The sequence below is a fragment of the Heptranchias perlo genome, chromosome 21, assembly GCF_035084215.1.
Source record: "Heptranchias perlo isolate sHepPer1 chromosome 21, sHepPer1.hap1, whole genome shotgun sequence".
NCBI lineage: Eukaryota > Metazoa > Chordata > Chondrichthyes > Hexanchiformes > Hexanchidae > Heptranchias > Heptranchias perlo.
Genome location: NC_090345.1, coordinates 8,540,605 through 8,662,500, shown reverse-complemented (window position 1 = coordinate 8,662,500; position 121,896 = coordinate 8,540,605). Strand labels below are relative to the sequence as shown.

Sequence of the window (121,896 nt, the reverse complement as noted above, 5' to 3'; positions counted from 1 at the left end):
TGTTGTAATGTAGGAAACGCAGCAGCCAATTTGCACAGAGCAAGGTCCCACAAACAGCAATGTGATAATGACCAGATAATCTGTTTTTTAGTGATGGATAAATATTGGCTGGGATACTGGGGAGAACTCCTCTGCTCTTCTTTGAAAAGTGCCATGGGATCTTTTACGTCCACCTGAGAGGGTAGATGGGTTCTCAGGTTAACATCTCAGTCACTTCTAACAGTGCAGCACTCCCTCAGTACTGTACTGGAGTATCAGCCTATTTTTGGTGCTCAAGTCTTTGGAGTGGGACTTGAACCCACAACCTTCTGACTCAGAGATGAGAGTGCTACCAACTGAGCCACAGTTGACACACCAGAGAAAGGAGCCTTCAACTTTTTCTGAAGAAACTAAAGACACAGTTCTTTCTATTCTGAGTTACCTAACAACAATTAAGACTATAAACCATGCCTGTTTTTCCCCCTGACTACCTCAGGAGTTGAGGCTAAATGTAGAATCCCTACTGCCACCTGGGGCTGGCTGATATCAGCTAACTCGGTTTCAATGAGGGATCAAACCTGGGACCTTCCTGCTCTGTATGGCTCAATTCCACACTGGCCAGCGCATTTATTAAAAGCCATCAGGAACCTATGCACCCATGTTGCTGCTTTAGTGCAAGTATTTTCTAAGTTTAATTAATTTATTTAATTTAGAATGTGGCCAATTTCATACAAAATGTGCAGATACACAATGGGATTTTGTAGCTGTACTGAAGAAAGAAACTTGATTAAGTCAGGTTTATATAGCTCACCTATGTAACTGTGGGCTTGTGAGTTCTGTAGTTTATTCTGTGGAAAAGCATTGGGTCCCATCATGTGTCCAACATATGTGCAACCGTTGGTCTCTCCTGAACCATTGTAGATCAGAAATCAACTATAAATAGATGAGCCAAATGAGTCATAGAAATTTCAATGCAGAAGGAGGCCTTTCAGCTCATCAGGCCTGCGAGTTATATCAGAGACAGCTACAGTTATGGGAATAGATGTCACATCTTATTACAATCTTGTCAGACATACACCAGACATCAGCTTGCTGATGAAATGAGGACATTGCAATAATCAGTAATCCTGTTGACCTGTTTACCAGTCTTTTGATGAATTAGATGTGTGCTGTCCCTTCACCTCTGGGACTTGGGTTCAAATCCAAACCTCAAAGTACCTTTCTTAAGGGTTCCATCCGCAATGAGTTTGGACAGTCTGAATTTAGTTCCTAATGGGTGTGGACCCGCAGTGCAAAACTGGCATTAAGCTGGCAACCTCGGTGAGAGAGGCCGCAGAATGGCTCATGTGGAGTGAGGGAAAATGCAGAAGGCGCCGCTCCTGAGGCACGTTGTTCAAGCAGCGCAGGTGCGGTTTTACTATACCTGACCTGGAGTTCATGATATTGCCTCTGGGAGCCCAAAATGGGAAAATATTCGACTTGCCAGCACCAACATCTCTCAACTTGATGAGCACAAAATCCACATGTGCCAGTTGTCTTCCATTATCTTGTCTGAATGGCCATTCTTCAAGTGTGAGCCCGGACAATGAGTGTCATCTTTTTCTGTTCTCTCCCTATCTCTCTCTCTCTCTCTCGATCTCTCTCACACACACACACATCTCTTTATTGAGAAACTAAAGTCCAGGACACCATGAAGGTTAAAAAGTGTAGGAGAGACGATGTATTGATTAGGTGGCATCAAGCTAGAATTTTAAAAGACTAAATTGTAGGAAGAATGGGGAGACCAAATGAGGTAAAGAGCTCCAGAGCCTCAAGGTCATTAGTAAGTATCTGCGCTGAATCTATTGAATGAAACGTTTTTAATTTGTTTCAGCAAAGTAATTTCCATCCACATAAATAATATTTATCAAAATTCTAAAGGCAAAGTAGGCTTGTTAACTCAATTAAAACAGCACACATAGGAATTTTTGCAAACCCATCAGTGTGCTAACAGAGAAATTTCAGCCCTTTTGTGATTTTTGAGGCAGTATGAATGTACATGGTAAGGGTCACTATGCTAGTACTCGCCAGCGGTGGGAAACCTGCTTGCAATTTTCTGAGAGTGGGCGTACTCATAGAATTAACCCTTGTGACTAATAAACCCAAGATTGTGTGCTTGAGAAACACTGTGATGAACAGCTGTTTAAATTGGCTATCTTTGTTTGGGATACACTACATCTGTTTTTCCCCCGCACACACAGCAACGTTTAAAGGGACACAAAGGCATTTGGCAAACATTTAGATGCAACAACAAAATGCGTCATAGTGTCCCAAATTGTCATTACCGTATTTACGCATGGTGTAATCTTGGTGAAAATGATACATGGCTGATAAGTGTTCTGCCTCTTAGGTATTAATACGGTGTATGCAGTCTTTCCCCAGAGTGAAAGCCTAGAAAGGTTACGAACTGTGTTAATTCTCTGATCAATTACTGTTGTCATTATTCATGTATAACTCTGTTCTAGCTAATTCCTCAAAGTTTCTAGTATTCAGTCTCCTGTTCTGTTTGATGTGTTTGCTCTTGTAAGGAATTTCACATCTATCAATTGTGTAGTTAAATCTAAATTAGGAATGTGTTGTACTTTCAATACTTTTGCAATTGTATGGATTGCTTTTCTCATTTACTTAAAGATGAGACTACACTTTAATCTTCGGTCAGATTAGTTTGTGGATTTAAATTGCAGATGATGCAATTGAAATTGCATTCATGTAAGTATTAGGAATTTCCTGTAAACTGAAGGAACTGTGCTGTTCTGGTTGTCGAGAAATTCTTATTGTGAAAGGCACGTAGACCTCAGGGTGCTTGGGATGGAGATCCTGTATGGTACACGGCCGGCGGGGTGGTCTGCACTCCTTGGGGTCCGCCTGCCTTTCTTCCACCACGTTCCCAGGCCACGGCAACCAACACCCCTTTGCCAGATTTTCCATGTTTCCCTCCCCCTCTGTTATTCTGCTGTAACCATTTACTCCTCCTCTGGACCTATCTTTTGTTTCTTTACTTATCCCATTACCACTCACTTTTTCCTTGCACCCTCATCCCTTTTGTGATTTAACAACTCTTGCCCCCTACCCTATCACAGACCTTCCCTATTGTTCTTCCCCCCCCCCCTTTTCCCTGGCTCTGTACTTGCTTAAAAACTGTTAATCTCTAAAATCTTCTAGTTCTGATAAAAGGTCATCAACCTGAAACGTTAACTCTATTTATTTCTCCGTAGATGCTGCTTGACCTGCTGCGTGTATTCCAGTATTTTCTGTTTTTATTTCAGATTTCCAGCATCTTCAGAATTTTCCTTTTTTAGTAGAGATGTGAGGTTGGATTATTATTCTGAAATTTTGTTTAGTAGCCTTTGGGACTCAGGGAGTTTTTATTTTCGAACTTTCCCTCAAGAGATTAAATGGGTGCGGTTGAACCAATGAGACGGCAGAAGAAAACGGCTTGAAAGCCCAAATGAGCTTTCCTTGGGCAATATTTTCTAAGATTCTTCTGTATAGAGATATTCGTAATGTTGGTTTGACTATTGATGTTCACATTATTGTTTCTGCTGCAGCCATACTCCATGGAAATATTGCTTCACTACAAATATTGTAGAGTGGATATTATAGAAATAGTTGATTTCTCCAATATCTCCCCTTTTCTATACTTCTTGCCCGAAGACAGTAATTTATGCTGGAATACAATGCTATAGGCGCTGCCAACTCTCCTATACCTCAAGGCTGCCTATACCCCAAGTGGGCATTCAGTTTGAACCGACACAGGAGCTGTGCAATACATGGACGCTGCTGTGGAGACACACACATCTTACTGCTCACGTGTATATTCTCATGGCATGCAAAGTAGGTTGACATTTGTTTCAATTTGCAAGGAAAGTAGCAGATTCTGATTTTGAACAAAAAAGCGAGAGGATTAAAAATTGCTTCTGGGCCTTTTAACGTCATCCGATCTCCTACTCTCCACCAGCAGGCTAGAGTTATACTGCTGTCTGTGCAACAAGAGGTTACATTTATATAGCACCTTTAACATAGTAAAAAGTCCCAAGACACTTCACCGGAGCGTTATCAGACAAAATTTGACACCAAGTCACACAAAGAGATATTAGGACAGGTGATCAAAATCTTGGTCAAAGAGATAGGTTTTAAGGAGCGTCTTAGAGGAGGGGAGAGAGGTAGCTAGGCGGAGAGGTTTAGGGAGGGAATTCGAGAGCTTAGGACCTAAGTACAGGCACCAATGGTGAAGCGATGAAAATCAGGCATGCACTAGAGGCCTGAATTGGAGGAACACAGAGTTCCTGGATGATTGTAGGGCTGGAGGAGGTTACAGAGATAGGGAGTGCACAGGAAAACAGATGAGAAACTCATGACTAGAGGGAATTTCATCACACTTGCACTAATGTGTTACAGAGTCAGATTACTGATCTGACTCCAGAGCAGCACTGGCCACTTTTGCATAACTGTGAAGTGGAAACTACTTTGTGCCAATGAAAAAGTGGCCAGTGTTAGGCTAAGACAAAACCTGTGTATTCATGGACACTGGTATGATGACACACACACCTTGTTCACATATATATATAATCACATTTCCCTGTCTCAAACTCGCTGTCATTCTCCCAATCCAATGTGAACACCCAGTGTGCAGGGCTTAAAAACAAGTCCTGGCATGCTCTGTGACTAGCCAGTCTTGCTGTAAATCATAAAATGGGATCTGTAGGTACAGTTGATTACTGGAAAGTGTATGTTTATCCCTTTAAGGTATTAGAATCTAATTGGTTTTAAAGCAGCACTGTGTTATTCCTTCAAAGGTTAATTGTTATTCAGGCTGGACATCAGAGCCCTAGCTTTGTTTGGGGAGGGAGACATCAATTAAGAGCTTGCAGACATTATGGGTCTGGTATTTTCTCTTCCTGGAGCATTTTTCTGTACATCATAAGTTACAGTCCCTGTTTCTTTATACTTTTTTAAAATTGCAATACAGAACTTTACACTAGTGTGTGACATCTGAAGTATGATGGAAAGTAAGTGTGTACATAAAAGCTGGTTAGAATAGTTTCAGACAAACCTGTAGCACAATCACAGGTTCAAGTTACTTTTATAAGTTGTTCGAGCTTTGTTTCTGTGGTTTATTTTGTCACTTGAACCTATTGATTGAGTTTCATCTTTGTAAGATACTCCAAGGCACTTATCAATCTATTAATATTGTACTGCAGATACACTGTAGATACCGTTGGGTTTTTAGGATACTCACTATCTTTTACCTCAATGCAGATTCAAGGACCAAGAAACATAGAGACGTCATTAATATCTTTTATTAAGAAACACACTGATACAACCCATTACATGCAGTGTCCATGCAATTGACATCAAATACTTACAGACAACTCATTGAGGCCGGCGAGCTGACTTCTCTCCATCACTCACAGTAGTCCCGGTCAGACCGTACAGAGTTCCTGAAGTGTAGTCTGTGTATGGTTAACTATTGGGTCCAATACCTCATTACCTTCTGTGTACATGCGGTTGATACCGCATCTTGTTTAGTGGTTAAGTCAAGCTGCTATCATTCAGTCCACATGTCAATTAACAACTTTTAGGTTTATTGCACTCTGGATGTTCCCCATGCATGAGAGCTCATTACTATTCTCTGTAGTTTTCAATCCCTTATGTCTTCCGATCTTTATTGCAAAAGGGACTTATTCTACAGCCATTCTGGAGTCCATTCAGCAATTGAGATTCCTTTCTCGCACTCACCCCTGCTGTGCTGAAGAACCTGCTTGGTACATTTCTGTGTCTGTCTGAAGTGTGTTTTAATCTTAACCCTACAGTACTATAGCTCAACTACTTATATAATTCTATATAATGCCAACTAGCTTATTCTATTTAATAATCTAACCGTACCTATCCTGAGAGATACCATTTGACATAGGTATCAATGTGAGCAGGTCACACTATTATATTGCCACATTCACACTATTCGGCCCTAATTAAAGTCATAAATGCCCTAACTTTCTGCGACGAGTTTAATTCATACTTACAGCGCAAATCCAGAAATGTCTTGGCACTCAACGGGGAGATCCCATTTTTTTTGCGAGACTGACGGCGAAGCGGCACAAATCCTCCGCGAAATCCTGTTTTCACAACTCATGCGGTGTCTCTTCCTCACCACAAATTGCCGGGTTTTTTTTACGCACTAACAACAGATAGCGCCGTGAACTCGTCATTATTTTCCCAGCGAATTCTGGACCAATGTGGTGTATCTGTGCACATATATTCTATTATATAGTCTACTTTTCACAGTTATAAAAGGGATCATCTTTTATGTATAAATTTCACGTTGCATTAAATAAATATGTTGCACAGCATAACGAATAAATATATCCAATAAGTGATTGTATTTCGCATGCATGATCATTAGAAATCCATGATAAATCTAAAACATCTCATTTAGGCTATACCATTGCAAGTGCAGCATTCGCTTATCCACCCACATTCTAGTTTTATAATTGCAATTTGACAATTTGCAAAGCTCGCACATATTCTGCAACAGATCATTTAAGATTTTTTTTTGCAGTTTTATCCAAGAAACGCTGCTATTTGGATGGGAGTCGTGAGGTTGTGATGGGAGAGGGGGAGGGGGGGGTTAGTCACGTGCCGCTCGCTCTCTTCCCCCCCCCCCCGGCGCGCGTGCGCTTCTCTCAGCATCATGGCGGCGCCGTTAAGCTCGGGTGGCCGGGCGCTGTTGGCCGTTTACCTGTGCCTGTGGGCGGCGGCGGCGGCGAATGACTTCGAGCCCCACCGGGTCGATTTACTGAGCATGCGGCCGGACAGCACGTCGGCGGGCGCCGTTTACCTGGAAGGCGGGCTGCTGAAGGTGGCGGAGGGGACGCGCTTTAAGCTGCGGCTGTACGGCACGGGGCTGAAGCGCAGCGGGTTGCTTGGAGACGGGAATGGGGGAGGAGGAGGAGGAGGAGGAGGCCACGGCCTGTCCTTAATCGAGATGACGGGGCCGGGGGAGCCCGTTGGAGGCCGCCCCAACCCCAACCCCAACCCCCAAAGGCTCTGCCAGCAGCAGAGCTCGGACCTCGCCATCCTCGGCTCTCGTTTCACCGACGAGACCCACCGCTCAGCCCTGGTGGAGCTGGAAGCCATGCTGCTGAGGAAGGGCGAGAAGATCAGGTACTACTCACTGTGCGCCAGGGTCGGAGGCCGTGGGGCGCATGAGTGGGTCCACTTCAAGACCCAGGAATTCCTTTTGGCCGTGGTGGAGAAGGAGAAGAGGAGCCCCCTCCGGCTCCAGATCCTGGTTGCCTTGCTTTTCATCTGCCTGTCCGCCCTCTTCAGCGGCTTGAACATCAGCTTGTTGGCTTTGGACCCGGTGGAGCTCAGGGTCATCCAGAACAGCGGCACCGAGCAGGAGAAGAAATACTCCGAGCGCATCAAATCCGTGCGCAAGCATGGGAATTACTTGCTGTGTACCCTACTGTTGGGAGATGTCCTGATGAACTGCTCCTTGACGGTGTGGCTGTGCGAGATCTTTCACAGCACTTGGTTGACAATATTGGTCTGCAGCTGTTGTGTTTTTTTCTTTGGCGAGATCATCCCTCACGCCGTCTGCTCCAGGCATGGCTTGGCCATAGCTTCCAAGACCATCTGGGTGACCAAATTTTTCATGGTCATCACCTTTCCAGCCTCGTATCCTATCAGTAAACTTCTGGATGTGATCTTGCACCAGCAGATAAGTAATTTCTACACCAGGGAAAAGCTGATAGAGATGCTCAGGGTGACTGATCCTTATAACGACCTGGTTAAAGAGGAGCTCAACATTATCGAGGGAGCCCTGGAGCTCAGGAATAAGACGGTTGACGACGTCCTGACACCTCTGAGCGATTGCTTTATGCTAAGCTCTGAGGCTACATTGGATTTCGCTACGATGTCGGAGATCATGGAGAGTGGCTACACGAGGATTCCCGTTTATGACAACGAGCGCGCAAACATTATTGACGTACTTTTCGTGAAAGATCTGGCGTTCGTGGACCCAGATGACGACATGCATTTAGCAACGATAACGAAGTTTTATAACCATCCTCTGCATTACGTGTTTAATGACGCAAAACTAGATGCGGTGTTGGAAGAATTTAAAAAAGGTGAGTCTGTACATTTAGAAGTAGTTTAGAATTTGAGCAGTTTCATTGATGTTATGCTTTCAAAAGTATTATTAGACGTGGTAGTTGTTTTAGCATGTTGGATTATTATTTTGGAATTGGATATATACTCGAAAAAGGAAAATTTGCAGGGCTATGGGGAAAGAGCAGGGGAGTGAGACTAATTGGATAGCTCTTTCAAAGAGCCAGCACACAGGCACGATGGGCCAAATGGCCCCCTTCTGTGGATATTCAGCAAAACTTGCTTGTTCACAGCATCTGCTTTCCAGGGTCTATTTTACATTGCCGTGTGAAATAATTGCACTGTTTGACTTACCTACATTCCTCAGATGCTATTGCAGTAACATGGCTGATAGCTGAGTTTCTCTAAGTTAGCTGGTGTCCAGAGAAGATTTTAACATTGAATGGGATAATGTTGACACCAGTGGTTCTAAAAAGTGTTATGCTCTATATTTGAAATTATACTGTGATCTGAACTGTGGAAATACAGCCAGCAACAGACCTAGATAGCGGTGTGCCCTTCCAAACCTGTGTAGTATATTGAATGAGCACTTTGAACTGGGGTGAAGTACTGAAGGTCACATGTTTGCCACTGGTCATGGTGGGAGCAATTTGAATCAAGAGTATCACAAGAAATGTGTTGGTACAACAGTAAAGCATGTTGGTTTAAGTGTTTTTCACTCATACTATATTGGTACCAATATGCTAAATAAGTCCAATAATAACACTGATTCTTGTGTCGTAAAACTTAGTGCATAAACTGTACATTTGTCCATATCATAGAAAGTTATGGCACAGATGGAGGCCATTCGGCCCATTGTGTCCATGCTGGCTGAAAAAGAGCTATCCAGCTTAATCCCACTTTCCAGCACTTGGTCTGTAGCCCTGTAGGTTACTGCACTCCAGTACTTTATAAATGAGTTGAGGGTTTCTGCCTCTACCACCCTTTCAGGCAGTGAGTTCCAGACCCCCACCACCCTCTGGATGAAAACATTTCTCCACAGCTCCCCTTTAATCCTTCTACCAATTACTTCAAATCTGTGCCCCCCAGTCACTGACCCCCCTGCTAAGGGAAACAGGTCCTCCCTATCCACTCTATCTAATATATGTAATTAAAACTTTTACTTCTGGCGCATGTCTGATCTGTCAGGGCAAGAGGTATGTTGGTTGGGTCAATATTTCACTACTTTCACTATCTGTGGAAAAAAAATATGTATTTTAAAAAAAAAAATATTAATTAAAATGCAAAAAAAACAAACAACCAATCAAATCCCTGTAAAAAATGTTCAGCTTCTCTAAATGTCCATGTTAGTTCACAACGCACCTCCCCGTCGTTAAAATTACTATTTGTAACATAAATGTATTTAAAAATGAGTAATTCTGGGAAAAAAACCACACTTACCCATTCTATCTTCTAATGCCGCCAACAACTTTTCTCTGCACAGCTTGCTCCCCTCTCAGTGGGTTTTAGTTTGCCTTCTACTCTGTTCCCACAGTCAGGATCTTTCAATTTCTCCTTCCCTCCTGATATTGTTTGCCCCAATGTGCACATGTAACTGTTGGGCTGACCTTAAAGACAGCAAATTGGATGTAAAAAAGGGGCACAGATGGGAAAGGTGAGTTTGAGCAAAGCGAAAGCAATAAAGGGGGAGGAAATGTGGTGAATAGAGTGATGAGAATTGGGTAATTTACTGAGTTTGAAAGGAGAGAAAATAATACTTGACAAAAGTGTGTGAGGCATGCAGAGAGATACAAAGAAGGAGGAACACTCGAAGACAGAAAAACAGAGGGAAACTAAATTACGCAGAGTGAGAGAAGCAGCGACACAGTTACAGGAAGAGCACAATTTTTAATTTATTTTGCAATCGTGTCATGAGAGATCAATTTATTTAATAAATATTGAAGGTCTCGTAATAGTTTTTAAAAACAAAATATGTAAAAATAGGAGTATGGTGCACACCTGTGATGTGTAATGCAGATTTTACAATAATTGGTTCACATTTGATGAGTAGTTGTTGTTAGAAAAGGGGCTTACCTAACTTAAAAAGAATTGTTGCTGTGTTTTTCGTAAATCTATAATGTGATTCAAATTCCACGACTGGTAGGCACTGTAGTGCATAGTAGATACTGATAATACTGTGATATAATTTGATAATTGATCCATAAAGATGACTTGGGTTGTCCTGGTGTCATCAAGAAAAAGAAATTTACATCCGATTCCACCACCCCCCCCCCCCCTGCTTTTTAAGGGGCACAACTAAAAAAAAATGTGATTCAACAGTGTTACAAAAAAAGCTTTATGACATGATATCAGTATCCATGTTGCCAACGCTTACGACTCCAGTGATTGACGGAAGTTTTTTTTAATGCTCGCAATTCACATGGGAAACTTTAAACGTGTCATTCTACATATTTAAATTTCCTGCATGTATTACAAGCATTAAAAATATTCTGCAATTGTGAGACTGTCACTGTGACTTTTGGATGTTATATGTAAGGTAGCAGAATCAAAGATGGGCATTCAAAAAGCTATTGAATGCAGGGCTGGGTGAGTTGGAGTATGAACTACAGGGATAAGCTGCGATGGATCAAATGATCTTTACTATTTCTTCTTTTCTAAATCCTGTAGAATATATTTGCAATCTTCAATTGTTTATTTAGCCAACAACGGGGGTTCTACCACACCAGTAATTGTTTTAACACAAGCAGTCATTACTAGACCATTTAGCACATTGCATGCGTTGACCAATCTTTAGATTGAGCATGTATCCTTCAAACAAACACTGGCATTTAGTCTAAAACTTAGAATCGATGCTTTGAGTGAATACATCAAGGCTTTTACAATGTTGGGATTTCTGATTGCAGCATTGTTTCACCAGTGGTCTGCTGAATATCATACTGTACACAGAACAAAGAATATTTTCACAATGGATTTCGTTGTGACGTGAAGCCTTACACAAAAAATAGGTGCAATAGTGCCATTAGTAACAAAATACTGACTTGAAGGACAGAACTTGAGCACAGAAGCTTAATGATGATACCTTATTTTTTATTCATTCTTGCGATGTGGCATCGCTTGCAAGGCCAGCATTGCCCATCTCTGGTTGCCCTGAGAAGGTGTTGGTAGTCCTTTTTGAATCACTGCAGTTTGTTTATTCTTTGTAGCGGTTCGGTAGAACTGAATAGTCAACCACGTTGGTGTGGAACTGGAGTCACAGATAGGCCAGACCAGGTAGGGACAACATTAGTGAACCATTTGGGGTGTTTACAACAATCCGACAGCTTCATGGTCACTTTTATCGATACCAGTTTTTTATTTCCATAATTTTTTAAAAACTGAGTTCAAATTCTTAAACTGCCGTTTTTTAGTCTTGGGTCCTGGATTACATGACGACTACGCTATCGTACACCCTAACAGAAAACAGAAATATCTATGTATATGTACATTATAAATAACAAATGACTAGGAGTATGTCGTGAGTTTAAAGTAATCGAGTAGTTTTGGACAGGTACTTCATCCCTTCTTGCTGCTTAAAATGAAATCAGAATCACTCAATTTTCTCAAAGCCTTTTAACACACTCCTAGCACTCCAAGTATTTTTCGTATATTTCCCCAAGCGTGTAAACTTAATCAGTTTCTAAAAGAGCACCTTTTATTTTAAAATTACTTTTTTCTAAGTGATTAAAGCATTGGACTTTAGATTCAATGGACGTATGACCTCCTCCAGCCCTCCAACCCTCTGAGATCTGTGCGCTTCTCCAATTTCCGGCCTCTTGCGCATCTCCAAATTTCATCACCATTGGCGGCTGTGCCTTCAGCTGCCTAGACCCTAAGCTCTGGTATTCCCTCCCTACACCTTTCTGCCTCTCACTCCTCCTTTAAGATGCTCCTTAAAACCTACCTCTTTGACCAAGCTTTAAGTCACTCATCCTAATATCTCCTTATGTGGCTCAATAACAAATTTTGTTTGATAACGCTCCTGTGAAGCGCCTTGGAACGTTTTACTGCATTAAAAGCGCTTTATAAACGCAAGTTATTATTGTTGTTGTAAGTTCGCACCCCACTCCTGGTAGACATTGAGTCATATTTAAAAAGTGGCTAAAAGCTTCCTTTGTTTTTTTTAATTGTTTGTTCATTAGCTGAATCAGTATGAAAAATCATAAGAAATTTATAATCAGTGGAAGGAAAGGTTCCATATTTATCACTAAGTTAGGAGGCACAGTATGTTGTATGGTTGGAGGAGGAAGTTACAAAGAGGCAGGGACAGATTAAGTGAATGGGCAAAACTATGGCAGATGGCTTTCAATAAGGGGAAGAGTGAGGTCGTCCTTGACTTGTATTCCCATGAGTTTAGAAGTTGGAGGGGTGATCTAATGATTTACGGGTAGATACAGAGAAACTATTTCCTCTGGCAGGGGAGTCCAGAACAAGAGGCCATTTACAAGTGAAATCAGGAAGCACTTTTTCATACAAAGGGTAGTGGAAATCTAGAATTCGCTTTCCCAAAAATCTGTGGATACTGGGTCAATTGAAATTTTCAGGACTGAGATCAATAGATTTTTGTCAGGTGAGGATATCAAGGAATATGGAACAAAGACAAGTAAATGGAGTCGAGGCACAGATCAGCCATGATCTAATTAAATGGCGGAGCAGGCTCGAAGGGCTGAATGACCTACTCCTGTTTCTATGCTTCTGTGGTACAAGTCGTATGGTATCCTCCATTGTATAAATATTCACTGCATCAATAATGGTAAACACTCTAATTACAGCAATTCAAACATATAGAATCATTATGGAAATCAAGAATTAATGTTGCACAAAAGTGCAAGCACTGAAACATCTATAGAATTAATTGATTCATGCAGCTATTGTTCTCCCCCCGCCCCCCAACCTTTCATCCTTTCGTTCAAAAAGTAAACTTGGGACAACAGCCGGAATCCTCTCCAAAGTAAAGCTTCTTATTTCCTAAACTCTCTCTTGCACCATTTTTCCATTCAGCATTGAGGCAGGAAGTTGAGGTTGAGATCAATCAAAAAAGGGTGGGTTGTTGGGCCACGTGGTCTTTATTCTGGCCCCAAAATTTCTTGTATTTCTTCATTGGGCCATTGCCTTTATTAAAATCATTATGCACACTGTTCTGGATATTGTAAAGTGATGTTGTAAAATAGCGTTCTTTCATTTATCGTGAGTGAATTAAAAGGAAAAGATCTTTGAATTGTACGATATAAGTACCTGTTAAATCTTTCGACTTGACTAGGCAATCATGGTGGGTATTTTTTTACATTGCACTGTTCTTAGCATGAGATGCAACCTGCTCCATTCTTAAAATAGAAAAAATTGACTAGTATCTTCATCAAAGAAGTTCATTTCTTCAATAATTTTCATTAAGCATTTTTCAGGTTTGTTATTATTATTGTTACTGCACTTTGTGACTGGAAATTTGCATTGCGATCCATGCGTGAATACAGTAATTAGTGTTGACTTGAATGATTCATTGGCAAGGAGAAACTCGGCCAGGATTCCTGTTTGTGATCATTATATAGCAACCCTTACTGGGTGGATGTGTTCACTTTAGGTGAGCTCTGCACTGGGCTCAACCATGATGGACCCCTCCCTCCCCATATGCCTGCTGACCCATACTGTTTAGGCCCACACATGGCCACTTGATCGAGATTAACTGACACCCATAGTCTGCACCCCAACAATGAATAAAGGGCTTTGGGAAAGGAGGAGGATGGCAGGGACAAAATAGGGGGAAAAAGTGGAATTAAAATACAATGGGGTCCAGTTTCCGCATGATTTCCGCACAGATAATAGCGCAATCTGGGCGAAATGAAGTGAAATAGCACAAAAGCACGTAGAATTTTAAGGGTCAGTACCCATAACTATATGCCAGAGTATCTGCGATCTTTTACGCTGGTTCAAAAGTCCATTCATCCGAAGCAGTCCCCGCCCACAAAACAGGCCACGTCCCCAAGTCGGCATGGCAAATTTCTGCCAATTGCGCCCGTTCAGGAGTGTTTGTCACATTGCGCCCAGATTCTCTGGCGCACAGGCACTCATGGTCACATTAACCACCTGTACCTGCAGTGACCAGCAGTCAACTGAACCCTGACCCTGTTGAGCTTCTCCTGCTGCTGCAATTACTTTAAATTCAATTTAAATTAGCCTAATTCAGTCAATTACAGCAGAGCAGGACACACCTTTGTGGCTTCAATTGACCACTGGTCACATGCCACAGATCAAAGCAGTCAATTGAAGCCAATTAAAAAGACCAAGAACATTAAATTAGTCAATTGAAGAATGGCTCATTTCCTGGCAATCCCACTCCCTTGTGATGCTGGAGAATACCCCTGTTCCTGTCACACATACACTGCTTGATTGCACTGATGTGGAGATGCCGGTGATGGACTGGGGTTGACAATTGTAAACAATTTTACAACACCAAGTTATAGTCCAGCAATTTTATTTTAAATTCACAAGCTTTCGGAGGCTACCTCCTTCCTCAGGTGAACGATGTGAATAGCACAAAAGCACGTAGAATGCTATTTTTGTGCTATTTCACATCATTCACCTGAGGAAGGAGGTAGCCTCCGAAAGCTTGTGAATTTAAAATAAAATTGCTGGACTATAACTTGGTGTTGTAAAATTGTTTATGATTGCACTGATTCATGGGAGATTTTACGTTTGGACTTCTGCTAATGAGTTTGTGCGGAAACTTGAGCATAACTTCACCTCGGCAAAACCGGCGCAGTGTCCAGCGTATTCTGGGCACATTTTGCCTATTGTGCCCCTAGCGGAAACTCATTTGCCAATGTTTATAGTGCCTAGTCACAATATGTGTAGCAAGATGTAACTTGTCCAAATTCCTGGATTATTGTGACTACTGGTTATAGAATTTGTTGGAAATTTGCAGTTATGTTATTGTTCTTAATCCTTCAGTGTGAATGTCATTGAGCTTCAAAGATACAAGAGCACGCTGGCTGTCAGCGTCTGCAAACTGAATAAAAGCACCTCATGAAATATACACTATAGGTAATGAAAAATATCATGTATTGTTTTCAAAGCTGTAGTTTATTGGAGGAGTGTAAGTAGCAGCAAAAATAACATGAAGAAAACTCGGGGGCATATCACTTATGTGAATTCAGTGATTAGATTACGGTTTTGTATACCTGGGAATGATTACATTATTCCTGCTACAATATATACAACATAATGATTTTCCTATAATTTACTATCGTAAGCTGCCTTGTACTAAAAGTTATATTGCTTGGGAAATGCAGCATCATAATATGGATCTATGACCATTATCAATTTCAAATAGAATTGAGAAACCATAATACTTTACAGCAATGGCAAGAAAATAATAAAAAAACACATTTATAAATAATCCTCAAGGTGAATTGATGGCAGTAATTGCTGATACAGTCCAACAGCATCTCCGACCTCTGATTGAACTGCTGCTTTATTGTTCATATAGATATAGTTGAATTAATGTCCCGTGAAGCACATATAAAAGTAGTTATTTTCCGTAAAAGATGTGCACCGCATATACATTTTCTCTGGAATTAACTGAAAACTACTAACCGTAGCATCATCACCTTCAACTTGCATCTCTACTGAGAATCCTGGATGAAGCGTCGAGGCCACAAGGCGGTACATTACCAAGTTTATAAAGAGTAGGAGAAAAGACGAGGCAAATCTAGAATTAGTAGTTAGGTGACACTGAACTTGGGTTTTGAAAGGTTGTTGTTAGTATAGGAGGAAAGGAAGACTGAGTGAGTCAAAGGATTCCACAGTTTCAAGGTCTTGGGTAAGAGTTGGAGCCGCCCAATGTGCAATGCGAATGTGGATTTAGTGTGGTACTACAGACAATAGTTAGTCTAGCACAAAGCTACAAGTGAATTTTTAAAAAATCAAATCTTCTGCCAACAAACCCCCCCCCCCCCCCAAATAAAATCACTCCGCATCCATCATTCCTTTGCTGTAAGTGGAGTAAGAAATCTTCATTCCTCAGACTGAAATTTACAACATGCTTCTTAGGCAAAACTTAGATTCTTGAAACGTTTGAATAGCTTTCTTATCTCTCACCATTTTAGGCAAAAGACCAAGAATTTAAATATATATGATTTTTGAAAACATTTGGCAGTATATGGAAATAAATTATCATAAATAGAAGGCAGTAATTTCAAACCTTGGCTCTATTGGCTTATGACTTCTCCTGAATCCTACATTTAGATTAGTTGTGAAATCACACTCTGCTCTACATTAATATCTCAGTATATTTTTGGATGCATATTTATAATTTATTAAAATTTAAACCTATTATCAGCATACCTAGCCTGCTATGTAAACATTGCACACTACTGAATTGACATGTTTAGATCTTTTTAAAGAAGGCAACTGATTTAAGAAGCAAACAAATACTACAATATAGTTTTAATCTTGGATGGTTAATGCACATACTAGATGTGAAATGTAATGCAAATTACAAATGATTCGTTTTTTGTTAGTGCAATATTCATGCATTTAGCATATGGGACTGACTTCAAATCTGTGTTATTTCAGTGATGATCTAATGTATCCTATTATTCCCTTAAAGGGTTTTTTTACTATATTGGTGAATTTGGGGAAGGCCACATTACTGGAACAGGTAGAAATGGCTTATTTTTAAAAATCAGCGCAAATGCTTTCAGGATAATTTCCTCTTTCAGCAGATGCTGTATCTGCTGCAGCTCTAGCTTTTGCAATTAGTTGATCTTCCGCAGCACTTTCTGTTTTTTTTCCCTTTCCCGATGGAATGCATGTGGCCTCTGCATGCTGCTTTTTCATGATCGCAGCATTGAGATTAAAGACTCTGAAATGCAGGGAATCGCAGGCTTGGACCTGTGATTTATTCTATGATGCAGGGCACTAAATCTCCAGCATATTGCACCATTGTGTTGCCCCATGTTGGTTTTTACTTGGAAGTTTCAATTTTGTAGCAGTTACGTAATGACATTAACATATCAGTGATGACGTTATTGCATTATCCTTATTGGCCTTGGTAATGAAATGACAACTCCTCTCCTGCAGTCATTTCAATAATCATAAAATACTAGCTCTCTAGCTGCATGCTAAACAGCGGAAGCAGCATGCTATAGATGGAGCTAAGCCATCCCACAACCAATGGCTCAGATCAAGGCTCTGCAGTCCTGCCACATCCTGTCGTGAATAGTAGTGGACAATTAAACAACTAACAGGAGGAGGAGGCTCCATGAACATCCACATCCTCAATGATGGCAGAGCCCAGCAGGTGAGTGCAAAAGGCAAGGCTGAGGCATTTACAACGATCTTCAGCCAGAAGTGTCGAGTGGATGATCCATCTCGGCCTTCTCCCGAGATCCCCATCATCACAGAAGCCAGCCGTCAGCAAAATCGATTCACTCCATGTGATAACAAGAAACGGCTGAGCGCACTGGATACAGCAAAGGCTATGGGCCCTGTCAACATTCCGGCTGTAGTGCTGAAGACTTGTGTTCCAGAACTAGCTGCGCCTCTAGCCAAGCTGTTTCAGTATAGCTACAACACTGGCATCTACCCGACAATGTGGAGAATTGCCCAGGTATCTCCTGTCCACAAAAAGCAGGACAAATCCAATCCGGCCAATTACCACCTCATCAGCAAAGTGATGGAAGGTGTCATCGACAGTGCTATCAAGTGGCACTTACTCACCGATGCTCAGTTTGGGTTCCACCAGGACTACTCTGCTCCCGACCTCATTACAGCCTTGGTCCAAACATGGACAAAAGAGCTGAATTCCAGAGGTGAGGTGAGAGTGACTGCCCTTGTCATCAAGGCAGCATTTGACTGAGTGTGGCATCAAGGAGCCCTAGTAAAATTGAAGCCAATGGGAATCGGGGAAAACTTGCCAGTGGTTGGAGTCATACCTAGCACAAAGGAAGATGGTAATGGTTGTTGGAGGCCAATCATCTCAGCCCCAGGACATTGCTGCGGGAGTTCCTCAGGGCAGTGTCCTGGACCTAACCATCTTCAGCTGCTTTATCAATGATCTTCCCTCCATCATAAGGTCAGAGTTCGGTGTTGATTGCACAGTGTTCAGTTCCATTCGCAACCCCTCAGATAATGAAGTAGTCCGTGCCTGCATGCAGCAAGACCTGGACAACATCCAGGCTTGGGCTGATAAGTGGCAAGTAACATTCACTCCAGACAAGTGCCAGGCAATGACCATCTCCAACAAGAGAGAGTCTAACCACCTCCCCTTGACATTCAACGGCATTACCATCGCCGAATCCCCCACCATCAACATCCTGGGGATCACCATTGACCAGAAACCTAACTGGACCAGCCATATAAATACTGTGGCTACAAGAGTAGGTCAGAGGCTGGGTATTCTGTGGCGAGTGACTCACCTTCTGACTCCCCACAGCTTTTCCACCATCTACAAGGCAGAAGTCAGGGGTGTGATGGAATACTGTCCACTTGCCTGGATGAGTGCAGCTCCAACAACACTGAAGAAGCATGACACCATCTAGGACAAAGCAGCTCGCTTGATTGGCACCCCATCCATTATCTTAAACATTCACTTCCTTCATCACCGGTGCATGTGGCTGCAGTGTGTACCATCTACAAGATGCACTGCAGCAACTCGCCAAAGCTTCTTCGACAGCACCTCCCAAACCCGCGACCTCTACCACCAAGAAGGACAAGAGCAGCAGGCACATGGGAACAACACCACCTGCACGTTCCCCTCCAAGTCACACGCCATCCTGACTTGGAAATATATTGCCGTTCCTTCGTCGTCGCTGGGTCAAAACCCTGGAACTCCCTACCTAACAGCACTGTGGGAGAACCTTCATCACACTGACTGTAGCGGTTCAAGAAGGTGGCTCATCACCACCTTCTCAAGGGCAATTAGGGATGAGCAATAAATGCTGGCCTTGCCAGTGACGCCCACATCCCATGAATGAATTTAAAAAAAGCTCCCTGGAGCAGTTTGAGGCTGGGACACCATTTTAAAGAGGCTTAAGTATCATGCAGATTCATCTAGAAATCTAACTTCAAATATAGAACCACAGTTCCAGAGCTAGAATTGTGTGTATTCTTGCATACAAGGAGTTTTCTATTATACTTGGGTGTAATGAATCCAACATTTGGGAATTCTAGCAAATTACAAAGTGAGACAACATGCAATGTCACGTAGGCCACCATAAATGGTGCATTGTCGGGGCTAATTTCATTATAATTAATATCTGAACAAGTGGCGGAATTCTGGAACTGCTTGCATAATACAAGCAGTACTATTACAGATTGTAACGTCCTAAATGCACTATGTTGCCTTCAGAAAAAAGTACAAGTACATCTTCTAAAATTAGTTTAGCATTTGTGTGTTCTGGATACTCGCAGTGATTTCACATGAAACCATAATAGTTAAATGAACTTGTGAAAGATAAATGAATGAAACTAACATTGCGCTTCTTTTATTTTGAGTTTCAATATTGAGCAAGAAATCATGAAAAGAGATAAAACTCTAAACATCAGATTTAAAAAAATGTTGGAAATATGGAGCAGGTCATTCAATATCTAAAAAGAGAAAAGACGGATTTATGTTTTGGGTGTGTACCCGTCATCAGAACTGAAAACTTAAAAGATTTTTGAAAAGGGAGGTTGAGGGTGGTCTTTCTTGGTTTTCTCTGAGAGAGAGAAGTAAAGGAATTCTATATTCTCTTCCCTTTTGGTGGAATATTCTGGGTATTATAGACCACTATGTAATAATAGTAATAAAATGCTTGCTTATCCTCTAGATTTTCAGTTCCAATTGAGGGCAAACACTGAAAACATTAACCTGCATTTTCTCTTAACAGGTGCTGACTTGACCTGGGTATTTCCAGCAGTTTTAGTTCTTATTTCAAATTTTCAGTTTCTTTTCCTTTTTATTACAACTCTAAGATTGTTTAATGCCAGTTAATGACATAATTCATACTTTTAAAAAAAAAACTCACAAGCTGTGGCCCGAGGCCCAGGAGCGGGGCTCGGAGTGGCCCGAGGCCCAGGAGCGGGGCTCGGAGTGGCCCGAGGCCCAGGAGCGGGGCTCGGAGTGGCCCGAGGCCCAGGAGCGGGGCTCGGAGTGGCCCGAGGCCCAGGAGCGGGGCTCGGAGTGGCCCGAGGCCCAGGAGCGGGGCTCGGAGTGGCCCGAGGCCCAGGAGCGGCACCCAAACAGATTTCTGAGCTTAAATTGGATAATGGATAAATAACCAAAGAAAAGAGGTTTGGTAAAGAAAAGGGGTTTGGTGAAGAAAAGCCTTGCGGGCAACAGTCAGACATCTATCCACTTAGAGTGACCCGAATGGGCTTCAGTGAATGGCTTAATCAGTTCACGGAAAGCAGGGCTTTAATGTTGGTTTCAGGGCTTCATTCTTGACTTCAGTAAACAGGCCAATCAGATTGCAAAAAAGCAACAGATGGACAAAATCAGTTTTTTAATAATATAGATTTTTCTTACCATAACGGCCAAAAGGCTGGGCCATGAAGAAAAGTTATTTGACGTTTTGCTTTAACGCTTAGCTGAGTAGCAATCGTCTAACATTGATGATGATTTAAATTCAATTAGCTTGGAGATAAATTATGACTTGAATTCAGTTTGTAAGCTACAGGTTTTTCTTTGCCAGTGGCTATGGCTGTCACTAGTACATTATGTGGAGATGCCGGTGATGGACTGGGGTTGACAATTGTAAACAATTTTACAACACCAAGTTATAGTCCAGCAATTTTATTTTAAATTCACAAGCTTTCGGAGGCTTCCTCCTTCCTCAGGTGAACGTTGTTGGAAATGAAATCCTCGAAATGAAATCGCATTTATAATTCACAGAACAATGCTTGGTGATTATAGACAGTTTTTTCAACTGCCTGTTGCCAAGGCAATCAGTGTGCAGACAGACAGGTGTTACCTGCAAGATCTCTGAATATACAAATCACCAAAAAAAAACAAAAAAAACAAAAAAAACAGAGATTGAGAGGTAGAAACATAGAAAAGACAGCAACTGACCCGTTATATTAAAAACAGATAACATTTGTTCGCTGGTGGGGTAACGTGTAGCGTGACATGAACCCAAGATCCCGGTTGAGGCCGTCCTCATGGGTGCGGAACTTGGCTATCAATTTCTGCTCGACGATTTTGCGTTGTCGTGTGTCCCGAAGGCCGCCTTGGAGTACGCTTACCCGAAGGTCGGTGGCTGAATGTCCTTGACTGCTGAAGTGTTCCCCGACTGGGAGGGAACCCTCCTGTTTGGTGATTGTTGCGCGGTGTCCGTTCATCCGTTGTCGCAGCGTCTGCATGGTCTCGCCAATGTACCATGCTCTGGGGCATCCTTTCCTGCAACGTATGAGGTAGACAACGTTGGCCGAGTCACAGGAGTATGAACCATGCACCTGGTGGGTGGTGTCCTCTCGTGTGATGGTGGTATCTGTGTCGATGATCTGGCATGTCTTGCAGAGATTACCGTGGCAGGGTTGTGTGGTGGCGTGGACGCTGTTCTCTTGAAAGCTAGGTAATTTGCTGCGAACGATGGTCTGTTTGAGGTTGGGTGGCTGTTTAAAGGCGAGTAGTGGAGGTGTGGGGATGGCCATAGCGAGGTGTTCGTCGTCATTGATGACATGTTGAAGGCTGCGGAGAACATGGCGTAGTTTCTCCGCTCCGGGGAAGTACTGGACGACAAAGGGTACTCTGTTGGTTGCGTCCCGTGTTAGTCTCCTGAGGAGGTCTATGCGATTTTTCGCTGTGGCCTGTCGGAACTGTCGATTGATGAGTCGAGCGTCATATCCCGTTCTTACTAGGGCGTCTTTCAGCGTCTGTAGGTGTCCATCGCGTTCCTCCTTGTCTGAGCAGACCCTGTGTATTCGCAGGGCCTGTCCATAGGGGATGGCCTCTTTGACGTGGTTAGGGTGGAAGCTGGAAAAGTGGAGCACGTGAGGATGTCCGTGGGCTTGCGGTAGAGTGAGGTGCTGAGGTGCCCGTCTTTGATGGAGATTCGTGTGTCCAAGAAAGAAACTGATTCTGAGGAGTAGTCCATGGTGAGCTTGATGGTGGGATGGAACTTTTTGATGTTATCGTGTAGTCTCTTTAGTGGTTCCTCGCCGTGGGTCCATAGAAAGAAAATGTCGTCGATGTATCTGGTGTATAGTGTTGGTTGGAGGTCCTGTGCAGTGAAGAAGTCGTGCTCGAACTTGTGCATGAAAATGTTGGCGTATTGGGGTGCGAATTTGGTCCCCATGGCTGTTCCGTGTGTTTGGGTAAAGAACTGGTTATCGAAGGTGAAGACATTGTGATCCAGGATGAAGCGGATGAGTTGTAGGATGGCGTCTGGAGATTGGCTGTTGGTGTTGAGTATTGATGCTGTCGCAGCGATGCCGTCATCGTGGGGGATACTGGTGTAGAGTGCCGAGACGTCCATCGTGGTGAGAAGTGTTCCTGGTTCAACTGGTCCGTGGGTACTGAGTTTTTGTAGGAAGTCTGTAGTGTCGCGACAGAAGCTGGGGGTTCCCTGTACGATGGGTTTCAGGATGCCCTCGATGTATCCAGAGAGGTTCTCACACAGGGTTCCGTTGCCTGATACGATAGGACGTCCGGGTGTGTTGGCTTTGTGTATCTTTGGGAGGCAGTAGAAGTCTCCCACGCGGGGAGTACGTGGGATGAGAGTGCGTAGGATGCTTTGAAGGTCTGGATCGAAGGTCTTGATCAGTTTGTTGAGCTGGTGGGTGTGTTCTTTGGTCGGATCTGTGGGTAACCGTCTGTAGTGTTCCTGGTTGTCCAGTTGTCGGTATGCTTCTTTGCAATAGTCCGTTCTGTTCTGTATGACGATGGCTCCTCCTTTGTCCGCTGGTTTGATGACGATGTTGCGGTTGGTCTTGAGAGCGTTGATGGCGTTGCGTTGAGCTCGGGTGACATTCTGGACTGTCTTCTGAGTGCGGCTGATGAATCTGGCATTGACGCATTTCTTGACAGCTTGAGCATACATGTCAAGCTGAGGGCAGCAACCCTCCGGAGGAGTCCAGTGTGACTCTTTCCTCTTCGGTTGCTGTACCGCGGATCCCTCTGTCTGCTGTTCCAGATCGTTGATTGTCTCATTGGGTTCGCTGCTGAAATCTTGGGGTTTGTGGAAGTATTCCCGGAGCCTCATTCTCCTGATGAATTCCTCTGTGTCCGCCGCGAGACTAGTGGGGTCCATTTTGGTAGTGGGGCAGAAATTGAGCCCTCGGCTGAGAACTTCAATTTCGTCTGGTTGAAGGGTGTGGTCGGACAAATTGACGATAGACTTCCCTGTGGTTGCAACTGTGGTACCGGGGGAAGCTTGCAGGTAACACCTGTCTGTCTGCACAATGATTGCCTTGGCAACGGGCAGTTGAAAAAACTGCCTGTAATCACCAAGCATTGTTCTGTGAATTATAAATGCGATTTCATTTCGAGGATTTCATTTCCAACAATGTTCACCTGAGGAAGGAGGAAGCCTCCGAAAGCTTGTGAATTTAAAATAAAATTGCTGGACTGTAACTTGGTGTTGTAAAATTGTTTACAACTAGTACATTAGTTTTGGAACATGAAATCAATTATTTTTCTTCGCTTCAATATTTACCCACATTGCAAACCATCATTGGCTAGGAAGCAAGGCAGAAGATTTGCTTGCAGATCACCACAATACCACTCTATAGGCTGAATATTCCAAGTCTCCAAGGCACCAGTGGGCGACTTATCCGAAAATTGCAGGTGCACAGCCCGTGATCTTCTGTCACTGAAATTAATGGAATGAAAATCATTTACAATGCACCCGTGATTTTTCAGTAAGCTGCCAGATGCATTTGAGATCCGTTTGGAAATTTCTGTCCTGTATATCTAGTGTAGACTTATTTACTGTATCAGGCTGGCAGGAACAGAACTTCTTCAAGGCTGGCCTTGAAGCCTTTTCCTGCCAGTCTTTAAGTGCTGTATTTAGTGTAACAGTTGCTTACTCAAGTCAGTACGCTTTAATATTGTGCATTACGCTTCTTGTGTGAACTCTTAATTCATCACCTTAAATTAATTCCACTACTATCATCACCGGTGATGTATATGTAACCTCCAGTACTTCACTGCAGCTCAGTGCTATCTGCAGATACAACAAAAGTTTTGAAGGCCATTAAATAGTTGCATGGTTGTTTTTCACAATTGAAGTGACGTGCTGTAATATGAAATGTTCGCATGCTCACTATTTGCCATTACTGTGATCCTAGGAGCTCCCTGCTGTTAAGATAAGTGTGAATGGACTGTCTGATTACTACATTTCCTTCCTATGAGGAAGTGCCTATACTCGCTGGCTGTGTATTTGTGGTTCAGAGCTCATTGTGTGGAGAATTGTGGACTAGAACCTACATTATACCATTTCTGTCTGTAAAAATTTTTAGTTAGCTGCTCAGTGTCAACATCATCGAGAAAGTTGGCTGGGAGGAGTAACTGAGCACAGTATTACAGAATCACCTCCTGTGGGAATGGTTCCACAATATGATCTGGTAGCATGTGTTATAGTGCAGGGGGGATTTGGAACCGACAACACCAAAACAATGGTATGTGCAAAATTGCTCAAAACCTATGACCATGACTTTAAGCACTCTGATCCATTTGGATCAGCATTGTAGAAATTGAATTGCTGGACAGTATGAATGGGCTGCGGTCAGAACCAAACGGCAGCCATGATGGAAAATGCAATCAGCTAAGGCATTTACTTTGTCGCTGAAAGTGTTTTGCCCCACAGGCAGAGGTGGTGTTCCCTGCCTTAAAAATCACATCTCATTTATAATATATAACTGCCTTCGAAAACAGCATTGTCGTAGCATGCTAAGAAACCATCAGAAGACGCTATCATTAATTTATAGATGCTATAACAGTTGTGTCATTTTAACAGTGTACATTCATTCAACTCTCTCATACATGAAGGATTCTCATCAAGATTCTCTATTTGAAAAATCAACAAAAGTAAAGATAGAAAGATGTTAGATTGATCTTTCACATTTAAAAAAAAAGTTATAACTGCTTCTTTGGCAATAATCCATAGGATAAGTTGTGCTGCATTTCTTGGAATTTCTAAATTGCCTCCTGTAACTGAGTTATTTGATTATAGCAGTAGAGATGGTTAACCATATGTTGTTTGCTACTTTGATATTGCATATATTTAACTTAGCATTCCATTAATCTGTAATGAATCAGTAATGAGCCACAAAACAAATACAGATGTTATTTCTCAGCACAGAGCATCAGATGGTAGAATTAAGGTTCATTAGAATGTTAAGTTCCTACTCATGGAAGAATGCTTTAAAACCCAAATATTTCAAAATGTTTACAAGATCATTGCAATGTTATTTTAATACTTAGATTTGTTATAATTTCTTTGAATAAAGCAGTAATGTGCTGCAGTTTCTCCACTCCTCTGCCGAGAGTACTGATTCATTCTGGGGTAAGGTCCCACAGGTGCAGGCCAGTCTCTGATACCTTACCTATGTAGCCCTTCTTCAGGTATGAGCTTGGGCAGTGAGTGTCAGCAGGGTATCCTTGTGGAGCATCACAGCTGAGTTTGATTCTGTCCTCACCGTACTCCACACGCAGATTTTTCCAGTAGAGTGTCATTGGATAGCAATCCGGTACAAGAACCCTGCCTGATTTTTTTTTTTCCTCCCCAACCCAGTTCAGCGGAAGCAATTGTGCTAACTCCTGGGACCATGGCCCTTCCGCACCAGACAGGGCATGTCCTCGTCAATGGTGTATTTTATAGAATAGCTCAGGTTGGTGAAGAGATGGCACTATGCAATGTCAGTTGGATCTATTGCCCAGTGGTTTCAATGCAAGGTATAATAATCTTTTGGGTCCTGTAAACTGGACTAGCAACCCAGAGGTAATGAGTTGAAATCCCACCGTGGAAAGTTGTAAAACTGAATTCAATAAATCTGGTAACTTGTGGACTAAAACCAGAACAAAATGACACTGAAAGTTGTTGGACTGTCTTAAAAACCTAACCAGTTCAGGGAAGGGAACTTGCCACCCCTATTTGGTCTGGGCTATACGTGACTCCAGTCCATATAATGTGGTTTACTCTTAATGCCCTCAGGATAACTAGCGAGGGGCAATTAAATGCTGCCTTGTCAGTGTCACCCACTCCTGAGAAGAAATTTTAATAAAGCAGAGCTCCATCCCCCTTCAAACCATATAATTTTTAATAATTTTCTTTGTATGAAATTTTACATGGGCCAAAATATTTGACATTTAAAATGGACGTCAGTTTCTCATCCCCTCGCCTTCCCGCTCGCTTTCTCGCTCCCTTGGGCGCGCACTCCTTTGCGCTCAGTATATCTACCTTTGTCAGTGTTATCTCTCTTTCTTGTTATTTATTGCTGCTGCAGCTTCTTTACTTTCTGAGGAGAGAGTACTGAGGGCCAGTTCCCACTCTCCCTGAAGTCTGCCACATTTACTGTTGGTGTTAACTTAGACATACTAATAGGTTGGGATAGTTAGAAATTTTAGTGAAAAAACGTTTTGAGCCCTAAACTGATGCCTTCAGCTGCAAAGGAAATGGATGAGGTATGTGAACTACTCGTGTGTTAATATCTTTTTTTTTTCTCTACCGAGGTTTCTGCTACCAGACCTGTTCATTTTACCTGATTGATTAACTTCTAATGTAACAGTTACACTACAGTCTTGTGTGGGGCTCTTTGACATGTGCATTCCCCCCACCCGTTTTTTTCCTGGGGAACTTACATGGAGACTCAGGCACCTGGGTGGCAGTCAAGAAGTATGGGGAGGAAATGATGCAGGGTGTTCAAAGGGCCTGCGGGGCATTTTGTGCTGTAGGAGCATTTAGTGGTGTTGGGTGGTGAACTGTCATGGCAGCTGCACCCTGGAGAATTATTTTTACTAATATGATCGGGTAGGAGTTTTTTGGTGGAATGTAACTGGGGAGAAAGGTTTTATGTAATGTTGTTTATGTAATATTGATGAATAACAAAGGTAGAATATAACCAATTAAATATCAGGAAAAACATAGCAAGTTAAACGTTTAAGCAGTAAGGAAGAAGAAAGTTGACCGGGTTCATCAAAAAACAGGCTTAACAGTTATGACATAGATGATTGATTTGACATACATGACAGACATAAACATTTGATTATCAGGATACTTTACCTCCAGTGTTGTTGTTCTTGTCCAGTATATATAATTGCTCCTAGGAAGCTAGCCACAGTTGGAAGCCTGGTTTAATGCAGCCTGCCTGCTGATTCTTTGGAAGTGTTTGCAGTGCCTGCACTAAAAACTATTCATTATTCATGTCCTCTCACTGAAAAACAGATTAAAAATTTAAAGTAGTCAATTACACTACAGTGCCACATCGAGTGTCAAAAACCAGGACATTTCCATTTTATTGTATTTTTGTTCTATCTTTTTGAGAGAAAAAAAGTCACTTTCTGCAAATTATGTACACCACGATCATGTTGCACCATATCAGTGTCTCACATAACATATTGTGTGAAGAAGGCAGGGTGAGATTTTGCAACTAGTGAGTTTTAGTCACATGGAGGATACAAAATTAAATTTGTTCTCAGTTATAAGTGATGTCTATCACTTAATTTTCTTTAACTTAGCTTCAAATGTGTCTCTCAATTCCCTCTGCTTTTAATTCTTTTCCATTCCTCATCTGAGGACGCTTACTCATGATGGGATATGGTTCTACATGTAAGAGAAGCCCCCCAGTATGTTGCCTAAGTGGCCATTCTCCATCTATGACCCTAGACTCTGTGTGTGTGGCCTATTACTCACATTTGGAGTGGCCAAGCTTGATCCTGTTCTCACCTAATATCCATACATGTGAATTTTTAACTATTCCAATAGTGATTGGGAGCGGGAACTCTGGCTGATTTTTTCTTGCTCCTTTAGGGCAGAGACGATTTGTAATGCCCTCACTACTGCCTCAAACTAACAGCACAGGGTAGAGATTGAACGCATTTATGTAGCGCCTTTAACGTAGTGAAACGTCCCAAGGTGCTTCACAAGAGCGTAATCAGACAAGAGTTGACACCGAGCCAAAGAAGGAGACAATAGGACAGGTAACCAAAAACTTGGTCAAAGAGGTAGGTTTAAAGGAGGATCTTAAAGGAGGAGAGAGAAATAGAGAGACACTGAGGTTTAGGGAGGGAATTCCAGAGTTTAGGGTGTGAGACGGCTGATGGTGTGCGGGATACACGAGAGGCCAGAGTTGGAGGAAAGCAGAGTCCTCAAAGGGGTGTAGGGCTCAAGGTAACAAACAAAGGGAGGGGCGAGGCCATGGAGGGATTTGAACATGAGGATGAGAAATTTAAAATTGAGGCGTTTGATGTTCAGGTACCGGGAGCCAATGTTGATCAGCGAGCAGAGGGGCGATGGCTGAATTGCACTTGGTATGAGTTAGGATAAGGGCAAAGGAGATTTGGATGAGCTCAAGTTTATGGCCGTTTGAAGAGGGGAGGCCAGCCAGGCGAGCAATGGAATAGTTGAGTCTGGAGGTAACAAAAACATGGATGAGGGTTTCAGCAGAAGATGGGCTGAGGCAGGGACGGAGATGGGCAGTATGGAGGTGTAAGTAGGAGGTCTTGGTGATGGAGAGAATATGGGGTTGGAAGCTGAGCTCAGGGTCAAATAGGACGCCGAGGTTGTGAACAGTCTGCTTCAGCCTGAGGTGGTGGCCAAGGAGGGGGATGAAATCGATTGCTAGGGAACAGAGGCCCTAGGAATTTGCTGGTCTGTATAGCTCAGTTCCACACAAAAATGGTGCGTTTGCCATCGGAGGTGCTGTTGTACTGTTTTAATGTAAATCTCGGGCCAAGGAACAGAAAATCTTATGCATTTTTTTATTTGTATACTGTTTCATTAAATATGAATTAAATTACTTTATTATGTTTCATGTATGATCATCCATAAATTATGTTGCATAACATTTCCTTTACTCATCATTTGGAACAGAGATGGCTATGATTGACCCAGTTTTTGTCTGATTGTGCTATGTTCTATGCCCACGTACTGTTCAAACAGAATTTTTAAAAATATGGTAATAGATGTACAATAAGTATGGAAATAATGGCAAGAATATTTCTCATTCCTTAATTTTGTGTATTCTGTAATTTGATATCATTGGTGGTAGAATTGCAAATACTGTCTTCTGCTAGCAGACTGCAACTGAATATTGGCACTATTTGTGACCTGAGTGGGAGGCTGCGGTTTTGATTCTCCCACTCTGTTCCTGATCTGAGCAGTGCTAATTAGGGAGGCACTGAGCACAGACTACACATAGGAACAAAGGAACAGGTGTAGGACATTCAGCTCCTCAAGCCTGTTCTGCCATTCTATTAGATTTTGGCTGGTCTATACTTTGACAACATTCACCAGCCTTTGTTCCATACTCCTAGATACAATTACCCAACAAAACTCTCCATCTTGAAAATTTCAATTGACCAAGCATCCACAAAAAGATCCTAATCATTGCATGAATACTTTCTAAAATCATATCCCGAATACTGCCAATTTAATTTCTTGAGGAATCTTCCGCAAAGTTTCCCCCTGCCTCCCCTCAAAGGAAAATCAAACAAAAGCGCAGAATGCCTATCCAGTCCTTCATTATTCATCGTCCTTTCTTCAGCTGAGATGTTAAATTGAAGCCTCATTTTCCTGTACAGGTAGACATTAAAGATCCCATGGCATTCTTTGAAGAAGATCAATGAGTACTCCCAGTGTCCTAGTCAACATTTCTCCTTCGACAACACCACCAAAAACAGATTCATTCGTCATTCAACTCATTGTTTTGTGGGACCTTGCTGTGCACAAGATTACATAACATTAACTGCACACAATGTAGTTCATTCTATGTGAAGCGCTATGGGGTGTTGTTAGAGATCAAAAGCTAGTAAAGGAATCCATTTTGTATTAAGCTCTATAACAACAACAACTTCTTGCAATTATATAGCGCCTTTAATGTAGGAAAACATCCCAAGGTGCTTCACAGGAGCGATTATCAAACAAAATTTGACACCGAGCCACGTTAGGAGATACTAGGACAGGTGACCAAAAGCTTGGTCAAAGAGGTAGGTTTTAAGGAGCGCTTTAAAGGAGGAGCGAGCGGTAGAGGCGGAGAGGTTTAGGGAGGGAATTCCAGAACTTAGGGCCTAGGCAGCTGAAGGCATGGCCGCCAATGGTGGAGCTATTAAAATTGGGGATACGCAAGAGGCAAGAATTGGAGGAGTGCAGAGATCTCGGAGGGTTGTAGGGCTGGAGGAGGTTACAGAGATAGGGAGAGGCGAGGCCATGGGTGGATTTGAAAACAAGGATAAGAATTTTAAAATTGAGACATTCCCGTACCGGGTGCCAATGTAGATCAGCGAGCACAGGGGTGATGGGTGAATGGAACTTGGTGCAAGTTATGATACATGCAGCAGAGTTTTGGATGAGCTCAAGTTTATGGAGGGTGGAAGATGGGAGGCCGGCCAGGAGAGCAATGGAATAATCAAGTCTAGAGGTAACAAAGGCATGGATGAGGATTTCAGCAACAGAGGGGTGGAGATGGGTGATGTTACAGAGGTGGAAGTAGGCGGTCTTGGTGATGGAGTGGATATGTGGTTGGAAGCTCATCTCAGGATCAAATAGGACGCCAAGGTTGCAAAGGATCTGGTTTAGCCTCAGACAGTGGCCAGGGAGAGGGGTGGAGTCAGTGGCTCAGGAACGGAGTTTGTGGTGAGGACTGAAGACAATGGCTTCAGTCTTCCCAATATTTAGTTGGAGGAAAATTTTTGCTCATCCAATACTGGATGTCGGACAAGTAGTGTGACAAATCAGACAGAAGTCGAGGGAGGTGGTGGTGAGGTAGAGCTGGCTGTCGTCAGCGTAAATGTGGAATCTGACATTGTGTTTTCGAATGATATCGCCAAGGGACAGCATGTAGATGAGAAATAGGAGGGGGCCAAGGATTGATCCTTGGGGGACTCCAGAAGTAAAGGTGTGGGTGTGGGAGTGGGAAGAGAAGCCATTGCAGGTGATTCTCTGGCTACAACTGGTTAAATGTAAGCAATCTTACAACACCAGGTTGTAGTCCAACAGTATTATTTGAAAATCACAAGCTTTCGGAGGCTTTCTCCTTCGTCAGGTGAGTGACCTGACGAAGGAGAAAGCCTCTGAAAGCTTGTGATTTTCAAATAAAACTGTTGGACTATAACCTGGTGTTGTAAGATTGCTTACATTTGTCCACCCCAGTCCATCACCGGCATCTCCACATCATACAACTGGTTAGACAAGAATGGAACCAGGTGAGCGCAGTCCGACCCAGCTGGATAACGGAGGAGAGGCTTTGGAGGAGGATGGTGTGGTCAACCGTGTCAAAGGCTGCAGACTGGTCGAGAAGGATGAGGAGGGATAGTTTATCATGGTCACAGTCACGTAGGATGTCACTTATGACTTTGATAAGGGTCATTTCAATACTGTGGCAGGAACAGAAACCTGATTGGAGGGATTCAAACATGGAGTTGCGGGAAAGATGGACATGAATTTGGGAGGCGACAACACGTTCAAGGACTTTGGAGAGGAAAGGGAGGTTGGAGGTGGGACAATAGTTTACAAGGACAGAGGGGTGAAGGGTGGGTTTTTTGAGGAGGAGGGTGATGACGGCAGATTTGAAAGGGAGAGAGAAACGTATCAGGTAACATGGGGGCCAGGGAGGGAAGTTGGGCATGACTTCTGATTATTTTTTTCTTCTCTCCTGGTCTTTGAATGTTGACTTCTCTGGTGTCCTGGCGAACATTTCTTCAAATAAAATTCCATGGTGTATGGGACTTCCTAACCTTGCTTTCAGATCAGAACATAAAGAATTTTATGGACATTAAAGCAAACAAGCCTACCCCTGTTTGTTTGATCTCAACTTCACTTACCAGCCTTATCAATCCCCTTTGTCTATTATTACAAATACATTTCTAACAGTGTTTCTGACAGACATGATTAGGTTGCTAAATTAAAGCTCCCCGATGACTCAGGTGAGTTTATCCAGTGAGTAACTGAACCATGCAGACTACAAAAGTCCCAGGTTTGATCTATGTTGAACTTGATTATCAGTGAGGATTATGATAGGGTTTCAGCAGCCTTAGGTTAAGAAGGGGAAAGTCAGACAAGGTTCCTGATGGAAATGCATGTGTGTGAACATCGGGTGAGGACAACATTAGGCTCACTCGTGGTCAAGGCTTACAGATGAATAATAGCTCCTATGGTTAACACTTTCAAGAGAAAAGGAAATGTGCAAAAATGGTTATTTTGGCATGATATTTCCATGGTCCAAGGGTAGGATTTAGGACTGACTGTATTCCACACAACATTTGATCATCTTTATGTAACAAGATATTTCAGCTTTTTATAAATGCATTAGTTAGCACAACTTTTGCTGTTTTAAACCTTATTTATCTACTATTCTGGAACAGAGAGGGAACAAATTCCTTCTGATCTCAAGTCTTGCTTAAGGCATGTTAATTTTATACGCATCTTCTAGTTTTACACTCATAGTCCAACTTAAATAACAGGCTTCTATTTGCTTTATCCAATCCTGCCAGCATTTTAAAAACTGAATCATGTGTCCTTTCAGTCTTCTCTTTAATGATAACAAGTTTAGATCTGTCTTTCTTTGTAGTTTAGAGTGTTAAGTGTCTGAGTCTTCATTGTCACTCTCCTTTTAATCTTCTTTAATAGCCTTTTGAAAGTGGGTTGCCCAAAACTTCACTTCCTGTTTGAAATGTGACCTCACCAATGATCTGTGTAAAGTGAGAATAATCTGCTAAGACCTATAGTCAAAATACTCTGGAGAAGCACCCCAATATTTGGTTACACTTCACAAAATCACAATTAGGAAAATGGCATCCCTCATTCTTATCTTAGTTCATCCATCCAAAACTATCCTAGAATCCCCCATTGCAGCATCCAATTTGATCTTAAAAGATTCCGTGGTTTTCGCGCCCACTACTTTATCTGGATGTCCATTCCATGCATTGGTCACTCTTTATGTGAGGAAGAATTTCTTCATATCCATCCTAAAATGCCTTTTCTAATTTGAATCTGTGCCCCCTTATCCTACCTACGCAATTTACTTTAAAGTAATTTTCCAGATTTACTTTTTCTACATTATTAACTATACTATGCATCATAAGAATATAAGAAATAGGAGAAGGTGTAGGCCATAGGGCCCATCGAGCCTGCTCCGCCATTCAATAAGATCACGGCTGATCTTCCACCTCAACTCCACTTTCCTGCCCGATCCCCATATCACTCGATCTCAGTCTTGAATATACTCAACTCATCTTCTTTAATAGCCTTTTGAAAGTGGGTTGCCCAAAACTTCACTTCCTGTTTGAAATGTGACCTCGCCCTCTGGGGTAGAGAATTCCAAAGATTCACAACCCTCTGAGTGAAGAAATTTTTCCTTATCTCAGTACTAAAGATGGGCATCGCTATAAGATAACCTCTTGCAAATCTCCTTTCAAGTCTGAAAAGCCCAAGTTTCTCCAATCTCTCTTCAAACTTCTGATACTAGGAATCAGCTATGTGGCTCTTCTCTGCACTGCCACCAATCTTGAATGTCTTTTGTCGATATTCACTGCACATTGAGTAGTTATGTCTAATGAAAGGCCAGTAATTTCCCCCAATTCTTTACCTTTTCCCTTATTGTTAATAAACATTTCTTCACTGCTCCATGTTTCCAGCATGATAGAATTTAATACAGATAAATATATGTACCATTCCTTAGCCCTTTCATTGAATGCCATTAGTCTCTCTCACACATTATCTGGCTATATAGATTAGTGGCTGTTGGATAATTCCTTCCTTATCCTTTTAACAGAATCAGAAAGCTAGAGTCAGTAATATATCTGATGATTAACTTCATTTATTGTTACGAAACATTATTCTTAAAACCCCATAAGGAGCAATACACATCAGTCTTACATCTAACACTCATGTAGGTCGGATTTGGTGAGGAACCATGAAAATGGCTGCTCTAAGTTTGTTCACACTACCTGGTCTCGAAGGTCTTCCTACGGTGTAAAACATGGCATCTCATCTTATACCATTTGCTTTTATGGCCTCCTTCCTGCTGGATGCAATACTATCTGATGTTTTACAAATCCCAGTTCTTTGAACAGATTATCAGATAGGGATGAGAGCCTCATGTCTTTTCATACCATATTGTTACTTCTTATCATTGCTTTTCCCGAACTATGGTTTTGTTGTACAAAACCTTTTGATGTATGCTCTACAGCAACCTATTGCCTTTTATATTGCAGCAATCTCCTTTCTTACACTACCCCCTGCTGTGATCAATCGCCTGTGTTTTAAAAGCCTATGTGTTTTAATTGTAACAACCCTTTAAGATCAATATTATCCACCTAGCTTATTTATTTAATAATCTATGTGTGCCTATCCGTACAGTACAATGTCTTCGGCCCTGAAACTCATCCTCTCCAATGTTATCAGCGTCATTGAGGGGATAAGACAGGATTTGCGAGAACGCAGTTTAAACCAATTCTGTCTACATTACTGTTCTGTCTGTTAGAAATAAAAGTAATGTAAAAACACATCTATATTCATACAGTGGTATGAGCAAATTTTGTAAAATAATGGATGAGCAAGTACTCTACTCAATCACTTATAAACAAGTTTAAAAACATGGTCATAACGGATCCTGTGGAACTCCACTTGGCCCCAAGAGATCTTTTCCGATGTGATCATCTTCTGTTTTCAATTGTTACATGAATTTTCATTCCAATTAGCTATTACTTACACGACCCTTAAGCCTTCTAAGCCTCAGATATGTGGATCCTTATCAAATCCTTTCCAAACATCCAATTAAATTATATCCATTGGGTTGCCCTCGACTATCAATTTAGTTATCTCCTCAAAGGATTCTTGTGGATGAGGCATGATCTGTTGAGTTTTTTATGGATCTGTGCATTGACAACAGCTGATAAAACACTCATGAGCATTCTGCCCACTGCTGCATTAAGATAACTGGGGTATAATTTCCTGGATTACACTTCACACTTTTGGGGAATGCTGGCAAGATTAAACATATAAATAGGCTGTAAGGAAGTAAAGAAAATGCTACCTCACTATGTGTGGAGGCTGAATTTTGTCCATTTTTAGGCCAACTTAATGCACAAATGAAATGTTTCTAAGGCTCCCCTAAGATGCTCATACTGCATTTGCTGTGTGGGCCTCTCACACTGTCTTACTCGTAATCTTAAATGGTATCTTTATAGCTTAAAGGTGTGGTATGAAGCAACAAAATGGATTTCCACATTACAGTAAAAATGGTCAAATACTCCAGTGGAATTGGGAAAGGAAAATGTTTGGCATCAAATGGAGTGCCTATAGCAAAACAGGGTAAGATACTATGAAGTTTGGTCTTTCTAAGTATTTTGGCTTGCAGCCAGTGCAGGAAAACATGATCAATTCTGTAAATACTTTTTAATTATCATAGTAGGTACAGCACAGGAGGAGGCCATTTGGCCCATCTTGCCTGTGCTGGCTCTTTGAAAGAGCTAACCAATTAGTTCCATTCTCCTGCTCTTTCCCCATAGCTCTGTAAATTTTTTCCCTTCAAGTATTTATCCAATTCCTCTTTGAAAGTTACTATTGAATCTGCTTCCACCACCCTTTCAGGCAATGCATTCCAACTCGATCATTACAACTCGATATGTAAAAAAAAAATTTTCCTCATGTCAGCTCTGGCTCTTTTGCCAATCATCTTAAGTCTGTGTTCTCTGGATACCGACCCTTCTGCCACTGGGAACAGTTTCTCCTTATTTACTCATGTCAGAACCGTTCATGATTTTGAACACCTCTATCAAATCTCCCGATAACCTTCTCTGTTCTAAGAAGAAGTCAGCGTTTGCAACCATCTTCAGCCAGAAGTGCAGAGTGGATGATCCATCTCAGCCTCCTCCCGATATCCCCACCATCACAGAAGCCAGTCTTCAGCCAATTCGATTCACTCCACGTGATATCAAGAAACGGCTGAGTGCACTGGATACAGCAAAGGCTATGGGCCCCGACAACATCCCAGCTGTGTTGCTGAAAACTTGTGCTCCAGAACTAGCTGCGCCTCTAGCGCTGTTCCAGTACAGCTACAACATTGGCATCTACCCGACAATGTGGAAAATTGCCCAGGTATGTCCTGTCCACAAAAAGCAGGACAAATCCAATCCGGCCAATTACCGCCCCATCAGTCTACTCTCAATCATCAGCGAAGTGATGGAAGGTGTCGTCGACAGTGCTATCAAGCGACACTTACTCATCAATAACCTGTTCACCGATGCTCAGTTTGGGTTCTGCCAGGACCACTCGGTTCCAGACCTCATTACAGCCTTGGTCCAAACATGGACAAAAGAGCTGAATTCCAGAGGTGAGGTGCGAGAGACTGCCCTTGACATCAAGGCAGCATTTGACCGAGTGGCACCAAGGAGCCCGAGTAAAATTGAAGTCAATGGGAATCAGGGGGAAAACTCTCCAGTGGCTGGAATCATACCTAGCACAAAGGAAGATGGTAGTGGTTGTTGGAGGCCAATCATCTCAGCCCCAGGACATTGCTGCAGGAGTTCCTCAGGGCAGTGTCCTAGGCCCAACCATCTTCAGCTGCTTCATCAATGACCTTCCGTCCATCATAAGGTCAGAAATGGGGATGTTCGCTGATGATTGCACTGTGTTCAGTTCCATTCGCAGCCCCTCAAATAGTGAAGCAGTCTGAGCCTGCATGCAGCAAGACCTGGACAACATCCAGGCTTGGGCTCATAAGTGGTAAGTAACATTCGCGCCAGATAAGTGCCAGGCAATGACTATCTCCAACAAAAGAGAGTCTAACCACCTCCCCATGACATTCAACGGCATTACCATCTTCGAATTCCCCACCATCAACATCCTGGGGGTCACCGTTGACCAGAAACTTAACTGGACCAGCCATATAAATACTGTGGCTACGAGAGCAGGTCAGAGGCTGGGTATTCTGCGGCGAGTGACTCACCTCCTGACTCCCCAAAGCCTTTCCACCATCTACAAGGCACAAGTCAGGAGTGTGATGGAATACTCTCCACTTGCTTGGATGAGTGCAGCTCCAACAACACTCGAGAAGCTCGACACCATCCAAGATAAAGCAGCCCGCTTGATTGGCACCCCATCCACCACCCTAAACATTCACTCCCTTCACTACCGGCGCACTGTGGCTGCAGTGTGTACCATCCACAGGATGCACTGCAGCAACTCGCCAAGGCTTCTTCGACAGCACCTCCCAAACCCACAACCTCTGCCACCCAGAAGGACAAGAGCAGCAGGTACATGGGAACAACACCACCTGCACGTTCCCCTCCAAGTCACACACCATCCCGACTTGGAAATATATCGCCGTTCCTTCATCGTCGCTGGGTCAAAGTCTTGGAACTCCCTTCCTAACAGCACTGTGGGAGAACCGTCACCACACGGACTGCAGCAGTTCAAGAAGGCGGCTCACCACCACCTTCTCAAGGGCAATTAAGGATGGGCAATAAATGCCAGCCTCGCCAGCGATGCCCACATCCCATGAACGAATTTTTTTTTAAAACACCCCAGCTTCTCCAGTCTTTCCACACAACTGAAGTCCCTCATCCCTGGCACCATTCTAGTAAATCTCTTCTGCACCCTCTCTAAGGCTTTGACATCTTCCTTGAAGTGCAGTGTCCAGATTTAGTGGTGATTGAATAGGGGAGATGGGAAAACAGTTTGAGAACTGCAGTACATTCAGAACTGAAGATTAAATAAACCACCTGGGAGGCATATAGTATTTCTTCAAAGAACACAAGTGCACTTATTTTCTGAGAGAAAGTTAATGCAGTGAAATATCTGTACTTATAATGCTTGTCGTTGAACTGTGTAGAAGCTCATTGTACTCCATGCATGAACTTAGAAACTGGTTCAAGGATATAATTTTTCTCCATTTTTGCCAATTTCCCTCCCTCACTTCCTCCTCTGCTGAAGGCATTGACTCCTTGCTGTGGAGTGGTTTAACAGAATCTTTTAATACCTCACCCAGTTGGTTGTTCATTATATATAAACCTGGACAGTGTGTGTTGGCAGGTTATTGATCCACAGGGAGCATCACAGCTAAGAATGACCTTGTGATGACCCAACATCTACACATCTTTCCAGCAAGGGGGTGGGGGGTCACTGGATAGCAGTTGTTAATTCCTAACCTTGGAGAGCTGAGGCCAATTGTAGCACCACAACTACCCACCTGGCTGAGATCAGATAATTCAACACAAAGGGGATTTGCAGTTGGGATCTTTCTGGTCTGTATACTACCAATCTTAACCAACTGACCCGATAGAAGAGCTTTCTTGTTCAAAAATATTAAATGCAATTTACTTAGTCACTGGTGTGATAGAAAGTGAGCTTTGTTATGCCTGAAAAGGGAAAATATCTGTGCAGTCTTTTTTACAGGATGACTTTACATAGAACAATCTGTTTTAAAATTGACTCCAATTAGCTATAGTTGAGACAGAATTTTTCCCCTTGTTGCCACGAGGAGAAAAACAATGCATAAAAATGTTTAGGGATAGCCACTAATTTTGTATGGACGTGGCCAGCCATTGTTTTGTATTGCTGCTTGATCAGAAACTAATCAGGTCAAGTTTCTTTGACTAGTCTTACACTTTTGAAATGTTATTGAATGATTCACGTATCATATTTTAAGAATAGTTGCTGTTATGGCCATGTGTTAAGCAAATAATTCAATAGATAGCCAAGGGACCGCTGTCACACCTTGAGTGGTAGTGAATAATATTCTGATTGCCTTGCTTTTAAACAAGAACATCTTTGCTCATGTGTTGAAACATATCTTTTGAAGTTGCAGATGTTATATAAGAGCTGGGGTTTCCCTCAGGAATTTAATTGCTATTAGAGTGGAGGCAGCAAGTGGGGCTACAGGAAGCTTCGTCACATAACAGTTCATCAGAGACAGTATGAAAAGATTCTGGAAAAGACTGCTAGTTGCAAGACGTTTTACTGTTTTGAAACAGTTTATGAATTGATTAAGCCAACTACTATACTGCTAATTTCTTGCGGGGATTTTGCTTCTATATAATTATTTTCCTTGTAAGTAAACTTGCTTATTAGTTTAACCTGTATTTACTGTGTGATAGGGTGTTAATTAATGCCTTTCACATTGTACAAGAGAATGTGGTGGGACAGCCCATGTAACCTTTGGTACAAGTACCACAGCAAAAGAATAATTGTTTGTCCTGTAAATGCTATCTCATTCAGGTCATGAATGAGGTTGCAGGTTTTAATTCATAAGAGATGTGTTGGATGAAAGCCCGAATTATAACAACTTGTATAAACAGATTTTCAGCAACTGTGCAAGCATTATCCATTTTAGTGTACCGCATAAAACAGAACTTTTTGAGGATGAATTTTTCTCTCAGCGATGAGGAGGTAGGAGAATGGAGGTGCACTGCACTGATTCTTATCTCTTTTAAGATGAATTAGTGGTAAGGACCTTTATAATTGCCATATGAAGTTCTTTTTTAAAACAAAGCTGTACCTTCTGAAGAACAACCTGCTGCTAAGCATCCAGCTGAGCAATACAGCAGCTGCTAGAAACAGTAGGGGCTTGAAGACTAATGAGCAAATTTGAGTCTTCATAATCAATTAGGAAAAATCATTTTTGCAGAAAGAAATGTGATTGCACAACAAAAACACAGGTTTAATTCTCCACAATTTCTTAACTTTTGTTTTATCATAAGCATTAGAATTTTATAGGGAATCAGGTTAACAAGAGTCACATGAGCAAAATTCTGGACTAAATGTTATTAGCAATACCTGGCCTTTAAGTAGGGTCAGCACTGTAGTCCATTTAACGGATGCTAGATTCTAAAGTTTGGCTATAATGCTCTGCTCTCGTTTTCATAAATTTCAGGAAAAAAGTTCATACTAACAGTAAAGTATCTATAATATAATAACTTGCATTTATAGAGTGCCTTTAACATAGTAAAATGACCCAAGGCACTTCTCAAGAGTGTAATCAGACAAAAGTTGACTGAACCAAAGGAGGAGATATTAGGACAGGTGACCAAAAGCTTGGCCAAAGAGATAAGTTTTAAGGAGCGTCTTAAAGGAGGAGAGGCTGAAAGGTTTGGAGAAGGAATTCCAGATTTTAGGGCCTAGATGGCTGACGGCATGGCTGCCAATGGTGGGGCGAAGGAAGTAGGGGGATGCACAAGAGGCCAGAGTTGGAGGAATGCAGAGTTCTTGGACGGCTGTAGGGCTGAAACAGGTTAGAGGTAGGGAGGGCCAAACCTTGGAGGGATTTGAACACAAGCATGAGATTTTTAAAATCAAGGCATTGGTGGACTGGGAGCCAGCGATGGATTATGTCTGCATGCCCTGGTCCAGTTATTCCTCCTTCATCTGAAGGCTGCACTTGGTCTTAACCACACATGTGCACCGCCACAGGAGATTGACTAGTAAACAGAAAATATACAGCAAGTCTGTCAGCATCGGAAAGAAATTGACATGTTAATGTTTCAGTTTACATCCTCCCTTCAGTTCCCAGTCATTTGTTTTTCTCTTTCAAGTGCTTACCGACCTGCTGTGGCGCTATAGCACTTTCTGTTTTTATTTCAGATTTCCAAAACTTTTGGCATTTTTATCTCGATACATACTAACCCTGGTGGTTCAGGAGTTCACAATGGTTCAGATGCCAATTTGAAGGATTTTTTTTTTGCCTTTGTCCTAAGAAAGCTGAAGAAGAAGCCCTATAAGCTTCCTGTGACATTTGACCTCATTGCTCCTTTGGCACATGGGTGCAAAAGATTAAATGAGGTTGTGAATGTTTATGCTGCTAAATAGGAGTCATGCTGGGATTCTGCTGCTAATGCTATTGGCCATGATGTGGAGATGCCGGTGATGGACTGGGGTTAACAATTGTAAACAATTTTACAACACCAAGTTATAGTCCAACGATTTTATTTTTAATCCCACAAGCTTTCGGGGGCTTTCACACCGCCTGAGGAAGGGGAAAGCCCCCGAAAGCTTGTGGGATTAAAAATAAAATCGTTGGACTATAACTTGGTGTTGTAATATTGTTTACAAATGCTATTGGCAGTAGGGAATCAGTAAAGAAATATGCAAAGCTGATTCTCTTAATTCTGGTTTTTAGTGCTCCTGGCATTCAGGACTACTCTTCGCATCCCTTTAAATGGATGATTTGTGCCTCAGTATTCAGAATAATGGTTAACACTGGAGGAAATGGCATAAATAAAACATGTACTTGAAAGCTAACAAGGGCAGTTGTTCTCAAATGCCTCCAGCAATGCAGTGATTTATATTAGGCAGCACATACCCATTCTTGATCCTTTCTATGTTAGACATATTGAAGTCTAATTGTGTTGAAAATAATCAAAGAATCACTTATCTATTTATCAGATGGCCCAATATTAGAGGTCACCACAGAGTAAATTGCTGCAGATACAGCGTTGTACTGCCGTGTCTAAACTAAATTACTTTGAGGTGTTGACGATGTGTCATAAATATTCTTTTAAGAGTGTTACGATGGGCCTTCATCTCCCACAATGGCATAGTGCCCAGTTTGACACTGCAAAGTTTCCAATTCAATTCCTGGCCTGTGCTGAGTTAGCTTGTCTCAGCTAGGATGGGGCTACAGTTAGGTTTTCCTGCACCTGATCATTATCTGGTGACTCGACCTAGAAGGTGCACCTGTTTGGAGACTGAGAAGATGGGATTGAGTTCAGCTGTGATGCTGTCCACAACTGAATAGCCTGTCAACACGTATGACCTAGGTTCACGTTTGAAGGATGGTCACTTGCATGTGAGGTCTGCAGGGTTGGTGGCATCCCTGTAAATGTACTACAGCATGAATTGGTGACTTCAGAAGAGGAGGGCAGAAAACAAACCTGTTAGGCTTAAGCCTTCTGATTTTAGAATGAAACCTGATAATTAACCCCGGAATTCAAAAATTAGGGTGAAACATGATAAAACCTGAATGTCAACATTGCCATCTAGTGTTCTGGTGTGATGCCCGCAACTGCTTTCTTTTTTGGTGTGGGTCAGGATTGATACAGAGCACCCCTTCTGTTACCTGTGTAACATACAGACTACTGACCAAAGTTTCTGGGGGAGAAATGCTCAGGGGTGATGATGTAGCTAAATTTGCTCGTCAACTCCTTTGAGCATTATACTTTGTGAAGACGGTTCTAAATGTTAATACTGTAAAATATTTTCTTTGTTCTTTCTAGAAATATTTTACTGATTAGACTGAAAAACCTGAAATTTTCTGATTATAAAAATGCTGTTTCATTTTGATCAGAAACGCTCATTTCTGCTTGCATCTGATTTGGCTAGATTTTATTTTAAACTGGATTCGGGAAAACATAAAACCCAAAAATCTAAAGGCCTAGTTTTGCCATAATTTAAATTAAGCTCTGATTTTCAACTTTCTAATTAGGTTATTATTCAGCCAACATCTGGTGCAGATTTTTCTTTGTCAGTGAATACTCACTACTCAAAAATTTAATGAACATCAAAATATTTATGATTTAATTTTTTTCTCTGGGTAAATATGTTGTCATTGGTCCTAACTTCCTGAAAATTTGATGTTCCTCTCAGCATCCATCGTAACCTGCATAAAATGGCACTTGAATATATGTGAACCTGCTCAGTTATCGGGAATAATTACTGGTGAAAATTTAAATCTTTCTAGAGGGTTAGAAAATCTATAGGCAATCTGCAAGATTGGGAGAGGAATGTTGATATAGGCCTGGAAATGGAGAACTCTACTCCTCTTTGAACAATGCCAGGATTATTTAACATTCACCTGAAGCACTGGAAAAGAAAGAACAAACTTGCATTTATAGAACGCTGTTCGCGACCTCGGGGCAACCAAAGTGCAGTCACAAAGCTCTTCACTACAAGCTCTTTGCAACCAAAGTGCAATCACTGTTATCATTTCTGGAAATGTGCAGCCAGTTTGCACACAGCAAAGTCCCACAAGCAGCAATGAAATAAATGACCAAATGATTTGTTTTTCATGGACAAGAGTACAAGGGGGGGCATAAGTTATGCTGCAGCTATACAAAACCCTGGTTAGACTGCACCTCGAGTACTGTGAGCAGTTCTGGGCACCGCACCTTCAGAAGGACATATTGTCCTTGGAGGGAGTGCAGCGTAGGTTTACTAGAATGATACCCGGACTTCAAGGGTTAAGTTACGAGGAGAGATTACACAAATTGGGGTTGTATTCTCTAGAGTTTAGAAGGTTAAGGGGTGATCTGATCGAAGTTTATAAGATATTAAGGGGAACAGATAGGGTGGATAGAGAGAAACTATTTCCACTGGTTGGGGATTCTAGGCACAGTCTAAAAATTAGAGCCAGATCTTTCAAGAGCGAGATTAGAAAACATTTCTACACACAAAGGGTGGTAGAAGTTTGGAACTCTCTTCTGCAAACGGCAATTGATATTAGCTCAATTGTTAAATTTAAATGTGAGATAGATAGCTTTTTGGCAACCAAAGGTATTAAGGGATATGGGCCAAAGGCAGGTATATGGAGTTAGATCACAGATCAGCCATGATCTTATCAAATGGCGGAGCAGGCACGAGGGGCTGAATGGCCTACTCCTGTTCCTATGTTCCTATCATTTAGGTTAAGGAATAAATGTTCGCCAGGACACCGGGAGAACTACCTTGCTGCCCACTCGAGGGCAGACGGGGCCTTGATTTAATGTCTCATATGAAAGACAGTTCAACAGTGCAGCACTCCATCAGTGCTGTCAGTTTAGATTATGTGTTCAAGTCTCTTCACTGGAGCTTGAACCCACAATCCGAGTGCTACCACTGAGCCATGACTGTGACACACAAGCGGATGGGACCTTGGTTGAACATCCTTTGAAGAGAGACACCGCCAAAGATGTATCGCTCTCTAATTAGTGTTAGTTTAAGATTATGAGCTTCAACAACCCACAACCTTGCAATCTAGAGACACAGTGCTGCCAAGAGAGACACATTGACCCACACACTTTGCCCGTGAGTTGAAAGTTCACTTAAAGATTTATTTTAATTGTGTCCAGTTGAACTAACTGTAGGTAACAACCCAATTTTTTTAAATAACGGGAATACTGTTAGACTTTCTCTTTCAGAAGACAAAGTGATGTAATTGTGGCCAAAAAGTCTCTTCCTACAGTTAGATATGGTCAAGAGAAAGTTCTACCACAGTGTATGTTTTTTTGCAGCTTTTAAACATTTGTGCAGTAGTTTACTTTTTTAAAGACAGACGTGGCCATCATTCTTTTCTCGTATCCACGGTCTTATTTTTGTTTTTTTTAAAACAAATTTCTATTTTTTAAATGGCTGTACCTAAAAAAAAACTGCAGTTATTTTCCCCTCAGTGCAAGCCAATAGTGATACTGGACATGTATGTGGCGAACTTCAGAGGAAGCCAATGACGATTGTGGACAAAGGGTAAATAAAATGCCAGCAAAAATATTAGCAAAATATTCTTTAATTTAGTAAAATATCAGCCTGTAGATTACTAAAAGAGAGGCTTTCATTTATATATCACATTATTGCATCTCTCAAATGTCTTGAAGCCTTTCAAACTTTCTTTTGAAGAACAGAGACTGTTGTTCTAGAGGCAAATCTTGCAGTTGTTTTGTGCATAGCAAAGTCCCACAAACGGCATTGACACAAATGAGCAGTCAATCTGTTTTTAGTGGTATTACTAAAATATAATTCGAAGAACAGAGAACTACTCACTTACATTGGCTGAGCAGTAGAAGGGTCACAAGAAGTTAGAGGTGGTTGGAAACTTCACTGACCTTCAGTCTGATTACGCACCCACTGATATCAGCAGGAAATAATTGGACTTACTTTAATTTTTCTACAAATTCTTAGTTTCCCTTATAATGTAAATAGATTCCAGGAGATATTCTAAACCCATTACTGAGTTGAGTGCACAATCCATTATGTCTGATTAGGAGATGGGTGTTTTTCCAACACCTTTGAGCTGATTTTATTATGTTCATGATTCTCTGCTGAATAGCTTGTGTGGTTAGATGCTCTATGATTTTTTTTTATGACTGCTTTATCAGTGTTTCAGCACAGCAGAAATTATTGTTACATTTTTTGATCTGCAAGATGTGGAATGGACTTAGGGTAGGGTGGGGGAAAAAAGAAAAAGGGTGGACCGGGATGAGGTATCACAGCACAACTAGTATTTGGAGGCCTGGAAGTACAGCGTGACAGGCAAATAAGGTTTTCATATTTTAATAGCTTTTTCAATTATACATATTTACATGTGGATCTTTCATTCTAAATGTTGCCACAAAAGGCATTGCTCAAAATTTGTGACAGTAGGAAATATGGTTTCTGGAAGTGTATGCAATCACAAGACTTTTAATAACATACCAGTGAATCTCCTTCGGTGTTGCTTAACAGTTAGAAGAAGAAAACATCTTTTAGTTATATTTGTTATAACAGGCAAAGAGAGGGTATAGTGCCACCTCTGGAGCAAACAAGAATAACCGGAGTTCTTACAATTTTAAAGGTAACAGTGCTATCCTGTAGAGGAACTAAGAAGAAAAAGAAATATTTGCATTCATATAGTACCTTTTATGACCTCAGGATGTCCTAAAGTGCTTTACAGCCAATAAAGTAATTTTTTTAAAAATGTAGTCACCGTTGTAATGTAGGAAACGTGGCAGCCAATTTGCCTACAGCAAGATCCCACAAATGGCAATGTGATGAAGACCATATTAACTGTTTTTGTGGTGTTGGCTGAGGGATAAATATTGGCCAGGACACAGGGGAAGCTCCCCTGCTCTTCTTTGAATTAGTGCCATGGGATCTTTTACCTCCACTTGAGAGGGCAGATGGGGCCTCGGTTTAATATCTCATCTGAAAGATGGCACCTCCAACAATGCAGCAGTCCCTCAGTACTGCACTGGAGTATCAGCCTAGATTTTTGTGCTCAAGCCTCTGGAGTGTGACTTGAATTCACCACCTTCTGACTCAGGTGAGAGTGCTAACCACTGAGCCACAGCTGGTAGCCTAACAGTGGACATTACCATTACAGTTGCAATGTCACTCATTGATTTCACTGCACTACAGGTATTACAGCATTACCAACTCAGGATGGATAGATATTTATACATAAATGATGGACTATCTTTTCTGCCCACTGACTGTAAATGCATGGAAAAACTAGCCTGATTTTGTTTCTATAAAAACACCATTTTGTAAACAAACACACTTTTAAATAGAAGCAGTATTGCTTAACAATCGAAGAAACTTTCAGTAAAGGCTGAATTTCACCTCCTTTCCCAGCAATTAAAAAATCCCGAATCTGCCTGAGTTTGCATCTCTCACCCTAAGCAGAAGTGGGGTGCTTCAATTGGTCTTGGCTCTCCTGGGCTAAATGTGGAGGGGAAATCAGGCAGAATTCTCTTTTACTAATCATTGGGTGAGCACAAGATTGGGCTTAGCCGTGAGGTCCTTCACAATGGAAAAGTCTGTTGGCACTTGCTGCCTAGGCTGTTGCATAAAGAATGGCTGTTTGGATGAGGTATTAGAGCACTGCCAATACCCCCAAGAGTCAATATTTTCAGGAAAAATAAGATAAGGGTGGGAGGTAGGGGGGTCTTCTAATACACTGTTCAGTGGGTGCATTGCTTTTGTTATGATTAAATGTTTTATTGAAAGGAATCTCAGTACAGGAGCAAGGATATCTTACTGCAGTTATACAGGGCCTTGGTGAGACCACACCTGGAGTATTGTGTGCAGTTTTGGTCTCCTTACCTAAGAAAGGATATACTTGCCATAGAGGGAGTGCAGCGAAGGTTCAACAGATTGATTCCTGGGATGGCAGGACCGTCGTATGAGGAGAGATTGGGTCGACTCGGCCTGTATTCACTCGAGTTTAGAAGAATGAGAGGGGATCTCATTGAAACATTTAAAATTCTGACCGGGCTAGACAGACTGGATTCAGGGAGGATGTTTCCCCTGGCTGGGGTGGGGGGCTCCAGAACAAGGGGTCACAGTCTCAGGATATGGGGTAGGACATTTAGGACTGAGATGAGGAGAAATTTCTTCACTCAGAGGGTGGTGAACCTGTGGAATTCTCTACCACAGGAGGCTGTGGAGGCCAAGTCACTGAATATATTTAAGAAGAAGCTAGATAGATTTTTAGACACAAAAGGCATCAAGGGGTATGGGGAGAGAGCGGGAAAATGGTATCGAGGTAGAGGATCCGCCTTGATCATATTGAATGGCGGAGCAGGCTCGAAGGGCCAAATGGCCTACTACTGCTCCTATTTTCTATGTTTTCTATGTTTCAACTCCCACAGAGTACTAAGAAAGAAAAAGGAAGCACAGGCCAGATAAGAGCTAGTCAGTGAGAATGATGCATTCTTGCTGCTAACTGGAGCAGTGATAATGCAGCTGTTCAGTGAATTATAGGCAGATGCAATAAATCCCGCAGCTGAACATTATTAGAACTGTGTGAATGAGTTCGCTATTGTATCATGTTTATTGCTCGTTTGCTATAGTACAATGTTATAATGGAGCCAGCTTTCTGTGTTTGTTTCTTCTTAGGTAAATCTCACCTGGCAATAGTACAGAGAGTCAACAATGAGGGAGAAGGTGATCCTTTCTATGAGATACTGGGTATCGTCACACTGGAAGATATAATTGAAGAAATTATAAAATCAGAGATCCTGGATGAAACAGACATGTACAGTATGTATTGCTTCCTGCCAGTATCTCCTGGAGAGATGTAAGCAGCTTACTCAGTTAATAGAAGTAGTATGATTAATGAAATGGTAGCATTTTCCTTCACTGGCATTGCCAAAGTGCAAATTTTTTTCAGCTGTTCTTTTATAAACCAAGCACTTCCAGTTCCAGGTATAGTACAATTAGATGCTGACTAAAGCTTCAAAGAAAGAGGCATAGCCCAATTTCAGAAGAGGTCCTCTCCAACATTGCACCAACATGACCTTTTACATTTTCCATACCATTTTGAATGAAATTGCCAATTTTGTGCTGAATTAGGCAGTTGTGTTGTGGACCGATGCACATAAGGAACTAAATTGAGACTGCCCAAACTCAATCAGGGAACAGATGTTTCCTCAGCATGGGATTTTTTTATGGTGCACCTCTTTTTTTAAAAATGTTGAGCATCCAAAAGGTTAAAAGGAATTGATAATGTGTGCAGAATGGACTGTTTTTGATCCTTTGTGTAAATATTTGAGTATGAATGTATCTTTTATGTGTATGAATGTATAAAACCATTTTTGAACTGCACGATTTTGGCATATTTGGGCACATGTAGAATAATTGTGCATAGTTGTTCTGGCAGCTCAAGCATACATTAATTAGGAGTGTAACCAGTTGTTTTTCTCGATCTTGTGCTATTTCACCACCTATGTTGTGCTCATAAAACCATATTGGACCAGACAATAATTGGGTGGATAATTATGTATTAATTTGCACAAGGACCAAACTACAGTATAAAACTTTTCTCATTTGATGAAATTCAGAGACAGGCCAGAGGAGGAGGTTCAAGCATGGTCCAGAATATTTTTACACGTGCAAACTTATTTTAGCAGATGTATAAGTAGTATTAATATATTTGGTTAATGCTCATATTTCTAAAGGGTGTATGTACTTTTACTGATGGCAGATGCATCGTTCCTCAGTTCTGGAGGTGCTGTAAGAATTCTGTTTTTACATTGTTACTTGACCGAATTTGAAGACTACCCTTTGTTTAGCAGGACAAACAAAGGCCCAGATATTTCTGGAACTACATCCAGAGATGCTTGAAATTACATAAAGACTTACTCTGGCATGTTAAACAACAATGCATATTGAATACCTATAGGACAGCAGCAAGTCTAATAAGATTCTGTCTGCTCTGTTACTTAATTGATCCATGCTTGTCTTTGAATGACGTCAACAGAATTAGAACTTTTCTCCTTGTGAGTTTGCAAGTGACCATGGATATCTTTTTTCTGGAATCCAGAAACTTTTAGCCCACTACCTTCTCGTCTTCCCTGCTGCTTCTTATATCCTGGCCGTACTTAGATGTATTTGGGCCATGTAATGCTGAACAGATGACACTTCTCAAAAGGATATATCGCAATATATTGAATCAGAATCAAGGGAACTATTATAATCTTCGTCGTCATCTTCCACATCCGTATTTTCTTCAGGTTCTACTGCTACATTGCTGTCCAGCTCATCCTCTCCAGAGCTGCTTTAAATCAAGGCTCCTGGCTGTAGATGGAAAGGATTTGGAGGAGACACTGTCTTTTCACACTGGAGGTATGTGGACCTGTGTAGGAGCTACTTAATTCTTGTGTAGATCTCAGCACGTCTGTGAAGAAGAAGCCAGTTACGATTTGCAATGTTGCCAGGAGCTACAGCAATTCCTTAAAGTGACCCATGGTCAAATGTGAATATGGATTATAGTATAGCCAGCATGGACAATCATTTCTTTGAATCCCATATGAGGGTTATGTTATATTTTGAAAGTTGACTGTGGCTTTGTTGCATTTTGCCAACCTCTTGTCTTTTTGAAGTATCTAATGGAACATGTAAGTTGGTGATGGACCGTGCAGTTAAATTTACAGGTCTGCATCTATCATTTGCCCTTCAGCATGACAATAAATCATGTAAGAAAAACATATACTTTATCTCTAAAGTTTATCAAAATACAGAATGTTCCAAACAAGATTATGAAGCAAGTGAACTTGCTCGATGCCAACTTCCTTTCAGGTGTGCTTGAAGCTGTGTCCTCACAATCAAACTCTCCCCTGTTAAAAAAATTTCTGGAGCGAACAATTTGGCAACATTCTCCTTTACTGTCATCTGGTGGCCGTGGGATATTTAAGCTTCATCCTGTGACCAGAGTGCAACATCCATACACTCTGCCTGCACTGCTCAACTGGTTTGTAGACAGAACTTAGTGTTTTATGACTTCTTTCCAGTTTTATGACTTCTTTCCACTCCTCATGCCATTTTGGCTTGAGGTTTTTTGGTTTGGAAATGTTGCCCTGTTTCATGGTCTCTGCCATCAGAGAATATCTTTTTGTCTCTTGCTCCTTTACTTGATGTTTTCCTTTCTGTATATGGTCAGTACTACACGTTTACAGTGTGCACTCTCATTCTTTTACAACAACAACTTGCATTTCTGTAGCACCTTTAACGTAGTAAAACGTCCTAAGGCACTTCACAGGAGCGATTATCAAACAAAATTTGACACCGAGCCACATAAGGAGATAACCGGACAGGTGACCAAAAGCTTGGTCAAAGAGGTAGGTTGTAAGGACCATCATAAAGGAGGAGAGAGAGGCGGAGAGGTTTAGGGAGGGAATTCCAGAGTTTAGGGCCTAGGCAGCTGAAGACACAGCTGCCAAAGGTGGAGCGATTAAAATCGGGGATGCGCAAGAGGCCAGATTTAGAGGAGCACGGAGATCTCGGAGGGTTATAGGGCTGGAAGAGGTTTTTTTTTTATTCGTTCGTGGGATGTTGTGGGCGTCGCTGGCAAGGCCAGCATTTATTGCCGATGCAGAGATAGGGAGGGGCGAGGCCATGGAGGAATTTGAAAACAAGGATGAGAATTTTAAAATCGAGGCGTTGCTGGACTGGGAGCCAATGTAGGTAAGCAAGCACAGGGCTGATGGGTGAACGGGACTTAGTGCAAGTTAGATACAGGCAGCAGAGTTTTGGATGAGCTCAAGTTTATGGAGGGTGGGAGACTGACCAGGAGAGCATTGGAATAGTCGAGTCTGGAGGTAACAAAGGCACGGATGAGGGTTTCAGCAGCAGATGAGCTGAGGTAAGGGCGAAGACAAGCGATGTTAGAGGTGGAAGTAGGCGGTCTTGGTGATGGAGCGGAAATGGGGTTGGAAGCTCATCTCATGGTCAAGTAGGACACCATGGTTGCGAACGGTCTGGTTCAACCTCGGAGAGTGGCAAGAGAGAGGGATGGAGTCGGTGGCCAGGGAACAGAGTTTGTGGCGGGGACTGGAGACAATGGCTTCGGTCTTCCCAATATTTAGTTGAAGGAAATTTCTGCTCATCCAGCACTGGATATCGGACAAGCAGCTTAACAAATCAGAAGTGATGGAGGGGTCAAGAGAGGTGGTGGTACCATGTGATGATTTGGATCTCAGTTCTGATTGCGCACAAAATTTCTCGATACAGAATCAAGGTAAAATAAATGATTGTCTGCAAAATGTGCAGTTACACGTGACATTTCACATCGATTAACGCCTGGAAGTGAATGGGTTAAATCTGACCCTATCCAATATAAAATGCCCAAACTGTTTTCCGCTTAAAAACTTTTTAACGAGAGAAAAATAAATCCTAAAGGGGAATAAAACACAGCTGTGGTTTGTCAACCATATCCGTCGATGGGATAGGAAAGTGCTACAACAAGCTGGAAAGATAGCAAAGGAAAAAAAATTATGGATTGGAAATGATTGTATAAACATGTTGATGTCTCGTGGAAGATGGTGAGTCTTTTAGCTCACCACATCTGGATAATAGCTAACCTCAAACTCAATGGCAGGTTAAGTTTTGCACCACCAAGGCTAAAATCACAATTATGTAACATTGGCAGATTTTAGTGACGATAGTGCTGTTAATAGTACATTATTTTGCTCCTGGCTATATGGTTGGGAGATTGAATCTTAACCTTGAATGTCTTATGTCTTGATTGGGGCAGTTGTGCCAGTTATCGTATAGACCGCTAAATAGTGCAGCACACGGCAGCACAATCCCATGAACAGTCAATTTCAACACATCCAGTTAATTTGAGGAATCACAGTAGCAGGTCCCTACAATAGAAAAAAGTGGTGGGGAAGCTAGAGTTTGTATCTGATCTCACTGATAAATTCCTTCTGTATGTTAATAAAAAAAAATCTTCATTTTGCAATTGCAGCTGACAATAGGACAAAGAAGATAGCTCACCGTGAACGAAAGCCACACGACTTCTCACTGTTCAAAATCTCAGACACTGATATAAGAATCAAGGTTTCACCTCAGCTTTTACTAGCAACTCACCGGTTTTTAGCAACAGGTACAGTAGATTGACTGAAATGTGGTTTTCTGCTGCTACAGATGCTCAAAATTTTATTTGCCAGTGTCAAATCAGGATTGAATAATAAACAGAAGGAATTCACTAGAAAAGTGTGTGTAGTCCCAAATTGATTTACAGCTGATGTGTGTGAATAAGTGTCATAACTGGAACTGTACAAGTAAGATCACAGCAAAACAAATACTAAATTTAGAAATTGTGTAGAAATTCAAACACAGTTAACCATCACTCTCTGAAGCAGGGTTATTGAATCATTTGTTAGATTGGGGGAAGTCCTGGCTGGCTCCTTGACATCCCAGTGCAAAATTCTACGGTCTTTTGTTCAGCAACCAACATGCTTCCCTATACATTCAAGCTCAACATAAAAATGAAAACTTCGGCCTTATGGGAGGAAAAAAAAAATCAAGTAGTGATGTTGCCTTTTTAAGAGCTTCATGCTATGTGCAGCCATCTTGGTCAGATGAGCTTCCCTCCCTCAGTTTTCTACAATTCACTGTATGTGAAGCACTTAACATAGAAACATAGAAAATAGGAGCAAGAATGGGCCATTCGGCCCTTCGGGCCTGCTCCGCCATTCAAAATGATCATGGCTGATCGTCTAACTCAGTACCCTGTTCCCGCTTTTTCCCCATATCCCTTGATCCCTTTAGCATTAAGAAATATATCTATCTCCTTGAATACATCTAATGACCTGGCCTCCACTGCCTTCTGTGGTAGAGAATTCCACAGGTTCATCACCCTCTGAGTGAAAACATTTCTCCTCATCTCAGTTCTAAATGTCCTACTCCGTATCCTGAGACTGTGACCCCTTGTTCTGGACCCCCCCCCCCCCCCAGCAGGGGAAACATCCTCCCTGCATCCAGTCTGTCTAGCCTTGTCAGAATTTTAAATGTTTCAATGAGATCACCTCTCATTCTTCTAAACTCTAGTGAATATAGGCCTAGTCGACCCAATCTCTCATACGTCAGTCCTGCCATCCCAGGAATCAGTCAGGTAAACCTTCGTTGCACTCCCTCCATGGCAAGGACATCCTTCCTCGGATAAGGAGACCAAAACTGCACACAATACTCCAGATGTGGAGTCACCAAGGCCCTGTATAAGTGCAGTAAGACATCCCTGCTCCTGTACTCAAATCCTCTTGCAATGAAGGCTGACATACCATTCGCCTTCCTAACTGCTTGCTGCACCTGAATGCTCGCTTTCAGCAACTGGTGTACAAGGACACCCAGGTCTCGTTGCACCTCCCCTTTTCCCAATCTATCACCATTCAGATAATAATCTGCCTTTCTGTTTTTACAACCAAAGTGGATAACCTCACATTTACCCATGTTAAACTGCATCTGCCATGTTCTTGCCCACTCATCCAACTTGTCTAAATCACATTGGAGCCTCTTTGCATCCTCTTCACAGCTCACATTCCACCCCAGCTTTGTGTCGTCGGCAAACTTGGAAATGTTACATTTAGTTCCCTCATCCAAATCATTGATATATATTGTGAATAGCTGGGGCCCAAGCACTGATCCCTGCGGTACCCCACTAGTCACTGCCTGCCACCCGGAAAAAGACCTGTTTATTCCTACTTTCTGTTTCCTGTCTGTCAACCAATTCTCAATCCATGCCAGTATATTCCCCTCAATCCCATGCGCTTTAATTTTGCATACTTTGAGATGTTTCTCCGAGACACGCTAAGATGCTACATAAATCCAAATCTGTATTACTAAACCTCATCCTGGACTGTGTCCTTAGTTCTTTTTCTCCCATTGTGCACTTTGTTGCCCTCTCACATCAGAAGTTTTTTTTCTCACCACTTACCAGTTGTTGGTTCTGTTCCAATTGTAGTCTTGAAACAATGCTGTTCGGTTTAACTTCTGAGAAGTTGTAAAGTTTTCATTTTGCTTTCATGAAGGAAACCACAGTTTATTCCTGATAATTTAAAATTGCTTTTTGCATGAAAAAATTTGAATTATCCAAATTAATTAATGTAAATAAAATGACACAAGAAACATTTTGTGTTTAAAGATTCAAATTATCAGATAATTTGAATTAAATGACTTCAAATTAGGAGTAGACTGTATGCCGAAGAAGAATCTTTGTGGACTGGGAGGTATTAGGTTTAAAAAAAAAAGCACAATTTTTTTTTGTTTTTTGAATGCAGGAGGCATGGTGATGTCACAATAAAACCAAAGGCAAATTCAAGGTAATATTATCAAACCAAGCTAATTGTTTTCTTCTCATTTGGATAGAAGTGGAACCCTTTAAAAACAGACATATATCAGACAAGATTCTGCTAAGACTTCTCAAACATCCTAAAGTCATCTGGGAATTAAAGTACGATGAGAAAAACAAATTGTCCCCCGACCACTACCTCTACCAGCGAAATAAACCGGTTGATTATTTTGTACTTATCCTACAGGTATGTCCCTGTCTGAATCCCTCGTTCTGACATGGTTTTGAGATGTGTAGAGCACTAATGCATTACAATGCATATTATGTATTTAAAAGTGTCTAGAAAACTGTAGATAGAAATAGAAGTATGAGACAAAAAAAATACCATTTTACCTACTGAGCCTGTTCCTTTGATTAGAATGTGAACTCTTAAGAGATTATTCCTTTAATTTACTGTGTTTAATTTCCTCCAGGAGGTGAATATCCATAGGTAAGATTTTTAAGCAAAGTCTTTGGCTGAAAATTCCAGGATGTCAATCTAATGTTACGGTTGGGATTAACAACCCTGTTTGCTGAGATATATAGTGGCAGTCTGACTTCCTAGTAATCAACTGCAATTTTTAAATATATTTTCTCTCCACAATATTCTGTCCTTTTTTGCTGGTGTATAGTTCCATGGGTATTGGCAGCCATCGGGTACTGTACCGAAGTGCCCATATGCGAGTGTGTTCAATTATGTAGGGTATCACAGCCAAACTCTATTGCATTCTCGATCAACACCCACAGCCTGACCTTTTTTAGCAGTGGTTGCTGGATAGCAATCAGGAGTAGGAACTCTGTGTAATTTCACCCCCTGGGTGCTGAGGCCAGTTGTAGCAACCTTAACTTTCCCTTGGCTGTGATCAGTTAATTCAGCACAGAGTGGTGATCAAACCTAGAATGTATGGCTTAGTACTACATCGAGTGGTGCGTTTAGCAAATTGACCATTGCGGGAGCTCTGCAAATTATCTTTTTAACCAACGTGGAATGAGTATGTCCAAATTGTTAAGTGTGGATATTATCACACTCCAATGGTATGGGAGTACATTGGCATCACCGTGCATGTTATCAGCAGGAATCTGATGGAACAAAGCAAATCTGTAAGCTCAGAGTGCTGATCATAAACCAAAAGCCAGATGCATGGAGGTGCCTGAGCATAGTCTAGGGAAATGACTTCTGATTATTTTTTTCTTCTCTCCTGGTCTTTGAATGTTGTCTGCTCTGGTGTCTTAGCTAACATTTCTTTGTCAAATAAAATTCTGTAGTGTGTGGGACTTCCTAATCTTGCTTTAAGATCAGAACATAAAGAATTTTATGGACATTAAGGCAAACAAGCCCACTCCTTTTTGGTTGATCTCAACCTCAATTACCAACCTTCTCAATCCCCTTGCTCTTCAGAAATTTGTCAAATCTCTCACCATCAGGAAGACTCATTGTATGCAGTATAGCTCACTTTCTAGCTGAGGTAAGAGGCTAGGATCTGAATGTGGTGGATTGCCAACAAAAGGAATGTGTAGGAGGTTTCAGAGTGGCAAAATGTGAATTTGCACCTGCAAGTCACCTACTTAAGTTCATGATCTTGGTCACTGGAGGAGGTGAAAACTGACAGCTAAATACTTTTCTGAGGAAATAGAAGAATGAAATCTGAAGATTGAGTGATGTATAGGGATCCAAAATGGGTGGGCGGATGGAATTTAATGGAGTGAGTGGAATAAATCAAATAGGGGTGATCAGAATTATTGACATGCTGACTACCTATCACAGTGCTTGATAATGTGACTTCATGCAATGATTGTTTCATGCAGGGAAAGGTGGAAGTTGAAATAAGCAAAGAAGCCTTGAAATTTGAAAATGGAGCTTTCACTTATTATGGAGTCCCTGCGCTCACAACTACGGTTCCCTCAGGTAGAATTTTCTCCTTTTAACAAGTTTATAATACCATTTTAGAGCATTTATTTTAAGCTGTTTGTAGGAGTTGAGAGCATATTCTACCAGATTTCAATTGAGCTCCTACAACTATCATAGTTCATTTTGCTTGGCTTACTTGAGCTCCATTTTAAGAAAGGGCGTATTTATTACTTTAATACCTATATTTTAATGAAAATTGAAAATGGGTTCTGTTACGGTTTTACATCTTTCGAATAATATTTCTTACGTCTGCTGTTTAAGTTGAGTCTGTTGTCTACATAGTGACTGCCAATCACCTTCTTCCTAATTAGTGTTTCACTTTCTGTTTTTCTTCTCTCTAATTGGTTATTTTCCAAATATGATGTTACAAAAAAAGTAGCCCAATTTCAATTTTCACCAAAAATAAATTCTACCCATTCACAATCCAACAAAACCAATGCTCTGACGTACAGCTGCAAGGCGAGTTCCCCACATGACCCTAAAAAAATAAAATTTATCACTTAACACATCAAAAAAATTCCAAGGAAATCACACTTGCCCATAAGTGTGATTCTAATAATCTTCCCCTCCTCCCCACCATAATACCCCATACTTCACAGCGTACCTGGCCAGTTGACACCCCATGTTCCAAGGGCTGGTTTGACTCACGCTGCACTCTTGACCCATCCTCCAATGAGACAGAGTTCCTTTTCTAACTACAGGTCCCACCGCTTATAGCGGACGCATTGGTGTCAACGCGATTTGCCCGCTATACACGGGTAAAGAGTACTTTATGGATGTGGGTCAAAAAAATAATGTAGAGAAATTACCTACACTGTGATGAAAATGACACCTCCAACTGTCCTCGAGTAACTGACGGCCGAGATCCTGGAGCTGACGGGCAACGCGGTTCGGGACAACAAGAAGTTGCGCATCATCCCCCGTCACCTGCAGCTCATGATCCGCGATGATGAGGAGCTCAACAAGCCAGCAAGAAGGGCTAGCAGCAGTCGCAGGATCTCTAGAGTCCACGGAGAGTGACTGAAGGTGGCGGGGCTACACTTTCCAACTGCCTCCCGTAATTGTTAACAGTGTGAACGGCTCATTGAAGCTGCCTGAAGTTTCCATCAGCTGTTTGCACTGTTAACCTTTAACAACTACGGGAGGCGGTGGAAACTTTGGGCATCTTCAATCAGCTCATGCGTTTAACGTGAGTGCAGCAGGGGTTGACCTGATATGTCTTGATTCTATTAATGTCTGTGGTTCTAATATCTGCCTGTTTATGTTGCAAAGTGAGGTGTTGATTAGATGCAGCCATAAAAAAAAATCAGCTTTTAAAAAGTCGGTAAGTACTGAATGGCACGAAATAGCCAGCGCGCTTAATACGTTTTAAGCTGCACCTTTGTATTTGATGCTTATGGTGATGACAAATGGATAGCACCATTTTCCCGATATGGGCGGCTGTCCGTGATAAGTGAGGACAGTGTAAGTGCTGGGGTTTGAATATATTAGATGCTTCAAACTGTTCAAAATAAACTGATCAATGCCTCTGTTAAAATAACAGAGAGGATTTCATATAAAGCTAGTATCCCATGGAATAATTTCAGAGCAGTGGTCCATAAGACCGTAAGAGATAGGAGCAGGAGTAGGCCATTCGGCCCCTCTAGCCTGCTCCGCCATTTAGTGAGATCATGGCTGATCTGATTTTTACCTCAACTTCACTTTCCCGCCCTTTCCCCATATCCTTTGACTCCCTTGCTGATCAAAAATTTGTCTAACTCAGCCTTGAATGTATTCAATGACTCAGCCTCCACAGCTTTTCGGAGTAAAGAATTCCAAAGATTCACGACCCTCTGGGAGAAGAAATTCCTCCTCATTTCCGTCTTAAACGGGCGACGCCTTATTCTGAGACTATGCCTCCTAGTTTTAGATTCCCCCATGAGGGGTAACATCCTCTCAGCATCTACCCAATGGAGTCCCCTCAGAATCTTGTATATTTCAATAAGATCTCCTCTCATTCTTCTAAACTCCAATGAGTATAGACCCAACCTGATCAATCTTTCCTCATAAGACAACCCTTCCATACCCGGAATCAACCTAGTAAACATTCTTTGAACTGCCTCCAATGCAAGTATGTCCTTCCTTAAATAAGGGCACCAGAACTGTACGCAGTACTCCAGGTGTGGTCTTACCAGCACCCTGTACAGTTGTAGCATGACTTTCCTGCTTTTATACTCCATCCCCCTAGAAATAAAGGCCAATATTCCGTTTGCCTTCCGGATTATCTGCTGCACCTGTATGTTGACTTTTTGTGTTTCATGACCCTTATTTATCCTTCAGTAAGTTTTTAAAGAAATATTTATAGTTTTTATAAAATGGGAAACCAACTTCATATTATTAAAAGACAATAAACAGACCGGTAACGTTTCACTGCTATAAATATAGGAAAATACTTTTTGTTATTGAACATTTAAATTGCATGATTTATTTATTTTGAAATGAGTCACCTCAATAGTAACGTCTTCTGTATGTTATAATGTGTGTACTTTGCGAAGCTTTCCAGATAAATGTTTAACTATGCACATACTATCCTTCATTTATGATACAGTTTTTACATTCTGCGGGTGCAGGCATAGAAAAGACTCAAAATCAAAATCTGAAATAAAACCAGAAAATGCTGGTAATACTCAGCAAGTCAGGCAGTATCTGCGGAGAAAGAAACAGAGTTAACGCTTCAGGTCGATGACTCTTCGTCAGAACTGGAAGAAGTTGAAGATTTAACTTTTTAAGCACGTACAGAGCCAGGCAAAGGTGGGGGAGGGGAGGGGAGGAGAGGAAAGAACAAAAGGGAGGGTCTCTGATAGGATGGAGGCCAGGAGTGATTGAGTGATAAAAGGGATGATGGTTCAAAGCAAGGAGGGTGTTATTGGGACAAGTAAAGAAACAAAAGATGGGGCTAGAGGAGCTGTAAATGGGAACATCAGAAACAATACCAGCAACTGCTGTCTGGAAAAAATGGGAGCAGTGGTTGTGATCTGAAACTGTTGAAATCATTGTTGAGTCCAGAAGGTTGTAAAGTGCCTAATCAAAAGATGAGGTTCTGTTCCTCGAGCTTCCATGAAGCTTCATTGGAACAGTGTAGGAGGCCGAGGACAGGGGGGTCAGAGTGGAAGTGGGATGGAGAATTAAAACGGCAAGCGACCGGAAGGTCAGGGTCACTGTCGCGGACAGTGCAGAGGTGTTCAGCAAAGCGATCACCCAATTCTGCATTTGGGCTCCCCAGTATAGAGGAGACCTCATCGTGAGCAGCGAATACAGTATACTAAATTGAAAGAAGTACAAGTAAATCGGTGTTTCACCTGGAAGGTGTGTTTGGGGCCCTGGACAGTAGGGAAGGGAGAAGGTGAAAAGGCAGGTGTTGATTGGAAAGACTGTTAGAATATAATAGCAACAGTAGAGTTGAAGCTCCAGGATCAAGTCCTCAGCTTTCCCTTTCCCTCTGAACTCCAGGTTGATGGTCCTTGCCTTCCAGCTTCCTCACAACCACAGGCCTCCCATTCCCTCCTAGCTCAGGTCCAGTCACCCTGATCTAGCTCCCTTCCAACCCAGGTCCCATTCCCAGCTCTGTTTCTCTTTTGTCTGCGTGTATTGCAGCAGATCCCAGACACACCAGTACTAGTCACAGCTATGCCTCTGGATCCAATGCAACAGTGCCAGAAGATTACCTAGTTGGAGTAGAGGTGAATCCCGGCCCAGGCACAATTCCCACACCCTCTCAGCATGACTTTGACTTCCCCCTCTACCCACACCAATCTCTCCTCCAGTTCCAGGCCTGAGCCCAACCCCATCTTTTGTTTCCTGCCTTACACTGTTGGTTCAGGGCTTCATATTGGAGGGAGAAGAAAGAGAGAATGAGATATGCAGAGACAATGACATACAGAGAAAGAAAATGTGTAAAGTATACAAAGTCTGGTATCCCACTAGTTCTGCCTCCAAATATGATGTCACAACGAGGGGGGTGGGTAGGTGGAAGGAGCAGCCCCTGCTCTCAGTTGGAATTTGTCAGAGGCCAGGAAGGGGTAGAAACCCAGTGGTAACCCCAGATTATAATAATTCTGCATCCAAAATGGGCTGCAATTAATCCTGACTGGGGAGGAATTGGTTAGCGACAAAGCGTTGTGCAAGAGAGTAAGGAGAAAGGCTTCCATCTGCAGTATTTTACCCAGAAAGTTTATGTTGCAAAACTGAATATTCATCACCATTTCTCCATCAGAAGATTCAAAATAAGTTAATCACCCTTTGATACTGCAAAGGACCTGAATGATAGGTTATCGTGCTGTGCTAGTGTTTCAGTCCTAATTTTTATGGTTGTTTCTCTGTTTTAGTTAAATATTTTCATTAATTTTAATCTGTAAAAGTTTGTTGCGCTGTTAGTTGATTGAGAAATTAAGTAATCTTATACATAATGTCCTGTATAGAGATTACTGCAATTGGCTTAATTGTTAACCTGGGACCTGCGTTGCCTGCAAGGGCAGACTTCAGTAAAGGTAGAGTGTTGGTTCTTGGGAAAGGCTGTGAAATCATTGAGAGGCAACAGTCTAAAAACATGAATCATAATATTAAATGAAACTAACATGATTAGTGACTATCCATAGCCGTCTTTTTTTTCATGAGTCCCTTTCCTAAAAGTGTAGTGTAAATAATAAAAGCAGTGAACATATATAGTGTGTGTAGAGGAGTCTTATCAATGTAAATTATGATTGGCCCATTTCTATGTGAGGTGAAGAGTGTACACTAAAATCACCATTTCAGTAAAACTGGTATCTGCTGTAAGAATTGCTTACTTTGTTCCCTGGAGACACACCAGGGTGTGTGTAAATTGCTTTACTGTTATACTATTAATTTGGGGGAGAGAGGAACAGTCTCCTCCAAATGCTGAAAATGTCCAATAGCTTTGGATGGATGAATTACAATGGGCTGAAGGGCCATCCTCAGCCATAATTATCTTGTAAATGACTTGGTGCACAAGATCACATTATTTTGTGGTGGCTGCTAAGGGACAGCAAATTAAATGGAATTGTTCATTGTTTGATCAATGGTTATGGGTCTACAGAGCAGAGATACTCTAATTTTAGCATCTTGCCGGGGTGTGCTTTGGCTCTGAAAACCTGTATTGTCTGTGGAGAATGGAAATTTTAGTTTGGTATAAATCGCTGCATATTCTTCCATTGACTAAGGGAGTTGAAGAGGGCATTAAAAGTTCACCCCTTCCTCACGCAGGATGTCATAAGCGTGCTCGCTTATGCTCCTGTTATCTTCAATTAGAGAAGGGGGTACCAATGCATGTGACCTAATTACCCCCTCCCCCATCTGAAATACTTTAAATAATTTTATAAATATCTTGCCTAACTGCATAATTAAACAAAATGCTATTAAAGCTAATTGAAAACTTCCTTTTGATAGCTTGCTGAGTTTATCCAGCAAGTAGCTGAGCCATTCAGATGAGTAAGGCTCCAGATCTGATTCCCAGGCTACACTGTGTTAGCTGATCTCATCTAGGGCAGTACTTGGAGCACTGCCATTGGCATCAGCTCTCCGGGTTAGGATAGAAAAACCAGCTAGGCTTTCTGCTCCTGATCAGACGAGGACTGTATTGGTCTCAGCTGTGAAGTCTGCTGTAGTCCAGTAGCCTGCTGATGCTCATTGTCAAGCCTTGCACATGAATAACAACAATTTGGGCAAAGTATCAGAATGTGACTGATTCCTTTGAAACTGTTTTCTGGGAAGAAGTCAACATCTTCAGGAGAAAATTGGAAACATAACCCCTAAACATGATGCAGAATGATATTCCATAATCTCTAATGTTAAATGTTATTTGACTCCATGCCTAATAGAGAAACTATACAGGACATGGTATCCATAATGTGGCTTTTTAATAATTTTTTCTGTGGTTTTCAATGGCAGTCTAGTGTAGATATAAATAGCTGAGGTGGTAAATGTATCCAGCTTACTTCAAAGCCATCAGATGGCCATCATGACTGCCACATTTTGCTTTGATTGCTAGCAGGCCATTGTCTTCTAATGACATTTTATTTTTACTTTTTCCAGCATACCTAAACTGCCCATTTTCCATTTTAGCCTTGTTATCATATCTTAGAGTTCACTTCAAATTCAATTATGTGGGATCTCGCTGCCTCGGATAACAAAATCAATAACAACATACCCATTAGACCGCACGGTGATTGTGATTATCTCTCCTATGTCATTGACTGTAATAACCTTAGCTGAACCCAGCACTATAATGTATTAAAATTGGTTACAGTACTTTGTACTGCTTGTCTACAAAGTGGTTGTGTTAATTTTTCCAGTTGAAAATTATACTGGAAGGAAAAGTGGGCAGAAGATATGGGGTGGGGGTGTTCAACCTTTTGGAGCAGGGGCTGGATACAGTTTTCAATGACTGGGCTGTATGTCATTGCACAAAACTGAGAGTACCCATATATAGAAATGAGAGGCCTCTATACACAAAATTGCAAGACCCCATCGCAGAAAGTTCAAACCCCTGATACACAAAAATTCAAACCACCATACTCCAAAGTTTCTACATCCTTATATACCAAAAATACACACAAAAGCCTCCCAGTCTCAAGTCCAAACCTCCCCTTGCAAAAGTTGGTTAATTGCCTGTACCTCACCTTTTTGCTCATCTCTTCCTAACCTGCTCTGCTGCACTACGTGTTGAGGTCTACTGCAGTCCACTATTCTCCACTGTGATCTCCTCCCCTGTATTTTCCTCGACAGCTGCCTTTGGCTGGGAATTTCCTCGGAGTTGCTCCTGCACCGTCATGTAACTTTGCTGAAATTGCAGCGGAAACCCCGTTTACGCATGTAAACAGGGTTTCCGCCATACTTTCGGCGAAGCTACGATGACAGAGCGAGGGCATCTGTGAGGAAATTTTCTGTCTGTGTCAATTGAAGGAGAATTACTGGAGCAAATGTGCTCATGGAGGATATTCCCCTCACCCTACATACTTCCAGTGCATCCTCCTATTGAAACCATTGCACACATTGTTCAACAAAGGAGTCCTTTAAATATTAACTAAGCAGCAGCTTATTATGTAAAGCCACAGCTTACAATTCTTAATACTTTTTTCTTCCCTCTCCTCTTTTGAAGATGTTGATGCGCAGAGGGCTTTCTTCATCCGTGAAATAATACAGTGAAAGTTAGAAGCCTTACTTGACTCTGGCAGGACATCACAGCCAAGCGATCCTGTCCTCACATGATGTCCATATGTGGGGATCATTGGATTGCAATAGGGAGTGTGAACCCTGGCTGATTTTCCATCCTTAGCCTAGGGGCACCAAAGCCAATTATAGCAACCCAACCATCACCCTTGCTGAGATCAGCCAGCTCATTAGAAACTGGGAATCAAATCTATGATCTTCTGGTCTGTATGGAAAATTTATTTTCCAAATTTCCTTGGCATACACTTTGGTTTAACATTACTGTCAAAGAAAAATGACCGTGAATGCTATAAATCTGAAATAAAAACACAAAATGCCTGTGAAACACAGCAGGTCCATCGGAATCTGAGAAAAGACGAAGCGTCTACACCCGAAATGTTATTCTATCTGGATGCTGACAAGCCTGTTCTGTATTTCCAGCATTTTCTGCCTTATTTCTATAAGATATTTGCACTTTGCAGTGTAAGTTAATGCAACAAATATCTGTTTCTAGTTTCTGACCTCACCCTATGGCCACATGGAGATGAAGCTCTTGCAGAATGCACCAGCATATATTCACTGAAAGACTTGAGAATTATTTTTAGATTTTTTTTTAACAAGGTACTCTGTTTTCATGAAGAAACATTTGACCAACCTTTCTTCACTTATTTACAAACATTTAATGCAGTGACGTAAATTCTTCCAAGCTGCATTACATTTTTGTAGGTAGCATCATGTTAAAAAAGGATTGCTCTTTCTCAAACAAATAAAAGTTCCCAATAATGTAGATAGAATAAATTTCTCATCATCGCACTTTTGCCAATTCCACACCTGCCCTTCATTGCAGAAATTTGATGGTTGCAATTGCTTCAGTCACTTATTGTCAAACTGTTTGAAAATGGCCAGGCATAAAATTAAAACTGTGCAAATTTTCATTAAGATTAATTTCACAAAAATTTAATCACATGGAAATGATCTGATTTACAGTGCTTAGAATCATAGAATGGTTACAGCACAGAAGGAGGCCATTCTGCCCGTTGAGCCCATGCCGGATCTTTGTATGAGCAATCCAGTTAGTCCCATTCCCTCGCTCTTTCCCCGTAGCCCTGCAAATTTTTTCCCTTCGAGTATTTATCCAATTCCTTTTTGAAAGCCACGATTGAATCTGCTTCCACCTCCCTTTCTGAAGGCAGCGCATTCCAGATCATAACTACTCGCTGCGTAAAAATGTTCTTCCTCATGTCGCCTTTGGTTCTTTTGCTAATCACCTTAAATCTGTGTCCTCTGGTTCTGGACCCTTCTGCCAATGGGAACAGTTTCTCTTTATTTACTTTATCTAAATCCTTCATGATTTTTGAACACTTCTATCAAATCTCCTCTCAACCTTCTCTGCTCCAAGGAGAACAACCCCAGCTTCTCCAGTCTATCCACGTAACTGAAATCCCTCATCCCTGGAACCATTCTAGCAAATCTTTTCTGCACCCTCTCTTTAAGGCCTTCACACCCTTCCTAAAGTGCGGTGCCCAGAATTGGACACAATACTCCAGTTGCGGCCGAGCCAGTGTTTTATAAAGGTTCAACATAACTTCCTTGCTTTTGTACTCTATGGGCCCGATTTTACCAGGGGTGCGGATTCTCGGCGGGTGGGCCAGCGGGCGCGTTAAAAACGCGCCCGGTGAAATTGGTGGGTTTCCCGCGCGATCGCAGCAGGCAACACACTAATTGGAGCCACTTAACTGCACCTCCGGGTTCCACGCTGCTGATCTGCGCGTCGGGCGGGCTGCGCATGCGCAGTACGATCTGTCAGCTGGAGGCGCTCTATTTAAAGGGGCAGTCCTCCACTGACAGATGCTGCAACAAATTTGAAAACTTACAGCATGGAGCAGCCCAGGGGGAAGGCTGCTCCCAGTTTAATGATGCCTCACCCCAGGTATCAATACATGGGGTGAGGAGGAGGGGGAGGACAGAGATCTTCCACCCGGCGGGCGGGAGGAAGCAGCCTGCCTCTGCCACCAAGAAGGCCTGGCTCGAGGTGGCAGAGGAGGTCACCAGCGCCACCACCATATCGCCCACCTGCATACAGTGCAGGAGGCGCTCCAATGACATCAGTAGGTCAGCCACAGTGAGAACTCGTAGTCTTTCCCCTACACACCGTCTGCCACAACACTGCCCCCACCCCACATCTCCTTCGGCACTGCCAACACTACTGTCACATCACCCCTCATACCCACTCAAACCCCATCCCCATCTTACCTGCACCTACTCACCTCGCGAGTACTCACCCCGCCACTACCACGCAACCCAACCCTCATACAATCTCATGGCTCTATCCCATACTCACCCTCTCGTGCATCTCTCTCACGGCCAGCCTCACTCAACCTGCCACCATCTGCGCTGCAGCCACAGGGCATGCATCACATATTTGCAGTAGGCAGCGTAAGGCAAACGTGCCGTGAGCATGAAGGGGATGCACAAGGGTGTTTGAGGGTTTGTCATGGGTGTTACCTATATTGAATATCAGAACAACTCACAGCACACATTGTATTGGCACCACTACTGCCATGTCTTCGCGAATCCTGTCTGTTTTGCGCAATAATGCCCGCTCCTGTGTATCACTATGCGGACCCACCACTGATGCCACCCATTGTCACCGCAGAGTGGGTGTGGGTGTTTTTGCAGTGCTCTTCTGCGCAGACGACTGAGAGACATCGGTGATGTCCCCGGTTGCACCCTGGAAGGCTGCGGAGAAGTTCGTGAGGGCAGTGGTGACGTTGACAGCGACAGGTAGGAGGATGGTGCATGGGCCAGCCGGGAGCAGCTCGGCATGAAAGAGGCTGCAGATGTCCACGGCTACATGGCGAGTGACTCTGAGCCTCCGTGTGCACTGCTGCTCAGAGAGGTCCAGGAGGCTGAGCCTCGGTCTGTGGAACGTGTGGCGAGGGTAGTGCCCTCTGCGACGCATCTCTCTCTGCGGTAGCCCTCCCTCCTGCTGTACAGGTGGATGTGTCACAGCACTCTGTTGTGGAGCTCCACGTGTCAGAGGTGGACGGGGTGGGTGGCGAGGCTGGTGAGGCTGGTGATGCTGTTCGCCCTCCGAGGAGGTCATGACTGCAGCTACGGCAGCCCCCATCCGCAAGATGTACATGTGAGGGGGTCCGCAAGTAGGTACATGTCTCCGGACCCCGGGGTAAGTGTGCAGGTTGGTGACTTTGACCGTCAGGATGGGGGTGGTGGAGGCGAAACTTTGTCCCAAGTGACAGCGCGGCCTCCTGCAATGGTGAGGGTCTCCCCCCCCCCCCCCCCCCAACCTGTCAAATGGACCTTTGCAGCTGCCACAGGCTGACAGCTCAACACGTCCATTCGACCTGGGAGTGTTTCCCCCAGTGTGTGAAACAGTCCCATGTTTATCCAAAATCACACACAGTCCCTTAATCAGGTCAGGTAATGACCTGAACAAGCAAAGTAAATACTCTCAAGTGGCATCCCGCTGGCTTTAATTGCCTGCGGGATTCCCACCAGCGGGGGCTGCGCGCGCACGCCGGCGCGTCAGCGTGGAACCCGGAAGTGGGCGGGATCGAGGCGCGATCCGGTCCCGCTGCTCCATTTCGGGATTTTCGAGGCCCCCCCGCCGAGAACGCACCCGAGAGCGGGTGCTAAAATCGGCCCCTATGCCTCTATTTATAAAGCCCAGGATCCTGTATGCTTTTTTAACACTTTGTCACCCTGCCCTACCCCCTTCAAAGATTTGTGCACAAAGACCCCCAGGTCCTCTTGAAGTCTATTACTATCCTCCTCACTGATTACTACACTTACAAGTTTTGTGCCATCTGCAAATTTTGAAATTGTGCCCTGTACACCCAAGCCCAAATCATTATTATATATCAAAAAAAGCAGTGGTTCTTGTACCGACCCCTGGGGAACACCACTATATACCTTCTTCCAGTCCGAAAAACGACCGTTCACCGCTATTCTCTGTTTCCTGCCACTTAGCCAGTTTTGAATCCATGCTGCCACTGCCTCTTTTATTCCATGGGCTTCAATTTTGCTGACAAGCCTATTATGTGGCACTTTATCAAACGCTTTTTAAAAGTCCATATACACAACATCATCCGCATTGCCTTCATCAACCCTCTCTGTTACCTCATCAAAAAACTCAATCAAGTTAGTTGAGCGCAATTTGCCTTTAACAAATCCGTGTTGGCTTTCCTTTATTAATCCACATTTATCCAAGTGACAATTAATTTTGTCCCGGATTATCGTTTCTAAAAGATACCCCACCACTTGGGTTAAACTGGCTGGCCTGTAGTCGCCGGGTTTACCCTTACAGCCTTTTTTGAACAAGGGTGTAACATTTGCAATTCTCCAGTCCTCTGGCACACCCCGGTATCTAAGGAGGATTGGAAGATTATGGCCAGCACCGTTGCGATTTCCACCCTTACTTCCCTCAGCAACCTAGGATGCATCCCATCTGGACCGGGTGACTTAAAAACTTTAAGTACAGCCAGCCTTTCTAGTACCCCTATGAATTTTTAGCCCATTCAGTGACTCAACTACCTCCTCTTTTACTGTGACTTTGGCAGCATCTTCTCCCTTTGGGAAAGACAGATGCAAAGTACTTATTTAGTACCTCAGCCATGCCCTCTGCCTCCATGTGTAGATCTCCCTTTGGTCCCCAATCGGCTCCACCCCTCATTATCCGTTTACTGTTTATATGCCTGTAGAAGACTTTTGGATTCCCTTTTATGTTAGCTGCCAGTCTATTCTTATTTCCTTTTTCACTTCTCTGTACTCTCTATATTCAGCCTGGTTCTCACTTGTATTATCAACCTGACATATGTCATACGCCCCCTTTTTTTGCTTCATCTTACTCTCTATCTCTTTCGTCATCCAGGGAGCTTTGGCTTTGGTTGCCCTACCTTTCCCCCTCGTGGGAATGTACCTAGACTGTACCCAAACTATCTCCTCTTTGAAGGCCACCCATTGTTCGATTACAGTTTTGCCTGCCAATCTTTGATTCCATTTTACCCGGGCCAAATCCGTTCTCAACCCACTGAAACTGGCCCTCCTCCAATTAAGTATTTTTACTGTAGATTGCTCTTTGTCCTTTTCCGTAACTAATCTAAACCTGATACTATGATCACTGTTCCCTAAATGTTCCCCCACTGACACTTGCTCCAGTTGACCCACCTCATTCCCCAGAACCAGATCCAGCAATGCCTCCTTCCTCGTTGGGCCGGAAACATACTGATCCAGAAAGTTCTCCTGAACACACTTCAGAAATTCCTCCTTCTCTTTGCCCTTTACACTATTACTATCCCAGTCTTATGTTAAGATAGTTGAAGTCCCCCATTATCACTACTCTATAGTTCTTGCCCCTCTTTGTAATTTCCCTGCAAATTTACTCCTCTGTCTCCTTCCCACTAGTTGGTGGCCTATAGAGTACACCCAGTAGTGTAATGGCACTTCTTAATTCTAGCTAAATAGATTCTGTCCTTGACCCCCTCAAGGACATCCTCTCTTTCTCCAGCACTGCAATATTCTCCTTAATCAATACTGCCACCCCCTTGTCCCCTCCTTTTTTTCCTCCCCTATCTTTCCTGAACACAATGGGCACGATTTTAACACTGAAAAGCGTGGGGGATCCAAAATCGCAACCATTTCAGGCCTGCCTCCAACCTGCCCATTTCTGGTTTTCACCGGGGCAGGATTGAGGGCCAGGCAACCAACCTGCTCCCAGCAAGTGGGTTGGTTACTAAAACCTTTCAAGGAGGCTACGGGCCTCCATTTTTGCAGATTTTGCAATTTCAACCCCTGGGGGCCAGGATTCCCGGGCCTTCTCCTTCACACCTCGTGAGAGGAGGCAAGAAGGCCCGAAATTGCATGAAAGTGCCTTTGTGGCACAGCTTGTGGGCCCGGAGGAGCAGGAGTGCTTCCCCCAGGCCCAACAAGCCTACCTGCAGCGACTCCCCAACGATCGTCGTCCCCCTCCCCCATCTCCAACCACCCCCCCCCCCCCCCAACAATTGCAGACTCTCGCATGACCCCCCGATTTCCTCTCCCCCAATGATCGTGCACCCCCCCATGACTGACTCCCTCTTGACCCCCATATCCATTGGTGCCCATCCATACAATTGAACACTTACCTTTTCACATCCTCTCCTTGGCTGCTCTCCCATCCGACTGAGGCCAGCCTATCAATCAGGCCAGTCAGTCGGACGGCAAACCGACAAAAAAAAATAAAAGACGTCCTTACATCAAAATCGTAAGGATATTCGGGAAACCAGTACTTCCCGTCCACAATTTGACCCCCTTCCCTGCTCGTGGTTAAAATCATGCCTCTTGTATCCAGGAATATTTAATTCCCAATCCTGTCCTTTTTTGAGCCAGGCCTCTGTTATTGCCACTATATTGTATTTCCATAAGGCTATTTGCGCCTACAACTCACCAACCTTATTTACCATGCTTCGTGCGTTTACACACATGCACTCTAAACCTATCTTAGACCTTCTCGTATTCTCTCTGTCTGATCCCACCTAATACTGTACTATTTCTTACTCTAGTGCTATCTGTCTTTTCCAATCCTTTGTGCACCTTGTTTCTCCTCTCTAATGCTACATCCTGGTGCCCATCCCCTGCCAAATTAGTTTAAACCCTCCCCGTCAGCGCCAATGAACCTCCCCACGAGGACATTGGTCCCAGCTCTGTTAAGGTGCAACCCGTCTGTCTTGAACAGATGCCCCGAGAATCTGAAGCCTTCCCTTTTGCACCATGTCTCTAGCCATGCATTAACCTGCCTTATCTTCCTATTTCTGTACTCACTAGTGCTGGTAGTAATTCAGAGATTGCTACCTTTAAGATACTACTTTTTAACTTCCTCCCTAGCTCCTGAAACTTTGACCACAAGACCTCATCCCTTTTCTTTCCTTTCTCATTGATACCCACATGGACCACAACCTCTGGCTGTTTCCCCCCTCCCCCCCCACAAAATGTTCTGCACCCTCTCAGTGATGTCCTTTACCCTGGCACCAGGAAGGCAACGCACCGTGCGGGACTCACGTTGGCGGACACAAACACCTGTCCGTCCTCCTGACTGTCGAATCCCCTATCACTACTGCATTTCTATACTTCACCGTGCCCCCCGTGCATTCCTTTGCCCCATGGTGCCATGCTCAGGACTGCACTCCTTCGAGGTGTCGTCACCCTCACTGGTATGAGTGCCACACCCCCAGAAGATTCCTGCACTGCCTGCCTCTCCCTATCCTTTCAGATGGGCACCCACTTGCTATCCTGAACTTTCTGGTTGCAGGGTGACCACCTCCTGGAACGTGCGATCCAGGAGACCTTCAGCCTCCGTTATGCTCTGCAGTGACTGCAGCTGCTCCTCAAGCTCACAAACCCTCAGCTTGAGCTCGAGCAACTGGAGGCATTTCCTGCACATGTCCTGCATATGAAGCGTCCTGAAGTTTCCATATGGCACAGGAATTGCAGGCAATGGGTCTCAGCTGCCCGTTCATTATATTTAGAAACCTTTTTTTCTAAACTCCCGTTAGATATTCTATTATTAATTTACTTACTGTTTACTTACCCCGATTAACGTCCCCCATTATTCCGGGTGTCTCACAGCTTCTCCCTTCTGTTCACTGTGATATCACTCTCTCTGTTCTTAGTGATTAGGGCTCCTCTCTGGTACTCAGCACCGCTTCTCTTGACTAAATTATCTATTTATTGATAGACAATTACTTTTTAGTCTGTTGTGGTTTTTTTTGCTTTTTTAAAAAAAAAAATTTTAGCACCTAATTCCCACACTCACCAAATTCTCAAGTTCCCACTCGGTTCACGATCCACTTTCTTTGCGATCCGCTCTGTGCTTCAGCCCTCTTTATCATGAAGCTGGTACCCCTTTAATTTGTCCGATGATGAAGTGTGATTTAGAATTAAAAACACGTGGATAAATTTGCAGCTTCCATGTTCGGACAATCGTCCAAGGTTTTGCGATGTTGCCAGCTGTGTGCAAGGCCGCAACAACCAACGGGACCTCACAAAATTTACCTTGTGTTTTAAACTTATTTACTGGACACCAATTTAAATTTTAGGTTTGAATACATGTTGGATAGTGTAAGCATATATTTAAATTCTGACACTACCGTGGCTTGCCGCTTTACTGGTGCGTGAATTTTTATCACCCTTAGCATCACCTGGAGGCAGTTTCACTTCAATCCTGCGATCATTATGCAAGCTGCAAAAGTCAATAGTCAGTGGGCAGGATGATTGCCCAACAGGGGAGCTGAGGCGGCTGTGGTGTCCCTGCGTGATTTAACTTAACAACTGCTAATGAATTACCTCAGACAGTTCTTCTTAACACTGTTAACGGATATGAAAATTACAATCCGTTGAATTTATTGATGCATTTCCTTTCTTTCTTTGATGTTACCAAATTAGAAAAGAACTGGACTAATGCCAGGCCCCAGGGAAGCCTGAGGAGATGTCTCTTTATCTGAGTCCTTTTTATTTTCTCCTTCTATCTTTCTCTCACTCCTCCTTTGCCTTTCCCCACATTGCAGCCAAATTTTTATTCTCTGCTATTCAATTTTTGTTTATTTGCTGTCTTTCTCAATCTTGATTTAACTCACAATCTCAATCTCTCGTTACTGCACCTTTTAATACCCAAACATCTTGCAGGACACTCACCGACAAACTTCCCGCTTTCTTGCAGGAGAAAGTGGTGCATAACAGAAGGCAGCAAGTGGCAGTGGCTGCATGGAACATAAACCTGCTGGCCTCTCAGGATGACAGCATTCCTGTCCCACACCTGCCACTCCACCACTACCCTTGCTGTTGCCTGTCAGCTAGCCAGCCCACTCCCTGTAGAGTATTGAAACTTTATTATAGGAACAGGAGTAGGCCATTTAGCCCCTCAAGTCTGTTCTGCCATTCAGTGAGATCATGATTGATCTGTGACCTAACTCCATATACCCACCTCAGCCCCATATCCCTTAAAACCTTTGGTTAACAAAAATCTATCAATCTTAGATTTAAAATTAACAATTGAGCTAACATCAACTGCCGTTTGTGGAAGAGTGTTCCAAACTTCTACCACCCTTTGTGTGTAGAAGTGTTTCCTAACTTCACTCCTGAAAGTCCTGGCTCTAATTTTTAGGCTATGTCCCCTAGTCCTAGTATTCAAGTATAGGAGATCTCCAAAAACAGGTCCTAATGCATCAGCAACCAGAAGCAGTAATCCAGCAACTAACCTGTAACTCCTGCATGATCCCTTTAAATAGCGCTAGTCGGGGGGGGGGTCCTCAATGCCATTTAAGACCTGTTCAGCTGTGCGACGTTAAGACAGTGTGTTGGCTGGAGCGTGGAGTTCCAAAATAGCAGTGGTCCCTTTAAATCAGCGTTGCACATTATAATTTACATCATAATCTCCCTACTCTACATGCTGCCGGCGTTGGGTAGGTCCATGTGCGCAACCACCTTTACCAAGATGGCGTTCTGCGCACGTTACACCAGAGGTGTGCATGCGCATCTCGGACACCTTTTTCGGGGCTTAGTTGTCTGCGTAGCGCCTACAGAACGGGTGCTATGAGGCACAATTTAGTCCCCACTGTCTTTGCATTCACAAGCTAAACTGTTCAGTCACCGGCTTCAATCTACTTTCCTAATGTAATATACGAGTCACCAAAGGTTCTGCTATATTTCTGGTGCTGCCATTTTGAACCATTTCCTGCATTGTTCTGAGATTAATAGCAGACTATCCAGTAAATTGTCACTTAGTTCTGTTCAGTATTGTGGCTGCTGTTGGTCACTGTTGCAGTCGCAGTTACACAGATTGACTGCAAGTAGCAGCAAATCTTTGAGCTGAAATTGCACTGTTGAATATTAGTAACAAACCCGTTAGTGTTTTCATATGACGTTCCTTAGTTTGCTATTTCAATAAAGCTGTTAATCCATTTATTTAATCTAATTATTTAAATGGATTAACACCTTTCATTAAGTAGCAGAAGAGGACATTTGTATGAAGCCATTAGCTAGTAGTATCACACTGTGCTTCTTGCCCTTTTATTTCCGTAACAAATGCAAACACCAGAAAACCAATAAATTACAAAATAAAAATATCTTTTATAAATTATAGGAATACTACATTGCAGAAGAAGTCCTGCAGTTTTTGAACGTATGAAGAGGGTAGAATGTTTTTGGTTAGATGCCAGTGATTTTATTAGATGCTAGTTAATCTCTTAGATTATAATCAGTCTCGACAGTTATTCATTTGCTGTTGTACCAGGACCCAAGGCACAACGGTATCGAAGCAGCGGATAGCCAATTGTTTGCATATGAAAGCGCTTCGCCTTGCTGGGAAGGAGCCCAGGGAGCAGGTTAAGAGGCAGTCCATGTATCTATGGATGCTTTCTGGGGACTTTTCAATCACACATGCAAGGCTGCACATGGAGCAGTCCTCGCGCACTATTGTCTAGATTTAACTGTAGCACACATAACTTTTGGCATGTAGGTGATGTTACAGCTCCTAAAGGGGGCCCCTTCTCCTAAATTTGTACTACTTTGGAGCGCTTGTATATAACAACAGTGGCTACACTTCAAAAAAATAATTAATTCGAAGTGAAGTGCTTTGGGATGTCTTGAGGGCGTGATGAGACACGTTCTCGCTGTCCTGAAATAACCTTGTTAAACTGCTGCAGTGCATTCCTATAGATCGTAAATACTATAGCCGTAGTCTGTCGGTGATGGAGGGGGTGGATGTTGAGTCCAGTGGCAGGAGTGCCGATCAAGAAAACTATTCTGTCCTAGATGGTGTCAAGCTTCTTGATGGCTGCACCCATCCAGGTGAGTGGTGAGTATTCCATCACACCCCTGACAAGCCTTGTAGATGGTGGAGCAGCTTTGAGGAGTCGGGAGGTGAGCCACTCATAACAGAGTACCCAGCCCCTGTCCTGCTCTTGTAGCCATGGTGTTAATATGACTGGTCCAGTTAAGCTTCTAGTCAGTGGTGAGCCCTAAGATATTGATAGTGGGGGGAACTCGGCAGTGGTGGCACCACTGAAGGTTGGGGGAAGCTAGCTGGGCTTTCTCTTCGTCATTACCTGACACTTATGTGGCACAAATGTTAACTGCCACTTGTCAGCCCAAGCCTGGATGTGATCCAGGTTCTGCTGTATGCGGCATGGACTGCTTCGTTATTAGAGGAGTTGTGAATGGCGCGCTGAGCACTGCGAAATCAGCAGCGAACAGGCCAACTGCTGACCCTGTGATGCAGGGAAGGCCATTAATGAAGCAGTTGAAGATGGTTGGGCTGAGGCCAAACTCCTGCAGTGATATCCTGGGCTGCGATGATTGATTTCCAATGACCATCCCTTCCTTTGTGTCGAGTATGACTCCAGCACAGTTTCATTTTAAACTTAAGCTAAATTAAAATTTAAATAACTACTTAAGAACATAAGAACATAAGAAATTGGAGCAGGAGTAGGCCAATCGGCCCCTCGAGCCTGCTCCGCCATTCAATAAGGTCATGGCTGATCTGATCCCAACCACAAATCTAAAGAACACAAGAAGTCGGAGCAGGACCCGGCCACATAGCCCCTGGGCCCTCTCCGCCACCCACAGGGCATTGACCGATCCGAACTCAGCTTCATGTCCAATTTCCTGCCCGCTCCCCATAACCCCTAATTCCCTTTACTTCTAGGAAACTGTCTATTTCTGTTTTAAATTTATCTAATGATGTAGCTTCCACAGCTTCCTGGGGCAGCAAATTCCACAGACCTACCACCCTCTGAGTGAAGAAGTTTCTCCTCATCTCAGTTTTGAAAGAGCAGCCCCTTATTCTAAGATTATGCCCCCTAGTTCTAGTTTCACCCATCTTTGGGAACATCCTTACTGCATCCACCCGATCAAGACCCTTCACAATCTTATATGTTTCAATAAGATCGCCTCTCATTCTTCTGAACTCCAATGAGTAGAGTCCCAATCTACTCAACCTCTCCTCATATGTCCGCCCCCTCATCCCCGGGATTAACCGAGTGAACCTTCTTTGTACTGCCTCGAGAGCAAGTATGTCTTTTCTTAAGTATGGAGACCAAAACTGTATGCAGTATTCCAGGTGCGGTCTCACCAATACCTTATATAACTGCAGCAATACCTCCTTGTTTTTATATTCTATCCCCCTAGCAATAAAAGCCAACATTCCGTTGGCTTTCTTGATCACCTGCTGCACCTGCATACTAACTTTTTGATTTTCTTGCACTAGGACCCCCAGATCCCTTTGTACTGCAGTACTTTCCAGTCTCTCGCCATTAAGAAAATAACTTGCTCTCTGATTTTTCCTGCCAAAGTGCATAACCTCACATTTTCCAATATTATATTGCATCTGCCAAATCTCCGCCCACTCACCCAGCCTGTCTATATCCCCTTGCAGGTTTTTTATGTCCTCCTCACTCTCTACTTTCCCTCCCATCTTTGTATCATCTGCAAATTTTGATATGTTGCACTCGGTCCCCTCCTCCAAATCGTTAATATAGATTGTAAAGAGTTGGGGACCCAGCACCGACCCCTGTGGAACACCACTGGTTACTGGTTGCCAGTCCGAAAATGAACCATTTATCCCAACTCTCTGCTTCCTGTTCGATAACCAATCCTCCACCCATGCCAGAATATTACCCCCAATCCCGTGATTTTTTATCTTAAGTAATAATCTTTTATGTGGCACCTTGTCGAATGCCTTCTGGAAGTCTAAATACACTATGTCCACTGGTTCCCCTTTATCCACCCTATACGTTATATCCTCGAAGAACTCAAGCAAATTTGTCAGACATGACTTCCCCTTCATAAAGCCATGCTGACTTTGTCCTATTAAATTATGCTTATCTAAATGTTCCGTTACTGTCTCCTTAATAATAGACTCCAAAATTTTACCCACCACAGATGTTAAGCTAACTGGCCTATAATTTCCAGCCTTCTGCCTACTACCCTTTTTAAATAACGGTGTTACATTAGCAGTTTTCCTTAATGCGAAGGAGTGGTGAGGATAGCTGTCCTCAACTGTAAGGCAGCATTTGATTGACTATGGCACCAAGGAGCCCTAGCAAAACTGAGGTCAGTCAGGAAAATCTAATTATTTAAGTGGCCTGTTGAGGACAGCTATCCTCAACTTCCCTTAGCATTAAGTAGTTATTTAAGTTTTAGTTTAGCTTCGGGTTACAATGAAATGTTGCAGTAGTGCAGGCCGGAGAGCTTTTTCTCTTGTGGAAGTAGACGGCCTTCAGTAGCACTGCCATTTACAGTGTCACGATGACACTTTTATATGCATAGTTAGAATGTGGTTTCCTCAAAACTATCAAGCTAGGCTATACTCCTACAGAGTATGAAGAATAAATATTCACAGACTGAAAAAGGCCTTACAGGTAATTAATCTACCTTTCTATATTCGTAGGGTTGAGAAAAGGGAGGAAAAGCAGAAACTAAGGAAATAAGTGGTGGGAGGAACAGACATTGGGAACATCACACATTTCAGGCCAATCTGTGTATTTGATTATCTGAATTGGGTCAGCAGCATTAAAAACGAAAAAGGAGTTTTCACGGCCACAGGTTATAGTGTGGTGGTGTGATGGTGCAGTGTATTGCACCCCCTCATGCACTGTGCCGTGGAGTGGTAGGTTGTGGGTTTGCAACTGTGACCTTCCACGTGGTAACAATTTTATCCATGTTATTGTGTGGAGCTAGTGAATGGAAGCCAGATCCCTGCAACACTTCCCAATTCCCCCGGTCCTGGATGGAGAAGGGGAAAATCAGAGAGAATCATACTAGGCTACTCTCTCACATTTCTTTCAAGATCTGGGAACAGGTCACCTGCTTGTCCCCAACCAGAGATGGGGAAACCCAAGAAAAGAGATGGGTAGAATATACCTACAAACAATTTTGTTAGAAGTCTTAGCCATAATAAATGTGATTTTTTTTTTAAAGAAAGAACAACTCTACCAGAATGAGGTATTTCTCAAATCTTTGAATTAAAGACATTTAATCGGAATATGTTAGTTAGGATAAATATGGTTTCTGCAATATTCTAATTAGTACTTGGCTTGCATGAACTGTGATTACTAATTTTTTTCTTTGTGTTTGTGTGACCCTAAAACATTTCCTCCCTTTCTACCTTGTCTTTGTGTAGTGCCCGTTTCTGTGTCTCGAACCTTTGCTTTCAGCAGAGGCGAATCTCTTGCTGGGTCCCCAGGTAATTTTCTGTGGCTTCATTACATAATTGTATTCTTCCTAGATATATTCAAAAGTCTCTATTGCTGTGTCTGACATAGACACAAATCGTATTTATCAGCCCCCAACTTCACCAGATTCCCTCTCCACACATTTTTGCTGTCTTGTTTCATGTTTTCTATCTTTTATTTATAATAATTCCTGTTTGCCTCTTTCCATCTGATAATTTTGCTTATTTTTTTCTTCTCTGCATTTCATACCTTCACCCATTATCTTTGTCTCTTGCCCTTGCTTATCTTTCATGAATGTAGACTTTTTTGCCGTGAGATTCCTGAGGCTGTAATTCCCATTTATACCCGAGGGGGGCCTGGAATATGGACTGGATCTCAGCTCTTCCGGGATTCCACCCTCTTTAGACCAGACCTTTAAATTTTGGCCAAGGGGCTGTGAGTGAATCTTCTGCCTGTGCCGTGACCCACCGCCCCCACATCAAGTGGGCATGTCGGTGGAAGGGGAGGTTCTCGCACTTCTACCTTGCAAGGCCTTAGCAGAACTCGCACCAGTTTGAGACCCAATGTGCGTCCCATTGAGGCCTTCTGAAGGCCCCAAATCTTTGATGGAGAACGGTAATTAATTCTGGAGAGATCAATTACCTTCTTTAGTTGGGATTGTCTCCAGTGAGAGCCAAAGACTTTATTTGGGTCTCTCGGGACTCTGCTGCACCCCTAGACCATGCTCGGGCCGGGGTGACTGCTGCTGATGTGTTCTTGCAGGCAGCAGTCACTGCCCCGATTATGCAACTAACCCCATTCTCAGGAATTGGGTCAGGGCCTCGGGCTTGAGGCGAGAGTGGGCAGAGATTCAGCTCCGCTGGACTTATACTGGTGGAACAGGGTCCCAGGAATTTCCAGGCCAGATGTCTTCCAAATGGTCTCATCCCTTTAAGTCCCCCATACTGCTGTTCTCTTTGGCCTTGAGATGGCGCCATGAAATACCAGCATACAAATGCGTAATGTATTTGTATGAAATTTTTTCCTGTGCTATTTTAATGGTTTGTTTTAAGATTATCAAGTCAACTCCTGTGTTAAAATAGCAAGGAAGGAATTTCTTACAAATGGATTGAAAGATTGAACAGGTTGGGTCTATGCTCATTGGATTTAGAAGAATGAGAGGAGATCTTATTGAAACATACAAGATTCTGAGGGGACTCCATTGGGTAGATGCTGAGAGGATGTTACCCCTCATGGGGGAATCTAAAACTAGGGGGCATAGTCTCAGAATAAGGGGTCGCCCGGTTAAGACGGAAATGAGGAGGAATTTCTTCTCCCAGAGGGTCGTGAATCTTTGGAATTCTTTACCCCAAAAAGCTGTGGTGGCTGAGTCATTGAATACATTCAAGGCTGAGTTAGACAAATTTTTGATCAGCAAGGGAGCCAAAGGATATGGGGAAAGGGCGGGAAAGTGAAGTTGAGGTAAAAATCGGATCAGCCATGATCTCATTAAATGGCGGAGCAGGCTCGAGGGGCCGAATGACCCACTCCTACTCCCATCTCCTATGGGTTAAGCATTTGTACACCGGTATTCCAGGGCCTAATTTCAAGGTGTGTGTGTGTGGTCTGTCTCTCTCTTTGCTACTTTGTCTAAACAAAATAAGCAGCACTTAGCACTCTTCAATGTGTGTGTTATTTTCTTTATGTAAGTTTCTGTTAGCCAAATACTGTTACACATTTATTTGGCTGAACCCCATAACCCACTAATCAAGAATTTGTTGTATGTGTTCAAATGTATTTTTAGTATCTCTGTGTGGGGTTCTGAATTTTTTGGTCATGAAGTCAAGAAATGTTAATGTTGGGGAATGGAATACCTTCCATTTTGAGTGCCCAGTCACACTTTTTTAAAAAAAAAACTGCTTGATGCCATAATGGAAAGACAATAAGATTGGTATTCTAGTAGGATGAAATCAAATACGCTGAAGGGCTTTCTTCAACTTGTGAGTATCCTATTGAAGAGCTAGCATTGGAAGAAACACAAGGAGTCAAATGACCTCCTTTTTGTGCTGTAATTTCTAGGAATCACTCTCCGGTCAGACACAATGCAGTTAGATGCAAAGCAAAGTTCCCTCTACATTGGCTCAACGAAGTGTTTCAGCCACAACTTTTTTTAATTCATTCATGGGATGTGGGCGTCGCTGGCAAGGCCAGCATTTATTGCCCATCCCTAGCAACTCCATAACAACATCCCCTATTGCAGCAGTGTGGCACTTTCTGATTTTCACACCAAACATTTGGTGAGCTTTTTGAGAGAGATTGCTAATTTAGTGAAAGGTTAAGGGCAATTTTGTTATGTGGGGTGATGCCCATTAGAAATTGGATTGAGATTGTCCAAACTCATTTTGTTTATTTTGCTAAAGTAGTTGGTTAATGATGAGTCAGGAGTCCTTATTAGGGAAGGTCGGCCCCAGAACCTTGCCATGTGTAGCTTGTTTCATTTAAGGCTTCAGCCAAGCAGTGAAGAGCTTCCACTGTCAAGGATGTTTGCTTCCAAATGAAGTCACCAGCAGCAATGTGTTCTAGAAGAGCTAAAAAATACGGCTTTAAAAAAGAAGGCATCTGGAAATGTTTTCTGGATATGACCGAACCCATTTTATGTCATTGTATGATACTGAACATGTTTGTTATAGGAGAGAAAATCTGTGCAGTTTACCTTAAAAAGCTATAGAGAAGAAAAAATAGCTAATGTTTAAGATGTTTGTAAGTAAAAGAAAGAAGAAATAAAACAAGACTTGCATTTATATAGCGCCTTTCACGACCTCGGGATGTCCCAAAGCACTTTACAGCTAATGAAGTACTTTTGAAGTGTAGGTAATGTATGTACTTTAGAAAATAGAAGTCAGAAATAGAAAGATTGTGAGAGCTGAAAATCTGAAATACGAGCAGAAAATAGTGCAAATGCACAATCTGTTAGGTAGTGTCTGAAAGACATTGGTGAGTTAAAGTTTCAAGGCATCTGACAAAGGTTCCCACCAAAACAATCGATCATCCCTCTAATTATGTACCTGATATGACACAATATTAATATTACTTGCAATCAATAGAGTCATCTTATCCATGGATTCCCTTGTAACCAGGATACTTTGGGGTACAAGTGGCTCCAAGACAACATGCCTCACAATGCAGTTGGTAACAAAGTCAACCTTCTCTGGCAGACCTGAACTAGTAATGTCTGCAGTAACCAAGCACTCTTGATGATTGACTGGCTAGATTGGTTCACTGGTGAAACATGGAGGGGTAGACATGCCACTGAAGCCAGGAACTCTTACCACTCAGCTCCAAAGAACTCTAAGCTGACGGCTGGCCCTAACTAGTTATGCAGTGGGAAGCTTATCCCTCCTCTGTACTAAACAGCTGCACGGTTTCAGCTGGCCAAACTCCAGCAATATTCCTGCGGCATTTAGGAGTCCCAAAGCTTTAGCTTTGCAAACCTGTACCTAAGCTATCTGAACTTAAGTAAGTGGGGTGTGTCCCTATGAGGGGAGAGTATGCACTCTGCATCAGGCAAACAGAAATTCTATACTTACAGATTTCTCAGTAGCTTGATTTGGAGATTCTAACACTTAGTGATGGGATTCCACTAAAGTCCGATACCTGGCTGACAAAGAAAAAAGGATTTTTTTAAAAGGTGCTGACATGTTTAATTTCAACAAAAGTTGGGCTCCCTGGATTTTTTTTGTTATGTAATATCTGCAAGAACTATCACGAATGACCAACACTTATTTCTAAAAGCAATGAGATTCTAATGGTGGGACGTGGTGCTCGAAAGATGGTTAGCAGTTATCAATATTTGTATGTGTGTATTTTATATCATTAAGATGAAGGATGTTGGTGCAGGACTACAGAAGACTTTTCTCACTGTATTTATGGTCCAAGCCAGTATCAAGCACTTCCGCTTCAGATGTTGTGCACAATGCAGAGAAGAACCACCCCTACACTGACCTCAACAATGCACCATAATGCCCGTCTCAGAAATGCAACAGCAACAACGGCTTGCATTTATATAGTGCCTTTAGCTTGGAAACATATCTCTGGGTGCGTCACAGAGACATAAGGAAAAGCTAACACTGAGCCAAAATAGAGATTAGGAGGGGTGACCAAAAGCTTGGTTCAAAGGAGTAGCTTTTAAGGGAGGTCTTAAAGGACGAGAGGGAGGTGGAGGGGCTAAGGGATTTTTGCACACCCTGCCAATGGTGGAGTGAAGAGAAGGGGTGATTCATAGGAGTCCCAGAGTTCAATTTAACCAGTGTGATGTGACATTTCTATTTCTAGCACCAGCCATCATTGTAGCCTTTTGAGTTAGACTTTGCCCACAAGGAGCTGCTACAAAATTCATATCACGTGGGACCTTCACTACTGTCGGAGGGAGAAGACTTTATTCTATGGATGTGAACACTGATGCCAGAAAGAAAAAGACCAAGTTTGAACCTATTGAGCCACTTAAACCTTTCACTGACTGGTTTTAGAGCTGTGATGATCACAAAACATTTTGTTTTGCCATTGGCAGCCAGCTAGGATTTCATTGGATGTAGTTTTAAACAACAACAGCAATTTGCATTTATATAGCGCCTTTAACATAGCAAAATATAAAGAAGCTAAGTGTTGGTATTGGGCACGTTGCATGTCAGATTGGCAATTGAATGGCTTGAAAGCCAAAAGATAACTCAGCATGGTAAAGGCAGCCTTCTTGGGTTTTAACATATTAACTCTGTTTTTTTTCCAAGTGCACTTTGATGGTAGAAATCTAACATTTGCTGATGACCAGTTGGAGATTATGGGGCTGATTTTCCTGTGGGCTCTATACCTGGGTGCTAGTCAGGCACAGTACATCCTGTAGTGTGCTGTGCCTGACCAGACCTGAACCTCTGGATTTGCAGATTTAAGTAATTTGCAGGGCCATGACACTCCCACAGTGCAGCCCTGCTCCCCCGGCAAGGCATAGTACCAGGAAGCGGGGGAGGAAAGTCTGCTGCTGCTGCAGAACTGAGGCCTGCAGCAGCAGCAGCAACTCCGTGGTCAGAGCCTTCTCCAAAAATAGTAGCCAGAAGATCTCCTGTACCCAGCCCTAGCCCGATGTCCCTGTACTGAAGCTGATCAGTTCCTGGCTGGTTTCTGCCTGCCCCTTTCTGAACCTCTAATCGAAGAGGAGATGGGCATAAGGCCCACTTCTGGGCAGCCCTCGAAATGGGCACCAAGCTGGCCAACTATGAGCAAAGTGAGGTAGAATGGTCAGGAACATTGCCTTTCACCTCATTTAAATTACTGCCCCTAGCTTGTGACCATTGTAGTTACGACATTGTGGATTTCCACCCCTATTTCCTTTGCTGTGCACCCAACGAATAAACATTCCCTGGAAAATCACAGGAAAATTGGCCGCTTAAAAGTTTCTGGTCATGAGAAATTGTATGTGTTACTGACCAATAGATGGTGCTGTTAACCGTTGCTCAACAGCAATGCAAACAGATTTACTTAATGAGATTTCAGCAACCGATGAGTTCACTTTTTAAAAAAAAATTATATGATAACTTGGTCACACACTAGTGAGAGATGTTGTGAAATGTCTCAGCAGCAGCAGACTGGTTTTTATTGTTGAAATGGTGCTTACAAGGGCAGCCATTTCTGACCAGGCTTAGAACCATTTTTGAAGTGTAATGATCATTGTAGCACTTTGGATCTTCAGCTGGTAGCTAGCTTTGTCAATATCATTTAGGTACTTTGTTTTATCAGGAGCTTACCAATCTTCTATAAAATTTTTGTTACTAGCATTTACATAAAACTGTTTGCAAGGTAACAACTAAAGGGTGTTATTTTATTTGTCTTTGATATTTATGTATTACCCAGTCAACAAATCACCATCTCGCAGCAGTGGATTACAGAGGTCCGAATCAGCTAGTCGAGCAGATCGGATTGAATTTGGGGGCAGTACCCACCAGTTAAACCTGAGTAGCTATAACTATCTTCCAGACTACTCTGTACGGCAATTAACTGACCTCCAGTTTGTGAAGGTAATAACTTGCTTCTACGTTATGATCCTCTAATTAAGTATGTTGTTTCAACTGTATCGCTGTGTGGATGGAAGCTGATCATATTTGATAATGCATAGTGACAGAACTGTACATTGCCATAATTGTATTAGCCACGGCAACCCTCTGGCCAGTGCATCCCTACACATAGAATGCTGAACTTGAGGCAAGTGTGCAAATCTAACTCATGTTTTTGACTAATCTTAATGTGGCCAGCAAATTTTTAGCGCTAAGGTTGTTTACACAAAGTTTTGAATTAAGGTTCATACCTGGAGGTGTATGTACACGGGTCTTTGAGGGTGGCAGGACAGGTTGAGAGGCCTGTTGAAAGGGCATGTGTGATCCTGGACTTTGTTAATGGAGTTCAAAAGCAAGGATGTTATGCTAAACCTTTATAAAACACTGGTTAGGCTGCAGCTGGAGTATTGTGTTCAATTCTGGGCACCTCACTTTAGGAAAGATGTCAAGGCCTTAGAGAGGGTGCACAAGAGATTTACTAGAATGGTACCAGGGATGAGGGACTTCAGGAGAGACTGGAGAAGCTGGGATTGTGCGCTTAAGAACAGAGAATGTTAAGGGGAGATTTGATAGAGGTGTTCAAAATCACGAACAGTTTTAATAGAGTAAATAAGGAGAAACTGTTTCCAATGATAGAAGAGTCAGTAATCAGAGGTCACAGATTTAAGGTGATTGACAAAAGAGCCAGAGGCGACATGAGGGAACATTTTTTACGCAGTGAATTGTAATGATCTGGAATGCATTGCCTGAAAAGGTGGTGAAAGCAGATTCAATAGTAACTTTCAAAAGGAAATTGGATAAATACTTGAAGGGAAAATATTTACAGGGCTATGGGGAAAGAGCAGGGGACTAACTGGATAGCTCTTTCAAAGAGTCGACACAGGCATGATGGGCCGAATAGCCTCCTCCTGTGCTGTACCCCCCATGATACCCTTCCTCAAAACTGAAAAATGTTTTTGAGATTTTAACCATTTGGGTTTCTCGAATAGTTTACACATATTTAAACAAAGAACTTTTAAGGGATACTGGGGTATAAGTCAATGAAGTCCATGGAAACGAAAATCAGGAGGAATGCAAATGGAGCTGCCAATTCACTGTCGCCTGTTTTGCATTACCCGCCCAAGGTGAATTTATGCCCCATCTTTTTTGAAGAAAGGTTTGGTGAATCATTTTTTCATATAAAGACAGTGCAATCTTGCAAATTGCTTTGAAACCCATCATTGTATCACTTGTTTGTGACAGGTACATGTGTGCATCCTTATTTTCAAGTTTTGCCAAACACTTCTTCACAAAGCCAGTCTCAAATACTGTTACCGTTCCAAGGTTATGGTTAAAACACAGGTGCTGCAACTCACCTATTCTAGTCTGGGATTGTTTGATGCTAACACTCGTTGAAAACTGACTTTCCTCAGAAACTAAAGAATTCAGAGATCAGTCGCGCATACCCAGTGGCTTAACGTTGGAGTGACTAGCAGTGAATCAGTGGAAGATGACAAAGACATCGTTGATGTCCTGGGCTAGGAGGGCAAAAGGTCAGCCATCTACTAACGACTTCTACTGGAATGTAGGGACCTGGGTGTCCTTGTACACCAGTTACTGAAAGCAAAAATGCAGGTGCAACAAACAGTTAGGAAGGCAAATGGTATGTTGGCCTTCGTTGCAAGAGGATTTGAGTACAGGAGCAAGGATGTCCTACTGCAGTTATACAGGGTCTTGGTGAGACCACATCTGAAGTATTGTGTGCAGTTTTGGTCTCCTTACCTAAGGAAGGATATACTTGCCATAGAGGGAGTGCAGCGAAGGTTCACCAGACTGATTCCTGGGATGGGCAGGACTGTGGTATGAGGAGAGATTGGGTCGACTCGGCCTGTATTCACTCAAGTTTAGAAGAATGAGAGGGGATCTCGTTGAAACATATAAAATTCTGACAGGGCTAGACAGACTGGATGCAGGGAGGATGTTTCTCCTGGCTGGGGGGTCCAGAATGAGGGGTCAGAGTCTCAGGATACAGGGTAGGACATTTAGGACTGAGATGAGGAGAAATTTCTTCACTTAGAGGATGGTGAACCTGTGGAATTCCCTACCACAGGAGACTGTGGAGGCCAAGTGACTAAATATATTTAAGAAGGAGCTAGATAGATTTTTAGACACAAAATGAATCAAGGGGTATGGGGAGAGAGCGGGAATATGGTATTGAGATAGAGGATCAGCCATGATCATATTGAATGTTGGAGCAGGCTCGAAAGGCCGAATGGCCTACTGCTCCTATTTTCTATGTATACGTGTGTGGACTTCAGGTTTTTTTTTATTCGTTCATGGCATGTGGGCTTCTCTTGCAAGGCCATCATTTATTGCCCATCCTTAATTGCCCCTGAGAAGGTGGTGGTGAGCCTCCTTTTTGAACCGCTGCAGTCCGTGTGGTGAAGGTTCTCCCGCTGTGCTGTTAGATAGGGAGTTCCAGGATTTGACCCAGCGACGATGAAGGAACAGCGATATATTTCGAAGTCGGGATGGTGTGTGACTTGGAGGGGAACGTGCAGGTGGTGTTGATCCCATGTGCCTGAGGACAAGATTGACAGGCTCGGCTCTGATGTCCCTCCCCTCCCGATATAATGTTGAGTAGCTTGCCAACAAGGCTCTCACACGTATAATAGCCACTTACATGAGGTTTCAGAGCATGGCCAGCTGTGGAACTGTACCCCACCGTAAGTCAGTGCTTTGAGAGTGGAGGTGATCAAATGGGATAAAACTGGGATGGGGAGTAATTTATAAAAATGCGAGGTGAGGTATACAGACAAAAATAAATGATATTTAACTCATTAATGTGAGAATTGTTCAGTATTCACTCTTTCTATCTCCACCATATTTCTCAGAGAACCTGCATACCAGGTGTGTTATGAAATTGCATGGCTTTCTTTCTGCTCAGATCACGAGGATGCAGTACACAAATGCAGTAACAGCCAGCCAAATGGACAGTTCTCCCCAGACACCTGATATCGACAAGTCAATAACAGAATCGACAAGTAAAGACCCAACAACCAGCATGTCCACCGAAACCACTAACTTATTGAATGAGAAGAACCATGTGATTCGTAAGTCACTGAGCCGTATCCTTGATGAGAATTTATAGCTTACTTGGATGCCCTGAGTCCTTAAAAGCGCGTCTAGCTTGGATGTATCAGTGCATTAACAGACTTCAGTGCCAAGCATTCTATTTTTTTTTAATTTATAAAGGAGAAATGGAGATTAAGACCAGCTAACCACTCTGCATTAACTGAAGCAAGCTTGTTCATTTGCACCTCAAGTTTATGGCTGCTGTTGCTGCGGTATTTGATATGTACCTTTAAACTTCATATCCATGACCATGTAACCTTGGTTGTTTTCCCTCCTTATTGTCCACTGTACCTTAAACCCTGCACTGACTCTTGCATATGTTTACAATGTCTACGGCCTCACACGAAGCATTAAAGGCTGATGAACAGTATTTGACTGTGAAGAATGCTGATTGCAAAAACCCTTGGAATGCTGCATTGCAATGCACTACAAAGGTTGTGTATTTTTTTCTTTGTCATTTGTTTATTTTTTGCCATTTCTAACTCTGCATGTTTTTTTTAAACTATTTCTGCACATTGTGTTTATAGCCATTACTAACATGGTAATGAACTGTTGCTGAGAATTTTCTGTTGTAGAATGGGAAGGCACTGAGAGTTCATTTAATTTGCTTAACATTCCCCTCCCTCCAGTGCAACATAAAACATACTGGACTGTTCATTATAACTATTAGTGGACAGATATGGATTCCATTTTAACTATGACGCCAAATTTTGGAAGTTAGAATCATAGAATGGATACAGCACAGAAGGAGGCCATTCGACCCATCGAGCCGGGGCCGGCTCTTTGTAAGAGCAATCCAGTTAGCCCCAGTCGCCGGCCCTTTCACAGAAGCATAGAAAGTTACGGCACAGAAGGAGGCCATTCAGCCCATCGTGTCCGTGCCGGCCGAAAAAGAGCTATCCAGCTTAATCCCACTTTCCAGCACTTGGCCCGTAGCCCTGTAGGTTACGGCACTTCATGTGCTCATCCAAGTACTTTTTAAATGAGTTGAGGGTTTCTGCCTCTACCATCCTTTCAGGCAGTGAGTTCCAGACCCCCACCACCCTCTGTGTGAAAAAGTTTCTCCTCCGCTCCCTTCTAATCCTTCTACCAATTACTTTAAATCTATGCCCTCTGGTCACTAATCCCTCTGCTAAGGGAAATAGGACCTCCCTGTCCACTCTATCTAGTCCTGTCATAATTTTACATACCTCAATTAAATCTCCCCTCAGCTTTCTTTGTTCCAAAGAAAACAACCCCAGCTTATCGAATCTTTTCTCACAGCTAAAATTCTCCAGCCCTGGCAACATCCTCGTAAATCTCCTCTGTACCCTCTCTAGTGCAATCACATCTTTCCTGTAATGTTGTGACCAGAACTGTATGCAGTACTCAAGCTGTGGCCTAACCAATGTTTTATACAGTTCTAGCATAACCTCCCTGCTCTTATATTCTATGTCTCGGCTAATAAAGGAAAGTATCCCGTATGCCTTTTTAACCACCTCATCTACCTGTCCGGCTACCTTCAGGGACCTGTGGCCATGCACTCCAAGGTCTCTTTGTCCCTCTACACCTCTCAGTAGCCTCCCATTTATTGTGTACTCCCTTGCCTTGTTTGCCCTCCCCAAATGCATTACCTCACACTTCTCTGGATTGAATTCCATTTGCCACTTTTCTGCCCACATGACCAGTCCACTGATATCTTCCTGCAGTCTACAACTTTCCTCCTCACTATCAACCGCACGGTCAATTTTTGTATCATCTGCAAATTTCTTGATCAAGACCCTCACATTCAAGTCCAAATCATTAATATATACCACAAAAAGCAAGGGACCTAGTACTGAGCCTTGCAGGACCCCACTGGAAGCCTTCTAGTCGCAAAAACACCCGTCGACCATTACCCTTTGCTTCCTGCCACTGAGCCAGTTTTGGATCCAACTTGCCACTTTCCCTTGGATCCCACAGGCTTTTACTTTTTTGACCAGTATGCCATGTGGGACCTTGTCAAAAGCCTTGCTAAAATCCAAGTAAGCTACATCAAACGCATTACCCTCATCAACCCTCCTTGTTACCTGCTCAAAAAATTAAATCAAGTTAGTAAGACACGACCTTCCCTTAAAAAAAAAATCCATGCTGACTCTCCTTGATCAGTCCGTGCCTTTCTAAATGACTATTTATGCTGTCCCTCAGAATCGATTCCAATAATTTGCACACCATCGAGGTTAGGCTGACTGGCCTACAATTGCTCGGTCTATCTCTTTCTCCCTTTTTAAACAACGGTGCAACGTTAGCAGTCCTTCAATCCTCAGGCACCAAGCCAGTAGTCAGGGAGGATTGGAAAATGATGGTCAAAGCCTCCATTATTTCCTCCTTTGCTTCACTTAACAGCCTGGGATACATTTCATCCGGGCCTGGCGATTTATCTACTTTCAAAGATGCTAATCCCCTTAATACTTCCTCTCTCACTATGTTTATCCCATCCAATATTTCACACTCCTCCTCCTTAACTACAATCTCTGCATTGTCCCCCTGTTTTGTGAAGACAGACGCAAAGTATTCATTAAGAACCATATCCACATCTTCTGCCTCTATACATAGGTTACCTTTTTGGTGTCTATTGGCCCTACTCTTTCCTTAGTTATCCTCTTGCTCTTTATGTATTTATAAAACATCCTTAATTTTACTTGCCTGTATTTTTTCATGCCCTCTCTTTGCTTTCCTAATTTCCTTTTTAATTTCACCCCTGCACTTTCTATACTCCTCTAGGCTTTCTGCAGTATTGAGCTATTGGTGTCTGTCATAAGCTTCCCTTTTTTGCCTTACCTTACCCTGTATGCTCCTTTTTATCCAGGGGGCTCTAGATTTGGCGGTCCGACCCTTTTTCTTTGTTGGAACATGTTTACTCTGAACCTCTTGCATCTTCCCCTTGAATACCTCCCACTGCTCTGACACTGATTTACCTTTAAGTAGCTGTTTCCAGTCCACTTTTGCTAAATCACTTCTCAGCTTAGTAAAATTGGCCTTTCCCCAATTTAGAACTTTTACTCCTGTTCTACCTTTGTCCTTTTCCATAACTATGCTAAATCTAGCTGAATTATGATCACTACCAGCAAACTGCTCTTGCACTGATACTCCTTCTAACTGCCCAGCTTCATTCCCTAAAACCAAATGCAGAACTGCCTCTCCTACCCCCGCCGCCTTGTTGGGTTTGCTACGTACTGGCTAAAAAAGTTCTCCTAAATGCAATTTAATAATTTTGCGCCCTTTATAGCTTTTGCACTGATTGTATCCCAGTTAATATTAGGGTAGTTGAAATCCCCTACTATTACTGCCCTATTGTTTTTGTACTTCTCAGAAATTTGCCTTCATATTTGTTCTTCTATCTCCCTCTGACTGTTTGTTTGGGGGTCAATAGTACACTCCCAGCAGTTTGACTGCCCCTTTTTTGTTCTTTAGCTCAACCCATATGGCCTCATTCGATGATCCTTCTAACACATCATCCCTCCTCACGGCCATACTTGTTTCTTTAACCAATATTGCCACCCCCCTCCTTTTTTATCCCCCTCTTTCTCTCGTCTGAAAACCCTGTAACCAGAAACTTTGAGCTGCCATTCCTGCCCCTGTTCAAGCCATGTTTCTGCAATAGCTAAGATATCGTACTTCCACGTGTCTATCTGTGCCCTTAGCTCATCTGTCTCCTTCACTATACTCCTTGCATTGAGGTATATATCATTAAGCACTGCCAAACTCCTTTGTTGTCTAGTTTCTAACCTTTGTTTCCTCTGCCTTCCAAACTCACTCACTAATGTTCTGCCTTCCATTTCCAGCTCTGCTGCTTTCCCTTTTGAATCTACACTCAGGTTCCCATCCGCCTGCCAAGCTAGTTTAAACCCTCCCGCAAGGATATTGATCCCGTCCGGCTTGTACAGGTCCCACCTCCCCCAGAACCAGTCCCAATGCCCCAGGAATCTAAAGCCCTCCCTCCTGCACCATCTCTCCAGCCACGCATTTATCTTCACTATCCTCATTTCTATACTCGCTAGAGCGTGGCACTGGGAGTAATCCAGAGATTACTACCATTGAGGTCCTGCTTACTAATCTCTTTCCTAACTCCTTAAAATCTGCCTGCAGGACCTCATCCCTCTCTCGACCCATGTCGTTGATACCGATATGGACCACGACGTCTGGGTGTTCACCCTCCCCCTCCAGAATGTTCTGCAGACACTTGGTGACCAAGTTGAGATGGTTCTTAAGGTGTGCTGTAATGCCTTCTAGCTCCTCCAATGGATTGCTTCTTAAACTGTCCACTAAAATTTATTGTCTTGTGATAAGCTATGTGATTGGTTGACACTATGTGTTACTGGAGTTCAACAATTATTTCATATTTTTGTTTTGAAAAACTGATGAGGATGCCAGACTTTATGTGGTTGCAATAAGGACTTCAAAAGTTTTTGTTTTACATTTATTGAATGGTTATCAGTTTACTTCAGTTGTGTGACATGTGTTGAGAATTGCCACCGTATATTTTTCTACTGCTTGATTCTATAATGCTTTGTGCACTTTTGTTGGATTTATTGACAACCCCATTGTTAATTATGTCATACATTGAAGTGATGTCCCAGCCTAATGTTAAGGATGATATTTCATTCAGATGAGCATAAAAGAAGTCAGAGTGAATAGCACTGGGGTAAATAACTTCAATGGCCCTATTTACATGAAGTCAATAATATTGATTTTCTTAGTTGATTAGTTTGAAATTAGGTGACAAAACCAGATAAATGAATTTACCTTCAGCGTACATTTTGCTTCAATTTTTTTTGAATAATTGACAGCATGTTAACTAAATCTGGAATTTTCCAGTAAGTGCTGCACACACAACAGATAATTCTATTGATTGACTGATGTCTTTGTCAAACAAAATTTGTCATCAGTTTATTTTAGTGACCCAGTTTTCGACACCCACGTAAACACAAGGATCTGTTTTTGACTGATGAGTTTTATTGCTTAGTTTATCAGCTGGTTTTCAGAGTTAAGGATATTGACATTCTTTGTTTTTAAGTGTTTTGACTAGTAACTACCCTCTCCTATTGTGTTATATTGATGTAAATTAGCCATTAAAAAACCAAGCTTGTCTCAACTGCAAACTTACCTCTGTATAACAACTTCATGTAAAAAAGGATCAATGTGACATAATTTTCTCAATGAACATTGCCTGATATTAAAGAGGCATTATATTATGGCAATTATGTAAGTTTAAGAAAGAGTATCCCCTTCACTTGGACTACATACACTGACATCTAAAACAATTGACATTTCCCCTATTTAATTATTTTCAAATATTCCAATTTAATTTTGAAATATTTCTTTTGGGTTCTTATTATTGATTTCCAAGTTGCTATTGTTATTTTTGCCTAAATTTACTTGACTTTAGGTTTTGATACATTTTTAAGAAAAATGGCTTGTATTCAGTAACGAGCGAACATTTTTACCTTTCCACTTCTCGTCTCTCCGTTTCCCTGTTACACCCCCACGTGAGAGGACTGTGTGACCTGCACCCTCCCTGGTTATTGCAGTTCACTGATTGTCCACTTGTCGGTGCATAGAAGAGCCCCTGACTCTCCTTCGTACTTCATTCCCGCCTGTGGGGAAGAGTCTTATCTCTGCTTGGTGCCTCCAAACGATGGCACAATTGAGAATGGACAAGTTGTTGAGAAAATGAGGGTATAAACACATCCACCCACTAAACTCTGGGTCAATATTTTAAGCGGCCTAAATTACTGCACTTGTGTGATGTGATTATAAAAGATGCTGCTGTAAGCTCACAATGCAAAGTAAAGGAGCTCTATGCCTTTGGTAGTACGTGAGGTTAAAGGACAAACAATCTGCTCTCTAAGTTAAGTCATTTTAGATATATTTATGAGAACCAACAAAGGGGATACTCTCTCTTTAAAGGTAGCCATTTCTGCTGAAATATATACATGTATACTTCAGGACTAGTATTGAGCAGAGTGGCAGAAACTTGGTTACTTTAAATTTACTTTGAAAACTTTGATACCCAACCTACTTCCTGTAGGATATGGCAGGTAGGATGGCACAATGACAGCATGGTGGGGCACCAACATGCAATGCCATGGAATGATGGGCAATAGTCCATCTGGGTTTCCCCACGCAAGTTTCCAATCTGAACCTATGCCATAACGAGCAGGAAGCATAAGTTGAGTGATAATCGGTGGAGGGTGGGGGGGGCGGGGGTGAGTTATCCTCGGTCACTGTTGTGTATCTCCTATATGAAGAGTGAGAACATGATTGGCAGAGGCCTGAGAGCTCTTTACCCACATACCTGCCTATCCGCCAGGAAATAGTCTGTGGCCCAAGAAAGTCTAAAGGAAAATTAAGTATTTCCAAAATGGGAATGGGAGTAAGAGAAAGAGAGAATGGGTCAGAATTTGCTGGCAAAATAACGGCGCGTTTAATGCGCATGCTGTTAATAGTGTGTAAATCGTCCAGCAATTTGTGGTGAGGAAGAAATACCCCATGAGTTGCGAATCGCCACAAATTGCTGGATGATTTGTGCCGCTCTGCCGTTAGCCTTGCGAAAAGGGCAGCTCGCCCTCAACCTCCCCTTGAGTTTCAAAAATTGCTGCATTTGCACATTAATTACCAATTAAACTCACCTCAGAAAGTTAGGACTGGAACTTAACAGCATATGGAACCTTTTAATGATTTGTGTTCCTGCAATGCCACTCAACCTCTCCAGCCCAGAAAGGGAATAATTGAAATTGTGGAATCTTATTCCTACTTGTAACAAATTGTTGTTAGAAATTTTTTAAATTTAAAAGTTTAATTTTTGAATTTTTTCTTACTTTTCCTTTTTCTCTCTTTTCTCTCTCTCATAATCCAATCTTTCTTTCCCTCTCTTTATTTCTCTTTCTGTAACTGATTTGACTCTAATTCACCCTATTTCCTTCTCCATCGTTCCTCTATTTCTATCTCAATCCTTAAATCTCATTGGTTAAGAAGATAGACTGTTGGCCATGTCGTTCACCAAGGTTCCAGATGCCCTGTTATCAGCTCGCACTTTCAGCAATTTGCAGTGCAAAAAACTTTCGAGCTGAAGGGTGAGGGAAAAAGTCTAACAAACAAGGCATGCCGCGAGATGCCCCACTCCAGCAAATTCTGGGCCAATATTTTATATGCTAGGATCTTGGAAGTGAATTTAGTATATTTATTTAATTGAAGATGTATGTGCTTTTTTAAATAATGTGCTGCTGGTCAGTACCAAAGAAGTAAAGCTTGGGTTTCAATGTAGGGAACACCTATAAAAAAGCCTTGGAGAGGGTGCGGAGGACATTTACCAGAATGATACCAGGGATAAGGGATTTCAGTTCTGTGGAGAGCCTGGAGTAGCTGGGATTGTGCTCCTTAGAGCAGAGAAGGTTACGGGGAGATTTAATAGAGGTGCTCAAAATTATGAGGAGCTTTGATAGAGTCAATAAGGAGAAACTGTTTGTTTCCTCTGGCACGAGGATCGGCAACCAAAGGACACCGATTTAAGATAATTGGTAAAGGAACAAGAGGGGAGATGAGAATTTTTTTTTACACAGCGAATTGTTATGATCTGGAATGCACTGCCTGAAGGGGTGGTGGGAACAGATTCAATCGTAATGTTCAAAAGGAATTGTGTATATATACTTGAAAAGGAAAAAAATTAAAGGGCCTTAGGGAAAGAACGGGAGAGTGGGACTAATTGGATAGCTCTCTCAAAGAACTGGTACAGACACAATGGACAGAATGGCCTCCTTCTGTGCTGTAGGATTCTATGAGAAAGTTTCACCCAAGGTAACATAATAGAGATGGGGCCAGCTTTACCTATAGGCTTCAATTGTGGGTTCTTGGAGATGGGGAAGGGGCATGGGAAACAAAAGAATACCAGAGATTAGGGATAGTACATTGAAACAAAGGAAGGAAAAGATGAACTAGGAGAAAGGAATTACAATTGGAAGGAGTTTTGAAAGTGTAGATCACGGAAAAGAAAGAAAATATCAATAAACATTAAAGGAGGATCAGTGAAGAAGAAAAATAAAGTTTCAGGGAGAGCAGTAGAACTTCCAAAGACCCAAATAAAGAGAATTAGAAAACCAAGACTTTCCAGTCCTCGAACTCTACCCTTTTGGATTGTGTTTAGCATGATCTTTGGTGGCCAGTTTCTGTGTAGTGATAGCTACACGTGGTAAAACTTCTGGCAGGTTAAGATGTGCTATTGCTTTCATTCATCAGAACTAGTCTCAGTATGCATTATTTATCAGCGTTTCCCATGTTCATGCACATTAAATTTTGGGAATAGTGTTACGTAAAGATTGCAACTGTACATAAATTGTGAATATCACTTGAATAGAAAGAGGAACTATAGTCAGTTCATATCACCATAATGGTGACATGAACTGACTATAAAAAGCTGGCACTTTTTAAAGAGTTAAGCTTTAAGCAGCGCAACAAACACAATATTATTCTAATGTTCACATTACGTAAAAAAAAATTTGGGGGGTTGGGTAGTAATTCAGCACAGACATCAAAGGACATATCTCAACTTAGTCAGAACTCGATATTACTTAATCTGGCTTTTGAAGTACTGCAGCTTGTTCAAAAATGATCTGAAGGTCTGAATACCACAAAATATTTTTTTTTGGAATGGGGAAGGGTTTTTTGTGGGGTCGGTGCGGGACTGGGAGGAATATAGATTTCTCCAGTGCCATTGACTTTTTCTGGTTTAAAATAATTTAAAGTGGCAAGCTTTATAAACGGTGATTTCCAAGAAGATTAAAGCAGAGCATGCCAAGGATTCACTTTTCTAAAATATTTCCTAAATATGTATGCTGCAGGCCAACAAAAGCGACATTTGCTCTTTAAAGGTGAAGCGTTGTTAATACAGTCTACTCCTGTTAACTTGAAGTTGTTCACGTTGAATTGCTGGATATTTCAAATTGGAATTGCACTAAAAATGCCCCTGGTGCTGTTTTATTCCAATTGCTTAATTTGAATTACTAAATAATTAACATTTTCCCAGTGCAAAAAAGAATCATACATCAACAAACATTCTTGAGGCCATCAGGCCCTGTCCGCCAGTAGCAGCAACTGCAGGTGGACAGATGAACACTGCTGAGCTGACCAAAATGCAGGGAGTCACTTTGAGCAGCAGGGTCTTCACATAAATGCTTTGGTGTAATGTCTTGTGGTGCTTTCATCTGTCTGCCATTGTCGTTGCCCATATTAAATGGGACCACTATATAATGTTTATCTGGAGGAATTTTCCCTTGAAGGCAAAACAATTCCTGATGGCACTGAGATGGATGCACAGTGCTAATGCAATTCAACTGGAAACAAAATGGTAGATTACAGCATTTGCCAACATTTGTTTACTGCTGCTTATTTTTTGTGTCTAGTTTCAAACTTCTTATAGGTAAACTTTAATTGCATGACTTGCGCTTTGTGGATGTTGTCACTCTAATCTGCCTGTTTTATTTGCACCTTGTTTAAAGATGTCCTGTTTTCATACACCATTTATTTGCACTTATCCTTCACTATTGTCAACATTTAATGATGTCTGTATGTTCCTTCCACTGATTTTTCAAACCAATTTTTGCAATCGATCATAAATCGTTTCCCCCTCCAAAGATTAATTGCACATATTTGTTCATCTTCATACACTTATAACCACTTCATACCAAAAATTGGTAAGAGCAACAAATTTTTAAGCGTAAACATTCAGTATTCTACTTTCATTTCCCCCCCCCCAATTTCCTCCTGTCCTTCCCTGAAGATGGTGACTGGGTTCACAGTTGTATGGATGCTGGCAGCCCTCCAGTACCTCACCCAAACTGGCCATTCCTCATATGTGAGCTAGATAGTAACTGTTGCTGCACTATTAAACAATGGTGGGCATTACTGCTAAGCCTGATACTTTCTCAACCTGATGTCCGAATGTGGATACTTTCCAGCAGCGGTTACTGGCTAGTAAGCAGTAGTGGGAAACCTGGCTGATTTTTTTATTCTCTCCGTATCTTCTTTTAACATTCCTACCACCATTGTAGTTGAAATCAGCTGACCTAGCATAGGCTAGTAATCAACACTGGGACCTCCCTGGTCTGTATGACGCAGCACTACATCATGCAGTGTATTCACCCACTGAGCTATTTGGAAACGATGCTGCTATTTTCTTTGACAAGTTGCCTTTACATCTGCCTTTTATTGGAACACAGATCTACAAAAGCAGTTGATGTACTTTATGACTTGATAAAATTTACATTTGACATAAATTTTAAGCCAACACTCTGATTTACTCATGAGTCCCAGAATTTGTAGAATTTTTTTAATGCTGGTGCTTCATGCAGGAAATTCTAAGCATTTACATTTCCAACATTCCAAATTGCAGGACTCGTGAGTAAGTGGCAAGTGTTGACAATGCATATATCAGATACAAACCAGGTATTACATCACCATTCTTTAAATCGCTGATTTGTTCAATGAAAGATAATTGATGTTTTGGAAAGATAAGCAGAATAAGCTGCATGTCATGTTAGAATGATGTTTCGTCCAAGTATTATGATGACCTCATCACGCGTTTACAAAACAATAGACCAGAACCTTCTCCCGTGCCTTCCCAGGATGGGAACCTCTCTCCAGCTTACTGTTGTTTTTGTTTGTTTCAGTTATTTTCTGTTTGTGGTTCACACGGGACGTCTGAAATACCCGTTGAAAAACACTAGAGCAATCCCTTCATACTGTTTGCTTCTGACATTGTGTGCTTCCCAAGCCAGTTAACTGTACTAAATGTTGAATACCTTTTTAATTAAAACATGTTTAACAGTGACCACAATTGAATTATTCATATTGTAGCAATTAATGAAGTCTTGTGAAAAATGACTGAGGTGCGGTTGCATTTAAAGCGTTATCATTTTACTCTCTTCACCCTCTTGCACCCTTTCCTACTGCCTCTCTAAAAGAAGTACCCAGATTGAACTCCAGGCCAGCGAAAAGAATCAATTTCTTTTTTAAATTTGTGTTAAAATAATGCTGTGCTTACGGAAAACTTTTTGGGATGACGTTATGGCAACATATTGTATTGTGTTGTGAAAACATTGCCATTTACTCCCGAGTCCTGCAATCTGGATCATTTTTTAAAACACTTGTGCTTAAATGTTAAGCTTGATGTCACCAGGATGAAATTCACATGCTTCTCCAACTGTTCTTTCTCTTTCTGACAAAGATGGTGTCCTTTAAGAAGTTCAAGTCAATGGAATTGTGGCAGTCTCTGTCCCTTTTCTAGTTCACCAATGTAATGTTTTACATTACTACAATTTCATATTTATTATGGTACAATTCATGCCAATAAAACTGCTCCATGTACATTCTGGAAACTAATTTACTCTATTAAGGAGCACTGGTAAGTCAAGGAAAGACTTGAATTCCCACCTGAAGAGGTCTTCATGTGTATGCTCAATCCCTCAAGGATGGCTAGGTTTGCCTGTCTCTGATGGATTGTCTGGAGAAGGAGTGGGAAAATTGAGGCAGGTCATGTTCTACAGCACTCAACTACGATAGCTCTTGGGAGATTAGTTATGAGGTAGTCCTCTATAGGACCACCACCAATCCACCAGTGTTTCCTGAAGCAGGGTGTCAGGGGCCGTACAGCTGCTATTTGACCCTCATTTGTTTTCCTTCTGTTTCCTTTCCTGCCCTTCCCCAGGAGGCATGGTTCAGATTGCGAATTGTGTCTGTATCCATCCCTATCCTGTGGGTACCTAAAACGATGCATTTGTAAAATTTCTGTCCTTGTTTATTTAAGTGAACTTAAATATTTAATTCTAATCCTGGTTTAAACTATTTGATTCAAGTCTGCTCATTCCTATCGCAGCTGCTACAGTACACAGGTAATGTCCAGAGCACATCCCAGTTTGGGGAAGAGGTGAGTATAGTCTTGGGGACATTTAATTCAACTTGTGATAAAAGCCTTGACTTGAAATTACTACATTCTGATCTGTGACGTAAAGAGTGAAACATGGGTTTTCATCCAGAAAACATGCTTATTCTCCACTTGTTTGGATGAGGTGACAGATTTAAAACGATCTGTCAGCTTCACAAGAAAATTATGATTCTCAGGCTGTTTCTTATAGTTGAACTGGAATGAATGGTTTTCTATAATTAAAAGATTCAACTAATGTGCAAGTTGGAGGAAGTGATTTAATGGATCTGTGAGGAACATTCCACGGGTCCTAATGGGTTGCACAGTAGCTTTACTTCACTTCTTTTGTCATCAGTGGATGGTAACAAGATTATTGGGCCATTCAGTTCCATGGTAAGTAAAATGGGACGTGGGATTTTTTTTCCACTATAAACAGATTCCACTGTATGTAGGTTGAATGGTGTTGGTGTAGTGCAGTGATGTTCATAATATCATCCGGAGCTATTTATAGCCCATCTCCCCCATCACCTGTAGATTTAATTCTCCATGTACCTGCATTCATGGCTTGTCTAGCAATGGGTTGCTAACAGTGCTGGGGATTCAATGTAACCTCACCTTTTCTCACTCTCCAGCAAAAGAAGGGAGGGACTGCTCTAAGGAGGCTGAGCTATTTTAGCATCTGCTGAGCAGTAATACTGTGGTCCCTTCCCAGCGCTCTGTGGTGCAGTGTGTTGATGCATCTTTGAGAGTAGATCTTAAGGAATCCGCTGCTTAAGATTATGGACCTCAACAAATAATAAAACTGAGATAGTAGTATATCTATATAGAAACAAGGACCTAGCCAGACTATTACATCTTTCTTTTCAATGTTCTCCTATTTCTCACCACCTCCCCTGAAAGTAGCATGGAAAAGCCGGCCAGCCAGTGGTGGTGGTAATGGAGGATACAAACTCCAGTGGGAAAGCTTGAATATTTTTGCCAAAAATGTGGTGGTCATCAGTGGGTTTAAGAACAGGACACACATAAGATGACTGTAAAGGTTGCAAAAGTTTAATCTTCCCTAGTTTGTGACTTCCTGCCATAGCTTTATGATGCCCTCCCATTAATTCTCTAGGTTACAAAAGCCTTTTATAGGTGACCAGCAGCTTGTTAAGAGGGTTGTTAATAGAAAATTTATATTAACGGAACATTAATCCAACAGAGTACAATCCAACAACTTTTGGCTGGAGTTTGAGCAATTAACTCTTTGCGTTCAGTGTACTGTACGGTAAGCTATCTTTGTTGTGTCTTACTTAGTTGCATTTAACTTGTGTGGTCTTGCAATGGAATCCAATTTTGTGCTGTGTGCTGTCTGAATGTGTTTGTTGTACTTTCTATAATAAGGATAGTGCATTTTCTTTGTACTTGTCACTGTCTGATTAAAGCAAACGTTGAAATGAATATTTTTCAGTTGCACAGCTTTTTGTCTCACTCATAGGCAGCAAGTCGGATGGACTGAAAAGCCCAAGTGATCCATTTTTCTTGGGAATAGATACAGTACATAACACGGAAAAGACTGGATTCAAGATTCAACACTGTAAGTGTTTCTTTTGTTTTTTTTAATTTAAACTTTAACAATAAATGCCTGACAAGAAATATAAACAAAATATCAACCTTCAAACCAATTACAGGAGCGAAGTGCTGATGCAACATTGTGTTCCTTATCAGCAAACAAAATTAGATTAGATTCACTTCGGACACCGATTAGCTTCAGTATGTCTGTGGGATCTCTGAAATCTCTGCTTATAATCAGCCTGTTTACCATTGTGTTTCCTGACAAATCAGGGTTTATTATGTCACATAACTGCCTGGGATAGGTTTTGCCATGTTCTGGTGAATACCCCGATCCAATCAACCCCAGGATTTGGGAGAGGCAGACATTAAATGAGGGGGGGAAAGTGGGAGCATGGTGTCTATCTGTTCCCATCCTAGCTTCAGAAGACTGGCAGCATAGACAATTACATGCAAACAGCCATAGGAACGGGAGGAGGCCATTCAGCCCCTTGAGCCTGTCAGCCATTTAGTGAGATCATGGCTGATCTGTATCCTAACTACATCCACCCGCCTTGGCTCCATATCCCGATACCCTTGGCTAGCAAAAATCCATTGATCGTAGACTTAAAATTATTAATTGAGCTAGCATCTACTGCTTTTTGTGAGAGAGTGTTCCACACTTCTGCCACCTTTTGTGTGAAAAAGTGTTTCCTAACTTCTCTCCTAAATGGCCTGGCTCTGATTTTAAGGTTATGACCCCTTGACCTCGACTCCCCCACCAGCAGAAAAAGTTTCTCTCCCTCTTTCTCTCTACCCTATCAATTTCTTTCAAAATCCTAAAAGCCTCAATCAAATGACCCCTTAACCTTCTATATTCTAGAAGTTTCAGATGAGGGGAAATTTAGAAATCTAAAGAGAAAAGTCAAGGCATTAGAGCAGTGTAGCATTTGGGTAAAGATAAGCAGTGTGAGACAGGAAGGGACAGAGTGTTTAACAATAATAATGCATCAGCGAATAAGGTCAACTCAGGGAAAAATGATAAAAAGTTAAAATTAAAGGTGCTTTATCTGAATGCATGAAATTTTTAGAAACCAGCAAAGGATAACCAAAAAATTGATAGAGGGAGAAAATAGAATATGAGACTAAACTAACAAGAAATATAAAAACAGATTGTAAGAGCTTCTACAAGTATGTAAAAAGGAAGAGAGTAGCAAAGGTAAACGTGGGTTCCTTAGAAGCTGAGACAGGAGAAATTATAATGGTGAATGAGGAAATGGCAGAGACATTACACACAAGTATTTTGTATCTGTCTTCACAGTAGAAAACACAAAAAGCATACCAGAAATAGTGGGGATCCAAGGGTCTAATGAGAGTAAGGAACTTAAAGTAATTAATATCAGTAAAGAAAAAGTACCAGAGAAATTAAAGGGACTAAAAGCCAACAAATCCCCTGGACCTGATGGCCTACATCCTAAGGTTCTAAAAGAGGTGGCTGCAGAGATAGTGGATGCATTGGTTGTGATCTTCCAAAATTCCCTAGATTCTAGAATGGGCCCAGTGGATTGGAAGGTAGCAAATGTAACACCGCTTTTCAAGAAAGGAGGGAGAGAGAAAACAGGGAACTACAGGCCAGTTAGCCTTACATCAGTGGGTTTTTTGAGGGTGCAACTAGCAGGGTAGATAAGAGGGAACCAGTGGATGTAGTATATTTGGATTTTCAAAAGGCACTCGATAAGGTGCCATACAAGTTGTTACACAAGATTGGGGCTCATGGGATTGGGGTAATATATTAGTGTGGATTGAGGATTGATTAATGGACAGAAAACAGAAAGTAGAAATAAATAGGTCATTTCCGGGTTGGCAGGTTGTAACTAGTGGGTTGCTGTAAGGATCAGTGCTTGGGCCTCAGCTGTTTACAATATATATCAATGACTTAGATGAGGGGACTGAGTGTAATGTATCCAAGTTTTCTGACGATACAAAGCTAGGTGGGAAAGTAAGCTAAGAGGAGGATGCAAAGAGGCTGCAAAGGGATATAGACAGGTTAAGTGATTGGGCGCGAAGGTGGCAGATGGAGTATAATGCGGGGAAATGTGAAATTATCCATTTTGGTCGGAAGAGTAGAAAAGCAGAATATTTTTTAAACGGTGAGAGACTAAGAAATCTTAGTATTCAGAGGGATTTGGGTGACCTTGTACACGAATCACAGAAGGTTAACATGCAGGTACAGCAAGCAATTAGGAAGGCAAATGGTATGTTAGCCTTTATTGCAAGGGGGTTGGAGTATAAGAGTAAGGAAGTCTTGCTGCAATTATATAGGGCTCTAGTGAGACCACCCCTGAAACACTTTGTACAGTATTGGTCTTCTTACCCAAGGAAGGATATACTTGCCTTAGAGAGGGTGCAACAAAGGTTCACTAGATTGATTCATGGGATGAGAGGGTTGCCCTATGTGGAGAGATTGAGTAGAATGGGCCTATATTCTCTGGAGTTTTGAAGAATGAGAGGTGATCTCATTGAAACATATAAAATTCTTAGAGGGCTTGACAGGGTAGATGCTGAGACTGTTTCCCCTGGCTGGGGAGTCTAGAACTAGGGGGCATAGTCTCAAGATGAGGGGTCAGCCATTTAGGACTGAGATGACGAAACATTTCTTCACCCAGAGGTTTGTGAATCTTTGGAATTCTCTACCCCAGGCTCGAGGGGCCGTATGGCCTACTCCTGCTCCTATTTCTTATGTTCTTATTGGCAGCAGAGTCCTGAGAGCAGTTTGTCTGTCTGTTTTCTATGCCGAGGAGCAGTGCGTGCCAGAAACAAATAAAAGGATGGTGGAAAGGAAGATACTTGAGAGCAGCTCTGTGGAAATAACTGGCAAGAAACCGAAAGCATTTCAAAGCCCTTTCTTAATGAGTTAAAGATTTCATATAAATGCATCGAAGATCTTTACCCTCTTAAGCTGCATTCCTGCGAGTTAACTTTCTGTTTATTTTCAGATGGTGAAAACATCAGCATAAACATTGATCCTGAGGTCAACAATCCCGAGTGGAAAAACAGCACTTCACTTAGCAGCAGTTCAGAAGAGACACTTGGCAAAAAGCTCCTGAGGAAACTAAGTTAGTGCAACTGTTAATGTTATTAAAAAACAAGCCGGCCCCTATGAAATGCAATACATGTATTATGGCTATAATACATGGAGATTCTGTGCTGGATTGGGGACAGAAGAATTTTTAGGAACAGGAACAGCCCATTAGGCTCAACAAGCCTGTCCCTTTTTGACATAACAACTCCATCATATCCCTTATACCCTTCTCTTTCCTAAAGCACCGCTAATTGTTTCTTGAGCCTATTTGTACTGTCCACTTCAACAATCTTCCTTGACAACTTATTCCACAACTCTTTTTTTATTCTTTTGGATTAAAAAGAAAATTGCATAAATTTGCTTTTGCTGCTAATCAGGGGTGTTTCTTGTCTCTTCTCTCCCCCCACCCCCGCCACACTTGCAGGGATAATGTTTGACTTGCCCTTCAGGCCTTTGCTTGTCGAGACTGTGACCCAGGCTATCTCCATGCTCCCAGAACCAATCCCAGCCTTAGCCCCAAAACCAAATCCTCCCTCAGCCCTAGTCACCCACTCCCTGCTTGGACCTGGACAGCCAGGTCGGAGATAGAATCATAGAATGGTTACAGCACGGAAGGAGGCCATTAGGCTCATCAAGTCCATGCTGGCTCTCTGCAAGAGTAATATGGTTAGTTCCACTCCCCTCGCCCTATCCCCGTAGCCCTGCAAATTTTTTCCCTTCAAGTACTTACACAGTTTCCTTTTGAAGGCCATGATTGAATCTGCCTCCACCACCCCCACTGGCAGGGCACTCCAGATCATAACCACTTGCTGTGTAAAAAAAAAAGCTTTTCCTCATGTCACCTTTGGTTCTTTTGCCAGTCACCTTAAATCTATGTCCTCTGGTTCCTGACCCTTCCGCCAATGGGAACAGTTTTCTCTATCTACTCTGTCCAGGCCCTTCATGATTTTGAATACCTCTATCAAATCTCCCCACAACCTTCCCTGCTTCAACGAGAACAATTCCAGCCTCTCCATTGGTCTGTCCGCGATAACTGAAGTCCCTCATCCCTGGAATCATTCCAGTAAATCTTTTCCGCACCCTCTCTAAGGCCATCACATCCTTCCTAAAGTGCAGTGCCCTGGGACACTGGCGCCAGTACTGGGACAGGAAGGAGCTGTACCGCTGGGACGGGCTCCACAAGAACCGGAATGGTACCAGAGTCCTAGCGGAAAGGATAAATAGGGCAATGGATAAGGCTTTAAACTAGCAAGATGGTGGGGGAGGGATCTGGTAGCAATAACAAAAATTTAAAGATAACAGAAACAGGAGATGAGTGTGAAGGTCAGACCAGGGTAAGGAATAAAGATAACATAAACGGTCAAGGAACAAATACAGTTATAAAACAGAAGTATAAAAGAGCTGTTAAAAAATAAAGTAGAAGGAACAACTACTAAAGATGAATTAAACTACTTGTACAGCAATGTACACAACATCCAAAATAAAACGGGGGAACTGGAGGCAATAATCCATAGCAAGGAAACAGACGTAATAGGAATAACTGAAACATGGCTACATAAAGAACAGGACTGGCAACTAAATATTGATGTTTACCTTTGCCTTAGTTAGGGTGTGCTTGTTACCGAAACTCGCCAAGTAGAGAAGAACGCTTGAGTTTGATCTTCACTGAAACCCCCTTTGGTCTAAGCAAATCAAAGAATACAGAATCTGAATTTTGAATCCTCAACCCTAGAGTTCCATTGCCATTTGTTTACGCTGATTATTACAGTTTTGGGACTGTTCTTCAATCTTTGTGAAAATATCCATAGTCTCACTGGGCTTTTTCTGTGTCATCCATAAATTAAGAAAAATAGTGACTCGTTGTGCAGTGTTGTGTTTTACTAAACTCATTTGCAAAGCATACAATTTTATATGGTGTTGACAATGGGTAATCTGAAGCCAAAGGTTGGCTCACTTTGCTCTATCATATCCCTGAAATTAATTACTGGACCCTGGCAATGTTAGTTATTGGCGGCTTTTCTGTACTTGTCCCCTGGGACAAATGAAGTTTGCACGGTCAGATCACCTTCTGTTAAGCTGATGATAACGGATTGTGTTCATTTTCAATCAGCTCGACCCGCAGCTCGTGCTGGATTACTGAATGTGCTGTGCTTACCTTCCAAGCATAAAGTGAAGCGTAAAGGATTCAGTAGATCCTTTTGCACCAGTCTGATATGAGTCCAATTGGTGTTTTCAGATAGGTTTCAGGAGATGGAAGCTTTTTTTTAAAATTTCTGTTAAACTGCTTCCCCTCCCCACTATTTTAATTTATTTTCTCTCTTTCACCTCCTTCCCTTTCCCCTCCCAAGTTCTCATTTGTGTCTATCTGCTGGATGGTGTGCAAGGACAAAGTGGAAGTGGTTGGTCTGCCATTAACTCAGCATCTCCCACTGATGATATGAGCAAGATTAGTGTTGCAAATGTCAGGTTTGTACTGGTACACAGCCCCACACTGCCTGATAGTGGGGGATTTTATTAAAACTAAGGCAGAATAACTTCCAATTACAGTTTTACTGCAGGTCAACTTTAAGACCAGAACAAGTGCAAGTGAAATTGATCAGCAGTGGTATAAAGGTAACTCATGCTGATACTTGGGCTGTTGTCTGCAGTAGTTTTGCACCATGTGTGGCCAATCATACTCTTATTAGGTAGGCTGACAAAGGGGTTAATCTGACTTGATAGGTTACTGATGTTGGGAGTCAGGGGATCACCCATGACTTGCATTTGCCCTCAGGCTCTAAATTTCCCTCAGCAGCTAGTACAGAGGTCCAGGAAGAGTATTTTTTGTTCAAAGTACTCCCATACTTTAACAAAAATTTGTTCCCACCATGACAGAGGTTTGCCACTTTGAAGCTGCTTCCCTTCAGGTTGCCCCTGTGATGTCGCTGCATCCTACGCAGCACTATTGATTTTAGACGGGGCCTCAATTCCAAACCAACCTAGGGACCAATCCGGGGCTTCCTGGCCCCAGGAACACACACTACCAGCAAGGTTTTCCAGCACTCGAAGACTCGGGATCAGCTCCCAGGGGAGTCCGAGGTTCCGACCCTATTAAAATGAATGAATTAAGCTGCTCTAGGGCATAGGTAGCTGCTCCCAGTTAGTGCTGGCAGTGGACTAGCTGAAGGGGAAAGAGACCCAAAATTAGAGGGTCTCAATCGGGGCAGGAAATTTGATGCTTTTTAAAAAAAAAAAAATTTGTAGTGAATATTTTTATAATTGCTCTCCCCCAGACTTTCATTGGCCTGTAAGTTCCTGATGTGCACAGGCTGAGAACAAGGTTGTGAGTAGTATGAATGCATTTATCCCCCATCTGCTTCATTGCTGTGTCTGATCTTTTGTGGCCTGTTTTAGTTCTTCCCAACCACACTGACTAACTCCTCATCCACATAGTAAATATGTTTTTAATTTGCTTTTAAAAATTATTTCTCTCTGATTGAGGTTCAAGTTATAGTCCTTGACAAGTGAAATGCAATTTAGATTATTTTTCCAGCACTCACCTATTTGTGATCTATATGGCTGCTGTAGCAAACCCAGTGGCAGCCTACCATGGGTTAACTAACGGATTCCTACTGGTCTGAACTAGAGAAGAGCACCGCAAAAGTGCACAAAATAGATAAGAATAAAGAAAGACTTACATTTATCTGACACCTTTCACGTCCTCGGGATAGCACAAAGCACTTTGACAGCCAATGAATTACTTTTTGAAGTGTAGTCAGAGTTGTTCGTGTGGGCAAACACGGTAGCCAATTTGCACACAGCAAGGCTCCACGAATAGCAATGAGAATAAGGACCAGTTAATCTGTTTTTGGTGGTGTTGGTTGAGCAATGAATGCTGGCCAGGACACTGGGAGAACGCCCCACTCTTCTTCAAAAAAAAGTGCTGTAGTCTCTTTTACATCCGCTTGACTTTAGCATCTCATCCAAAAGACACCGTCTCTGACAATGCAGCACTCCCTCAGTACTGCACTGAAGAGATTTCGGTAAAAGAAAGATGCCATGCCATCGGACTGAAACCACAAGCAGGCTGTTGGGGAGCAGGGAGTTGTCCACATGTATCCTTGAGTTTCAGGACAATAACAAGGAGTGAGTTACTGTCTTTAACAGCAAAGTCTAACAGTTGTCAGTCCACTTAGTTATCACCTGCAATACTTCAAGTGACAAATTATCTTGCCCTCTTTCATAACTGCAATAATCATTTGGAAGGTTTGATGCACAAGTATTGTACAGATAGATTTTTTTTCCCATATAGAGTAGAAATACTAAATGAGTTCCCCTGATGGCTGAGTAGGTAAAGATACTCTGAGGACTGGTACTGAACTAGAGACCAGGAAGGCTTTAGATTTCACTCACCCTTGTAGTTCATTCGTCTCAAACACACTCGTGTGTTATCTGATGTGTTTCTGTTGGTCAGATGTCTTTAACTCAATTAATTATTTAAATTGTTATAAAACTTGCATTTATAAAGTATCTTATAACATCTGTAAGTGCTTCACTCACATTTTGGAATACAGTTTGAGTAATTTGAGATATGACGTGTTGAGTGTAGCAATGCTTGGAAGAAACAGGTGACTTTGGACCTATGGTTCCCAAAGCTCTCCAGCAATGGGGTTTTCCTTGCATCTTGTCTGGGTCTGTTGTAGGCTTATTGATAGAGATTGATTGCTATGATTAGTCAACAACTCCATTATCGTTGTATCGTGCGACTACCAAGGAGGGGGATGTTATGTTAAACTTGTATAGAATCTTGGTTAGGCCATACTTGGAATAGTATGCACAATTCTAGTCTCCATATTTATAAAAAGGATATAGAGGCATTAGAGAAGGTGCAAAAAAGACTTAAGGATGATACCAGAACTGAGAGGATATATTTATCAGGAAAGGCTGAACAGGCTGGGGCTCTTTTCTTTAGAAAAGAGAAGTCTGAGGGATGACCTGATAGAGGTCTTTAAGATTATGAAAGGGTTCGATAGGGTAGTTGTAGAGAAGACGTTTCCACTTGTGGGAGAGTCCAAAACTAGAGGTCATTAACATAAGATAGTCATTAATAAATCCAACAGGGAATTCAGGAGAAACTTCTTTACCCAAAGAGTGGTTAGAATGTGGAACGTGCTATCACATGGAGTAGTTGAGGCAAATAGCATTGTTGCATTTAAAGGGAAGCGAGATAAGCACACAAGGGAGAAAGGAATAGAAGATTATAGTGATATGGTTAAATGGAGTAGGGAGGGTGGAGGCTTTGTGGAGCATAAATGCCGGTATAGATGAGTTTGGCTGATTGGCCTCTTTCTATGCTGCAGCCTCTATGTAACTCGATGTAAGGTGGACCTTGGTCTTTTATCATCTAGAAATTCCATGTTCCTACACAGAAATACTTTTGGAGTACAGTGGCTGTTGTTATGTAGCCAGACAGGGCAGCCATTCTGTGCCTGCAATGTCTCACATATAGTAAACAATTTTACAACACCAAGTTATAGTCCAGCAATTTTATTTTAAATTCACAAGCTTTCGGAGGCTTCCTCCTTCCTCAGGTGAACGAAATGAAATCCTCGAAATGAAATCGCATTTATAATTCACAGAACAATGCTTGGTGATTACAGACAGTTTTTTCAACTGCCCGTTGCCAAGGCAATCAGTGTGCAGACAGACAGGTGTTACCTGCAAGGTCTCAGAATATACAAATCACCAAAAAAAAACAACAAACAAAAAAAACAGAGATAGAGAGGTAGAAACATAGAAAAGACAGCAACTGACCCGTTATATTAAAAACAGATAACATTTGTTCGCTGGTGGGGTAACGTGTAGCGTGACATGAACCCAAGATCCCGGTTGAGGCCATCCTCATGGGTGCGGAACTTGGCTATCAATTTCTGCTCGACGATTTTGCGTTGTCGTGTGTCTCGAAGGCCGCCTTGGAGTACGCTTACCCGAAGTTCGGTGGATGAATGTCCATGACTGCTGAAGTGTTCCCCGACTGGGAGGGAACCCTCCTGTTTGGCGATTGTTGCGCGGTGTCCGTTCATCCGTTGTCGCAGCGTCTGCATGGTCTCGCCAATGTACCATGCTCTGGGGCATCCTTTCCTGCAACGTATGAGGTAGACAACGTTGGCCGAGTCACAGGAGTATGAACCATGCACCTGGTGGGTGGTGTCCTCTCGTGTGATGGTGGTATCTGTGTCGATGATCTGGCATGTCTTGCAGAGGTTACCGTGGCAGGGTTGTGTGGTGTCGTGGACGCTGTTCTCTTGAAAGCTAGGTAATTTGCTGCGAACGATGGTCTGTTTGAGGTTGGGTGGCTGTTTAAAGGCGAGTAGTGGAGGTGTGGGGATGGCCATAGCGAGGTGTTCGTCGTCATTGATGACATGTTGAAGGCTGCGGAGAACATGGCGTAGTTTCTCCGCTCCGGGGAAGTACTGGACGACAAAGGGTACTCTGTTGGTTGCGTCCCGTGTTAGTCTCCTGAGGAGGTCTACAGGACACCTACAGACGCTGAAAGACGCCCTAGTAAGAACGGGATATGACGCTCGACTCATCGATCGACAGTTCCGACGGGCCACAGCAAAAAATCGCATAGACCTCCTCAGGAGACTAACACGGGACGCAACCAACAGAGTACCCTTTGTCGTCCAGTACTTCCCCGGAGCGGAGAAACTACGCCATGTTCTCCGCAGCCTTCAACATGTCATCAATGACGACGAACACCTCGCTATGGCCATCCCCACACCTCCACTACTCGCCTTTAAACAGCCACCCAACCTCAAACAGACCATCGTTCGCAGCAAATTACCTAGCTTTCAAGAGAACAGCGTCCACGACACCACACAACCCTGCCACGGTAACCTCTGCAAGACATGCCAGATCATCGACACAGATACCACCATCACACGAGAGGACACCACCCACCAGGTGCATGGTTCATACTCCTGTGACTCGGCCAACGTTGTCTACCTCATACGTTGCAGGAAAGGATGCCCCAGAGCATGGTACATTGGCGAGACCATGCAGACGCTGCGACAACGGATGAACGGACACCGCGCAACAATCGCCAAACAGGAGGGTTCCCTCCCAGTCGGGGAACACTTCAGCAGTCATGGACATTCATCCACCGACCTTCGGGTAAGCGTACTCCAAGGCGGCCTTCGAGACACACGACAACGCAAAATCGTCGAGCAGAAATTGATAGCCAAGTTCCGCACCCATGAGGACGGCCTCAACCGGGATCTTGGGTTCATGTCACGCTACACGTTACCCCACCAGCGAACAAATGTTATCTGTTTTTAATATAACGGGTCAGTTGCTGTCTTTTCTATGTTTCTACCTCTCTATCTCTGTTTTTTTTGTTTGTTGTTTTTTTTTGGTGATTTGTATATTCTGAGACCTTGCAGGTAACACCTGTCTGTCTGCACACTGATTGCCTTGGCAACGGGCAGTTGAAAAAACTGTCTGTAATCACCAAGCATTGTTCTGTGAATTATAAATGCGATTTCATTTCGAGGATTTCATTTCGTTCACCTGAGGAAGGAGGAAGCCTCCGAAAGCTTGTGAATTTAAAATAAAATTGCTGGACTATAACTTGGTGTTGTAAAATTGTTTACAATTGTCAACCCCAGTCCATCTCCGGCATCTCCACATCATCACATATAGTAATTAGTTGGATACCCAGTTGATATTTTTTGGAGTAATGCTTGGCCAGAGCATTGGGAGAACTCCCTGCATTTCTTCAAAAAGTGTAATGGGATCGTTCGGTTCCATATGAATCACAGAAAGAGGCCGACTGGACCTGGGTTTAACGTCTCATCCACCTCCAGCAAGGGAGCATTGTTTCAATATTGCATTAGAGTTTCGGTCTAGTTTAGGAATTGAAACCCACAACCTTTTGACCCCGAGGATAGAGAGCTCGCAACTGAACCAGCCTAGCACACTTGGTCTTGAAAGTATGTGTATCTAAAATTTATATTTTTGTTTTTGTAAATCTGTGCAGGTGTCAAGAAGAGAAAGAAGTCCAGGGACAGTGAGAAGAGCCCTGAAGAGAATTTAAATGTACCTCAGCTAAAGATCTGACATCTCCAGCAAAGCAGCAAGGTTAAAGTAAAAGAGCAATACAATGGGCTGCAAGGAGAGTGACACGCTGATTGTGGACCGCTCCTCATGCCAGAACCCAAATAATAAGAGGCTGTGATTGTCAGACACTGGCAGGGTTTGTGAACATGAAACAAAATTAAAGCAGTGACAATGGGGCCCAAGTAACTCAATACAGTTTTTTTCCTTTGGTGATCCTTTCAAACAAGAATTTTAAGTTTTGCATGTTTTTGATTGCTGTTTTTTCATTTTACTTAGAGGAACAGATGAGATAGATTTTGAATTAGGTGATTGTAGCATTTTATATAATGTATACAACGAAATGCATTGTTTGCCTGTCAAAGCCTCTATTCCTGTCAGCCTTACCCCCATTATAGCCTGGGTGTTGTGCTGTGTTGTGATATTGTAAACACACCCTTTCCATAACACCTCTCAGGTTTCACATGACATCGATGCTCCATTTGAGCTTTGCTTTTGCAGTTCACAATATCATATGAGCCCCTTTGATGTGTCCTTGGCTTGTAACACACATCCCGGAGGAGTGGGGGGCAGATTTCTTCTGATTGCAATATATTGGCAACATTGTAAAAAAAAAAGCAGGACCATTTCCTCTGGCCACTATTTCTAGTGAAATGATAAATGCATTCTAAAGGAATGCTTTAACAATTTCAGTAGAAATAGTATATGTGGGAAATCTTCCTGCTATATTTACCATGTCGCTAACCTAATCAAGAGGAGGAAATCTTGCCCCTCCATGTGTCGTCCCGTCTAATATATACAAAGCATGTTACAGCCCATATCACTGCAGATTGAGTCCTGTGCTCATGAATTTTATTACCTCTGAAGTTTTTCAGGTAAATACTTTTATTGTAATTATCTCAGATGTATATATTAGAGAGTAATTAATATTTAGGGTTTTTTCAAGGCTGTGATATCTCTTGTTTCAAAAATGTTGCTCTTGGCAGTGTGTAATGTCACCTGAACCATAGCCTTGCAACGGTTACCTATTATCCTGTCAATATCGTCCTGTAGGAATAGCCAAGACAAAGTACTCATATGAATAACAGTACTGTATATGAATGGCTGCCTCTAGTCTTAAACAGCACATTCTATTCCTTTTCTATATCCTTGCTCCGCTATCTGTTTCACCTGTCTCTCCTTCATGCCCCAGTCTTAGATACGTTTTGTTTGCATACACGTTCTTTCTGCCCTACCTCTCAAACGCTGCACATTTTGTGGCGTACTTAACATTCCTGACACAAATTTCGCTTCACCTCACTATTAAACATTACCACAGAATCTTTGTGTTCCCACGACTTTTATGTTTGTTTGTCCAAAATGTCACCCATTTGAGACCGGTACCTCCATTCAAGCAGTGCAATCTTACAGCACCAAATTATGCTGCTGGCTCAGCCATCCAAATGCCAGTTAATTTTAACGTAGAGCTGGAGGGACAGTTGGCCCTGCATTAACATTGAAATGTTCTAAAAATTCACCTTGCAGCGGTTTAGTTATACTGCAGCCAGTGAAAATGAAAGCGGTAAGACTATCCCCCTTGAGAATGGGTGACTTCTCTACTTGTACCGCAGCATTTGCGTCATGACACAAAAGACATTTTGCATAATCACAAACAATGCGGTATAGCTGGGCCATGATAACATAATTTAACTCCAAGGGGCTGTGCATATTGTAAATTTATTCAACCGTTTCATGTCTTTAATTACGACTTTTGTAGTCCTGCTCTTTCACTCTTGACAATTTTCTGCCTCCCCTCCTCTCCTATAGTCATTGAGTCCTTTGCGAGGTAACTGGCCCAAATGTCCATTAGTCATGTATGAGCCTTGATGGCAACTTGTTTGACAGCAAGAAGAGGGACTTTAGGCCAGTCTTGTCCTTACCTAAAGTATACACAAGTACACTTCCAGCAGGGGTCACCGGAAGGCAAGCAAGATTAGGAAGTCTGGGTCATTTTCCTCTCCCTAACCACAGACACTGAGGCCAATTCTAGCACCACTACCACCGCCCAGTTTGAGATCCGCTAATTCAGCACTGACAAAGGATCGAACCTTGTATCGTTCTGCTCACTATGGGTCAGCTACTTACAAGATAAGCTCATTGAGCCATCAGGAGAGGCACAATCCTGTTTGTTTTTAATTGCAGTACAATCCATATAAGCTAATAAGCACACTGCTTAACTCATGTAAAATAGACAGGACAAAAAATGACAGTTGCTAATTTTGAACACTTGACCTTGATTGCTTAGATCAAAGATTGAAAGGTGGAAGGTGTCGATGTTGCGATCGACTATGTTGCCCTCCATGGTTGAATACTGTGATGCTATCTACAACTTAGACATGAAAAAGGGCCCTTGCTGCAGTGAGTAACTGGAGGGTTATCAGTATTCATGGAACCACAGCCTTGCAACAATTGGTGCCTTCAGGAGAGGAAGGAAAAATTTTGTGTGTGGGGTGGATCATTGTATATGAATAAGTAACAATGAAAAGTTTTATTATTTTTTGTAATGATGTGGTACTACTTTTCAATGACTTCTTTAGAGGTATGGTTGCCAACTCTGGTTTGACTCCTGGTGGTGACATGACTTCCCGCCACCAACTGCTTGGCCCAGTCATACAGCCTTTTTTCCCCATCTCCAGTATTTAGTAGCTAATAAACAAAAGTGTTCAAAGCAAATGAGAAAAACACAAATTTAGGATTTTTCTCCTGGGTTGCTTGCAAGAAGATTAACATTTAATTCCTGGAGACTCTAGGATAATCCTGGAGGGATGGCAGCCCCATTTAGAGGTAATATCTGAGTTTGCATTACTAGCGAGGGGCCTCGCTCACTGGGGGTGCTTATCAGAAATGTGGGCACATGCTGTGCATGATTTTACAACCATTAATTAAAATTTGCGCCTTAATTATCTGAATATGCACCACTGGTAGGAAAGGTTCCCCACAGCACGATGTCAGAAAATTACCCGGTGTGTGTGTGTAGTTTAAAAACCATGGAGAAAGATTGTTTTGCATTTTTCTAACTTAAGATTCATGGATATGGCTGTTTCATTGGAAGTTTTATATAGCTCTGCTTGTGTAGTTTAACAGGATCTTGGCAATGGCTTGTAAAAGTGTCTGTCTTGGTTGTATATAACTTATCAGAGCTACTAGCAAATCCCCCGTGATATCGTTTACTGGAGCATGGTTGTGATCTTTAGCTGCTACATGGCCTATCCCGTTTAAGGGCACTGCTAAAGTTCTCTGTGAGAATCCAGGTCAGTGGTAGCTTTTTGTAAACTCTGGAGGCGAACTAGAGCTCAGTAAATTGCCTGCAAGGTTGAATCTCCAGGCCGGAAGAAGTCGAGATTAAATTGACTTTCATTTTTTTTTGTAAGATTGTTTTGCATCTTTAACAAAATGTGATGTCTTGTGTGCGATGGATGTGAGCAAGACTTTCATTTGTAACAATTAGAAAAGCTTTGCAGTTTATATATTGTATTAAAAAACCTAAATCCTAAGTATTTTTTCATTTTTAAATTGCATTGATTTTATGTGTACCTCACCTAACCTTGAAATGATTGGTGCAAACTGATTACATTATTTATATATGGAATTTCAAGAAGGAATCCCCAAATGGGCCAGTGAGTTAATGCAGCACCCAGTGTGGTACTAACGTGTACAGGCCAAGGAATTCCCAGTTTAGATTACTGTCCTATGTTGAGTCATCTGATTTAAGCCAGGGTGGTGGTGGTGGTGCTACAACTGGCCTTAGTGCCCCTGGGCTGGGGAAGGGGTCTCCCTCCTGATCACAATCCAGTAACCCCTAATGGAAATAGTGTGTGTGTGTTTGTGTTGACTTTGGGTGATGCCTTCATGATTGAAAACCCTGCTCACATGTACTCCAGGCTCTCTCACAAAGATGAGGTACCAGACACACACCCAAGGACTTGTAGGAGATAAAATTGGGAAAGTGGGAAGACAGTTCTGGAAACACACAGCAGGTCAATCAGCCTCTAAAAGTTAATGTTTCTGGTGCAATGCTTTACGAGGATTGACATTGATGAGGGGCTTCTCCAGCCAAACTCTGACACTTCTGATAAAAGGCTGCACCCAGAACATTAACTTACCTTTCTCTTTCAGATACAGATGACCTGCTGTGCACTTTCAGCAATCTCTTTTTTTTTAATTTCAGATTTCCAGCATTAGTTTTTTTGTTACAGTAATTATATGACTACTCTATTTCTAAAGAGTTCCAATTGCAATAAACAAATTGCTTCACAGCAACAAAACCTTTAAGAAGCTTCCAGTGCAATTCAGAAGGATGTTATGTGAAGTCAAGCCACTTAATGGTGAAAAACGCAACGCATTAGAACAAATTGCTTTTAGTTCACAATGAGATTCATTGAGGTGGATGTTGTAGACCTCAGCATGCCTTGAGATGATCGTACGGCTGAACTCCAAACAAGAAATGTTTCTGTTTTTCTATTTTGTTTAACCCTTTATTTATTGAATACTTAACTGATTTTTCCACTTGACTGAATTTCCAATGTCCACTGACCATCACAGGACCAGTGCCACACTCTAGTGAGGAACAATAAAGCCATAAAAAGGAAGAGAAAAATTAGAGGGACAAGACACCAGGACCATTAGGGCAGAGAGATGTAGGAACAGGCTAGCTGCTCTCTCAGATGGTGAAAGATTTAGGTAGACTTTGGGAGAGAGGGAAAGGAATAGCATTTGGCATAGTTTATCTCTACAAGTTCCTATTAAAATTCTCAATGGATAATATTGCTATAACTGTATAATGGGTGGGGGTTAGCATTGGCACTTCTTTCCAACTTCATTCTGACCAGGTAGTGAGATTTTGCCTCGAGATCTGATGTTTGCTGAGATAATTCATTGCAAACTTTAGTAGCCAGTACCTCCACGTCATAAGGCACAGAAGTGAGTGGAGGAGCAGAATTACTTCAATTTAAAAAATCAGTCTTTTGAAGAAAGAATGAAATTCTTTTAATGAAAAACAGGGGAATGCATGACTTTGAAATGTTTAATTTGAGAATGCAATTTGATTATTAGTTATGGAGAAAACCACTTTTTTGTTTGCCAAAAGAAATATAACTCCCAGGCCCATCGGTATCTGGGTTACAAAAACACCCCACTTAAAAACTAGACTGCCTGCTGGAGTCAAAACCAGACAACTGGCAACTCCAGGTTACCGCAAGCAATGTGATGGCACTGTGTATAGTGAGGAATCAACACCATAACCATCAAAACTATAAGGGCATTGCAGTGGAAGTGCCTCCTCCCCCAGGATATCTTAAAGCTATGGGGATAAATTTTAATCCCCGAGAATAGGTGGGTGGGGGGGACGGGTAAGAATTGAAAATTCCAAGTTTTTAGAGCGTGGCCACATTCCGGCTCCAACACGCCTGCTTCTGTATTTAACCCAAGCAAATTTGTCTGCGTGTGGAGAGCAGACACCAGGAAGTCCCATCCCCACTTAAATCCGGAGGCTGATACTTAAAAGGGCAATGAACCTCATTGAGATATTTGAGGTACTTAATATTTTGTGTATTGGACAATTAAAACAAGTTTAACTTTACCTGCTCAGGTTTCCCATCGCTTCCGATTCACGTCAGGTGATAGCAGGTGGAAAGGGCTGGATCCATGAGGTGAGGGCCTTTATAGCATTTCTTGTGGGCCCGGACGAGTGCTTCATCCAGGCCCACCAGGACCTCCGTGAACGGCCGACCCGACCCCCACTCCCCCAACCGGATGGTGGGCCCCCACCTACCTCCAACTCTGCACCAGACCTCCAGTAACCCCCGATCTTCTTGCTGGCCCCCCTCGATCATTTGCTGCTCCTCCCCTCTTCTCCCCCCCCCCCCCTCCCCCACCAAATCAATCAGGCTGGCTGCCGGGGGCGAAACCCGGAAGTGAAATTGATGGGTCTCATTAATCGCGACCTTATCACTTACCTTCCGGGTTTCACACTTGGAAATCATACCCCCCCCCCCCCCACAAACCTGGTCTCAGTTAAAATTTACCCGATGTTCTGTCTTTGAGCTTATCTATAGAATTGGAAATCTTTTCCAAAATAAGATTCTACATTTTTTGTTGAAAAATGAGTCTCCCTCAAACTATAAAGCTGTCAGTTCTCACAATGCATTAACAAGGAAAATAGTTTGAAAATGTGACAAAAAAGAACAGGTACTCGATTTATAAAACAAAATTCAATGCTCCTCTTGATTGAATAGTTTTCCAGCAAACACGCTGTAGGCTCATTCATCAACAGTGGTCACTTGACCAAGGTATCGGAGGGTGCCTTCTGGAGAGGAGGGCAGGGGAGGAAACTGGCAAGAAAAATCTTTTTAATAAATGGTTAGCCTTATGTGGCTTCTCTCCAACTTTGATTCTTGCGCACTGAATGGAAGGATGTTTAGAAAGATCTCCTGTGGTAACGGGAACCCTTTTTACAAGCCTTGCCTTGTAACACAATGAGGTAAACCTTACAATTGACTGTCCCTGCAGAGCATCAAGCGATGGGAGCACACGTTGGGAATTCAAGTGAAAAAAATCAACACTTAGCCTGCACAGTTGGACAGAAAACCGTGTGGGCTGCGAATTAAACAGCTTTAACTCCACACCCCAATTCCTGATGTGTGCATGCACCACATCAATTTTATGTTGAAGCATAAAATTTACCTCTTTTAAGTATTTATTCATTGGGCTATTGAACCTGCACTCCCAGCTTTTTCATGCAATGTTCCCAACTTTAATGGGTAAAACTGCTGAGCTGCTCACAGAGTAGAGTGTGCTATTTGTGGGAGCCATCCAACAAGAACTTACATTTATATTGCACCTATAATGTAAAGACTGTTACTAGTGCTGTGGCCTAGGAAACTGATGCTGAGCTAGGAAGGGAGACATTCGGAGCAGTAAAGCTGTGGGTTTTGAGAAGGTTTTTGGAGGAGAGGTAGGTGAAGAGGCACAGAGGTTTCCAGCCTAACTAGAGTAAGATGATAATATTAAAGATAACAGAAAATATGTTCACACGAGCTGATTTTTGCCAACTGCATGCCCTCGATTATAAACTCAGTCATGTATTTGTTCCCTTCACTGAGCCACGATGAAGGACTGATGTGCGAGTAATCATACAAAGCAAGTTGGAGCGTTTATAATTTATGGTCATTGTTATACTATTGTGCACAAATCATATGTTATGCATATGCACGATATAAATACTTTGTGCTTCCTTTGAACTGCAACATCTGAAGTAGTGAAGTATGTAAAAGATTACTTTTGACTTTATTAATGTTTACAGTGAGGGGAATTCTGAGGGACAGTATTAATCGTCATTTAGGAAGGCACGGATTGATCAAGGACAGTCGGCATAGATTTGTTAAGGGAAGTTGATGTCTGACTAACTTGATTGACTCTCCTTCTTACTGCCTCAAAAAATTCAATGAGGGTAGGGCGTTTGATGTAGTCTACGTGGATTTTAGCAAGGCTTTTGACAAGGTCCCACATGGCAGACTGGTCAGAAAAGTAAAAGCCCATGGGATCCAAGGGAGAGTGGCAAGTTGGATCCAAAATTGGCTCAGTGGCAGGAAGCAAAGGCAAATGGTCGACAGGTGTTTTTGTGACTGGAAGGCTATTTCCGGTGGTGTTCCGCAGAGCTCAGTACTTGGTCCCTTGATTTTTGTGGTATACATCAATGATCTAGACTTAATCGTCCCCCTACATTTAAGAAGTTTGCAGATGATAAAAAAATTGGCCGTATGGTTGATAGGAAGAAAGCTGTAGACTGCAGGACGATAGCAAGGACTGGTCAGGTGGGCAGAAAAGTGGTAAATGGAATTCAATCTGGAGAAGTATGAAGTAATGCATTTGGGGAGGGCAAACAAGGCAAGGGAATACACAATAAATGGTAGGATACTGAGATGTACCCACATGCAGCAAGACCTGGACAACATCCAGGCTTGGGCTGATAAGTGGCAAGTAACATTTGCGCCAGACAAGTGCCAGGCAATAACCATCTCCAACAAGAGAGTGTCTAACCACCCCCCTTTGACATTCAACGGCATTACTGTCGCCGAATACCCTACCATCAACAGCCTGGGGATCACGTTGACCAGAAACTTAACTGGACCAGCCACATAAATACCATGGCTACAAGTGCAGATCAGAGGCTGGGTATTCTGTGGCGAGTGATTCACCTCCTGCCTCCCCAAAGCCTTTCCACCATCTACAAGGCACAAGTCAGGAGTGTGATAGAATACTCTCCACTTGCCTGGATGAGTGCAGCTCCAACAACACTCAAGAAGCTCAATACCATCCAGGTCAAAGCAGCCCACTTGATTGGCATCCCATCCACCACCCTAAACATGCACTCCCTTCACCACAGGCACACCGTGACTGCAGTGTGTACCATCTACAGGATGCACTGCAGCAACTCACCAAAGCTTCTTCAACAGCACCTCCCCCCAAACCCGTGACCTCTACCACCTAGAAGGAAAAGAGCAGCAGGCACATGGGAGCACCACCACCTGCACGTTCCCCTCCAAGTCACACACCATCCTGATTTGGAAATATATCGCCATTCCTTCATCGTCGCTGGGTCAAAATCCTGGAACTTCCTAACAGCACCGTGAGAGAACCTTCACCACACGGACTGCAGCAGTTCAAGAAGGCGGCTCATCACCACCTTCTCGAGGGCAATTAGGGATGGGCAATAAATGCCGGCCTTGCCAGCGACTCCCACATCCCATGAACGAATTTTTAAAAAACATGTAGAGGAAGTGATTGCAGGGGAGTGTCCCCAAGGCTCCCCGGCTGCAGTCTTCTGCCGCTGGTTTTCCCGCTGGCCAGCCTGCCAATTTGGCCGGCTGCTGAGTGGGAAACAGAAGAAAAAAATTATAACGAGGTCCTGCCTGTTAAATTTGGCATAACCTCCATGTCCCCGACCTTGCCAGGTCTTTCCGGTGCTACCGCACCCTCCCCGCCTCCCTATAAATATCAGGCTGGTTGGATCGAAGAGCCACCTCCTCCTGTGCTGTAAATGTCTATGGTTCTGTAGGATCAGAACTTACCAATTGCATTGCAAAAAAATCCATTAAATTGTGCAAGAAATATATTAAAGTGTATAGCAGGAAAGGAAAATCTGCCACAAACATAAAGGAACCAATTCAGCAGGAAAAGATGGTGAAGGAGGCGAAGGATAAAGGGCACGGAAGAAAATTCAGTTGCATTGTTTCTCAGTTCAGCTGATAATGGGAAGTAGCTTGAGCCCAAGCTAGTCAGAGTGCACTTTACCAGTCCAACGCTAGGTAAATTGCAAAGTTACAAGACATGCATTATTTTTTATGTGGGGATTTTATACGATGGCTCATATTGGAACATAGAATAGGAGAGCATAATGCAGTACTGTTTAAAATGTTGTCGTCCTCAAATGCATTAATCAAATTAGCACTTTACTGTCATTTGTGCTAGAAAAATCATTGCATGTACTGTGCTATCAGATTCAGTAAATAAATCACAGGTATGCTACCTCCAAAAAAAGTTAAAATTCTTATTTACTTTATAACAGCTAATGTTCCACTCTGATGATATTGTAATAGTTGAGATCTAACCCTTGTACGTGTAATTGTTGACTTGATAACAGAATAAAAATTGGAACAAGACTATCGTATCTGGAACCTCTGTGTATCTGGTTGTAATTCTTTGCTCATCATTGAGAAAATAATAAGGTTGACGATGAGTGAATTGTAGCGTGATTTGGTTATGATGAAAGAACATTTTAAGAATATCTGTACAATGTCTTTTTAAAATCTGCATGCCAATGCGGTTGTAATAACTTTAAAAATAGGAAATACGGCATTGGACTATGGTGTATTGTAGGTTTTAATGGTAACCATACCACCAAATTAACTGGCCATTCGATGCATTACTGTTTGTTGGTACAGAATGATTGCCTCAATTGCTGACATAAGGCACTCCACTCAAAGTTCAATGGCTTAATTCTTGTGACAACTTCAAAATGTTGGCTGCTGCATCAGAGTGGTGGACACCTTGGCCAAGACTTCTAACCTCTACAAGTTCTTGATCTCAGTATCGGTCACGGGGGGAAATGC

At 42.4% G+C, this 121,896-nt stretch overlaps 1 protein-coding gene and 1 long non-coding RNA gene across 7 annotated transcripts; one reads left to right on the top strand and one right to left on the bottom strand.

Annotated features, from left to right (window-relative positions):
• The first annotated feature begins 6,746 nt into the window (after positions 1–6,746).
• LOC137339954 (metal transporter CNNM1) lies at positions 6,747–112,849 on the top strand. 2 transcript variants are annotated; one of them, XM_068002060.1, is made up of 10 exons: positions 6,747–8,150; positions 47,862–48,005; positions 52,213–52,350; positions 54,612–54,781; positions 56,380–56,479; positions 83,791–83,954; positions 86,917–87,082; positions 100,517–100,615; positions 103,566–103,685; positions 111,672–112,849. In XM_068002060.1, the coding sequence occupies exons 1-10, from the start codon at positions 6,821–6,823 to the stop codon at positions 111,749–111,751; spliced, it is 2,511 nt and encodes an 836-aa protein (XP_067858161.1). In that variant the 5' UTR covers positions 6,747–6,820; the 3' UTR covers positions 111,752–112,849. The 2 variants fall into 2 exon arrangements, 1 of the variants encoding a protein (XP_067858161.1); XR_010966652.1 differs by lacking the exons at positions 100,517–100,615; positions 103,566–103,685; positions 111,672–112,849 and adding an exon at positions 85,403–85,522 and having other exon boundaries at positions 86,917–86,991.
• On the bottom strand, positions 23,719–90,011 carry LOC137339955 (uncharacterized). Of its 5 annotated transcripts, none has more exons than XR_010966656.1 (5): positions 89,904–90,011; positions 81,477–81,547; positions 47,873–47,944; positions 27,366–27,516; positions 23,719–23,954 (listed from the first exon to the last, which is right to left on the bottom strand). It is a non-coding gene; the product is annotated as an uncharacterized lncRNA (long non-coding RNA). The 5 variants fall into 5 exon arrangements; XR_010966658.1 differs by having other exon boundaries at positions 81,477–81,543; XR_010966655.1 differs by having other exon boundaries at positions 89,909–90,011.
• Positions 112,850–121,896: the final 9,047 nt, after the last annotated feature.

Bases quoted from the DNA above. Each gene is read 5' to 3' on its own strand.
- LOC137339954 (XM_068002060.1), top strand. From the start codon at position 6,821: ATGCGGCCGGACAGCACGTCGGCGGGCGCCGTTTACCTGGAAGGCGGG. The intron at 87,083-100,516 runs GTAAGTCACTGA...TCTCACTCATAG, and splicing joins TGAGAAGAACCATGTGATTC to GCAGCAAGTCGGATGGACTG. The intron at 100,616-103,565 runs GTAAGTGTTTCT...GTTTATTTTCAG, and splicing joins TGGATTCAAGATTCAACACT to ATGGTGAAAACATCAGCATA.